Raw genomic sequence first — 144,179 nt, forward strand, 5'->3', positions numbered from 1 at the left:
GACAAGTTCTCAAACTTGTTCCCAATATGTTTTGCAGTATTTCAATAATGTTCTGCAAACCTTAAAGAAAATTATAGTCCAACAGCATCTAAGAGCCACATGTCAAACACTCTAGGAAATATTTTTAAATGGTGCCACGTTACTACGTATTTTGTTCCTTTGTCCATATGTAATATGCTCTATATTATGGATAGGACAACCCTCATGTTTCTGCCTTTTAAAGCACCGTCCTATCATGACTTTTCATTGTTATAAGGTTTTACAGTTTGTATATAGTGCTGGCATTTAGTCGTTACTCAATATGTTAGAAAATAAATACACTTCAAGATTTATAATGTACCTACACCACACTCAGTGACATAATCAGCAGATTCTGTAGCGTTAAAAAAGACCGGTATAATTTTCCAAAAGGAGAAGACACCAAACAATTATAGAATAACCACCTTTTGAAAAAGCTCAACTGAGCAAAACTCGTTAGAGGAGATTGCATGGCTGGCATTTTGCTTTTTAATTTTTTATTTAAGCATTATTTCAATTATTTTAAAGCTGTTATGGGCTAATAAACCTCCAGATGTTCTCCATATCAAGCTTGATTTCCTCCAGTGGCCTTTTATTGCCTGTGGGGATTATGCCATAGAAGCGCTATATCCTGAGCGCAGCTGACTCATGATCGTGTGAGTAAGGATCTTTGATCTTCCATTTATATTATCTGTTGATACATTTTAAACTATCAAAAAGTTTTGCTCATGTTGTTTGCATATGTAAGCATCATTTTCTACTGAGGATATACAACAGAAGGTTCATATTACATTGCAGTATTCCTAGATGAAGATTATACGGCTTTATACCATCTATGTAGAGCACTGAGCTGCTCTTTAATACATGAGTGCTACTTATTTTCATTTCTATTACTAAATTAATAATAAATATCCTTTACCATAGAGTTTTTGTAAATGTTTGTTTATTGTTTTGGCCTTTTGTTTTGCTATGGGGAAGATATCTAGAAGCAAGACAATATTGTATCCCCGATATGATATTGTGTGTTATTGTATTCTGTGATATCACATTCATTTTGCAATTTTTTTGTCTGCATATAAAGTGACTACAGCTCTCTTTGATTTGTTCCTCTATTCTCAATGACATATTATTGTAAGACCTGCTAATATTATTATTATTGAGCAACATACTGCCTTTTCATCTTTTTATATGCAGTATGAGTTCCCCAGCTCCTAATAAAAACATTGCTACAAAATTTGGCAATCTGGTAGATAATATGTGTGCTAGGTATTACAAACTTTGTTTCAGATGTCTCCATTAGTGATGTCCCGAACGGTTCGTGGCGAATAGTTCCTGGCGAACATCGCTTGTACGCGTTCGCCACGGATGGCGAACATATGCGCTGTTCGGTCCGCCCCCTATTTGTCATCATTGAGTAAACTTTGACCCTGTACCTCACAGTCAGCAGACACATTCCAGCCAATCAGCAGCAGACCCTCCCTCCCAGACCCTCCCACCTCCTGGACAGCATCCATTTTACATTCATTGTGAAGCTGCATTCTTAGTGAGAGTAGGGACAGTGTAGCTGCTGCTGATTTGATAGGGAAATTGATAGCTAGGTAGTATTCAGTGTCCACTACAGGCCTGAAGGACTCATCTGATCTCTGCTGTATGGACAGGTCCCCAAAAAGCCCTTTTTAGGGCTAGAACATCAGTCTGCTTTTTTTTTTCTTTTTTTCTGTGTAATGTAATTGCAGTTGCCTGCCTACCAGCCTGTGTGTCAGGCTCACAGCGTATACTGTGCCCATTTGCCCAGTGCGACCACTCATATCTGGTGTCACAATAGCTTGCATTTAAAAAAAACAAACTTTTTTGACTGTAATATAATAGCAGTCAGTTTCCTTCACTAGTGTGCGTTTCAGGGCCTGCCCAGTGCCACCACTCACTCACTGGTGTCACAATATCTTGCATTTAAAAAAACAACAAAACTTTTTTGACTGTAATATAATAGCAGTCAGTTTCCTTCACGCGTGTGCATTTCATGGCCTGCCAGGGCACAGTTTCACACTAGTGCAACTCATATCTGGTGTAACAGTAGTGTACATTTAAAAAAAAAAAATACAATTTTGACTGTAATAGATGGAATAGCAGTTAGTTGTCTGCAAGCGTGTGTGTCAGGCCTACAGCGTCTACTCTGCCAACTTCTGCCAGTGCACAGTGCCACTCATATCTGTTGTCACTGTAGCTTGCCCGCATAGTACCACTAATCGGAAAAATTGACAGGCAGAGGCAGGCCACCCCGCAGGGGCCGTCATGGTCGTGGTGCTGTGATTCCCTTTGGCCCTAGACTAATGCCCAGTGTTCAGAGGCCACGTACCTTGAACTGGAAAAGTTCTGAGGACATAGCTGACTGGCTAACACAGGACACCCAATCTTCTACAACTTCCGCTCGTAACCTTGACGCACCATCCTCCTCCAGCTTAGCTTCGGGCACCTCTCAAGTTACCACTCGCCTGCCTGCCACCACCACCAACACTAGCACCACAGCTGCTTCACTTGGTATGTCAGTGGAGTTATTTACACATCAGTTGGTAGAAATGAGTGATGCGCAAGCATTATTGACAGAGGATGTAGATAACAGGGATGTGTCTCAGTCAGGCAGCATTACACACATGGACGTACGGTGTGATGATGATGATGATGTTGTACCCGCTGCTGCTTCCTTTGCTGAGTTGTCAGATACAAGTGAAGCGGTTGATGATGACGATGCGTCCGTGGATGTCACGTGGGTGCCCGCTAGAAGAGAAGAAGAACAGGGGGAAAGTTCAGATGGGGAGACAGAGAGGAGGAGGAGGAGACGAGTTGGAAGCAGGGGGAGGTCGTCGCAAGGAGCTAGTGGCACAGTCAGACAGCATGCATCGGCACCCGGGGTCAGCCAGACAGCACGCCAATCAACGCATGCTGTTGCCACCACCAGAATGCCGTCATTGCAGAGCTCAGCAGTGTGGCATTTTTTTGTGTGTCTGCCTCTGACAAGAGCAATGTCACTTGCAACCTGTGCCAAAAGAAACTGAGTCGTGGGAAGTCCAACACCCACCTAGGTACAACTGCTTTGCAAAGGCACATGATCGCACATCACAAACGCCTATGGGATCAACACATGAGTACAAGCAGCACACAAACTCAAAGCCGCCATCCTCCTCCTGGTCCAGCATCTTCAGCCACGTCAACCACTGCTGTCCTCCTTGCCCCCTCTCAGCCATCCGCCACTCAGTCTCTCGCCTTGAGCAGTTCCCGCTCATCTGCCCACAGTCAGGTGTCTGTCAAGGACATGTTTGAGAGTAAGTAGCCAATGTCACAAAGTCACCCCCTTGCCCGGCGTCTGACAGCTGGCTTGTCCGAACTATTAGCCCGCCAGCTTTTACCATACAATCTGGTTGAGTCTGAGGCGTTCAAAAAATTTGTAGCTATTGGGACACCGCAGTGGAAGGTACCTGGCCGGAATTTCTTTTCACAAAAGGCAATCCCCAACTTGTACTCGATTGTGCAAAAGGAAGTCATGGCATGTCTGGCACACAGTGTTGCGGCAAGGGTCCATCTGACCACTGATACCTGGTCTGCAAAGCATGGTCAGGGCAGGTATATCACCTACACTGCGCATTGGGTAAAGCTGCTGACGGCTGCCAAGCATGGAATGCGTGGCTCTGCAGAGTAGTTGGTGTCACCGCCACGACTTGCAGACAGGCCTGCTGCCACCTCCTCTACTCCTCCTACTCCATCATCTTCCATAACCTCCTTGGCTGAGTCCTCTTCTGCTGCTGCGTCTTGCTCCACATCAACGGCATCCCCCCAGCTCCCCAGGTACTATTCCACATCCCGGATACAGCAGTGTCACGCCATCTTGGGGTTGAGTTGCCTGAAAGCAGAGTCACACCGGACCAGCACTCCTGTCCGCCCTGAACGCCCAGGTGGATCAGTGGCTGACTCCGCACCAACTGGAGATCGGCAAAGTGGTTTGTGACAACGGAAGAAATTTGTTGGCGGCATTGCATTTGGGCACATGTGTGTAATCTGATCATACAACGCTTTGTGCATAAGTACCCAGGCTTACAGGACGTTCTGAAGCAGGCCAGGAAGGTGTGTGGCCATTTCAGGCGTTCCTACATGGCCATGGCGTACTTTTCAGATATCCAGCGGCGAAAAAACATGCCAGTGAGATGCTTGATTTGCGACAGCCCGACACGTTGGAATTCAACACTCCTAATGTTCGACCACCTGCGCCAACAAGAAAAAGCCGTTAACGAGTATTTGTATGACCGGGGTGCTAGGACAGCCTCTGCAGAGCTGGGATTTTTTTTGCCACGTTACTGGATGCTCATGCGCAATGCCTGTAGGCTCATGCGTCCTTTTGAGGAGGTGACAAACCTAGTCAGTCGCACCGAAGGCACCATCAGCGACATCATACCATTTGTTTTCTTCCTGGAGCGTGCCCTGCGAAGAGTGCTGGATCAGGCCATAGATGAGCGTGAAGAGGAAGAGTTGTGGTCACCATCACCACCAGAAACAGCCTTATCAGCATCACTTGCTGGACCTGCGGCAACGCTGGAAGAGGATTGTGAGGAAGAGGAGTCAGAGGATGAATGTGGCTTTGAGCAGGAGGAGGAAGACCAACCACAACAGGCATCCCAGGGTGCTTGTTGTCACCTATCTGGTACCCGTGGTGTTGTACGTGGCTGGGGGGAAGAACATACCTTCAGTGAGATCACTGAGGACGAGGAACAGGACATGAGTAGCTCGGCATCCAACCTTGTGCAAATGGGGTCTTTCATGCTGTCCTGCCTGTTGAGGGACCCTCGTATAAAAAGGCTGAAGAAGAACGACCTGTACCGGGTGTCCACGCTACTAGACCCCCGGTATAAGCAGAAAGTGCCTGAAATGTTACCGAATTACGGCAAGTCGGAAAGGATGCAGCAGTTCCAAAATCAATTAAAAAGTATGCTTTACACAGCGTATAAGGGTGATGTCACAGCACAACGGGAATCTAACAGGGGAAGAGGTGAAAGTAATCCTCCTCCTCCCATGACCACGCCGGCAAGGACAGGATGCTTTACAGACGTGTTGTCGATGGAGGACATGCGGAGCTTTTTAAGTCCTACGCATCGCCACAGCCCTTCGGGGTCCACCCTCAGAGAACGACTCGACCGACAGGTAGCAGACTACCTCGCCTTAACTGCAGATATCGACACTCTGAGGAGCAATGAACCCTTTGACTACTGGGTGTGCAGGCTTGACCTGTGGCCTGATCTATCCCAATTTGCGATAGAACTTCTGGCCTGCCCCGCTTCAAGTGTCCTGTCAGAAAGGACCTTCAATGCAGCAGGAGGTATTGTCACTGAGAAGAGAAGTCGCCTAGGTCAAAAAAGTCTAGATTACCTCACCTTTATTAAGATGAATGAGGGATGGATCCCGAAGGGACTGACAGTGGGCGATACATTGGACTAAAAAAGGCCTGATGAGGGGGACGTAACAGGGTGTCGCGGCTGCCGGCCCGCCGCGTGATATTTAAATCCCTAGCTCACCCCAGTACCTTGCCCTGTCGTGGTTTCCTGTTCCTGGTTTCCTGAGAGTGCTTTATCATTGTGAATCTGATTTCCTGGTATCCTGATCTTGGCTTTTCCCTGGTTATTCTGAATTCTGTTTTCCCTGACTTGGCTTCTGTAAACGGTATTGTGTATTTTCTGGCTTCCTTGACCTCGGCTTTCCCTTTGACCATTCTCTGTCTCCAGCGTATTAGTCCGGCCATTCTAACGTCCGGTTTACGCTCTGTCCTTTTATTGCCTATGTATATGTTTACATAGTTTCTGCGTGCTGGACCATACTAGTAGTCGTGACATTGGGATTAAACTGATAAGAATAGTACTACTTAACACACCACTCCTATCTGGTGGCACATTAGATTGCACGCGCAGTGCCCCAAATTTGATGTAGGAGGACCGACCAAGCATCTTTTTCCATCTCCCGGTTCCTAAAATCGATGCCATATACACGTCCCCTGATAGGGGACGTAACAGGGATTAAACTGATAGGAATAGTACTACTTAACACACCACTCCTATCTGGTGGCACATTAGATTACACGCGCAGTGCCCCAAATTTGAAGTAGGAGGACCGACCAAGCATCTTTTTCCATCTCCCGGTTCCTAAAATCGATGCCATATACAAGTCCCCTGATAGGGGACGTAACAGGGATTAAACTGATAAGAATAGTACTACTTAACACACCAATCCTATCTGGTGGCCCATTAGATTGCACACGCAGTGCCCCAAATTTGAAGTAGGAGGACCGACCAAGCATCTTTTTCCATCTCCCGGTTCCTAAAATCGATGCCATATACACGTCCCCTGATAGGGGACGTAACAGGGATTAAACTGATAAGAATAGTACCACTTAACACACCACTCCTATCTGGTGACACATTAGATTGCACGCGCAGTGCCCCAAATTTGAAGTAGGAGGACCGACCAAGAATCTTTTTCCATCTCCCGGTTCCTAAAATCGATGCCATATACACGTCCCCTGATAGGGGACGTAACAGGGATTAAACTGATAGGAATAGTACTACTTAACACACCTTATAATAACGCAGAGAGAGGCAATGCAGAGAGAGGAGTCTGAAGAAGAGGAGTCAGAGGAGGAAGGTGGCTTTGAGGAGGTGGAAGACCAAACACAGCAGGCGTCCCAGGGGGCTTGTTGTCACCTTTCGAGGACCCTTGGTGTTGTACGTGGCTGGGTGGAGGAAGAGACCTTCAATGACATCAGTGAGGACAAGGAACTAGCTTGTTATCATGGCTAGCTTGATATCCAACCGTGTGCAAATGGGGAGTTTGCGGTTCTGCAAATGGACTGTTTGCGGTTGTTTGCGGTGCGTTAAACGGGGAGTTTGGTCTGTCACTGTGAAGCGGGCGTAACCCTTACACTACCTGATCGATACAACATCATACCTGATGTTTTAAAGCACGTTATTCCAAACAATTTAGGAATGTTAGGTGATTTATGCCCTTTATGAATTAAAACCAGACTCTGCATCAAGTATGTAATTTTCCATGGGAGTTTTGCCATGGATCCCCCTCCGGCATGCCACAGTCCAGGTGTTAGTCCCCTTGAAACAACTTTTCCATCACTATTGTGGCCAGAAAGAGTCCCTGTGGGTTTTAATATTCGCCTGCCCATTGAAGTCTATGGCGGTTCGCCTGTTCGCGAACATTTGCGGAAGTTCGCGTTCGCCGTTCGTGAACCGAAAATTTTATGTTCGCGACATCACTAGTCTCCATCAAAGTACTCAAGGTACAGAACATGATAGGGTCCTAATCAATCTTTTGGTCCTGTAATGTTTTGTAATAGTCTCATTTATTGTACATGTTCCCCCTGTATAACACTGTAAAGCTCTGCAGAAAAAGTTGGCGCTATATAAATGCCAATCATAATAATAATAAGAATAATAAAAATAATAAGGCATCTTTAAATTATGTTCCTAAGGAATAAACAAAATTCTAGACCATTGGTACATCTTGTGGACTAAGTTAAAACTACAGTGCTTCAGTGTAAAGTTCATTCGGTTGTATTTTACTGAAATCAAGTTAAGCCTGTAAGAATAATACCATTAAAGGAGCACTATAATGTTAGGAATACAAATCTGTATTCCTGACGCGATAGTGCCTATGTCTCTAGCTATACTCAAGCCTCCACCCCCATCCCCACACCACCACCACCTCCTCTAGTGCAAAAGGCACACGTTTTCACTAAAAATAGTTAAGAAAAAAAAGGTTTTTTTCTTACCTCGTAGAGGTCCATTATAGATATGATCCGCATGAGACACGAGCACCAAATGTGTATCCAATGCTTCTCATAGGAGCGTATTTAATTCAGTGCTTCCTATTAGGTGCAATGTCACGTAACAGAGTTTTACTCAGTTGTTGTAGTGGAAGCGCATCTAGTGGCTTTCTTGAAGACAGGCACAGGAGGCGTGTTTAACCCTTCGAGGTAAATATTGCAGTTTGTACAAAACGGCAATGTTTTACATTGCGGGGTTAAAACGACAGGGCTTCTGCTCCTACACCACTTCATTGAGATGTAGTGGCCGGGGTGACTTTAGAGGTCTTTTAAGAATAGTATTCGCATTTACCATAAATCTAAAAAATATATAATAATAAACTAATTATGGAAAAACAGCTCAAAAGAATGAAACTCTACCATGCCCTTTTGAGTGTGGTTCTGGTGCTTTGAGTAGCCAATTTAAGTCAGCTGAGTCTTACTGGTTTGGTGAGGGCTCACTACAGAAGCTCCACCGGATTTTCAGTAAATGCAGGAATTTCAACCATAGTATTTTTTTTTACCTGCGCTCTCTCCTTAATCCCTATGTATATTTAAACAAATGGAGGTCATTTAGTTACTCCAATGGCCATTGGAGGGAATGCCCGCCTGCCAACGTCAAGGCAGACCCCCCTAGACAGGTCCTACTCTGACCAATGAGTTTCCTATTAAGGGTTAATAATATATAGGGGTGTATATATAAAAAATACCCCTTTCTGTCTCATTAGAGATCTCTTTGCCAGAAGCTCAAGGAAGCAAAGAGAAGGGTCAGTGTAGGACCCAACTAGGGGGGTCTGCCTTGACGTTGGCAGGCGGCATTCCTTTCAATGGCCATTGGAGTAACTAAATTACCTCCATTCAGGGCCGGCGCGTCCATAAGGCGGCACAGGCGCACGGGCTCTGGGGGCGCAAAATTTCAGTGACCGGCAGGAGGGAAGCTCTCCCTCCTGCCAGCCACCATCTCGGCCCCCGGCGCGGCTGTGCTGTGCGGAGATCAGGCGCGGTGAGGGAGCTCTAATCTCACCGCTCTGCTCCCTCGCGCGCTGTCTGCTGATTACCGCGGGAGCCGAAATATGACGTCATATTCCGGCTCCCGCGGTATCAGCAGACAGCGTGCAAGGGAGCAGAGCGGTGAGATTAGAGCTCCCTCGCAGCGCCTGATCTCCGCACAGCACAGCCGCACGCCGCTCAGCAGGACCCCAGGGAAGGATGCATCATCCACACCAGCTCTCCAGGTAAGGAGGCTGGGTGGAAAATGTATATTTATTAAAATAATTAGTGAATGTATGTGATGTGTGTCTGTGAGTGTCTGTGTGTGTGTCTGTGATTGACAGTGTGTGTGTATGTGAATGTCTGTGAGTGTCTGTGTGTGTGTCTGTGAGTGTCTGTGTGTGTGTCTGAGTGACAGTGTGTGTGTCTGTGAGTGTCTGTGTGTGTGTCTGTGAGTGACAGTGTGTGTGTCTGTGAGTGTCTGTGTGTGTGTCTGTGAGTGACAGTGTGTGTGTCTGTGAGTGTCTGTGTGTGTGTCTGTGAGTGACAGTGTGTGTGTATGTGAGTGACAGTGTGTGTGTATGTGAGTGTCTGTGAGTGACAGTGTGTGTGTCTGTGAGTGACAGTGTGTGTGTCTGTGAGTGTCTGTGTCTGTGAGTGACAGTGTGTGTGTCTGTGAGTGTCTGTGTGTGTGTCTGTGAGTGACAGTGTGTATATGTGAGTGACAGTGTGTGTGTATGTGAGTGTCTGTGAGTGACAGTATGTGTGTCTGTGAGTGACAGTGTGTGTGTCTGTGAGTGACAGTGTGTGTGTCTGTGAGTGTATTTGTTTGTGTCTGTGAGTGTCTGTGTCTGTGAGTGACAGTGTGTGTGTCTGTGAGTGTATTTGTGTGTGTCTGTGAGTGTCTGTGTGTGTCTGTGAGTGTCTGTGAGTGACAGTGTGTGTGTCTGTGAGTGACAGTGTGTGTGTATGTGAGTGACAGTGTGTGTGTATGTGAGTGACAGTGTGTGTGTATGTGAGTGTCTGTGAGTGACAGTGTGTGTGTCTGTGAGTGACAGTGTGTGTGTCTGTGAGTGACAGTGTGTGTGTCTGTGAGTGTCTGTGTCTGTGAGTGACAGTGTGTGTGTCTGTGAGTGTCTGTGTGTGTGTCTGTGAGTGACAGCGTGTGTGTCTGTGAGTGACAGTGTGTATATGTGAGTGACAGTGTGTGTGTATGTGAGTGTCTGTGAGTGACAGTGTGTGTGTCTGTGAGTGACAGTGTGTGCGTCTGTGAGTGACAGCGTGTGCGTCTGTGAGTGACAGAGTGTGCGTCTGTGAGTGACAGCGTGCGTCTATGAGTGACAGCGTGTGTGAGTGAGTGCGTCTGTGTGTGTGCATGTGAGTTTAGGAGTGTGTCTGTCAGTGTATGATGAGTGTGTTTGTCAGTGTATGAGTGTGTGTCTGTCAAATCAGTGAGAGTATGTTTGTCATTGAGTATGTGTGTGACTATCCGTGTGTCTGTCAATGAGTGTCAATGAGTCTGTGTCTGTCAGTGACGTCTGTGTGTTTGTCATTGAGCGTGTGACTGTCAGTGTGTACAGAGTGTAGCGGAGCAGAGCGCAGTACAGGAGCTTCTGTTTCCTGTACCTGGCCAGACTGACAGGAGGTGCTCACAGAGAGAGCACTCCCTGTCAGTTCGGCCGGGTACAGAAAACTGAAGCTCCTTTAGGGGATCTGCTCCGCTAGGCAATGCAACAATAGAGGTAGAAGGCACACCAGGAAGGGGAGTGTAACCACTAACGGGGTGTGGGGTGCACCAAGGGACAGGGAGGGAATGGGAGAGAAACACCAAGAGACAGGGACAAGAGGGGGGAGGGGAGAAGAACACTAAGGGGCAGGGAAGGGACCACTATTGGTCGGGGAGGGGAGAGGGGCTGGTTAAGAGGCACATAGGTGAAGATGTTTTTTTTGGGGGGGCGGAAAAATGCATCTTCGCCTATGTACCTAAAAATCCAAGCACCGGCCCTGCCTCCATTTGTTTAAATATACATAGGGATTAAGGAGAGAGCGCAGGTAACTTTTTTCTTTTGGTTTTTACTATATGTATTGGAGCTGATGTGTACTGTGGTCGTTGCTGCCGCCCAGGAGTGATGGGAGTGAGCGCAGGACTTTTTATTTTTGTATTTGTATAGTAATTTTTTTTAATGTATTCTTCCTGCATATTTTTACTGTACTGTTTCTATAATGCAAAAATTGTGTGTATATATATATATATATATAATCAAACCAGGAATAATTGGGTTGCACTCACGGACTTGGATAAAAAGTTATAAATTTATTTCATAAATTGATGCAAAATCGACGTTTCGGTCCTCTCAGGGACCTTCCTCAGGATCAAATGACATACATACATACAACAAATATCGCCATTATATAGCCATAAAATTAATACTTAATTGACTTACCCCAGGTGCACAGAGTCCCACCGCGGCGTTCTCCATTCGTAATTGCGCATGCGCGAAATAGACGCGACCTTCCATAACCCGGAACTTCTACGTGATGACGTCACTAAACGTCGTTTCCCTGGTTACGCGGTATGCGTTGCCTAGGGAACTATTCTACACAGGAAAATCGCTTGTAGGTTTAACTCCGTGCACCTTGGGACCAGATCGAATAAACAGACAATTTAAATATTTGATAAAAGGACTGCATGTTCTGCTTTTAAAGGATACTACATTAGACTAACATTATACAGTATGCATTTTAATACAACTAATGAATTAACATTATGCAGTATGTATTTTAATACACCTAATGTCCTTCCTTGACTAAATTATAAAGAAAAAATATTACTTGTGATTCCTCCATACTAATGTATAATATACACATGGATAGTGCTTTAATTCGTATGCACGCAAAAAAGCATACTTAACTGACAGCTATAAAAAATAATAATTAAAAAATAATATAAACAATTAATAACTAATAATACTAAGCAATAAGTGTGTAACCCATCTACAAATATATTCGAAAAATATTCCTATATAGTGATGGATTGTGTTGTGACTTGTAATAAATAATATACAATATATAGGAATCCCTGTATTAATCAGGGATTACGTGCAAGTTTTTATAAAAGCTAACTCTCATTAACTTTGTGTGTTGAGTGCCAGTGTTGGAAGAACCATGTAAATGTTATTAAGTGTTCCTTGTATGGTAGCAGTGCGTACAGTTATATGACCGTCTCGCTGAATATACTGTGTAGAGTATTTTCTTCATTTACGTTAATAGTACATTTATTGACAATTTATTAATTGTAACTATAATGTATCTATCTGAATTACTATGACACATTGTATAATCTTAATTGATCTTTCTATGGATATTGTGTCTACATCTAAATTTCACTTTTTTGTAGTACCTACTTATCCAATTCAATAAAAAAAATGTGCCATTGATATTCCTTATCACAGTTATCTACAAGCCTACAACGGTTCATTTTTAAAATCAAAAAAACACAAGCAAAAATGGAGCTTATTAGAGAAACGAATGATACGAGATCATTTCGTTGAGTCCTTTTGGAGCAACTGTGTCGAGTAAATATATCCAATACGTCTCTCTGTTGAGAAGCATCTTGCCTCTGTTTCCCCCACGTCTTGGTTCTGGTATATGATCTATCGCCGTAAATTTAAGAGATGCTAAAGGATGTTGATTCTGCAAAAAATGTTTTGCGACCGGTTTGTCGCTGGTGCCGTCCCTATACGCTGTACGGATATTCGATCTATGGCCGCGTATACGTTCACACAGTAGAGTCTGTGTTTTACCTATATAGGACAAACCACATGGACAGGTTAATTTGTATATAACAAACGAAGTTTTGCAGGTAATAGTATGATTTATCTGGAACTTCTTACTGGTATGGGGGTGGTTGAATGTGCGGGACGGGACCATGTGGCTACAGGTCACACATCCCAAGCATCTGACACTTCCTCGATGCTGTATCTTCCCCTGCCGTACATAACTTTGTATAGGATCAGTTTTAACCAATAAATCACGCAAATTTTTATTTCGTTTGTAACAAATTAAAGGTTTCTGTTGAAAGGTTGATGGTAATGTGGAGTCGCAGGCCATCATATTCCAGTTATCTCGGATAATATTTGATAATTGAACTGAAGAATCATCAGGGACGGACTGACAGCCTTCTGGGCCCTCGGGCAAAATTAGATCCTGGACTCTTCAAAAACCATATTAAGTATTAAAGGGACACTATAGTCACCAGAGCAACTACAGATTAATGTAGTTCTTCTGATGCCCATAGCTAGTTCCTGCATGCTTTTTAACGTAAACACTGTTTTTTAGAAAAGGAGGAACACCTTTAGTGGAACTCATTCAGACAGCCGCTAGAGTTGCTTGATAAGTCAGTGCTGCTGATGTTTAGTATCTCCACACTCTGCATGGAGACATCATAAGGATTGATTCATTGCATCTCAATGCAGAGGTGATAATTGGTGTAGTGTGGCATTTTGCTGCGCATATTTTTCTATGAAAAAGAATTTGTGTAGTGCCAGAGAGTATAAAATGCAGACGTCCATGTAGCGTAAATGGGTAAATGCATTGTTCCATGAGTGAGTAGAGCAGATGTTTGTAAAAGCAGGAGTGTATTTGTATGGAATGTTGATGTGTGAATGTAAGGGTGTATTTATGTTGAATGTGAATACAGGGGTGTAATTTGTGGAGGACTTGTGTGTTGGTGTATGAATGCCAGTGTGTATTAGTATGATAGTATGAAATGTCTGTGTAAGAATGTAAAGATAGATTTGTATGGACTGTTTGTGCGTGAATGCAGTATGTTTGCACAGTATATACGTGAATGCTGGAGTGTATTTTTATGTTTGAGTGAATGCAGAGTTAAAGCATGTGAATGAGGGGTGTATGTAACATTTGTGTAAGAGTGCATGTGTATGTGTGAATGAGAGGTGTATTTGAACCTGCGTCAGTGTATGTGTGAATAAGAGGTGTATTTGAACCTGCGTCAGTGTATGTGTGAATGAGAGGTGTATTTGAACCTGCGTCAGTGTATTTGTGAATGAGAGGTGTATTTGAACCTGCGTCAGTGTATGTGTGAATGAGAGGTGTATTTGAACCTGCGTCAGTGTATTTGTGAATGAGAGGTGTATTTGAACCTGCGTCAGTGTATGTGTAAATGAGAGGTGTATTTGAAACCTGCGTCAGAGTGTGTGAATGAGAGGTGTATTTGAAACCTGTTTCAGTGTGTGTGAATGAGAGGTGTATTTGAAACCTGTGTCAGTGTGTGTGAATGAGAGGTGTATTTGAAACCTGTGTCAGTGTGTGTGAATTAGAGGTGTATTTGAAACCTGTGTCAGTGTGTGTGAATTAGAGGTGTATTTTAAAACTGTGCCAGTGTGTGTGAATGAGAAATGTATTTGAAACCTGTGTCAGTGTGTGTGAATGAGAAATGTATTTGAAACCTGTGTCAGTGTGTGGGAAAGAGAAATTTATTTTAAACCTGTGTCAGTGTGTGTGAATGAGAGGTGTATTTTAAACCCATGTCAGTGTGTGTGAACAAGAGGTGTATTTTAAACCTGTGTCAGTGTGTGTGAATGAGAGGTGTATTTTAAGCCTGTGTCAGTGTGTGTGAAAGAGAAATGTATTTGAAACCTGTGTCAGTGTGTGTGAATGAGAAATGTATTTGAAACCTGTGTCAGTGTGTGTGAATGAGAAATGTATTTTAAACCTGTGTCAGTGTGTGTGAATGAGAAATGTATTTTAAACCTGTGTCAGTGTGTGTGAATGAGAAATGTATTTGAAACCTGTGTCAGTGTGTGTGTGAATGAGATCTGTATTTAAAACACCCTGTGTCCTCTGCCTTATCTAAGCCCTTCATCCCACCTATTCCTCTCCCCTAGCCTGCTTACCTGCACCAGTTTGATGGGTTTTTTTCTTTCCCCCAGCTTTCTCAAGCAGCACCTGGGGGCTGGGAGAGATCTGCTGGGCCAGGCTCCAGTCCTCACTATCCTTCCATGCTGTGAGAGCTCCGTGTGAGTCACTTCCTGCCCCCTCCCATCCTCACACGGAGCACTCTGTACTGATCGCAGGCATAGAGATGAGACCTGGCAGTGAAAGCAGGTATGCTGCCAGGTCTCACAATTAACGGGGGATTTATTTGCAAGGAGGTTTGTTGCAGGGGCCCTCCTAAGTCCTCATGGGCCCCTGCAACCTTCCTTTTGACTATGGAGATCTCTGATCTCCACTTCAGAATCTTGTGTGCAGCCGGGCCCCTGACTCACTCGGGCCCTCGGTCCATGACCGATCTGCCCGAGTGGTCAGTCCGCCCCTGAGAATCATTATATGGTGTTGGGCAAATTAGACGATTCTGTGTCCTCACAGAGGTTTGTGGGATAAATTCTCTCGCTTGTTTCAATGCTGTTTCCAATTGTGTGTGGTTATAACCTCGATTAAGAAACTTTGTTTTCATCTGTGTTAGTTGTTTTTTTCCCTAATTCGAGCATTAGAGTTGTTGTCCCACTACACCAGTCATATACACTATCCCTAAAATGCACAAGGATCCAACACACCCCCCGGGACGGCCAATCGTTTCAGCGGTTGGGGGTGTGTTGGAGCCTATTGCCAAATGGTTGGATGCACTGTTTAAACAACCCGTACTGGAATTGGACACGTGTATTAAGGATACCCCTTCACTAATTAAGGTATTGTCAACTATACAACTTAATGACAAAGGAATTGTCCTTATAACTATGGACGTCAAAAGCCTATACACGGTCATTCCTCATATACAAGGTATTGATGCTATGAGACAAGTTTTGACACAATCAGAGGCGTACAGCGGTCCACCTATTGAATACACATTACAATTATTGGAACTAGCTCTATCTAACAATTACTTCAGATTCGAAGAAGACTGGTTTATGCAAAGGGCCGGTACATCAATGGGTGCGGCCATGGCCCCAGCTTATGCAAACAGTTACATGTATATATATGAAACTACTAACATCTTACCAGTATATGGAGATAAAATACTTCGATTTTTCAGATTTATCGACGACTTGCTTGTATTATGGACCGGGACAATACAGGAAGCCCAACAGATGGTAGATGATTTGAATAAAATCGACAGTCCAATCCGATTCACATCAGAAATAAGTAAAGATAGAGTACACTTTCTGGATTTACTCATCTGGGTAGAGGAGAATAATTTACAGTATTCACTATATACCAAACCCACCGACCGCAATACTATCCTTCATGCTCAAAGTGCACATCCGGAACGTCTCAAAGCTTCATTACCTAAAGCACAGTTCCTCAGAACCATAAGGAACAACTCTAATGCTCGAATTAGGGAAGAACAACTAACACAGATGAAAACAAAGTTTCTTAATCGAGGTTATAACCACACACAATTGGAAACAGCATTGAAACAAGCGAGAGAATTTATCCCACAAACCTCTGTGAGGACACAGAATCGTCTAATTTGCCCAACCACATATAATGATTCTTCAGTTCAATTATCAAATATTATCCGAGATAACTGGAATATGATGGCCTGCGACTCCACATTACCATCAACCTTTCAACAGAAACCTTTAATTTGTTACAAACGAAATAAAAATTTGCGTGATTTATTGGTTAAAACTGATCCTATACAAAGTTATGTACGGCAGGGGAAGATACAGCATCGAGGAAGTGTCAGATGCTTGGGATGTGTGACCTGTAGCCACATGGTCCCGTCCCGCACATTCAACCACCCCCATACCAGTAAGAAGTTCCAGATAAATCATACTATTACCTGCAAAACTTCGTTTGTTATATACAAATTAACCTGTCCATGTGGTTTGTCCTATATAGGTAAAACACAGACTCTACTGTGTGAACGTATACGCGGCCATAGATCGAATATCCGTACAGCGTATAGGGACGGCACCAGCGACAAACCGGTTGCAAAACATTTTTTGCAGAATCAACATCCTTTAGCATCTCTTAAATTTACGGCGATAGATCATATACCAGAACCAAGACGTGGGGGAAACAGAGGCAAGATGCTTCTCAACAGAGAGACGTATTGGATATATTTACTCGACACAGTTGCTCCAAAAGGACTCAACGAAATGATCTCGTATCATTCGTTTCTCTAATAAGCTCCATTTTTGCTTGTGTTTTTTTGATTTTAAAAATTAACCGTTGTAGGCTTGTAGATAACTGTGATAAGGAATATCAATGGCACATTTTTTTTATTGAATTGGATAAGTAGGTACTACAAAAAAGTGAAATTTAGATGTAGACACAATATCCATAGAAAGATCAATTAAGATTATACAATGTGTCATAGTAATTCAGATATATACATTATAGTTACAATTAATAAATTGTCAATAAATGTACTATTAACGTAAATGAAGAAAATACTCTACACAGTATATTCAGCGAGACGGTCATATAACTGTACGCACTGCTACCATACAAGGAACACTTAATAACATTTACATGGTTCTTCCAACACTGGCACTCAACACACAAAGTTAATGAGAGTTAGCTTTTATAAAAACTTGCACGTAATCCCTGATTAATACAGGGATTCCTATATATTGTATATTATTTATTACAAGTCACAACACAATCCATCACTATATAGGAATATTTTTCGAATATATTTGTAGATGGGTTACACACTTATTGCTTAGTATTATTAGTTATTAATTGTTTATATTATTTTTTAATTATTATTTTTTATAGCTGTCAGTTAAGTATGCTTTTTTGCGTGCATACGAATTAAAGCACTATCCATGTGTATATTATACATTAGTATGGAGGAATCACAAGTAATATTTTTTCTTTATAATTTAGTCAAGGAAGGACATTAGGTGTATTAAAATACATACTGCATAATGTTAATTCATTAGTTGTATTAAAATGCATACTGTATAATGTTAGTCTAATGTAGTATCCTTTAAAAGCAGAACATGCAGTCCTTTTATCAAATATTTAAATTGTCTGTTTATTCGATCTGGTCCCAAGGTGCACGGAGTTAAACCTACAAGCGATTTTCCTGTGTAGAATAGTTCCCTAGGCAACGCATACCGCGTAACCAGGGAAACGACGTTTAGTGACGTCATCACGTAGAAGTTCCGGGTTATGGAAGGTCGCGTCTATTTCGCGCATGCGCAATTACGAATGGAGAACGCCGCGGTGGGACTCTGTGCACCTGGGGTAAGTCAATTATTAAGTATTAATTCTATGGCTATATAATGGCGATATTTGTTGTATGTATGTATGTCATTTGATCCTGAGGAAGGTCCCTGAGAGGACCGAAACGTCGATTTTGCATCAATTTATGAAATAAATTTATAACTTTTTATCCAAGTCCGTGAGTGCAACCCAATTATTCCTGGTTTGATTCTATCTACAACCCCATGGGAAGTGGCACCCGGCAAGTAACATTTATACTATTTATCTTTTGAGCAAGAGTGCATGGACTATTCCATTTTTTGTATATATATATATATATATATATATATATATATATAAATTGGCCGACTGTAATTTGTCGTGTTGCATCACTCCTGTCGATCACACAACACAAAGCAATGCTATGAAAATCTTTAGCTGTCTAATGAAAAATACTCAGAGCACACGCTACTGACAGCAGTCATATGCTGCCCTCTAGAGTATATCAGGAACACAACAGGTGCTAAAGCAGAAAACAATTACACTGTGAAAACAAATGTCCTGTTGGGTCCAAAAAAACAGCTGCATAACGCTTTGTCAATTGTAACATAATTACAACAGATGCCAAATGTGTATTCAAGTCAGTGTTTATTATTTAAATCTCACTACAATAATGCTTCCTATAGTCCCAGCAGTAAGGGAAGCCTGTTACATAGAAAGTAATGGAAGCGTCAGTGAATGTGATTGCTAGTCATATCAGGGATTTTCAGTCAATATACATCTGCTGCACACAGCTTTACTAAATTTAGACATTTTAACAAGAAACATTTTATTTATTTTTTTATTTATTTTTCACAGTGAATGGATTTATGGTGTAACTGTAAACTACTTTGTGATATCACGTTTCTACATGACTCAGGTCATTAAATTTTATTAAACCGGACGCTCTGATGGACAGACGGGTTCTTGCCCATCTAGCAATCAATAGGTTAACATATTCCCATTAACGAAGCATGAAGAACATCACGCATAATGTGAATTTGTAGCCAAGAAATTTCACATCATAGGAGAATTTTATGCCATAGAATAAAAAGGTGAAAAACATTGGATATTTGTGTTCACCTTCTCTTTTTATTCTTCGTGTGATACTTTGTTTGTTTTTGTTTTTTTTATGTATGTATGGTAACAATGATTATCACGATCTAGTTCTGACACAGCAGAGCACATTGCTTCTATGGGTAATCCTCTCCCTTTGCTGACTGACAGGTGGAAAGAGATGTTTTTTTTTAACAATGATTGACAGGTAGAAAGCCTGGAGGCTCAGCGGATAGTTATACATTTTATTTTATTTTTCAGACATCACAAACACCCACTTGTTAACTATAGGGGGTTAAATAAACACAATACAAATCCTGGAAGTGACCGATGCTATTTATGAAGTATTTACCGTATTTATTTACATTTTCTTTAAATAAATTGGAATGCTAAAAGCAAATCTTTCAATGTATTGGACAATGTGCATATTTGTTGATGTACATCCTGTATGCAAACAGTATACAATAACTGGTTGTTGGTATTAGTGCAGGCGATATGAGCAGTGTTGATTGTCCTGGTTATTTGGAGGTCTTATTGATTTTTGTTATATGTAATGAATGCACTACCGTACATAGCATACACGAGGACTGCTGTGTCAGTGTGATGCCGTGTATTTCATTATTTTTTTATAAATACATTTGTATTTTTTCATATCAACCTTTTCTTTGTGGACTATCTGGGATTATCCATGTGTGAGGACCATTGTGTCAATATTGTGACGCACTTTCCCAGAGCGCCAGTCTTTAAAAGACTTCCCAATGAGATGTAATACAGATTATGGAGAAATATGTAATTGGACAGCCATGCACACACATGCAGCTGGTCCACAAAGTTTTTCAACAAGACGCTTCTGGTTTATCATCTGTGGCAGGGGATGGGGGGCTTGCAGTAGCTGCAGAAACTAGATCTCAGCTCCCGCAAGCTAACATTTCATATTTCCCCTGAAGAAAACATGCAACAAAAAAAAAAAACATGTTTTCTTTTAGATTGTCAAAAGAAAAACAAAACTATCCCTTCCATTAGAGTAGGGATAGGCAACCTTCGGCTCTCCAGATGTTGTGGACTACATTCCCCATAATGCTCTTACACACATAATGCTGGCAAAGCATCATGGGAGGTGTAGTCCAAAACATCTGGAGAGCCAAAGGTTCCCCCCCCCCCGCATTAGAGTGTTCTTTTAATATATATATATATTTATTTTTAATGGTTATAACATAACAAACATGTATTCCTGTCCCTATAGAGTTAAATCTTACTTGTATTCCAGTCTGCTGTTGTTGACTCTGCCCCTGATCTGCACGCTTGGCTGACATCATCAGAAGTGATTCTCTCAGCCAATCACAATGCTTTACCATAGGATTGGCAGAGACTGTAAAGGAGGCAGATCAGAGATGGAGACACTGGATGACAGTAACACTGTGCAGCACTGCCCCAGGAAGAACCTCTAGTAGCCATCTGAGGAGTGGAGGTATCCCTAGACTTTAATGTAAATACTGTATTTTCTCTGAAAACACAGTGTTTACTGCAAAAAGCATGAAGGGAATGGTTCTACTTCCCAGAACAAATACATTAAGCTGTAGTTGTTCTGGTAACTATAGTGTCCATTTAACAAAACAGTTTTCGATGGTGTGATGTCTAGAGAATTAACAGTTTCCTTTAATTGTAGATGTATCCTTCTACCACAATCCTCCTGGTTGAGTTCCCACAACACAACACAAAGACAAAAAAATAAAATCACAAAACATTGTTATGGTACAATCTTTATTGCATTAATTGTGCATTCAGAATAAAAAGTAAAGAGAAAATGCTACATTTTGGCATTTTCTGGCAACAATAAAGATAATATATCCTCATTACATTACTAGCAAAATGAGGCAGTAGTTCATTGCTTTGTTGTAAAATGAATTTATAAAAAAGAATTTACAAAAGAAAGGCCAAATATTAATTGAAACCACAAATACACAGCATACAAATGTTTGCCTATGATTAAAAATAGCTTACGCATGAAGATGCACAACTATATGTCACATAGTATATAATGCTTGTTAGTTAATAAGAAGGTTCCATCAACTTGGGAGAATTCAATGGAATTCAGAAAATGTTAACTCTGTCCACTTTGCATCAATCAGATCACAAATGTGTTCATATCGCTTAGATTCCCAATACAGAAAGAATCAATTAAACCAATGTCTTTTTTCCTTCTAAGTCCTACATTAAGAGCCATAGTTTACATGTCCATCATATAATAATTCATCCTGCCGTCATTAGGCAGCCATATACTCATATAGCTCCCGTTTCCTACTGCACTGAGAATCTTCAAAGCCGTGTTCTCCCTAGAAGCCAATTATCAAACAATCTAACTGAGCTGAATTTCCTCTTGTTATATATATAAAAAAATATATATGAATATTTCAGTTGGATGGCCATTCCTTTGTATTATTTTTTTTTTTTTTTTTTTTACAGGAAACGGAACTAACAAGACATTTTTTAAGCATGCCATTAAAAATACACATGTAGACTGTTGTATTGATAATTATTTGAGGCTACTGATTATCATCGTGGAACAGATATATCCATGTTCGTCTGTTTGACGGGAGGCCTAAAATAAAGGGGCAGGTAAGTGTTAAAAATTTAATTTGATGGACTTTAATCTATTTTTAACTTTATCTACGATGTTATATTCTTGATCTTCACATTTGACACAGGATGCTTCAAGCATGGAATGACAGCTATTATTTTCTGCTCTTTTTGCTATCAAATAAAATGGGACAAGACACAGGGCAACTGGGTATCATGCACATTGCAGTTTGTTAATTGAGCTGTAGCTCAAATGAAAAGATGAAAGGATAAATAAAGAGCATTATACCTATTAAGAGGTATGGAGGGTTTAAAGCCATGTCTGGCTCCATTAAAAATCAATTTGAGGAAATGATTCAGTCTGTAAAGATGGAACTACAACAACTTGAAGGAATGTTTTACCTGCTGCCAGTTGGATTCTTTCATATCATCCATAATGTACAATGGGTACCAAAATAAATTACTTTTTTTTCCACAATGTGATCAGTAGTGTAATTAATTGATACATAGGATTCCATTGAAGAAGTCCAGGGTGGTTGGATACCTCCTAAGGTTCATATTCATAAAATGTGAACAGGTTAGTATTATTAAAAAAGAAGATAAACTTTATGATTAATGAACTCACACCAAAAAATACATAAGTATTGTGTACCTATATCCCTGAAACATAAGAATTAGCCATCATGCAGTCCTTGAGTGCAGGGGAGAGATTATACAATAATCGTTTCACTCAGAGACGTAATGCTATGGCTGGTCAATTATAAACATAATACATACTAATACAAATTAAAACATATGAATCCTTTATAAGACTTAACTTTAGCCTAGCTTGAATTGTGCCCAAAGAAATAAAATGGTTGTCAATATTGTCCTGCAACTGCAGTATTTCATAAAAACATTTGATTAAGAAAAAAATAAAATAACAATTAAATCTTCTGACATATGCATTTGTGGTTATCACACCACAACGTAAAATAAACGATTAAGAGGTACATTTAAAAAATACAATTGCATATTAGTGGATACTTAGCAAGCACCTATCTTAAAGAATCTAGAGTTGAGAACTACGAAAAGTTAGTAATTTTTACTATTCAATGTAAAATCAGTTACGCACCCTGAAATAATTCGGAAATGAGGTAGTGAACTTTATCATAAGATACTGTTTTTTCAAAGCAGGCCTATGTTTCATTATGAACTAAGCATGGGTGAATTGGTTGGTGGTTTTGTTTCTTATTTATGCCAAAGTATTCAACGAAAAACAAAACAAAATGGGTCTATGTATTGTGGCCAGGTTTGTTCTGCAAAGAACCTTCTCTGGGACCCACCTTGTTAACAAACAAACGGTAATAGACATGGACTAACCAAAAAGAATGGTAAAATATTGATATGATATTTAAATCATTTAGAAACAGCAGATTCCAAAAAAGTTCTAAAAGAGTGATGGCAAACCTATAGTATGGATGCTTCCACTGGTACCTGAGAGACCTTTGAAGTGGTCCTCTAGGCCTACACCATAGAGATTAGAGTACAACTGTTGATAACATCACTGGATAATTTGAATATCAGTGCAAATCAAGCGCTCTAGATTTGGAGAAGCAGTGAAGCCCCCTTTGGAAGGGAGTTTATCAGGAAAGGAAAGAAGAGAACACAACAGGTCCATGCATGGTTACATTTTGCAGAAGAATTGGGTCTCTGGCTCAGAAATATTCTTCATTATTGTTCTATAAATAGGAAAGCAAGACAATAAAATACATGTTACTGACTTTCCTTAAAACAAATTCAACCTTGTTGGATGAGCCTTAAGGAGACACTATAGTCACTAGAAAAACTACAGCTTAATGTAGTTGTTCTGGTGTCTGCAGCCTGTCCCTGCAGGATTTTTAATGTAAGAAAAGGCAGTGTTCACATTGGTGCCTAGTAACACCTCTAATGTCCACTAGAGGTGCTTCCTGGGTAAGTGCTGACCTTCACCATGAAGATGCTGAAAGTTCCTCATAGAGATCCTTAAATGCAATGCATCACTATGAGGGGGTGCTGATAAGTGCAGTGCAGCGTTTTGCCACGCATGCGCAAAAGCCTCACAATTCTTTCTTATAGGAAAGCATTGGCTGAGATCGATGAATTTAATTATCTCAGCTGAGGAGACAGAGCAAGGAGGGGCCATCTGCGGCGAGACCTGCACAGCGGCGGAAATACGGTCCGTTTAACACCATTTTAACAGGGTCTTTAAAACTATAGTGTCAGGAATACACATTTCTATTTCTGACACTATATTGTTCTTTTAAATTACACTGTGAATAATCAATAACTTCAGGAGTAAAACGAGAAGAAATTATGCTGATAAAATGCAGTACAGCCTTTATGATATGGATAGTAGGATTTAATGTGAAGGTGCAGAATATTGACAGTTATACACGGGGGTCCTATAGTAGATCGGACCAAGACTGCACCGAAAGTCAACAAAGTCCTTGACGCTTCCGTCATCCTAAGAGAAGTATCCATGCCGTACTCTCTCTCTCTGACTACAAAGGAAAATATTTATATATTTGCTCTTTTGCAATTAGCAACTGTTCCATTTTCACACCAATCATAATGAAACTGCACTAAGTGTCCAGATTTCACATCTACCCGAAAATGAAAGCCAGTAACGTGTCACCTCTTGCAGAGAAAGTCAAACTGTCAAATAGACGTACGTAGAGTAGAGACAAAGACTCTCTCTTTATATATTTGTGTTTTATTTGGCGTGGGCCTTGCACTCTTGGAAAAAACCTGAAGGACTAAAGAAGGTACTTTATTGATACATGTTTTCTGTGCTCAATACATAACAATAGCCTCACTAAATAAAATGCAGAGGAATGTCCAGTTTTGGACTCAAACCTTGGGGGGGGGGGGAGAGAGAGAGAGAGAGAGAGAGAGAGAGAGAGACAGAGAGACAGAGAGTGATCTCCTTAAAGCTGTCATTTTAATGACTGTGAAAATAAACCTTTGCCAACACAAGCCTTATATTGTCGCAGAATTCCATACACTTTTGAAGGTCACAGTTTCTATCAAGTCTCCCTTGGTTGGCAGCTGGAAATCCTCTGTTTTGGTTTTTCCTCCTTGTTTAAAATAACCCAAAAAGATGAGCCACCACTTCTGCGGTCCAGCTTCTACCTTTAAGGGGAAGACTGAGCAGCTGATTTATTGCACTACTGTTTAAACAGTAAATATGAAGTTTTATCGATGAAGATTAGGGTCGTATTCAGGAATGAGGTAGAAGTTTTATATTTTCATTCATTTTTATAGGATTGTATCTTATGCTTAAAAGTTTTATTATTTATTTATTTAAGCCATAATGGTTGTTTTAGGAATTCACTTTCATTGTTCTGTTTCCCGAAAACATGTGGATCACAAGATCACTTAGGTATTTGATTAAGGCTACGGTTTGCAGCAACTAAATTACTAGCAAATGTATAGATTGTGAAAATCTTGAGGGTTGCTTCATTACTCCATAATGGTAAATAAGATTGCTATAGGTTAAGGTGTCCTACCTCCAAATGACAAATGCAGAACTCTACAATGCTTTTTAGAGATTGATTAGAAGAAGGTTATAAATAATAAATATATTCATTTTGAACCCCCCGGTGCTTTTTTTTTCTTTGTGTATATTCATGGCCCCCATTTGAAAAGAAAAAGAAAGTAATAAAAACACCACCATACAAGTCTCCTCCTAGCTGCTGCGCCTCCTCTGAGATCATATTTGGTTATCTCTGACCAAGCCAACCCTTCTCACTGAAATGCGTTTGTAAACTATGTTGCAGGCACTGCAAGTGCGGCATTCTGTCAATCTGTTGTTTCATGGAGAAGCACTACATCCAGTGCTTCAATATGAGAAGCATTTGGCGTGCTTGGCCTCATTATGACGTGCATGATCATGCCGAACGTGAAGTCCATTATTGAGGAAGCTTCTCTACGGCTGTATATCTGACAACCCACAGAACAAAGATATAGAATTAAATACAATCATAAAGTTGAACTAAATTTTCAGAGTTGGGGAATGTATAGAGATTGTTGTATATACACATGTTCTACAACAACATCGACTTTAGCATCAACGTTATTCTGCTCCTCATTAAAGAAAGTAAATTTTAATTATAGTAAAAAAAAAAAAAAAATGTTTAAATGCTCGGTTATCCCCTTTTGGGAGCTTCCATGGTTCATTTCGAGAGCCACTCATTGCTTCACACAGTGACTGACACATGGTTTTATAGATTGACCCTAACTAGGATATATATAGCATGTAAACATTATCAACCCTTGTAGTCGCAATGAGAAAATGTCATTGATCTAATCAACATTGAGACACTACTGATTGCAAAGCAGCATGTGTCTGATGTCAATTGTATCCAATCTGGCTAGTACTCAATTCAAACTTTTGCTTCTATAAAAAAAAAACAAAAAAAAAAAATACATTTATATTTAATTATTATAGGACAAAAACAGTTTTTTCGATCTCCATTGTCTAGAAATTATTAATACAAGAATAACTCTAGTTGAGTTAGTTTGTCATGCACATCTTTCACCCAGGGACAAGCACAAACAAAAAAACGTAATACTTCAGGGCTGGAATAAGGTGAATTTGCTATCCCAAAGCTGTTCTGAAGTATGTTTTTTGTATGTTTTTTTTTTTTGTTGGTATTTTTTATTTGTTTTTCTAACAAAATTTACTGACTTCTAACTGTCAAAGATAAACATATTTTTGGGGAAAGATGTCACTGCAACCACACAAATAAATACAGTGCCATTTCTAGGAAACAGAACAGTTTACATTTTGCAATCCTAATGCCTTAGTAACTGAATCTATTTTATGTCTGGAATCAGGAAAGGGTACTGACAGCGCATGCTGGGTGTGCGTCGAAGGCTTCAATATCTTTTTTTTTTTTTTTTATCTAAAGTTATAACTGGGAATAGCAACTTTATACTTTGATTTACTCAAAGTTGCAAACACACACTAATTAAAATAATATTTAAAAAAATAAAAACAGATTACAGGATACAATTTTCCTCATTTATTGCCTGACTATAATCTATATTATATATATATATATATATATGTATATATATATATATATGTATATATATATATATATATATATATATATATATATACACACACACCTATATCAATATTATAGATTAGAGGGTTTTTTATCATGCAATAAATATCAGCTGTTGCAAGCAAAAAGAGCATGCGAAGGTAAGTGGTTAAACACAAATCTCAGATATTTTTTAATGCTATTAGTCACAGTTTCTGCATATAGGTAGCATAATATTATAATATCTAGCTATATATTTAATAACTACGGTGATTAACTGTAACTTTGCAATGTACCCAAGGGGGATGTATCCGTTTGAGGATTAAAACAGAGATGAAACTAATATATTTATATTGTATTCTACTCATCTGTACGCCCATTTAACCCCTTAAGGACACATGACATGTGTGACATGTCATAATTCCCTTTTATTCTAGTAGTTTGGTCCTTAAGGGGTTAAAGAGTTCTCAAAAAAGGTTGACGGAGCACCAAGGCAAAAGTACTTTTCGAACAATTACAGTGCCCACAGTTAGGCATTGCTGGCCAACACAGCCGCACAGATACTAAAAAGAGCCAGAATAAATTACGTTCATTGGGTTTGAATGACAGTCCAGGCCAGTGCTGGTCACGAGTGGGCAATAGATCTGAAGGGATCCTACCAAAGCAATACATTAACAAGAATAAGCCTATAGTGTTGGAATGCAGTGAGTGGCACCATGCAAAAGCCACATTTGTAGTTATTCAAAGAGCTGAATTGAGGTTAGACATATCTCACTGAGAGAGAAGAGATAAGACTGAGAAACGTTAAGATTATGTACATAGGTTTCACAATTGAAGGATACACGCCTATTCAGATTTTACAGTGTTAGACTATGGATGGGACACACAATCAATATTCAATATTAAACTGGTCTCACAAGAATAATCTACATGCAGAAGGAGTAGAGTGGTACAAACTTCGCATAACACTTTATAGAAGTTCTGTACTGCGCATCTGGTGGCTGTGAGATAATAAGGATTAAGAACTCACCCTGAAAGCAGAGCGCTGTAATCTGGATGACAACTAAGTCTTTACAAACCTTTTAACCTGTTCTTGTAATTTTTATTGTGTTTATACACTTTGTACCAACTATAATTCATGCAATTCTGTACCATATAGTGACAAAGGGAAACGATGTATAAAATGTCCCTATCAGTCTTGTTTCTGCATTTGAATTTTATACATACAAGAAGCAAAGCTTTTTAGCCTCCCATAAGATTTGTCTTGTCGAGTGTACGTAGTTCTACAATAGCATAAAAAGATTGGAAAAAAACGGCAAAATAAAACTTTGTGATAAAGGTTTTTTTTGTTTGTTTGTTTTTCCTTTAAAAATAAAATTTTGTGGGAATCTCAATTTGTGTGTGTGTGTTTTAAAACATATTGGTGAAGCTTGATCGGCAACTACAAAATCAAAATGGGTGCAGGCAGCTATGATAAATACTCTAGTGTCATTAAAACCTTTATACATCTCACCCATTAATTAAAGGGACACTTCAGAGCCCTGAAGCACTTTTGTTTGCTGAAGTGCTATATATGTGTGAAGAGTCTGTTTTTTTTTTTTTTCATTTGATAAAAAGCTCACATTTCAACTGACACATATATAAATTAACCTTGTTACACCACCCTCCAGCTGTCGTTTAGAAAGATGGTTCTGTAACTTCCTGGTTGATTACAAGGGAAGGCTTACAAATGATACAGACATGATAGCTGCAGCTTTTGCAAGCTGTTTTTATTTATACCCCCCATGAAAAAAAATGCATAATTAAATGTATGTTTTCATTGGGGATATCTACTAAACAGTGATTTTGTGTTTAGTTTTTTTTTTTTTATTTGGACAGTGGAGTGTACCTTTAAGTACCTCTGCCTTGGCTGCTTTATAATAGTCTAATCATGCTTTGTTCTAGAAAAAACAGAGGATTGTTGATTGTAATGAGATATCAAACTAGATCAAGGCTTGCATCCTGTGCAGAGTTTTGTATGAACCACAATATCGAGTCCAGTTAAAAGGAGTGCTTTCTACAAGGGCCTTAACACAACATCATTTACTGACATTATTTTTGCATAAGGGGAAACAATGCATTATTTATAGCATGCTTGTAAATTTTGTTGTACCTTACAATCAGATAAGAGGAAAAATCAATGTCCACTTAAGTTCCAGAATACTTGCAGATGGTCCGTGCTATTTTGAATAAATGTTATATTTTGAAAAGAAATGGTTTCGATTTTTTTTTTTACTTTTCCTTTACTTGATGTTCAGGTTTTTCTAAGAAAACATTTTAAGTATCTCCTGTATGTAGAAAAAAGGTAGAAAACGAAAGTATTGCTTGTGTTTGGACAATATGGTGGTCGCTACCTTCCATGGTAACATAGTTATTGTAACTCATCAGTAGTGCACTTGTCAGTCATTTGTTGACAAAAATCAATTATCCCGCTTTGACAGCTGCTTTTCACTAACAAAGCGGTTTCAGAGGTTAAGCTTTGTACTGGACCCATGTTTTGCAATATCTTTCTCTCCACGATGTCTTCTGAGCGGCCGACCGGTCCTTGACTAGGTAAGCCTTTGCCAAATTCCGTGCAGGTTTGCAACACAGATTCGCACTGCAGAAGCATTTTGTCTTTTTCCGGCATTAGGAAGGTAAGTGGGCATTCTGAGCTGGAATACTTTGCCAGGATTTGTATTTGGTCACGACTCAGGGCAGCCTCCAGACAAACTTGCTGGCAGAGTCCAGACAGGTTTTGCTTGGTCTCTCCTAGTGTAGACAATATTTGGTCTCTCTCTTTCAGTAAGTGTTCCTTTTCATTTTGCTAGAAAGAAACAAACGGCAGCAATGAAAGAAAATAAAATATAAAACGCAAAACAAACATACGATTAGCAAACGATCCAGTTCATCAAGTCTGATTTGGCTAATTGCTTGCTGATTTGTTTTCATAGAACTTACATCTGTAATCCTTTAATTGTCTGGATTGTGGGTATCCTCAACCTCCTGGTAATAAGTAAAGCAACAGATCTGCTACATTTTATTTGGGTATTCTTTTTTTTTTAAATGTATTTATTTTTACAACACTTATTTAAAACAGTATTTTGTTATTTTTTTTTATTTCAAAGTTAAACATGTAGCAAAGTAAGGAAACAATTCTCTCAGTTCTGAATTGTTTGAAATGGAATTCTGAAAAATGTAGGTTAAAATGGGCAGTCTTGAAAAGTGTAGCATATCCAGTCTGTGACTCTAACTGGACATTTTTCCCAGATCAGCTAATTTAGCATTAAATGTCCGATTTTAACTCACTACAATTCAGAGCTGACCCTTGGTCGGAAACACCGACCCGACTGAAGATCACACTGTTTTTGTCTGATGAAACTGACTAATTCCATCACAATATTAAAGTGCTGCTTGGCAAAGTAGTATTACTGTTCAGGTAATGCGGTTTATCCACACTTCCTTAGTGTGATGTACACACTATATACCTTCCTCCTCTCCAACTTTATTTTCCAATAATACATTCTGGCTACTGTACTGGCCAGTTCGCTGCTCACGGTACACTGCTTGTTTAATCTCAGTCCTCATCTTCGATACACTTACCCATTGTACATTTTATTCCTGGTATCAATCATTTATCATCCAAGGATAGTGTCGTAATTACTCATCTGTCCCCCTATTTCCACTTCCACAGAATATACCACAATACATGGACCTTGTTCCCCTTCACTTCTATACTGCACTCCTGATGGACTTCGTCTGTTTTCTGGCATGTATGAAATAGATTTCATTCCTTGTAATCCCAAACAGTTAATGTTATCCTATTATCGACCCTCAGTTTGCAACTTAGATGCAATGTCTACTTTCATTTTCTTTTTTTTTTTCCTGGAAAACAATTACCAACCTTTTTCTCCACCTGCTGTTTTGATTTCCAAGAAAAGCCCATCACCTATCAAATTCTTCACAGCAAAAGTCTTTATTAACTGCCTTATCCTTACCAAGCTGGACCAGTGCAACTGCTTCCTCAGTACTCAGATATTTTAATTCAGAATATTTTTTCCACAAGAAAAAAAGTGTTGCTGTCCATACCATCCTCAACATACTGGTCTGGCTCATGTAACCCTGTAGAAAGCCAACAGCGCTCTGGTCTACCAGCACTACTTTCAAATACCTTATTCTTTACATCCTTATGTAACCATGCACCTCCATACCACCAGATCTTCTATTATACTCTTCACACAATTGCCTCTACAGACCTTACCCAAATCCAGTTTCCTATTGCCAGCTCCATTTAAGGTCTCTTAAAACCTTACAACCAAAACAATGTATATCATAAATTATATTCCGCCTTGTGACTTGATTTTAGGCAAGTTTCTGAAATCCCTCAAAGTATCTAATCGTCTTCTTGAGCACTCCTTGTTTCAACCAAGTAAACTCTGTCCAACTCATCATCTAGCCTCATTACTTCGTCCCTTCCATTTCCTCCTCCACATCATTACACCCATTGCCCTGACATCTACTTGTCTGTCTTTACACTGCCGAAACATATAATCAAGTCTGAATCCAACTCATGCAAATGTTGAATGTCAGCAATGAGTACTGCAGATTATGTAATCTGTAAAATACAAGCACTGCTAAAGGTGCTACATAATAAACGTAAAAGGAAGAGTAAATACATCTACGGGTTAATGAATACATAGATCTACATCTGTGTCATTACTAGGGAGAAACAAGGCAAGCTACTAACATACCAGATAACTTTGACAAAATCGGCCAGTCAATGTTTAAACCCAAGATAACAGTCTGCAGTGACTTTGCATGACTCACTGTATTTACTACCAAGTACTTGCTTGATTCCGGGAGCAGTTCAGCAAGTGCATAATGCTGATGGGGTTTATGGCAGCACCATAATAATTTTTTTTAATTTCTTATTTACTTATACAGACATATTTTATCAAACAATTGAAACGCAACCTCCCCATTTCTGAAGTCATCAGTTCTCAAAGGATGATTGGAACATTACCTAGTGTCCATCATACTAATCTGATGCCATTTTTTATTTACGTTGTAGCTCTGAGCTCTGCTGGTTGGAACTTTCTGAGTAAAGAATTGCAGCAGAATTCAGGTCTGTGTTTATTCAATATGAAACAAAACTGTAAACACAATGCCTTCTGGTGTGAATGGAATTCCTAAACGGTCTTTACCAACTGAGTCACAGAGGCAAGAGACGCTTTGCCAGAAACTATAGCACTGAAATAGTTACATGTCGGTGTGTGAATAATGCTGATCATGGGAGCACAATCTTAAAAAGTACCAAACATATTGCAGTATAAAATGTCAAATAACTAAATGTCACAGCTAAAATGTTAAAGCAAACACATTTTTTTGTATATATATATTACTCATAAATGTTAATATCCAATCAATCAATGTGCTACACCCACTAGCAAATATTAACCCCTTCATTACCGAGCACTTTTTGAATAAAAAAAAAAAAAAGTATTACTACTTGACTATTTCAGCCGGGAAACGTTGGTGCTGATTTATAAAAGTGGTGATTTCACTAGAAATCATAACTTTTATTAAGCAATAGAGTGGAGTTATGCTCTTAACCCTTAAAGCACTTCAGTTCCAAGTGTGGAGTGTTCCTTTAACCCCTTCATTACCAAGCACTTTCTGATTAAAAAAAAAACATGTCATCATAACATATATTGAAGCAAGGGATGCCTAGCTAGCATACAAACAAAATCATAACACAGAAATTTTGTGCATAGATTGCTTTGCAGACAAACGTAAAAAATAAAATGATGTCAATTTACACAATTGTTATTTTTTTTTACATATTCGTTTGCCCATTATAAAAACTTTTGGGACACAAGATTTATACAGTATACAGTGTCCTTTATCTAGCACTATTTCACACAGACTGGAATGCAAGTATAAAAGCAAAAATGGTCAAGCAACATGCAATAACTCGTGAGGCATTACTAGCAATACAACGTTCTGAAAATAGCAACAGAATGCAAAAAGAATGTCTGCATTTGAGGATATTGCCTATATAAAGTATAAAGACCTGGTCCCTGCAGTCTGACAAATATGAGCATTGCCATTAGTGAGAAACAGCTCTGATTATCTTTGTCACTAAGGAAGCACTAGTGTGTCAGTTAGACAGCCACTATAGCCACTAGGGATAGACCGATATTTATTTTTTAGAGCCGATACCGATAATCTGTGAACTTTCAGGCCGATAGACGATAACTTACCGATATTCTGTACATTTACCATTTTGAAAAACGAAACTATTTCTAAAGGTAAATGCACAAAATATACAAGCCATGTGTAGTGGATGCAGTGTGTTTAGACAGGGGAGCTGTGTGTGTTTGTGTAGTGTGTGTGTAGTGGATGCAGTGTGTATTTGTGTAGCATGTGTATAATGAATGCAGAGTGTGTGTGTGTGTGTTTGTGTAGTGTGTGTATAGTGAATGCAGCGTGTGTGTGTATAGTGAATGCAGTGTGTGTGTATAGCGAATGCAGTGTGTGTGTATAGTGAATGCAATGTGTGTAAAGTGAATGCAGTGTGTGGGTAGTGTGGGTAAAGTGAATGCAGTGTGTTTGTTTATGTATAGTGAATGCAGTGTGTTTGTGTAGTGTGTGTGTATATAATGAATGCAGAGTGTGTGTGTTTGTGTAGTGTACACACACACACTCTGCATCCATTATATACACACAGTGCAGTGTGTGTATATAATGAATGCAGAGTGAGTGTGTGTGTGTGTGTGTGTGTGTGTGTGTGTGTGTGTAATGAATGCAGTGTGTTTGTGTAGTGGGTGTATAGTGAATGCAGTGTGTTTGTGTAGTGTGTGTAAATAATGAATGCAGAGTGTGTTTGTGTAGTGTGTGTGTGTATAATACAGAGTGTGTGTGTGTGTGTTTTTCTGTAGGTGTGTAATTTGTGTAAAATGGGGGAGGAGGGGAGGCATTTTTTATTTAAAAAAAATTTTATTTATTTTTTATTAGATTTAAAAAAAAAAAATATATATATATATATATATTGTCCCCCTTCCCTGCTTGTTACCTGGCCAGGGAGAGGGGATATAGCATTCCCTGGTGGTCCAGTGGCATGGACTGTGCAGAGGGGGCCCAGCAAGTTCTTACTTACCTTATCAGCAGCTCTTCTTAGCTCCCCTGTTTAACTCTCGCAGCCTGTCGGCCACGGGACTCGCACAATTTACACAGGGGAGCTGAAGGGAGCTGCTGAGAAGGTAAGTAAGAGCTTGCTGCGGGCCCTCCAGGACTGACGGGCTTGTAATGGGTTCGGCAGTCCTGGAATGTATTATCGGCAATATCGGTATCTCTATAGGCCGATACCGATGTTGCCGAAAATACAGAATATCGGCCGATAATATCAGCCCGAACGATAATCGGTCGATCCCTAATAGTCACATCTTTGTAAAGAATTTCAATAACTGGAAGTCTTCACATTCGACACTGCTGAACACTACAGATGCCTCTCATAGAGAAACATTGGATTCTGTTCTTCACTGTGAGAAACATCTAACAGGCGGAACTCTGCAACGGCCAAACTGGCATGGCCGAACACTGCAAATCTTTCACAGAGAGAAGATTGCACTGGCATGAGATCAATGATTGCGATGATAGCAGGCAGAGCAGCTGCAGCAGTGAGATCGGGATGGTTCTGGATTAAAGGTGGTATTAACTTCCACAAGCTAAACATGCTTTAAACAGCTTAAAGTTTAGCAGTATCTTACAGAAACTGTATAAATATTAACAAGGATCTTTTTCTTTGCCGATTCACACTCATTAAAACTGGCTATATCAAAGAAAGTGCAATGGATACAAATGTTTGGTGGAGAATTTAGGAGATGTAACCACTCAGCAGCCATGTTTGGACAAAAAGTGGTGATACCTATTCAATAACCTACAACTTGTAAAGCTATTGAAATTGCAAATATTATTTTACATGCAAAACTATTCCAAAATAGATAACCGAGCACTACTGAAAATACAAATTACTGCTCATACCGTGGGTAACTAGCAACTGCAACAACTACACACATCCCACACAAAAAAAAAAAACTCATTATTTGCTTTCAAAAGTAATTACCATATATACTCGAGTATAAGTCTAGTTTTTCCGCACATTTTTTGTGCTGAAAAACCCCCACTCGACTTATACTTGAGTCAATGTCTGTATTATGGCAACTTACATTGCCATAATACAGACCAGGACCACCGGGCTCATTACAAGCCCGGCGGTCCTGTTGGGGGCTGGCAGGAAGCGTTTACTTACCTTTCTTGCAGCTCCCTTCTCCTGCGTTCTGGTCAGCTCCCTTGTAAATCTCGCAAGAGCCGCGGCGTCAGAGTGTTGCCACGGGTTACCGTGGCAACGCGGCACGCAGACCGCGAGACTTACAGGGGAGCTGACCAGAACGCAGGAGAAGGGAACTGACAGGAGCTGCAGGAAAGATAAGTAAACGCTTCCTGCCAGCCCCCCTCCTGCACAGTACACACCACTGGACAACCAGGGACAAAAAAAAAATGTGAATAATAAAAAAAAAAAAATGTAATACAAAATATTACAATTAAAAATAATTATAATATTAAAATAAAAAATTAGAATATTTAAATAAAAAAAATAAAAATAATAAAAATGCCCTCCCCACACACTCTGCATTATATACACACACACACTCATACAAACACACACTCTGCATTCACACAAACACACAGAGTATTTATATAATGCAGAGTGTGTGTGTGTTTGTGTGAGTGTGTGTGTGTATATAATGCAGAGTGTGTGTGTATATAATTATAAAAATCACAGAATTTCATAGCCCCAAGTTTTACCCTCGACTTATCCACGAGGCATAGTATATTTCACAATTGTTGGTCACAAAACTGCACTCGACTTATACATGAGATCGACTTATACACGAGTATATACGGTATGTCTAAACAAGGGTGTAAAATTCCATTAATTAAGAGCAGCAAAGCACTAAAGCTTCTCCTGTGACCGCAGGCTAGAACAACAAATTTAAAAATCTCTTTTAATCCCACGAGGGAAAAAGTTACCAGACAAACAACCAGGATTTTAAAGGGTCTTATTATTAATCTGCGTTTGTTTAAAAAATCTAGATTGCTTTTGACATATCAAAAATTAAAGCAAAACTACAGTTGTGTCTTTTGATAATAGCTCAAATGTAACCCTTTCAGTTCACCTAGCACTGCTGCCTTGTGCTTATAAAAAGGTTAATGCTCTCCATTCATCGTCTTAAGCTAAGAAGGTGATATACACAAGAACAAGAGATGTAGACAAAACAGAAATCGAGCTATGGAATTGCACACATAGTGAAAACACAGCATACCAGCTTTCTAATCTCGGTTTCCAGATTTTGAATGCAGTCCAGTTTTCTTTTGCGACAGCGCTGAGCGGCAATCCTGTTTTTACTGCGCCGACGAATGTCGTGAATGCAGTCTAGCTGTTCTGGCGTGAGGTTATGCGTTTTCACCAGCGATTGGAAGTCGTAACGGGAAAGTGAAATGATCTTTTTCGAGTTCACTGGCAGTTTCTGAAACACAAAACGGCATTTAAAAAAAAAACATTGAGAATGGACTGATATAAAATAAAAAAAAATATTCTACATTAAAGAGTTACTCCAAACACCACGACTACTTCAATGATTTAAACTGGTCATGGTGCCCTGATTCTGTATGTGCCACGTTTGCACATACAGCGTTTAACCCCTCTGCTGTCAGAAGTGTAATTTCTCCTCCAGTCTACGTCATCGGGGCATCATTACCCGGCTCGGAACAAAAGTTTTAGTTTGAAGTAACCATTTAAGGTAAAAGTCAAAACATACTAGTGGTCAGATGGCCCCAAAATGTTATAGTTTCACATATAAAATATGTTAAATTAAGCCATATATTCCCTAGTATGATAAAGTTTTGAAAAAGTAATATTTTTCTCTTTTTAATGTTAACTGTTGAAAGGGTGAGGTCTCCCCCAGATACTTAGCAAACTATGCAAATTACCTATCCATCCTTCTGCTGTCTTTCAGTGTACACATGCATGGTCTATACCTGTGGTTCATATTCCTATAATTACTTGTATTCGATTTGATATAGTGCATTTGCATGGACTTAAAGCCTGCCATGAAGCAGTCAGTGCATACGTGCTGCATATGTAAACAAGGGAACACTGCAACGGTTTAGTAATACAGCAATTTGCAAAATGAACTGCAAAGTCACTGTGAAAGTGAACTTTGCCTATACATAAATATAAAAACCTTACGTGAGATTAAGGTAACACAATAAGGACAAAAAGTGCCACACAAGGAAAGGTGTACTTAAAGGAAAACTGTAGTCTCGTAAAGTCCCTTGTGGTTACATAATTTGCGTTCGGGACCAGTATTTGTTACATACCCATATGGCAGTGGTTTTAAATCATGTGGATATTAACTCTTCTTTGAGGTAGGTGTACATGTAGTGCATACACCTATCAGATAAAATAATCAGATTTGGAACTCGTATCACCCGACCACTGGACGGTACACACAGTCAGCAAACTCACACATTACACACACAAACAGCCAGCACAAAACAAAACATATTACACAAAGACAGCATGTACATACACATACCAATTACAGCCAGTGCTCACACACATGTATACTACACACAGTCAGCGCGCACACGCACACACAGCCAGCACATATATCACACTATGGAGGATGAAAAGAGACTATGGGGTTGAGGGCAAGACATTATGCCCAGGAATCTGGGTTCCAGTGAACCCAATCTTTCTAACTGAAATTAATTTATGGGTCTGGCTACTCCTTTAGTCCCTTGGGCAAGTAGATTTAATTTTTTTTTTTAATTTTTACACTCCTGAGTTTAAATTACATGATGACTTTATGTTTGCAACCTCCACCAGCAAGCATAGCTGCTACACCCCCAAATAGCATATTAGGTATCTGACCATTCCTAATGTGTACATGTGTGCAACAGAAGTATAACTTTTGAGATGCTACCATATCACTTGAAAGAATGAAATCTCTATTGCCATGCCACCAGTGCAGCGGAAAATCCCAAGGTAGTTAAGCACATGTTTTGGACACAATTTCATGCTCTCTAAAATTACATCAAGACATGCTGGTCACGAGATGTGCAATTCTTATTACTACTGTCAAAACTATTCTTATCTTTGAAACGGAATGACAACAGTTATGTTGTTTTTCTGAAAACAAAAAGTTTCATAACCTATTCTTGTGTCAAACATTGACATGTAGCAGCAACTTTTCTGACAAGACCACATCCAGCGGGATTTTGCATTATTATTTTTATTATTATCATCGCGATTATTAGTAATAATTTCTTAGCATTCCAATAAGGAATCTTGTCTATTCTAAAAAAAAAAAAATGCACGTCTTTATTTCCTAAATACCTGCATACCGTGATTATCAGAGACTCTGCTAAACATTCTTTGCAGTATATATGAGCATGTGCTTCAAAACACAAGGGGTGAAAGATCTGTGTATAGGAAATCAACACGACTATATTTGCCTTCTACCTGTCCCTCGCTACCATATTGTTTACCTAACTGGAGGTAGCGTAAAAAAGCTACTTTTTTTTGTCTAAAAGGCAGCCCATCCCTGTCCTATATGATCCCTCTCTGCAAACGTTACTAGCACTGACAGAAATGCTGAAACATAACATCATATTCTCAAATCTTTCAAGTTAACAAAATGTGGTGGAGAGAGAGCAGGTATGACAAATCTTTGTCTTGATGGGTGCTGTTCTTTGGAAGAATCAGAGGGTTTGCCAAATTAAATCTCATCAGCTCTGTTACAAACCTCCGTGTAGATGAGATTTGTTTTGATCGTTACAATGAGATGACTTGAATACATTCCAGGTAATTTAAGCAGGAACGTTTGTTTATAAAGGGGAGACAAAAGAACCCAGCTGAAATAAGTACAGAAAAGTCAAAAGTCAAACCTTAGTCAGCTTTGTAACACTAGGGTAGCCAGATAATGTGGACTGTACGTCTTGTTTTTTACAAGAAAATCTGAAATTACTATATTTACCTCACATTCCAGTTCTTTGGCAGAGATTGATCCAACACTATCTTCCTCACTGTCGGTTTCTGAGTCTCCATCCAGACTAATAGCACATTCATATGGGCACTGTCCTTGCTGCTTGCTTTGGATGCATTCTTCACTGCTTAAATCTGTCATGTTGGTACCTTCGTCATTGGAGAAGGTACTGATGAATGGGCAGGTTACAGAGTTGAGTGTTGTAAAAGTTCTTTCCTGGCTTTCAGTGATGGACATTCCTATCCATGGACATTCAGGCCTTTTTTCCACGTTGGATTCGCTAGTTGTTTCTTTGGTAGGCATTGTCGTCATCTCTGGTTGACTGGCCAATTCATTTCCATATAGGTCAGGCCAAAAGCCTTTTGCAAGATGTTCTGCAACTTCTCTCTCCACATTACTACGTTCTGTGGTGACAATCCGCTCTTCATTGACACACAAGTCCGATGCAGGTATCACCTTTGGGCATGAGTATTCAACAACACGATTGTCATCTTGTTCTTGGTTTGTCTTCTCTGGTAGAAGTTCTGCATTTGAGTTGTTAGGCATATCAACATAGTTAACATTTCTGTATGGTGGATATGCACATGGAAAAGGCACAGAATTAAAATTACGAGGTTCCGAAGTAAAACAAGGTGGAAAAACTAATTTGGCACATGTTTTCTCTTCTACACATGTAAGATTGTGGTAAGTTAAATTAGAATCATGTGTATTTACCTCGATCCTTTCCATTTCTGAAGGCTGAGTTTGAGATATACTGATTAACTGATCATCTGAATTTTCCTGAGATTTCAGCAAAGTAATGTTCTCAGATGACTCAGTGGACCTCACAGACATGGGGCTTTGAGCTTCTAGATTGCTGGAACATGTGCTTACAGATCTAATCCGACCAATTTTACAAGCTTTCTGAAACTTCCTGTATTTTGGGCAGAGAGAGGAGAATCCTGGGGAATTTTCCTTCTCAAAGCATAAAGTTTCACATGGCCTTTTAGGACTTTGTGGAGCTGCAGATAGATTTTCAATCTCAGTAGCACATTTGCGATTTGCAGGAAATTCCTCTCTCCAAAGTTCTTCTACTTCATTAATTTGTAGACGAGCCCCATCGTCTTGCTGACGCTGAAGGCTTGCTTTAGGACAAAAAGACTTACAACATTTTTTTCTTGGGAAATCTTGAGGCTCTACTTGAGGCTTGTTGTCCAAATATTTTAATTTGAGAAATTGGAAACAAGTTTCTTCAATGTCATGGATCTCCAATATCTTTGCACATGTTCTGATGTCTGATAAATTGTCTTTGTTGACAAGAAGTCTAGAAGTGTACGCAAATTGAAGAAGAGGGCCAAAGCCTTTCACCGTTACCTATTTAAAGAAGAAAAAGAAAATGGTCAGTTAGTATTAAATACATTTTATAGACTAGACAAGATATTTTCCTATGACACAATTCAATTGTTTCTAAAGCCATAGTCAAATAAGCCTAACTTTGTTGAATATAATATTTTTTATTAACGACCAGATGCAGGACAATATAGCTAGACGCTTATATTTTACAGAAGAAATATTGCCATAAAATGTGTATGTATTCTCTTAGCTATGTAAATTAATACATATGGTGAGGGAGGAAGCTGCAAGTGTGGTCAACGTGCTCAAAACGGTCAACTTTTTTCTGTATTTTGATAGGTTTATTGGCAGGATATGAAATGTTACTTTACAATCAATAAGTCAATTCATTGTTTTGTGATAGCGGTTAGTAAGTTATTTTTAACAGAACATTCTAAGCACCATAACTACTACAGCCTTCTCTAATTGTTATGGTACCAGTAGTGCCAAAACGTCATCCCACAGTAAGTAGAGACTGCACAGCAACATCACAAATTTCTATACAGGTCTAAAAAAAAAAAACAAAAAAAAAAAAACACAAGAATTGTGAAATGTGTATCCGCTGTACCCATTTATTAGATTAAATGCAGAGTCTTATGCTGAGTCTCTTAAAATGAAATAATCTAAAAGATCAAGGGACCACAATTACCTACAATAAGTACACCACTAACGAAAACATTTTATTTTTTGTTTATTGCCGAGGTTATGGACCAAAAAACGTCCCCTGTCCTGTGACTGTGTCCCCGAACACAATGGCCGAGGTGGCTTGCAAAATTGGTTGCCGCTATCAGACTGCCCCCTTTTAAGTTAAAGTTGCACATGTGGTGAGTGCACAACAAAGTGATGACTTAGATGTACGTTACGTACTGTCCAACTGATAAAACTGTGAATGTGGCTGTTAACAGACCGCTGCAGAATAAGTTCAATTTAATTAGTAATAAAGGAAGCACTGTGCCACAGTTTGCTAGCAATTTGCACAATGCATGATTTTTTTATATATTTTTGCATCACTTTCAAGTAAGAGTGACTCCACAGAAACTATAGAACCCAAAATTACTTCAAACATAAACAGACAGACGAGGCATGTCCAGAAGAGAATAGTGGCAGAGTAATGATGGCATGTAAGATCACTGAAGGTAGGCTATGCACGTTCCAGATTAAAACATTATGAACTGACAATCAGTCTTACCTCTTCAGGCAAGGTGATGATGAAGTCACCATTGCACGGCTGCACAACGTGTGACAGAAAATAATCACTGCAAGCAGCAAGAACGGCCCGGTGAGCTTGAAACCTCTGATCTTCCACTACAATGGTCACATCACATAGAAGGCCCTGTTCTCTTTGGGTGTTCAGACGAAGCAGAAGATTTTTACAGTGCACAGCAGACTCGTAAGCAAAAGGTGCGTCTTTTTTCTCACTATAAGACATCCTGGATTGTGATTTCAGAAAGCATGCTTCCATTTACCTCCGCAACTGGAAGGAAAAAAACAAAACAAAACAAAAAAACCAGAAAATAAATATATTTAGACTAGTAGCAGGTAGACAGCCAAATATGGGTAAGGTACAGCTGGAGGGAGCCAAGACACTTTCCATGGGAAAAACTAGAGGCTCTCAATTAAAAGTGTGGTTACTATTAATGGTTAACAGGTTACTAACTGGCTTACTAATGAGTAAATAGACTATAACATAAAGCAATTAAACGTTTAGTAACAATAAACTCTCCATAACATGCCCTTTATGAACACCTAACCATCTACACTAACACACCTTTTTTCTGCTTCAGAATAGAAGGACGTTTATTTTCTATACTATTATTTGGATAATTCCAGCTCCATTTATTTTACAATTTAGCCTCCCTCCCCAATTTCATTTTCTTGTGAATTAGCCACTAGAGAAATCTAATGCTAAGGAAAAAAAAAAGTGGCTTATATTTCAGTTAGTAGCCCAGTGTCTTACTGTAACACAATAGCTGCAAAATTCTCATGTGGGTTAGTTGACAAAATAAAGAGGAACAAGAGTAATAGGAAAAAAGAGTCATGTCTCATGCAATAGGCTAGCAATAGATACGAATGTGAGACACCTGGGCATAGGATAGACCAGTGTTCTGCAACCTTTTAACACCCATGGCCCGGCGAAAATAGGAGACATATTTCGCGGACCGGCATCAGCCAGGAAAAAAAACAATGGTATGTGTGAGGGATGCAATGTGTGTGAGGGGTGCTTTGTGTGAGTGAGGGGTGTAGTTTTTGTGTGTGAGGGGGTGCAGGGTATGTGTGAGGGGTGCAGTGTGTGTCTGTTTGTGTGAGGGGGTGCACAGTATGTGTGACAGGGTACAGGTTATGTGTGAAGGGGTGCAGGTTATGTGTGAGGGAGTGCGGGGTATGTGTGTGAGAGGTACTGTGTGTGTGAGGGGGTGCAGGGTATGTGTGTGAGGGGTGCTGTGTGTGAGGGCTGAAGGGTATGTGTGTAGTGTGTGTGAGGGTGATCAGGGGGGGAATTTATATTATTTACTCAAAAAGGGAGGGAAGCTTTATGCCCCCCCCCTTCTGACCTCTGGCCTGGAAGGAGGGGGCATATCACTGCAATCCCTGGTGGTCCAATAGTGTCGCGTGCACTTCAGCCTGCAGATCCCGCGAGCACAATGCTATGTTGGAGCGTTGCCATGGTAACGCGCGGCAATGATCCGACCTGCCTGTTCGCAGGAGGATCACAGACTCCCGTGTCCCCCTCCTGCCCTGCAGTCTCCCAGGTCCTACCTCCTTCTCTCTCCCTTAACAAACTGTCAGGGCACCGTTGAGGGAGATCTTCGACTCCCCACCGGCCAGAGAAAGGCAGACAGCATGGCCAGCTCACCCCGGGTGAAAGCATGCTGAAAGCTTTCGCGGACTGGCAATAATTTCTTGCGGACCGGCGCCAGTCTGCGGACCACCGGTTGAAGACCACTGAGATAGACTTTTCAAATACAAACCATCTAAAAGGTGCACAGGCAAACTTGTCCTGGTAGGACCAACCTCCTAACTGGTTGAACTGATAATCTGTGGCAAATATCACACTGCAATATAGGACACTCACCCAACACTTTTGCTTTTTCAGTTTGTTGTACGCTTTTATCCCAGTGGATATCCCAAAGCAGAAGGACAAACACAAGTAAACTGTCTTGTGTTAATCAATGGCATGTAAAAAGCAGGCCTCTAGAGTGAGTACACAAAACCAGCATTTCCGACTTCACAATTCATGGAACCTCCAACTCGGACTCCACAGCACTGTAATTGTATATGATATAATATGGGTTGGAGTCGGAGGTACCATAAATTAAATAGTCAAAGGTTTTGTGTACCGACTCTACAGCCCTGCCAAGAACGTTAGCTAAAATAACTGCCTGCTCTATCATTATGGTCCTATAGGGCAGGTTTAAAAAAGTCTTATGATTAAATGTATTTGTACATACAAGCACAAAAAGCTTTACCGTTTATATTATTATTAAAATGAAAAATTCTTAAACAATTAGCGCAGATTTTAGTAGTTCGTTTATTGCCACCTGCAGAATCAGGCTCTGCTCCTTTAGCATTTTGTGCTGGAATCAGCAGGTGAGTCAGCAACATGACATTTGCAGTATGGGAATGGTAACACTTGCAAATCAATATATAAAACTGTCAGAGACAAAATTCCAAAGAAGAGTCTGGGTGTGAAATGTTTAATGACTTTGTAATAAATGCGGTGTTGTGTTCATGTTATCAAGATGGTCTTACATACCCAGGGAAAGAAAATGAACTCAGTTACTATACTTAGTTACTTGACAAATGAGTAAACCCAGGGTCTCTCTTTTACATCCTGTGGGGTACACCAAGAACCATTTTTTTTTCACAAATCCCATTTTTTTTTAAAGCATTAAAAGAACCATTTAAGCACCATGACTACTTCAGCTCGTTGTAATGGTACAACGGATCTTTAGCTGCTGCTTCGGGGTAATGAGAAAGTGAATTGCTGCACTCTTTGTTCCACCTTGTGCAGCATTGTTAGGCTGCAGGCCTTGGTTTTGTGTTGAGATAACAAAGTCAATGTTAGAATTTGGCCAGTTCTCAGGAAGTTCTGTAGGAGCTCGTATAATCAACAGTATATCAAGATGCTGCACATACAAAGATTAACCCCTTATGCCAGGGGTATAAATCCCAGCCCAGAACAAAGCTCTGTGCTCGGTAATTCGGAACAAAATTGACACCTGAGGCCAGCACACACAGAAAGCTGCCGTCACACACCAAATGGTGGCATGCATCCCCTCTGTGCTGCCCCTATCCTACCCTGAGTCTGTCCAAAGTGACGTCAGCCAAGTGAGCTCCTTCGGTAAGGCTTCCTAGAAATCTTCTGGCTTTGAGTTCTTAAAGATTTGCATTCGTAAACCTTCCTTTATCAGTATATTTTCATTATATTGACAGAAGTAGAAATAAGACTACAATACTTCTATAACACATTCAATTCATTCCACCAATCTAGAAAACCGAAACAACATTCACATGAATGCCAGGACGCAAGGTTTTCCAACAGAACTTTGCTCAGAGCGTAACACTCCCTTTGCCAGCATGTTCACTTCCCAGACTGCATCCTGCTTTCCCAGGTAAATACACACCTGGCCATCCAACTGATCTAAAAGAAAATGTGATTCATCAGACCAGGCAACCCTCTTCCATTACTCCTTGGCTTACATTTATCGTAGCATTTTCTTTTTCTTTGTCTGTTGCGTTAAGGTTTAAATTTTTTTGTTGTTTTTAATATTTTTTTAAGAATACTATAGTGTTCGAAATACAAACCTGTATTCCTAAACTATAGAGCCCCTATATGTAGCTCTACACAGGCCCCCGACTCCCGTTGGGAATATAAATAAATCTAAGTTTTACCTACCTTTTTCCAGCGCAAAAACTCCCTCTGAGCTGCTTAACTCTCCACCTCACACCATCAAATCCAATACTCATAGATGAGCGTTGGGGACCTGACATGCATGCACAGCAATTGCCGCTCATGCATCCAAGCTTCCCCATAGGTAACCATTGTGTTGAAGAATGAGGTGACTTTAGCCAGTTTGATGAAGTGGTCTGGGTAACTTTAGTGTACCTTTCGCAGAGGGATTAATAGCGAGAGGACTAAGAAGGTACATTAACAACATTAAACTAGAGATTCAGCAAAAACAATGAAGAAACTGATCACCAAAGAAACACAAAACAAGACCTGTCTCTGCATAAAATGGTTTGGAAATGTGAAGATCATCAGTCTTGCCTTGCGCCCCCTCTCCACCACCCTCTCTCTCTTTCCCATTCCTGCTACCAGCTATCACGGTCCTTTTGCACTTTTCTACTCCACTCTTCTACATTCAAGCTGCTTTGCTCTCTCCTGCACACATATGCAACTACTGGTTCTTTGGAGGTACCGCTTTTGGAGACCTGTAATTTCAGTTGTTAGTTCCACTCATGGTGTATAACCAGCTAGTTTTTCATTGCTTCCTGGGGGGACAGAGTATCATGTCCCATTTTACACCATGCACTTCTACAAACGTTCTTGATCTTGGACTTTATAACATACACTGGGGGTTGTGCGAGGGGGGAGCGGTACCATTTAGCTTTATAACCCCCACTGTTAGTAATCTGCATTATGTCCCCATTGGAACAGACTACTTCCAAATATCTCCTAGAAGGTATTTTGTTTCCACCTTTTCAGCTGCCATTGTGCTGGCAAAATGTTTATGTGCCGAAAACTCTTGATAGAAAGACTCTAGAATACCAGTGCTGGCGATTACGACTAACCCTACCTGGTCCCTTCTTATTCTACAAGTACAAATGTATGTTCTCTGTCTATTATTGATGGGACATATACAAGCAAGATGGCTATACAAGGGCAGATATGCTTTCGGAAGGCACTGAGGACACATCCTCTCATCTATATTTAAATATTTTTCTTCTCTTTTCACACAATACAAGGTGACTCATTTGGCCCTGTTAATATGGATCTAGTCAAGTTAGTTTCGATTGGTTTAACAAATACACTTGGGCCTTACCAACAGGGATGAGTCAATGTCTATTGAACTTACTCTACTGTACGCATAGTGTTTCTCGGATCCGCACACATGTACGTGCCACATCACTGGTTCATGGGGCATTAACGAGTATTGTACATGTATAATCCCCCACGTCCTCCCTTTTGTTATATATTTTTATTTTCATATGTCTGTATCGGAATCTCTTTTTCCCATCTTCTATGGCTGTTTCTTTACAAATTAAAAACCAAATAAAGATTGTCAAAAAAACAAAAAACAAAATAAAGGACAACACAAGTCAAATTTAATGACTTCCATCAAATATAGGAGAGTTCAAGAGAGTTTTAATTTTTTTTCTTTATAAACTTAATCGTATTAGAATGAAAGAGTATGTGTTAACAGCCATATTGTGCAACTATTCTTACTTTATGCAGATGAATCATAGTCTGGAGAGTGGAAACAGATTTTACAGCACACTTCTTTTTATTCAGCAAGTCCTCTGAAATATAGTACACAAACATCTGTGGCACCATTGTTCCTCATCGCTGTTGTAAGGTAACAGCTGGGTAAAAAAAAAGCAGTGAGGGCTATATAAGGCAAGGAATGACCACGTTTCCTAGAAATAGGTATACGTGTATACCAACCATAGGTAAATAACTAAGAGATTACCCAAGTTAATTATCAGCTCACTATAATGCACGTTTGTGCATAAACAAGTGAAATTGTAGATGGGATGGGTAATGGGGCTGAATAAGTACAAAATACTTTGCCCAAGATAAGGAACACCACTACTGAAATCACTATATTATGATGTAGTAAATTTAGTGCTAATTGATATATTGATTAGAGGTTGGGTGTAATAAATAGTGAAGAATGAGAAATGTTGGGGTGATTTTAAAGTCTAGATTGCCTTTTAAGGTCTCAAATGTAACAGTTGCACTTGAAATATTTGTCTTGGCATTTTTCCCCTCTTACTGATGTACTTCCTGGTTCACTTACAAGACACTATAGGCAACCAGACCACTCCAGCTCATTGAAGTGGTCTGGGTGCAACTTCCCAGTCCCCTTAAGTCCTGCAATGTAAATCATTGTATCTCCAGAGAATCTGCAGTAATTACATTGCAGGACTAAGACTGCCTCTAGTGGCGGTCTATCATACAGTCACTAAAATAACTTCCTGCTTGCTAGGCGATTTTTAGTCGCCTAACTGAAGCTGGATGTCCTCCCGCTGTGCAGGAGGTCATCCTGCGTCAGTTAAATCCACATAGGAGAGCATTGCAGCAATGCTTTCATATGGGGAGGTCCTAATGCGCCTGTAGTGCTCGGCGCGCATGCGCATTGGATGACTTCAAAGGAGGCAAAGCGATGACCCCGCACCAAGAGTACAGAAAGGGTTTATTAACCCTTTCTGAGCTTGGGGGACACGAGGGAGGGTGGGGACCAAAAGAAACTATAGTGTAACGAAAAAGTTTGTGATTTTCCCAGTTAAACTATTTTGAGATAAAAGTTTCAATTCCCTCTTCTAACTCTTAAAAGTTCCTGTTTTAATGAATAACACCCACTTTTTTTTTTTTTTTACCAAACTAATCAGGGAATAAAAGTTATAAAAGGTTATAACAATTTTCACACTGCAAGCTGAATGACTGCAACCTTCAATATTTGCAGTAAGTTCTTGCTAGAAGGTCGTCCAAAAAAAAAAAAACATTCGCCCCGCTGCTAAGGTATTCAAGGACCATTACACTGTAACATGTATACATACATTTTTAGCAATTTAATAGATACACCCCAAAACATGCATGTATCTGAAAAATTAGCTTGCAGCAGCTGTTGCTGAGCCTAGGCAGGGACCTGTGTGTGTAGCTGTGGAAGGCTCCCCGTTTATGATTGTTACATTGATACAGAGACATCAGTAAAATAGGCTTCCGGTAACTGAGGTATATCAGTACACCATATTTTTTTCTCCATGCACCAGTAAGCTACTTGGTTCATTTGAGGCTGAGGTACACTAATTACTGTGTTTGAGACAGTGACCTAAACCAGACTAGCTATTATTATATATCATATATATATCCTAACCCTTTATATTTCTGTTTAGCCAGTAATACCAAAGGATGATGATCAGCTATGGGCTGCGTTCACAAACCACACCAGCTATTGACTTGTTAAAGTGATCTTTGCCAATATAGGTGCTTCCAGGTATTCCTAAGTAAGGATTAAAAAGGTAGCTTACTTACCTTTTCTCCATCACCACGCTGGTACAGCCATAGGTGGTCCAGCCGCCATGGCTGAGAAAATCAATCTTAAGGACCTCAGCCAATCCAATGCTTTCCCATTAGAAAGCATTGGGAGGTTATTGCACATGCGCAGCACCAATCAGTATCTTCTCATAGAAATGTGTTGTATTAATGCATTGCTGTGGGGAGCGTTCAGTGTCTGTATGCAGAGCAGGGAGACGGTAAACACAAGTGCTGTACACAAAGCAGCACTGAAATAGGAAGCAGCTCTAGTGGCCGTCTGAGTAATTGCACGTAGAGGTGTTACTAGGCAGCAATGTAAACACCGCCTATTGTATGAAAAGGCAGCGTTAACAGTGCTAGGACTGCATGGGCAGACTATAGACACCAGAACATCAACATTAAGCTATAGTGGTTCTGGCGACAATAATGTCCCTTTAACATTACAAGGATTATCTGCTCTGTGGTGCAATTAGATACAACACACTAATTACACTCCTAGCCTAGAGTACCGTAGGAGGAGGATCCATAATCTTTATGCACAGTGGTTTGGTTTATGATTGAATTTATTATCCCTGATTACAGTTCCAGAAAGAATAAATAGATATTTAGCCCAATCTCCTCTTGTCCTAAATCAGCATATACCAGGTAATTATTGCTATCTTTAGTCATAGTACTTTCCAACAACCATTTTGTTAGCCCCCCCTGCTTGTACATGGGTTCGTTCACAGCTGTTTTTTTGTTTTTTTACTTCATAATAACAATGTTACTAACGGCACAGAGATAATAACACAGAGTTTCACTGTATAAATATACCGTATATACTAGAGTATAAGCCGACCCGAATATAAGCCGAGGCCCCTAATTTTACCCCAAAAAACTGGGAAAACTTATTGACTCGAGTATAAGACTAGGGTGGGAAATGCAGCAGCTACTGGTAAATTTCTAAATAAAATTAGATCCTAAAAAAATTATATTAATTGTATATTTATTTACAGTGTGTGTATATAATGAATGCAGTGTGTGTGTGTGAATGCAGTGTGTGTATATGAGTGCAGTGTGTGTGTATATGAGTGCAGTGTGTGTGTATGAGTGCAGTGTGTGTGTATATGAGTGCAGTGTGTGTGTATATGAGTGCAGTGTGTGTGTATATGAGTACAGTGTGTGTATGAGTGCAGTGTGTGTGTATGAGTGCAGTGTGTGTGTATATGAGTGCAGTGTGTGTGTATATGAGTGCAGTGTGTGTGTATATGAGTGCAGTGTGTGTGTATATGAGTGCAGTGTGTGTGTATATGAGTACAGTGTGTGTATGAATGCAGTGTGTGTGTATGAGTGCAGTGTGTGTATGAATGCAGTGTGTGTATGAATGCAGTGTGTGTGTGTGTGTGTATGAATGCAGTGTGTGTGTGTGTGTATGAGTGCAGTGTGTGTATATGAATGCAGTGTGTGTGTATGAGTGATGTGTGTGTGTTGCAGAGCATTGGTGGGGGTTGGGCAATTTTATTATAATTTTTTTAAAATAATTTTAATACTTTTTTATTATTATTTTTTATTTTATTTAATTATTATTTTTTTATTATTATTATTTATTATATTTTAATATTATATAATTTTTTTCGTCCCCCCTCCCTGCTTGATACATGGCAGGGAGAGGGGCTCTCACTCCCTGGTGGTCCAGTGGATGGGCACTGTGTAGGAGGGGGCTGGCAAGGCGCTCTTCCTTACCTCTCCTGCAGCTCCTGTCAGCTCCCTTCTCCTCCGCGCCGGTCCGTTCAGCTCACACAGTAAGTCTCGCGAGAGCCGCACTATGACCCCGCGGCTCTCACGAGACTTACACTGGGAGCTGACAGAGGTGCTGAACGGACCGGCGCGGAGGAGGAGGGAGCTGACAGGAGCTGCAGGAGAGGTAAGTAAGAGCTCTGCAGTCCCCACAGCCCCCTGTCTGTATTATGGCAATGTAAATTGCCATAATACAGACAATTGACTCAAGTATAAGCCGAGTTGGGGTTTTTCAGCACAAAAAATGTGCTGAAAAACTCGGCTTATACTCGAGTATATACGGTATACAGCGGTGGCTAAAACAAGGCAGGATACTAGGCCACTTACTTCATCTCTTCCCTGTTTTAGGGGATCCAGTTTGCAATCACTTTGTATGACTGTGGAGCAACCAATAAATAATACATTTCTTAAGATAATTTTCTCATTTTGAGGTTGCCCTTTTTTTTCTATGTTTGCTGTAGTCTGGGTTACATTTATACTTCTATTTATAGTAATGTTTTTGGTGGTTTTTTTTTTTTGTGTTTTCGACCTCCCACGTAGAGGTTTCTTTATTTCACTCGGATAATTGGAGGTCACCATTTTGATTTCTGGGAATTGTTATTCAGCTATTAGTTTTCTATGGTAAAATGCTCATAATTGAACTACAATTCCCACAATTCCTTGATGTGCCCATACAGATCTTGTGCGCACTGATTTATAGGATAATGAAGAGGTGATTTATGAGATAAAAATGGACCAGCTCCAGCCTTGCGTGTCCTTTCAGTGAACACGCCACACATACTCGCTTAAGTATTTTATGTGCAAGTAGTGTGCCTTCTTTTTTTAATGTTATAAAAGAGTACATTTCAATAGAAATCTGCACTTTTATAATTGAACCCTGCTTGATTTCCATGGCTATCAGGCAACCAGTAGGTGTTGTTTCTTTCTGCTAATTTAGTTTAGTGTAGCTAAATTTAAGAGGTAGGTGCTTGCCGATACTGCATGCCTTTGAATATTTCTCAATTCTTTGGTTGGACATCGGTAACCAAGTGCAGTTGGAAGCAAAGCCTGTTAATGAGAAGCCTCTGACTAAAAAAAAAAAAAAAATACATAAATTTACATATTAAACTGTATTTTTTAATGGAGCGCTCCAGTAAATGAATTATAGTCCTAATTCCTATCCTCTGCACATGTGAAGGAGAAATGCTATACTAAAGTGATATCCACCCCCTTGTGACATCACAGATTCAATCAATAAATCCAGTCAGACAGGATATAGCTTACCTGTCGTATAGACAAACAATGTGAGTGTGCATGCTTTCACTTTAACTCCCTTTGCTGGGCTTGCCAGCTGGAACATGCTGGCTTTAGGCATGTTAGATAGTCGTGGGTGTAGACATTATGTAAAAAAGCAGAGCCAAAGTCTGTATCATGGCTAACCCTGGCTCTCCAGCTGCACAGGGCTTTGGCCTACAAATCCTGGAATCAAAAAGCTACATAAAACCACAATTCTGAATGTATCCTTTATTGGAACAAATCTGGGTTTACTTTTGAAAGGTAGTAAAATAAATAAATAAAATAGGAGCAGAAAGCTGATGTCGAAGTAAAAATTGGCTTTTTTTTTATTTATTTATTTTATTTCTTAGTCCATCTGGTCTTCCAGCTGTTTGGAGTGGGAGTACTATATATATGATATAAACCTCTGTCCTTTGGAGTTCTATGGAAAATGTAGTTGACCAGGCACAAATACTTTAATAATTCATTAAAAGGTATGATTTAAAATTAGTAAGTGTCATGGAGTAACACTTCCGGGTTCGGCACTCAGCGGTGAGGAGCCGGACCCCGCCCCCCTCTGACAGAGCTCTGACGGTATTTAGGGAGACTGGGCCAGAGGGAGGGTGCTTGGTGATTGATTGTGTGAGCTGGCTCCGCGAGACCGCGGGCTCCACAGGCTCAGCTACTGGGAGCTATTTCCACCGGACTTGCCTCTCCACAAGCTCAGACAAGCCGTTCCAGCCTTTGAGCAAATGCAAGGATTGCTGCATGCCATAAAGGATTACTGGAGAACGGATACTTTGCTACTTTACAAGTGGACCATATCTCTGAACTATTGGAGGACTACCCATATTAACCTTAAGTATATCTTTCAGCTATTTGTCTGCTATACCATTTATTAATGAACTAATGCTTGCTTACTCAAACCTGCAGTGCTACAAGTTACTAATCTCATGAAGGACAACTCCCACCATGCTTATTCACTATGAACTGTTCTTGCTTTGCAAATATTCTTAGCTACTTGATTATTGTTCCTATTGAAGATTATTCTCATGAACTTAAAGAATGTTACTTAATGGATCTCTGAAGAAATACTTAATAATGAACTTTGTGTTGTTGATTACTTGCACTTCTTCTTATTGGATTATTGCCTAAATGCAATTCATTTAAGTTTAACACTTATTAAAACTTCGGTTGAATCAAGTTACCAGAGATTCTCTTTTCTTAAAGCTACAGTATTGATACTTAAGGATTCTCCATTTCTTCACTATTGTAATTAGGGAGTTTACAAGCTGCAGTTGAGTTCCAATCCAAATCACCCCTAGTAGCGTAACAGTAAGCTGCTTCTATTAGTGTTAAAGTTATTTTATCATGAATAAACGTATTCCTTTTTCTAATCAAATATTTATTAAAGAGAATCTGTAGTTAAAATCTGTAGTTAAAAAGTAAAAGTGGTCCCATGTACATTGAATACATCGTATATCACAAGGATACATGTAAAATATAGAGATTTACTTACCTTACCTCCGTTCCAGCGCCGATTCATGGGCATTACTCTTTGTGCAACACCCACCTCCAATTCCCACTCCGCATTCCCAAGCAGGGCAAACAACTTCAGTGATGTTGGCACACTGGCTTTATTGCCAGTGTGACAGCATCGGAACAGAGTGAGGTCACTCTTTTCCTTAGACTCCCTAGCCGGCACTAGAAGCACTGCAATTGCTATGCTTGGGAGACGAGAGAGACATCCTATGAGAGGTATTTTCTGCTCTCTCTTATCAGCCAATGCCTCTGGCTGATAAGACATTGCCTAGACATTGACTGGCAGCTGGGAAAAAATACACTTTTTTAAAATAGGTTTTTCTCCCAATCTATACATTTGCTAGCAAAACTATACACAATGTATAGATAAAATGTTATGCTTTTTCTAAAGAGCATACATTGCCATTGCAGGTATCCTTTAAATTTGAACCTAAATGTTTAGGGCAGGGTTTTTGGGGCTTTTAGGACAGCAGTTTTATCTAAACTTATCTAAAGTTTAAAAAAATAATGTAATAATATAAAACAGCCCAAGAGTTAGTGCCTGGTTGTTATTATTACTTCAAAAATGTCAACAAATTCTGCAACAGTAATATTGTATTTAAATGAATACTACAACCACCATAACCATTCCACTACAGACAGAAATGAGAATCCAAAGCTCGGTTAGCTCTCCTGGGCGAGACCAACTCACTGGCTGAGGGTGTAAAAGATTACTCACAGCCAATGAGCTGAGCCCTGCACTGCAAAGCTTAGCTCAGTGAGGAGGTAGAAATATGTCAAACCATTAGAAAATAGTTCTATAAGTGTTCCCTTAAAACTAATTTAGACAAAAAGGATAAAAAACAAAACAAACAAAAATGCATGTAGTTGCAGAGTAAAACTGCATGCCTCCACCGGTTTCAGTGTGAAACGTGAAAGCTGCCTGGATTATTCACCGCTGCCTGCACTGTAACTTCTTTATATACACTGCTCAAAAAAAATAAAGGGAACACAAAAATAACCCATCCTAGATCTGAATTAATTACACATTCTTCTGAAATACTTTGTTCTTTACATAGTTGAATGTGCTGACAACAAAATCACACAAAAATAAAAAAAAAGGAAATCAAATTTTTCAACCCATTTCAACACACTACATGCTGATACAACTTTGATGTAATGTCCTTAAAACAAGTCAAAATGTGTGTGTGTGGCCTCCACGTGCCTGTATGACCTCCCTACAACGCCTGTGCATGCTCCTGATGAGGTGGCGGATGGTCTCCTGAGGGATCTCTTCCCAGACCTGGACTAAAGCATCTGCCAACTACTGGACAGTCTGTGGTGCAACGTGACGTTGGTGGATGGAGCGAGACGTGATCTCCCAGATTTGCTCAATTGGATTCAGGTCTGGGGAACGGGCGGGCCAGTCCATAGCATCAATGCCTTTGTCTTGCAGGAACCGCTGACACACTCCAGCCACATGAGGTCTAGCATTGTCTTGCATTAGGAGGAACCCAAGGCCAACCGCACCAGCAATTGGTCTCACAAGGGGTCTGAGGATCTCATCTCGGTACCTAATGGCAGTCAGGCTACCTCTGGCGAGCACATGGAGGGCTGGGCGGCCCCCCAAACAAATGCCACACCATTACTGACCCACTGCCAAACCGGTCATGCTGGAAGATGTTGCAGGCAGCAGAACGTTCTCCATGGCGTCTCCAGACTCTGTCACCTCTGCTCAGTGTGAACCTGCTTTCATCTGTAAAGAGCACAGGGCGCCAGTGGCGAATTTGCCAATCTTGGTGTTCTCTGGCAAATGGCAAACGTCCTGCACAGTGTTGGGTTGTAAGCACAACCGCCATCTGTGGACGTCGGGCCCTCATGCCACCCCCATTGAGTCTGTTTCTGACCGTTTGAGCAGACACATGCACATTTGTGGCCTGCTGGAGGTAATGTTGCAGGGCTTTGGCAGTGCTCCTCCTGTTCCTCCTTGCACAAAGGCGGAGGTAGCGGTCCTGCTGCTGGGTTGTTGCTCTCCTACAGCCTCCTCCACGTCTCCTGATGTAGCGCCTCCATGCTCTGGACACTACGCTGACAGACACAGCAAACCTTCTTGCCACAGCTCGCATTGCTGTGCCATCCTGGATGAGCTGTACTACCTGAGCCACTTGTGTGGGTTGTAGACTCCGTCTCATGCTACCACTAGAGTGAAAGCACCGCCAGCATTCAAAAGTGACCAAACATCAGCCAGGAAGCATAGGAACTGAGAAGTGGTCTGTGGTCACCACCTGCAGAACCACTCCTGTATTGGGGGTTCTTGCTAATTGCCTATAATTTCCACCTGTTGTCTATCCCATTTGCACAACAGCATGTGAAATTGATTGTCACTCATTGTTGCTTCCTAAGTGGACAGTTTGTTTTCACAGAAGTATGATTGACTTGGAGTTACATTGTGTTGTTTAAGTGTTCCCTTTATTTTTTGAGCAGTGTATAACATCTACATAAAGGACTGTATCCATGCCCCCTGTAAAATTGGGATATTTAAAGAAAGCTTTCCTACTGCAGTAGCAGAGTACAAACATCACTACCCAACTGCCTCGTCGCAAACTGCCCTTGCCGATTATCTGATTGTTGTTCTGATGCGGTGAGTGTAAAATAAAATCAATGCAATAAAAACACAGAATATGAGAACTCTGAGAATGACCAAAAGCTTAGAGAAACCCAGTAGCTTCACCTTCAGTTAGTCCCAAGCTCAGGTCTCATAAAATCTTTTGTGCCATCAGAAAGAGAACCAATACCATTTGCATATTCGACTGATCCCATCCATAAGGGCAATCCAGATCCGAAATGCTGGCAAGTTCTTTCTGCAAGAGAGATGCAGCCTCTCTAGGCACAGTGAGCATGAAGTTCACGCCTGGATTACCCTTTAGCAGTGTAATGTTTTACATTAGTTCAGAGAACCTAATTCTAGCTTCTATCAAAGAGGCACACTATAGTTCTTGCAAGAGAACTTCTCAAATTCTTGCAAGAGAACAATAGTTATGTAAAAACTAGCCATGGGTGAAGGTGATGTATTTTTTTTTTTTTCAATTTTTTATTTATTTTGTATGCCAGGCTGCGGTCACCATGCCCAAGCTCATTCACGCCCATTCACCTGCACTATGGAAGGAATGTCCGTATAAACATAAGCTTACGCGGCACTTTACAAGCAGATGCAAAGTGTGCATGAGCAAGCCAGCTGCATTATCACAGAACACGAATGTTACATTCCTCACAACAATAAACTCTTTATCCGAGCTAACTGGGGTAAAGGATTGAAAAACTGTCAGAAAAGATACAGTTCCTATTTAAAATGAATAGCACAATTTATTTTGACAGTCAACGGCTTAATTACACAGTAAGTATAGAGAAACATATTTCTTATGCTCACAGCACTCCTAACTCTGTGTGCATGTACAAAGCAGCATGCTCCATAGTACAATCTATATCAATAAAGTTTTACAAGCATAGCAAAACATGGGGAACGTGACTAACATATCACACAATTAACAAAAGTAGTAAAAAAAAGAAAAAAGTTATATTTTTATCAGATCTACTACTGCAAAAGGCAAATTCACAACTGCTTAATTTCAGAGCAATATTAACCCCTTAAGGTCCTTAGGCCATGTCATGCTTTCTTAGATATAGTGGGCATTACATGCCTAAGGACAGCTTGGAACGTCCTACAGTCTCTCTTGTGGCCTGCGGTGGAAGGGCCCAAAGGGGCTATAGAGACTTCTACAGAGTTGCCCTAGTAGCCACCATGTGTTTCTTAATACTGCCAGTGTAATCAAAAGCCACTGACAGAGTGTGTTCCTCCCCTGATGCTGAGATCTGACAGTGTACAGTACTGCTACACACTGAACAGGCTCCAGGGTCTCCCTGTAATTGCCCCATCCATAAGTTCTGAAAATACTTCTTCTTAGATGTAGATATATTTATAAAATGGAAAATAAATAAATAAAATGTTAACAAAACAAAACAAAAAAAAACCTGAGGGTGGTCAAAAGTAGTAAACAAATATATATGTCCCAAATCCATATTCCTCCCCTCCCCATAGAAAAAGAATTATAAACATAGGCACAGGAGGTATACAGACTTATTTTGATATATTTTACTTCAGCTGAACCAGCTGCAAAAAATATAGTTTTATGAAAAATGTAACTTAAGGTAATCTTTATTGTGTGTGCAACAGACACCCTACCTGTCATGATAGATAGATAGATAGATAGATAGATAGATAGATAGATAGATAGATAGATAGATAGATAGATAGATAGATAGATGCATGTGTGAACTACCAATCCACCAGAGGAAAATTACAGTTTAACAAGCAGGTATCAACATTCTACGTTTAGATTTTGTTAGTAAATTAGACATTTGGCTTAGTTCTTAAGGGATTCAAATAAATCATATAAAACAATTAGTAGAATAATATTACATGAATCACATCAGCATATCAGCAGATACATTTCTCTGTCAGTAAAACCTACTGAATGAGTTTACTTTCTATGTATTGATTGTGATCTACCAATAAAAAGAGCTGAAATCATTCACACACACACACACACACACACACAGCTCTCACAGCAACATAAAAAACAATGTAAAGAAAACTCCTTGAAAACAGCTGGCAGATTTCTGTTTGCAATGGGGCTGTATAGACAGGTTACATGTCACAGCACAAGGTCTGTGTGTGCCTTAAATTACCTAAAAGGGATGTACTCATCACAGAGTACTAATTAATTCCAAAAAAAGCTCACTTACTATAGGAGAGAAGGAAAACACATTTCAGGATCTGCCTCTCCAAGTCAAAGTCCCTTCTCCTTCCTTGTGTACCAGCAGCTTCCTGGACTGCCTGGGACTCCTGCCTGCTGACCTCACACACTGAGATCATCAGCTATGGAGCGCCACCAGGGACAAACTTCCTCAGCCTCTTCTCAGTGTAACATAGAACTGCTACAGTAACTGTGTCAGAGAATGCAGTGCTTATTTACCTGTGTACACAACCTGCAGTGTTTTTTTTTGGGGGGGGGGGGGGGGGCAGTTATTCAGTACCATGGGAACTGTCAGGAATTTAAAGTGAATTTCAAGTTTTAGGCTAAAAAGACAAAATATAATTGTGGGAAAAAATTGTTCTACTATGGCTATTTTATTTAATGTATTTATTTATTTACGTATTTAATAGTCATGTATATAGAGTTCTTCATTAGGAGGCCTCATGATTTTAGCGGGACAGTCCCTATTTTTAGGAACCTATCCCACCATCTTTCTTCCCTGGTGTTTAGCGTTTGGGAATACAAGGGAACTGTCACCGGTGCATCATTAGATACAGCTACGCTACACGCAGGGCACTAGAACCCTGCAGAGAGTGTTGAAACAATGCCTGCTGCATGTTCTGCCCTTGGGTGGTTAAAAGGCAGCGTGAGAGAGTATTTCTCTAGATCAGACATTTTGGGCTCAGTTTTTCCAACTATAAAACTATAAATTTAGATTATCTAAAGTGTTTTAGCATGAATGTTGCAATTCCATTATGTATTCTCCACAAATCATTGTTTGGTGAATATACCACAATATTAGTATTTTGACAGGTGGGTACGTCTTCGTTGGCTGACACCAGTGACACGATTTGCATCACTGGCTTGTCAACTTTTACCCCACTCACTGGCATCCCGATTCACAGGAAACCGATGTGGGGGGTTAAAGTTCGCAAACACCAAATTTCATACGATTAAACCGAAAATAGAATAAGCAGACTTCAGGCATATCTGCCTACGGTCCCCAATTTGGCGGAACGGTGATTTGGGAGACCTGAGTTATTTACTAAATATATGAAGAAAAAATATATATATATATCTCCTAGTGCACTCCTCCTCTTAAAATATTTTCTTACTTCGAAAAATCCTAATGTAGCTTTAAAAGATTAGGAGTTGTTTCAGCCGAACACGGAGTCCTTCATTTAAAGGATCACTATAGGATCAGGAACACAAAAATTGTGGTGGAATCTCGGTAAAAATAAATTTAGTAGGCCGAGATTACCACGTGGCATGTGTACGTGCATATGCTGACGTATCGATCAGTTGGTTGCACGAGGCAAGATACGATCAGTAGTGTACGGAGCATGTGCGAGAATACAGGATGTAGTATTCCCCTCCTCCATTGGGCTGGACAAACCATGCGGTCAAGCAGGAAGTTAATTCTTATTTGTATTGATTGGTCAAGAGAATGTGCGGGTGGAGCTTAATATGGGAGGAGTTATGTGCCTATATAAGGAGCCTGCACTATTGTCCGGGGCTCAGAACTTGCTGTATTTTGGTGACATTAGTCCCTCTGAGTCCCGATCGGTGATCCAATAAAGAATCTCTTCCTTCCTGAAGAAACCTGTGTCCATCTCTCTGTGCTTTGCTTCCGTCAGTTTCTCCGGTATCATTTGGTGCATTGGCCGGGAAGCTCATCGTTCAACGGTAGCTGAGAGGCAGAGGCGTGAGACGGTCTATCTTTGCCCACGTTCTCTACGGCTGCACCCCTGAACTTCTGCGTGGACCTCCCTTCGTCTTGGCGCCACTGGTCTGTTGTCCAGGAGATCATCGGCCTCTACGTAAGAAGTGCTGGGGTGTCCCCGTCGATGAGTGTGAACTCAGGTTCAGGAACGAGGAGGTAAGACAACTGCTGTTTTAGACGGCAGACCCACTAGGGGTATACCGATTGTGCGGTAGGCCCATAAGGGGTTTGAATTGTGTATGGAATCTGCCCCGTCTGTCGGAGGGAAGGAGCGAAGGCGCACCGCTCAATCGAACGCTCTTTAGTAAGACCATTTGATTTGGTTAGTCAGGCGGGGTTCTGGTGTAAATAGCCCTAGCCGGACACCGGTGTCTTGTCTAGACTAGCGTTCTAGGGTGTATATTTTGTTCGCTAGGTCGGAGGGACCGGGAGACTAAGCGGCGTCTGTGTAAATTCGGTTCGCTAGCTCTCAACCTATCTTGGCTAAGTGGGAAGGCGTGTAAATTTGGAACCCACTAGATTTTTGATAGTAATCGACTAAGAGGCGTCTGTGTAAATTCGGTCCTCTAGCTCGCTATATGTGGTGCTTGGGCAGTGTGGCTAACCAAAACGGATGTAGATAGTTTTAGGTAGTCCATTCAAGGTACTGGCCAATAGTTTAGTTGGGAATTGTAAATGTGTTAAAGATTGTTAGTAAAGTGTATATCTTGTTAGATAGCGCGAGCTCAGCCGTCTAGCGAGAGTGTTAATAGTGTGTTGCTGTATCATAGTGCACGGTACCATAACCCTGTATATTTACTGACACTGTATATAAGTACTAATCACTGTCGTCCATTGCATGTTTAACACCATAACCACTAATAATTGTATTGTGACCTTAAATTGTGCTTTGACCTATGCTAACCGTACTGTAACCGCTATTTGTAAAAGACGATGTTACTGGGGTGTGTTATAGACGGGTAATTCATGTATAGAGAATTATAGCGTGGGTGACTGTATAGTTTCGCCAAAGGGCATAATATTGATTATCTAGTGACTGGTGTAACAGCTGTGTGTGTGTACGGGAATTCCCTGAGTGTTTATTGTGTTATTGTGTACGTTTCACTTGGTAACCGTACCACGTGTGCTGTTGCCAGAGGAAACGGGTGTGACTGTTGAATAGTACGCGTGCATAGTATTTGTTGTCAACGCCGTTCCATTGACAAGTATGGGCGCGTCGGAGTCAACGATTCCGGATCCCTTAGGTTGTATGGTAAAGAATTTTAAAAAGGGATTCAAAACATGTGATTTTGGGGTTAAAATGTCTCCTGTACGTTTGGTCACTTTGTGCACTAGGGAGTGGCCTACTTTGGTTGCGGCATGGCCGCCACGTGGTAGTTTGGATCCAACCCTGATACCGCGTGTACACGTGGCTGTGTCGGGTAGGCCTGAACTTTACGGACAGTTTCCATATATTGATTGTTGGAGATAGGCCGTAAACGACTCGCCAAAATGGGTTCAGATATGCCACGAGGAGCAATGTCGCCTCATGGTGGCCAGGACTTGTTTGTCCACTAGGACTGTGGTTAGGCCCATTTTGGACACGCCCCCTGAGTCCGAGATCCCTTTGCCGCCCCCTTACTTCCCTTTAAGAGGAAATGACGCGAATGCAGGAAGTTCTATACCCCTCCCCTCATTACCCTCATCCACTTCCGCTTCCTCCTCCAGTACAGAATCCACCCCCCCTCGTATTAAGCCTCCCCTTCCGGAACCAGAACCAACCCCCGTTAGATCTAAATATCCTGATTTGGCGCCACTTCAAACTTCCGGTCAAGCTTCTTCTAGCTCGGCTGGGAGTATTCTATTTACTAACTTTTCCCAAAATCAAGCTCCCACATCCTCATGCCCTATTTCTCCCCGACTGGAACCCATAACTGACGCCCCTCCACGTAGCCCCATACTAACCCGACAACTGACCGGTACCCAACAATTAAAACATTATCAGATGTCTCTTCGTCTGAATCCCGGGTCAGCTTATATCGATGCCGCAGGTCAAATGGCACATGCTGACCCAGTCTTCGTATATGTCCCGTTCACGACTACCGATCTCTTGAATTGGAAGACCCACAATTCCTCGTACACTGAGAAACCACAAGCTATGACCGATCTGTTCACCTCGATAGTTCAGACACATAACCCGACATGGGCTGATTGCCAGCAGTTATTAATGACTTTGTTTAATAATGAGGAAAGGACAAGGATTAATCAAGCGGCCATTAAAGCGCTAGAGGATAGAGCCCGTGCTTTGAATCAAGCCAATCCAGCAGCATGGGCCGCAACATATTACCCTAATACCGATCCCGACTGGAATGTAAATGGCGCAGATATGGTTCAACTCAGAGCCTATAGAGACGCTATAATTGCTGGCATGAAAGCCGGAGGGAAGAAAGCTATTAACATGTCGAAGACAGTTGAGGTGATTCAGAAAAGTGATGAAGCGCCCAGTGTCTTTTATGACCGATTATTGGAGGCATACCGCTTGTATACCCCCTTTAATCCGGAAGACGCAGATAATTCCCGAATGGTAAACTCCGCCTTTGTCAGCCAAGCTTACGGAGATATTAAGCGCAAGCTACAGAAGTTAGAAGGGTTTGCAGGAATGTCTATCACCCAACTAATGGAGGTAGCAAATAAAGTATACATGTATGGTGAAACAGAGACAAAGAAAGTGGAAGAGCGCAAGATGCGTAGAAAGGCAGATATGCTAGCGGTAGCGATCGCAGGCGTAGATAGACTGGGCCTAGATAGAGACTCGATAGTAAGTGGAATGAGGAACCTCTGAGTAGAAATCAGTGCGCATATTGTAGGGAAGAAGGGCATTGGAGAAATGAGTGTCCGCGAAGAGAACAGTATGAGAGAGAGAGACCTAGGACAGGTTATGGAAACTTTAGAGGCAGAGCGAGAGGTAGAGGAGGCCCCGGAGGGAGCAATGGTAATAGAGGGAGTAATGGGAACAGAGGAAGTGTAAGGGAAGATAGGTACTATCCAGCAGCGCAAAGGTCCCGCGATAGAGAAGGTAGGGACTTTGTAGGATTGGCTGACACGGTCATGGAGGACTATTGATACCGACCGGGCTCCATCCCCCTTGGTCGAGCGGAGCCTATGGTCGATGTATCAATAGGGGGAAAAAGGAGTGCGTTCATGATCGACACTGGTGCTGAACATTCGGTGGTGACTGACCTAGTTGCTCCTCCATCTGGAAGAACTATTACTGTAATTGGAGCAACTGGAAGAAGTGCTGCAAAACCGGTTCTTAAAAGTCGACTCTGTACATTGGGAGGCCACGTAGTAAAACATCAATTCCTTTATATGCCTGAATGTCCAGTCCAATTGCTGGGACGTGATATGCTATCTAAGTTACAAGCGCAGATTACGTTACTACCAAATGGAACAACATCCTTAAAGTTTAATGGACCTTCAGGTATTATGACATTATCCATACCAAAGGAAGAAGAGTGGCGACTTTATACAGCGTTGACTAGCCAAAACCCTAGGAGTGATGAGTCCTTATTCAACATACCAGGAGTTTGGGCAGAGAACAACCCACCAGGACTGGCCCGCAATATTCCACCTATTAAAATCGAACTAAAACTTGGGGTTTATCCAGTGAGCCTAAGACAATATCACATCCCGCAGAAGGCTAAGAAGAACATCCAATCTTATCTGGATAAGTTCATACGGTATGGTATCCTAAAATTCTGTACTTCCCCCTGGAACACCCCATTGCTGCCTGTTCAAAAGCCCGGTACAGATGAGTATCGACCTGTGCAGGACTTGAGAGCAGTCAATGATGCGGTTGTTAGTATACATCCAGTTGTGCCCAATCCATATAACCTGCTTGCTTTAATTCCGGGCGGGGCTACCTATTTTACAGTCTTAGACCTCAAAGATGCCTTCTTTTGCCTCCGAATTGCTGCAGAAAGTCAATGTATCTTCGCTTTCCAATGGGAAAACGCTGTAACAGGCTCAAAATGCCAAATGACCTGGACAAGACTGCCCCAAGGGTTTAAAAATTCACCTACCCTATTTGGTTCAGCTCTAAGTCAAGATTTATTGGATTTCGAGTCCATCCCAGGAGAGTGTGTATTGTTACAATATGTAGATGACTTGTTGATAGCAGCAGTTACAAAGGAAATATGTCAGCAAGCAACGCACGATCTACTACACATTCTCTGGAAGGCAGGATACAAGGTGTCTAGAAAGAAGGCTCAGTTGTGTTTGCCAACTGTCAAATATCTGGGATTCCATATCTCTGAAGGTCAAAGAATTATGGGGCCAGAGAGAAAAGAAGCTGTGTGCCAAATACCGATACCCAAGAATAGAAGACAAGTGCGAGAATTCTTGGGGGCAGCAGGCTTCTGTAGGATATGTATTCCCATCTACGCGATACTGGCAAAACCTCTGTATGCAGCTATCAAAGGTACAGAGCACGACCCCTTCTTATGGACTCAAGAACAGCAAACGGCATCGAAGATGTGAAGAAGGCTTTGATGAGTGCCCCAGCATTAGGTCTACCTGATCACACACGACCATTCTACCTGTATGTACACGAACAAAGAAGAATGGCTGTGGGAGTATTGACACAGTACTTGGGATCATGGCAAAGACCTGTTGCCTACATGTCTAAGCAACTGGATGCAGTGGCCAGCGGACTTCCACCTTGTCTAAGAGCCGTAGCTGCAGCCGCCCTGCTAGTAGCTGAAGCCGATAAACTCACTCTGGGTCAAGAACTTTATGTACGAGTCCCACATGCAGTACAGACATTGTTGGATTACAAAGGAAATCATTGGTTTAGTAACAGCCGTATGACCAAGTATCAAGCAATGTTGTGTGAAAACCCAAGAGTGCATTTAGAGACTGTAAACACCTTAAATCCAGCTACCCTTTTGCCACAACCTACTGAAAGTCAACATGATTGTTTGGAAGTAATGGATGAAGTATTTTCAAGTACACCCGATCTTCGTGATTTTCCCATCCAGAACCCCGATGTTCAATATTACACCGACGGCAGTAGTTATGTGAAAGAAGGGATCCGCTATGCAGGATATGCAGTAACAACGATAGACAAGGTGATAGAAGCTCGGCCACTGGCAAAAGGAACATCAGCACAAAAGGCAGAATTGATAGCACTGACACGAGCGTTACAATTGGCTGAAGGTTTAAGAGTGAACATCTACACGGACTCCAAGTATGCGTTTTTAACCACTCATGCCCACGGAGCTTTGTATAAAGAAAGAGGACTATTGAATTCAGAAGGCAAAGAAATCAAGTATGCAGCTGAAATCCTACAACTATTGGAAGCAGTGTGGGAGCCGAGAGAAGTCGGTATTATACATTGTCGAGCGCATCTGAGAGGAGATGGTGATGTAACCAAAGGAAATCGGATGGCAGACAGTACAGCTAAGCGTGCCGCTGAATCGGGAAGACAGTGTGTGGGGCATATAGCTGCTCTTATACCAACTCCACTGTCTCAATGGACTCCAGTTTATACAGCTCAAGAAGAGGAGTGGTTAAAGACTGAACCTGGAAAGTATTTGGAGAACAAATGGTATCAGTTAGAAGATGGAAGAATAGTCATTCCAGCATCACTAGCGGTAGAAATTGTCCAAAACTATCACAACGGGACACATTCTGGGAGAGACAGCACAGAAGAATCTCTCAGAAAACATTTCTACATACCAAGATTGTCCAACTTGACTCAGGCCATTGTACGAAGATGTGTAACATGTGCTAAAAATAATGCAAGGCAAGGACCAGTAAAGCCACCAGGAGTCCAGTTTATGGGGGGACTCCCCATGTCCGATTTACAAATTGACTATACAGTGATGCCTAAATCGGGTGGACATCGCTACCTGCTGGTGGTTGTGTGTACCTATTCAGGCTGGGTAGAAGCATGTCCTACTCGTACGGAAAAAGCAGGAGAAGTTGTGAGATTCCTGTTACGAGAAATAATACCCCGATATGGACTACCTTGCTCTATAGGATCGGACAATGGTCCAGCTTTTGTTCATCAGTGCCTACAACAACTGACTCATATGCTTGGTATAAAGTGGAGGCTTCATACGGCATATAGACCCCAGAGTTCTGGTAAGGTAGAGAGAATGAATAGAACTATTAAGAATCAGTTGGCTAAAATGTGTCTGGAAACCCAACTTAAGTGGAACGTTCTCTTGCCCATAGCTCTATTGCGAATCCGCAGTACACCTACCAGAAGGATGGGCCTCTCTCCTTTTGAAATCATGTATGGGCGACCACCTCCCGTACTTGGTAACTTAAGGGGGGATTTGAGTCAGTTTGGAGAAGGAATTACCCGGCAGCAGGTTGTAGAGTTGGGTAAGACTATGGAGGAGGTACAGAAATGGGTACAAGATAGATTACCTGTGAATATTTATCCCCCAGTTCATAGTTACCACCCAGGAGACCAAGTGTGGATTAAAGAGTGGAATAATGTACCGTTAGGGCCCAAGTGGAGAGGTCCTTATGTTGTTCTTTTGTCTACCCCTACAGCGATAAAAGTAGCCGAAGTGACTCCGTGGATACATCACTCCAGGGTTAAACCAGCAGCAGTCGATTCTTGGCAAGTTACAGCAGATCCATAGAATCACTGCAAGATCCGGTTAAAGCGCACGACTCAGTCGGAGTGACGAGGAACTTTGTGGATTACAAAATGTTATTGTTTCAGAGATTTGGTAAGTGAGTGAGAAGCCCATAATAAAGCCTGTCCGCTCACCGACGTATAGTATATAAGCCAGGAAAAGTCTCGAAGGGACCCCTGTGAAGACGAGCAGAACTCCATTCCCTGCAGCCCTTACATCCTGGAAGCTGAGGTGCCTTCGCACGGACGAAGACTGAGGATGACGACAAAATATGTGTTCTTAATAATGTTTTTATATGTGTATTTTTATATTCAGGAAGGTAGAGGTACCGACACTCCTAGCTGTGAGGTATGCATTAAGACTACAAGAACAGGTAACCATATTTCCCAAACCCTAATTTGGCATTCACAATACGAGTGTAAAGGAGATGTATCAAGATGTAGATACCTAAATATAGAATATAGTGTGTGCCATTTAGGAGTAGGAGAACCTAAGTGCTTCAGTCCAGAGTATCAACCTCGTACAATTTGGTTGACTCTCAGGAATGGAGATCCTCAGGGGACCCTAATTAATAAGACGGTATTAGAATCCGTACATTCTTCGGGTGTTCTGCTATTTGATGCGTGTAAGGCGATATCAAGTGGTAGAAAACCGTGGAATGTATGTGGGGATCTTAGATGAGGAGAGGACGTATGGGTCTAACGATAAATATATTTGTCCCAGTAGTAAAAATAAATATGTGAGTCCTAGATGCCCAAATAGAGATTATAACTTTTGCCCATATTGGTCTTGTGTGGGGTGGGCAACTTGGGGACAGACAGTAGACAAGGACATGATTGTGACTAAGTTGCCTACCAGCCCATATTGTAAGTCTATGGAATGCAATCCAGTCCATATACTTATAAATAACCCTGACAAGTTCTTAGATAAATATGGTAATTTATTTGGGTTTCAAATATATGGGACGGGTTTAGATCCTGGGACAGTATTGTTTATAGGGATAGAGACTGATACGGTATCCTCCCAGACTCATCAAGTATACCATTCCTTTTATGAAGAGATGAGCATAGATGATAAGATCCCCCATAATGCTAAAAACCTGTTTATTGATTTAGCCGAGAGTATTGCCGGTAGTCTTAATGTTACCAACTGCTATGTGTGTGGAGGTACTAACATGGGAGACCAATGGCCTTGGGAAGCAAAGGAGGTAATGTCCGGTTCTGAGGCAGTTGACCAATTAATATCTACACAAGCCGATTATCATATGAGTGTTAGAGGTAAATCTGAGTGGAGATTAAAGACCTCCATCATAGGTTATGTTTGCATAGCAAGGAAAGGAATGATGTATAATACTTCTGTAGGAAAATTAACTTGTCTAGGGCAAAAAGCTTATGATGATGATACAAAGAATACAACTTGGTGGTCGGCTTCAAATGTCTCAGAACCATCTAACCCGTTTGCTAGATACGCCAATTTAAAGGATGTGTGGTTTGACCTATCCATCACATCTACCTGGAGAGCCCCAGCAAATTTGTACTGGATCTGTGGTAAGAAAGCCTATTCGGAGTTGCCACAGGACTGGGAAGGGGCATGTGTGTTGGGTATGCTCAAACCATCCTTCTTCTTGTTACCTATTGAAACAGGTGAGACTTTAGGTGTTAAAGTGTATGATGTGAATCATAGGAAGAAAAGGGGACCCATAGAGATAGGCGCCTGGGAAGATAATGAATGGCCTCCCCAGCGTATTATAGATTACTATGGGCCAGCCACGTGGGCAGAAGATGGTACCTTTGGTTATAGAACCCCTATTTATATGCTCAACCGTATTATAAGATTACAGGCGGTGGTTGAGATCATTACTAACGAGACATCACAAGCGCTCAATCTTCTAGCGAAGCATAATACCAGGATGAGGACAGCAGTATACCAAAATAGATTAGCCTTGGATTACCTTTTGGCAGTAGAGGGAGGTGTATGTGGGAAGTTTAACCTGAGCAATTGCTGTCTTCAAATAGATGACGAAGGGCAAGCAATAGCTGAGCTCACTAGCCATATGGTTAAACTAGCGCATGTGCCTACTCAGGTATGGAAAGGGTATAATCCAAGCAGTTGGTTTGGTAGCTGGTATGAGTGGTTTGGAGGGCTTAAGGCAGTGGTAGGTGGAGTCCTACTGATTTTAATGTTGTGTCTACTCCTGCCGTGTCTTATACCCTTAGTAGTTAGGTCTGTGCAAAGCCTGATAGAAAATATAGCAGAGAGGAAGGCTGCTGCACAGATAATGGCAATTTATAAATATAAGGCTCTAGATCAGGGAGAACCAATGCAGGAAGATGAGTGTTGAAGATTCACATCATAGATAAGTCTGGTCTGGTTCAAGGTAACTTGCGGTGTATGCAAACCAAGGTTAAGTGATGCCTCAAGTAATTGTGAAATATCAAGAGGCATCAAAGGGGGGAATGTGGTGGAATCTCGGTAAAAATAAATTTAGTAGGCCGAGATTACCACGTGGCATGTGTACGTGCATATGCTGACGTATCGATCAGTTGGTTGCACGAGGCAAGATACGATCAGTAGTGTACGGAGCATGTGCAAGAATACAGGATGTAGTATTCCCCTCCTCCATTGTGCTGGACAAGCCATGCGGTCAAGCAGGAAGTTAATTCTTATTTGTATTGATTGGTCAAGAGAATGTGCGGGTGGAGCTTAATATGGGAGGAGTTATGTGCCTATATAAGGAGCCTGCACTATTGTCCGGGGCTCAGAACTTGCTGTATTTTGGTGACATTAGTCCCTCTGAGTGCCGATCGGTGATCCAATAAAGAATCTCTTCCTTCCTGAAGAAACCTGTGTCCATCTCTCTGTGCTTTGCTTCCGTCAGTTTCTCCGGTATCAAAATGTATTCCTGACCCTATAGTGTTAAAACCACCATCTAGCCCCCCTGGGCCCCTCATGCCTCCATAAATATAGCAACATCTTACTGTATTCAAACCAGAAGCTGTAGATCTGCATGCTGTTTGCCTTAAAAAAAAAAGCAGTCTGCTGACATCATCAGAAGTGGTAGCCTGATCCAATCACAATGCTTTCCCCATAGGATTGGCTGAGACTGACAAAGAGGCAGATCGGGGCAGAGCCAGCATGATTCAAACACAGCCCTGGCCAATCAGCATCTCCTCAAAGAGATGAATTGAATCAATGATTCTCTATGAGGAAAGTTCAGTGTCTGCATGCAGAGGGAGGAGATACTGAATGTTTGGATGCATTTAAGGCAGCCATGACCCAGGAAGGATCTATAACAGCCATCTGAGGAGTGGCCAGTGAAGTTATCACTAGGCTGTAATGTAAACACGGCATTTTCTCTGAAAAGACAGTGTTTACAGCAAAAAGCCTGAAGGTAATGATTCTACTCACCAGAACAAATTCAATAAGCTGTAGTTGTTCTGGTGACTATAGTGTGCCTTTAAGTTAGTGTTCTATTAAATTATATTGAAAGCATATGAGGATGGAGTCCTTTCTGTTTTGCAGGAGATAAAACGTATCTAAGCTCTGTTCAGCAAATAGTTTTCACATCCACAGCCAAGCTGCAGTTCTGTTAGCATGAGTGCACTTTTTTTATGAATCCCAAAAAATCTCTGCTGCAGTTTTGGCGCAAAAGTGCACCTCTTTCAAACACCCCTATGGGAGAAGGAATTGGGTAGCCATTTATCGATGTTGTTAATGGCACAATCGGCTGCTATAGACATGCAACATAAGAATGTTTTGAAAAATGTATCAATCTATGTTAATTTCACTGTATTATTTTGAACGGATATCCTCTGTATTTTCATTTCAGTGGTAAATTTATCATGAAGTGTCCTTTTAAATTCTTTGTCATGCATTCTTCGACTAAAAGCTGTGTTGACATGAAACTGTCAGCTGTGACTGCACAAACAGACCCACCAGTTATTTCAAATATCACGTAGAGCATGATGTACCCTATACAAAGATCACAATCGTCATACAAGAGTGTTTCGTTGTGGACGGGTGTGTTGCTGCAATTATTGGCTCAGCTATTTTGTATTGTTTCACCTGTACAAACATAAGAATTTCCTTAAAAACGTCACCATTAACACCAGGCAGGAATGTAGTTTGAGAACTCTGGCCCAACCTATATTTATTTTCCCTTTAACTGTCAATTAGTGATCGAAAATACTCCTATTATAGTTCCAGGGCAGTCTCCTCTCCAATGCTATTTATTGATTCCTTTACTGACATGCTTAGAATTAAAGTAAAACTCTAAGCACCAAAACAACTACAAGTTAAGTGGTTTTGGTGCAAAGGTTATGTTTCTTTTGTCTTGCAATGTAAAGGAAATTAAATTTTGTCTTAAAACGCACATATCTAGAGACACTAGTGGCTGTCACTCTCATTAAAATATTTATATTGCCTGGAGACCCCGTCCCTCCATTCACTGTTAAATCAGTTTTTAGCAGTTAAACACTAAATAAGGGTCCCTGGCAACTAACCGCATTTCCACCACTGGAGGTATGGCTAAGGCAGCTATTACACACAGGGCCGGCGCCACCGTTAGGCGAACTAGGCATTCTAGCAGCGCCCACTGGGATGTTTCCTGGTGGGTTGCCTGCCCCTGTCTGGGGCCGCAACGCTGGGCGAGTGTCTCTTGATCCTCAAGGCGCCCGAAGGTGGGGGCGCCGAGAGGAGCCCTGTCTCTGTCACAGGGGGCCCAGGAGGTGGCCATCTGGCCACCTCAGGGCACCCCGGAAGCTGTATTAGGTAAGGTAGAGCAGGCACCTGCTTAACTTGATAGCAGGTGCCTGCTCTGCCAAAAAATGACAGTGTCTGGAGGAGAGGGGGACGGAGAAGGCAGGCGGCGAGCATGCACCCTCTGTGATGCCGGGAGCCGGTATATGACATCATTATGGCCCGCTGGTGAGAGGAGTGAGGAGCTGCCCACACTGGATCCCAAGGAGGTGAGTATTTGACTGTCAGTGAGTGTGTGTGTGTCAGGGAGTGTCTGCCTGTGTGTGTGTGCTTGTCAGTGAGTGCGTATGTATGTCAGTGAGTGTCTGTGTGTGTGTGTATGTATGTCAGTGAGTATCTGTGTGTGTGTGTGTGTGTGTGTGTCTGCCAGTGAGTGTATGTCTGTCAGTGAGTGTGTGTATGTATGTCAGTGAGTGTGTGTGTGTGTTTGTCTGTCAATGAGTGAGTGTATGTATGTCAGTGAGTCTCTGTCTCTGTCACAGGGGGCCCAGGAGGTGGCCATCTGGCCACCTCAGGGCACCCCGGAAGCTGTATTAGGTAAGGTAGAGCAGGCACCTGCTTAACTTGATAGCAGGTGCCTGCTCTGCCAAAAAAATGCCAGTGTCTGGAGTCTGTCAGCGAGGGAGTGTATGTCTATCAGTAAGTGTCTGTGTGTGTGTCAGTGAGTGTGTGTCAATGAGTGAGTATGTATGTATGTCAGTGAGTGTGTGTGTGTGTGTCTGTTAGTGAGTGAGTGTATGTATGTCAGTGAGGGAGTGTATGTCTATCAGTGAGTGTATGTCTATCAGTGAGTGTATGTCTATCAGTGTGAGTGTGTCTGTGTGTCTGCCAGTGTGTGTCTGTCAGTGAGTGAGTGTCATGAGGGGGGAGGCAAAATGGATCTTTGCCTAAGGCGGCAGAAATCCTTGCACCAGCCCTGATTACACACTCCTGTCTAGCCATCCAAAAAACATTTTGATTTTTTGAAAGTGCATGCAAACACCTTTTAATGAATACATAATTTAATTCTACTCCAGTTAAACTATTAAAACTGAACTTTCAAGTTCAAGAGCATATTGAATGCTTAATAGACTATCCTTTTTTATCATATGGGTCGTCTGTGAGATTTTCTGCTTCATTCATGGTTTAAAACATTTTTTTAAAATAATCACTACTATAAATTCACTACTTTATGAAGTAGTAGTAAATTCATTATCTATGAATTGCAAGGAGTGTTGTGTGTGTGTGTGTGTGTGTATATATATATATATATATATATATATATATATATATATAGAAAGGTTGTCTCATGGTGAACTGGGGGTGATGTATTCCATCCGATTTAATTGTATCTTTGCATCTAAACACAGGTATAGTTGCAAACGTGACACTCTTATACACTTAGAGAATTACTGTGAGTTTTGTAGCAGTGTAAGGATGTGATTCACTTGTGCACACTGCTGTGAACCTGATATAATGGCATCTCTATTCCCAAATTAATTCTGTTGAAATCTGGTTTGAAAAATTACTGAGCAAGAGGTTTCCAACGAAAAAAAACAATTCATCGAGGCACAAACACGGGAATGCTGATTCACTCCTGAGTGCTGACTGAGAATGAATCAGCATTTCCTAATTCTTACAAAACGAACGAACTAAAGAATTGTGCAAACGTAAGGATTTCAACATAGTATCTAACAACCAGAAAACATGAGAGAGAGAGAGAGAGAGAGAGAGAGAGGGAGAGTTTCTATACTTCCATGGTGTGCTATCAGTAGTATTCTCCTTATTGATGTTTGTTCAATGTATATTTCAATGCATAGATAAACATTCTATGTCTAGGTTACAGACAAAACACACACACACACACACATCCACCAAACATGTATGAACACCTTGACACACAGATACACGCACTGGTACATACACACACTGGCGCATACACACACACGTGCTCAGAAACACACTTACACACAGATACACACACTAGCACATACATACAGATACACACACTGTCATACAGACACACACTGGCACATATACACAAACACACACTGGCACACACACAAACTCTCAGATACACACTGACACTCAGATACACACTGACACACACACTGGTACATACACAGACCCACACACTGACATACATACACACACACACAGACACACACAATCTGATACACATAAACACATACATGTCATACTTTATGTATTTGCAGTCATCCTGTTGTTAGATTTCCTTTTGTGTCCAGGAGGGTTGTTTGCTTGGAGTGCTGGCTGATGCTGATGGGAGTGAGCATGTAGCTCACTCCAGCCTCTCCTCTGCCTACATGCTGCTTGTACCACCGCATGTAGAATATATCCATGGCAACAGCGTAAATCTCAGCAAAAGCCTTCCAATCAATTGGCGTTTCTGAGTGCATTATTTAAAGTTTATTTATATTATCACCACCACTGAGTGTTTTTTTTTTTCCACTTCTAAGAGATGTTAGTCTGTTACTGTTTTGTATAAATTGTAAGTTATGGTGATTATGGGGAAGAGAATTAAACATTCTTAAAAGGACACTCTAAGTACAATAACTACGACACAGCACTGTAGTGGTTATGGTGTCAGGAATCCCCTGGTGCAGCCGCACGGAAAACTGTCAAACCATTTAAAACTTTCATTTATTTTTTTTGTCTTTTGGTCTAGAGTTTCAATTAGACTTGAAGATGTGTTTTGGACCAAACGGCAATTTTGGCCGAACTCCTGATCATTTGTGTTCAACTTAATGTCTACATCAGGAAAAAAAGTGAAACTTTTATCTCACCCAGCAATGCTGAGGTAGTGACTGAAGATTTGTCACCTCGTTTATTCTACCATTCGTCACCGCATTGTTATTTTTTTACGATAACAATGTTACCATTTTTAACTGTACCACTGTAATATGCTGCACATGCAGTTTTTTCTAATAAATATTTTTTGCGTATATTCAGATACTGGGACATTTGAAGGATGTCAGACGGTTATAATAAGTGATATACATTTCAGAATAAATGCACTTTTTTTTTTAGATTGGTGTCAAAAATATGTAAACTAGACCTATGGACTGCAGGACCGTGCGTAGCCGGCTTAGTAACAGCTTGGCAAGGTGAGCCGTAGTGCCAGGGGCGGACTGAGAACCCTCAGGGCCCCCGGGCAAAATAAATCAAGGGCCCCCTTACAGGCCCCACCCATACTCCGCAGCAAGCGCCACCCATGTCCCGCCTCCATGCACCGCCTCCAGCCACACCCTACACAATCTTTAGACACAAGGAACAAAAGTGCAATAATCCCTTCAAGGCCCCAGTAGAGACTACAATTGAGGGCTAATGGGCCATGGAGGGGGGTCTTTCTAGCAGAGGCTATCTCAGTGTCCTTTAGAGAGTGTGTTAGAAAGAATCCCCTCCAGGCCCTATTAGAGACTACAATGGAGTCTAACAGGCTTGGAAGGGGGTCTTTCTAACAGAGGCCATCTCAGTGTCCTTGCTGGAAACAGTCGCCTCCAGGCCCCAGTAGAGACTACAATTGAGGGCTAATGGGCCATGGAGGGGGGGAGCATTCTAGCAGAGGCTATCTCAGTGTCCTTTAGAGAGTGTGTTAGAAAGAATTTCCTCCAGGTCCCATTAGAGACTACAATGGAGTCTAATGGGGCCTGGAGGGGGGTCTCTCCAACACTCTGGTTCCTATTCACAATATAGCAACACAACATAGCTGATACCTAGGCCAAGTTGGCTCCTCTTACCTTAATTACTGTTGCTGGCTGGCAGTCTGTGGGCTTGCTGGAAGGCTGTGGGCTTACTGGCTGCGGCTGACAGGCTGTGGGCTTGCTGGCTGCGGCTGGCAGGCTGTGGGCTTGCTGGCAGGCTGTGGGCTTGCTGGCAGGCTGTGGGCTTGCTGGCTACTGCCGGCAGGCTGTGGGCTTGCTGGCTGCGGCTGGCAGGCTGTGGGCTTGCTGGAAGGCTTTGGGCTTACTGGCTGTGGCTGGCAGGCTGTGGGCTTGCTGGCAGGCTGTGGGCTTGCTGGCTGCGGCTGGCAGGCTGTGGGCTTGCTGGCTGCGGCTGGCAGGCTGTGGGCTTGCTGGCTGCGGCTGGCAGGCTGTGGGCTTGCTGGCTGCGGCTGGCAGGCTGTGGCTTGCTGACTGTGGCTTGCTGGCTGGCAGGCTGTGGCTTGCTGGCTGCGGTTGGCAGGCTGTGGGTTTGCTGGCTTTAAGCCTAACTGGTGGCCTGTAGGCTGGCTGGCTGTCTACTGGCCAGCCTGTGGGCTGGCTGGCCTGTGGGTTGGCTGGCTTGCTGGCTACTGGGGCACTCGTAGATTATTTAAAGAAATAATCCATGCACAATAACCACTACTACTCTGTGTAGTCGTTATGGTGCCAGGAGGGCCGGGCCCCCCTCCCAGAGTAAGTAGTCAAACCGTTTAAGAACAGTTTGACAACTTACCTGGGGTCTGCTGGGATATGAGGCTGTAGTAGGGTATAGGAGCAGTGGTGCAATGTGTAAGGGGTGCAGTGTGTGTGAAAGGTTCAGTGTGTGTGAGGGGGTGTAGTGTGTGAATGTGTAGGGTGTGTGGGGCAATGTGTGTACGAGGGGGCTGTGTATGTGTGTGGCAATGTTAGTATGGGGGCTGTGTGTGTATGGGTGGGCAGTGTATGTGTGTGTGTGTGTGAGGCAATGTGTGTAAATGTGTATGGTGTGTGTGGGGGCAGTGTGTGTGTATGGGGGGCAGTGTGTGAATGTGTATGGTGTGTGGGGGCAGTGTGTTTATGGGGCTAAAGTTCACTCTCACCACTGCGACCACCAGGAATACCTGGTGGTCACAGTGTTGAGAGTGAACTCTAGCCCGTAGCTCCAGGGCTAGAGTTTACTCTTGCAAGAGCCGTAACGTTGCCGTGGTAACCGCGGCAACGATCTGTGCTCGCGCAAGAAGGACCCAGAGGAGCTGCAGGCTGAGCTCCCGGGTCCTCTCTTCCTCCCTCCCCTGCCGGCTGCCCGCACGGTGCCTGCGGACAGGGGAGGGGGCAATTGCCCTCCTCTTACTCCCCCCTCCCCCTCTTCTTACCCCCCCTCCCCCTCTTCTTACCCCCTTCTTACTCCCACTCTCTTCTTACCCCCCTTCTTACTCTCCCCCTCTTCTTACTCCCCCCTCCCACTCTCCTTACTCCCCCTTCTTACTCTCCCCATCTTCTTACTCCCCCCCTCCCCCTCTTCTTACTCCCACCTCTTCTTACTCCTCCCTCTTCTTACTCCCCCCTCTTCTTACCCCCTCCCCCCTCTTCTTACCTGCCCCCTCTTCTTACTCCCCCTTCCTCTTTTTACTCCCCCCTCCCCTCTTCTTACCCCCTTTACTCCCCCCTCTTCTTACTCTCCCCTCTTCTTACCCCCTCCCCCCTCTTCTTACTCCCCCCTTCCTCTTTTACTCCCCCCTCCCCCTCTTCTTACCCCCTTCTTACTCCCCCCTCCCTTCTTACCCCCTCTCTCTCTTCTTACCCCCCTCCCTCTTCTTACCCCCCCTCCCTCTCTCTTCTTACCCCCCCTCCCTCTTCTTACCCCCTCCCTCTCTCTTCTTACCCCCCCTCCCTCTTCTTACCCCCCCTCCCTCTTCTTACCCCCCTCCCTCTCTCTTCTTACCCCCCTCCCTCTCTCTCCTTACCCCCCTCCCTCTCTCTTTTTACCCCCCTACTCCCCTCTCTCTTTTTACCCCCCTCCCTCTCTCTTTTAACCCCCCTCTCTCTTTTAACCCCCCTCTCTCTTTTAACCTCCCCTCTCTCTTTTAACCTCCCCTCCCTCTCTCTTTTAACAACCCCCCTCTCTCTTTTTTTTTTTTAAATTCTTTATTTTATTTGTGCATAATATAACAGTAAGCGGGCAGAGCCACGACAGCTTCTGCAAGCGTTTTCATAGCATTACACGGTGTGGCAGGTTAAACAGCACATTTTTTTTAAAACATGAAAATAACATGAAACTTACAGATTAGGAAAGCATTTCCAGAGACAGGGCATTGCTGTATGTAATCAGGTCTGCACTTTTTAAACATTCATGCTTACTACACTATCTCTATTAACAGATTAATACAGTTAGATTATACCGTGGTATTCATGCTAGGTCTACTTGGTTACTCACATGTAAGCTACAGCAGTACAATAGGTAAGGCAGTTGAGAACACATTAAACGCTTCCAGATTAGCAAGAACAGGCTAATATCAATAATTATAGAAGTTGCTATTTGCCTTTGAGCTGTTTAAACTAAGATTGGGACCCCCCCTGTGATCCCCTGTGCAAGTCTGCTTGGCAACATAAGCTAAGGATGAAAAATTAAGTCATCTGATTAAGTGGTTGCGGGAGTTCATGTAAGGCATGTTGAGAGCGGGTGACAGTGCACACCTTGCCTGGCATGAGGTTTCAATCACTGTAGTGTCAGCCAATGCCCTGTCTGGGCTGGATGCCTTTTCGCAGCCGGTGCCTTCTCTTGCGCAGAATTGTGGAGATGGGAGCCAGGAGGGTCTGTAGAGTGTGGTGGAAGTGCGAGGATGGCAAGGCCCTCCCCTGGACCCAAGCTCTGTGTGGGGTCTGCATCCTGGTGCCACAGACTCGGGTGCTCGTGGAGGCCGAGTTTTTCCCTGCATGGGCGCCTCGAAAAGCCCCGGTGTTTCGTTGCAGCCTGCGGCGGTTGGGCCTTGGGCGTTGTGGGCGATGCGGCAGAGGTAACCTCCTTTTGACCCTCGGCCCGGGTGGGCAGTCATTGCTCATTGCTGGGGCAGAAGGGTGCGTAGTGCCCGGGGTAGGCCCGCTCCCTCTCCGCTTCCCCTGTGATGTACCTCCGGGTATCAAGAAGGGTCCTGCGAGGATTCGTTCCCATTTGTCCCAGAATTGCTGGAATATCAGGTCCAGGCTTGTGGGCTGCGGTCGTGTGTGTGCAGGTCTCGTGGGATGCATTGCGTCCGCCATTTTGCTAGGCCTGCAGCCTCCGGAGCCCAGGTCTGGATGGGTAGCTGCAGTTTGTGTGGTCAAGTGTGTTGGGTAGGCGGGGACCGGGATAACCCCCACCGGTCCACAGGGGGGGGAACGGGGGTTCCAACTCAGCCGTGCTGCACGTGTAGGCGATGGGAGAGCGGCCGTCTCCCCCACTGCCGCCATGTTTGTAGGCCGTGACATTAAGGGGGTTGGGATCGGTGCCAGAATCCACTTGTGTGGTGTCTTCTCGCAGGTCTCGGTGTCCCCTGTCGTTTAGTTGCCACAGTGAGTCAGGTCACAGCCTCCGCTTGTCAGGAATCGGCTTTAGGTAAGGTTAGTTGCGAGAGCAGCAGCGACATGCGTCTGCTCCTCTTAGCGGTTCGGCCCCGCCCCCCCCCTCTCTCTTTTAACCCCCCCTCCCTCCCTCTTTTAACCCCCCCTCCCTCCCTCTTTTAACCCCCCTCCCTCTTTTAACCCCCCCTCCCTCTTTTAACCCCCCCTCCCTCTTTTAAACCCCCCTCCCTCTCTCTTTTAACCCATCTCTTTTAACAACCCCCCCCTCTCTCTTTTAACCCCCCTCCCTTTTAACCCCCCCTCCCTCTCTCTTTTAATCCCCCCTCTCTCTTTTACCCCCCCTCCTCCCTCTCTCTTTTAACTCCCCCCCTCCCCTCCCTCCCTCTCTCTTTTTACCCCCTCCCCGTAGCGTGGCCGAGCTGCTCTGCGTCCGCGGTGCCGGCCGGAGTGATAGGAAGGTGCACACACACTGAGTGTGCACCTTCCTGTCAGTCCGGCCGGGTACAAGAAACAGAAACTCCTGTTCCTATCACTCCGGCCGGCACCGCGGACGCAGAGCAGCTCGGCCACGCTACGGGGAGGGGAGGTGAGAAGCTGCAGCCGCCTGAGCGGCTAAGGCGGCTGCAGCATTTAAAGGGGCGGCCGGGCCCCCTGATGGCGGGCCCCCCTCCCGGCCGGGCCCTCGGACCATGTCCGAAGTGCCCGACCGGTCAGTCCGCCCCTGCGTAGTGCCCTCTCTTCAAACTTTCTCCAAAAACAAGCACAGATCTCCTCATATGCCATAAGATAAGCCTCTTCCTGTCTCTATTGCATCTCCACTGCCGGTGGCTGTAAGTGATGCATAAATAGCTGCCATCGTGGGTGACTCAGATTGTTACCGATCTGCAGCCAGTTGCATGCCCAGAGTAGTAGGAGCAGTAGATCACTGTGCTGGTGGGGACTGAGATATCTCCCACTGGTACAAAGATCTAATCGATCTGCCGGAGAGTGGCGAATCGGCCGCATCCCCCACCTTGGATTAATGTGCTGGCCTCAGTCGCAAAGTCTGTGGGAGACCCGTAGCAATCGCATAAACTGATGTCCAAAGCAAGTAATAAGTGTCCCAAGGACAATGAAGATTAGAAGACGTTGGTAGATAGGAATTTGGGTATATTTTTAGCATAATCCAAAGATTTCATTGAGGAGCTTAGTCGGCAGTCATGACCTACACCCAACATACAGTTGTTTTTATTATTTTCAGTGAATGATTTTTCACCAATATTCATCAATATTTATTGTACATATAGTTATTCATATTTTTGGTCATAGAATTTGGTTGTCAAACTTTTCTATGTATGTTACAAAAGTTTTCTTTACCCTCTCTTTCTCCATTCATTGCCCCTTCTAGCAACAAATACCTTCACCTATCTGTGCCTTATGTTCATTCTTGTCCAGAGGCTTGCATTCACCTATCCAGACACCAGAAAAAAATTTAGAAACGTGATTTCCACTAAGCATTACTCACTATAGTACTTTATAGAATGTCTATCAAGCTGCTTGAGATCTCACTTCATGCGTTGGAGCTTGATAAATGCCGTAATAATTAAATACATAATATAAATATAAATTTCTTTTTTTTACTGCACATGTTTTTTATCCATTTTTTGTTTACTTCTACTCACAATGTGCCTACCAGTGTACTGCAAAATATAAACATAATATGTGTGTTATGTATTTTTTTGTTTTGTATTACACTGATGGGCCCACTTTAGCTCCATTTTGGTTTCACCTAATAGTTTTTCCTAATTAATGAGGTCCTTCCTGGGAGACTCTTGGCACTTGGGTCGAACTAATCTTGAAAGGGTGTCTTTGAGAGAGCTACTAGTCTGGTTAAGATCAAGGGCAGCCCAAAACTGGAACACTCGGTTTAAACAAGCTAGCAGTTAAGGACAGTCAGGCCCCAGGATTATGTGGGCCTTTGTTAACCCTTGTAATCGGGAATGACACTGAAGATGGATCTTATCATTGTCCCAGCACCTGCTAACTCCAGCAAGTTCCCTGAACTATCGTAATGTAACGAAAATATACCCTAACACACAGGATTCAACTCAACAGAAGACAACACAGAGGGTAGATACGTCTACCGGACTCGATGTATATGAGAGGAGTACAGAGTCAGGAGCGATCCGAGGTCAAGGGCACAAAGAGACAGCGTAAACTAAGACTACCGGGGTCTGGTACTACCGTGTACTGGGGTCTGGTACACAGTAAACAGCAAGCCGGCAAACAGAACAGATAAGGATAAAGCGATAACGTAGTCAGAAACAAAGCCAAGGTCAAGTACGAAGGAACACAACTGAGCACAACAAGCGCTAAAGGGAACTGAAACAGAAACCACGATAGGGCAAGGAACTAAGGGAAAAAGGTGAGTATATATGTCTAAACATCTATTTTGATTGGCCCCTGTCACATCCACGCCCCCAAAAGGTAAATGTATGGGGAGTGTGGCATGACAGGGACCAATGGGAGGCCTTTGCCAATTTAGGCTCCCACTGTCCCTTTAAGAGCGCACCCGAGACCCGCGGCGCGCTCTTAGAGTCAAGCGGGACACGTGACCGCTTCTCGTGGTCACTGCCCGCCTTCCTGTTGCAGCCGTCGGATGAGCCGCACGCGGCTCGTGCAGCAGCAGGACTGCGCGCGGCTTGAACAGAGGACCCCGGCCGGCCCCTGGAAAGAGTAAATACCGCTACAACATCAAAAATGCCCCTACATTTCAGAATTTGTTGCAATAAGTGGAGGAGATACACCAGATGAAAGAGCGAACTGCTGCTTTGTGGGGTAGAAAGTTAAAATACCCAGAAATATGGAGATGCTAGTTGTTTTATCTCAGTGCTGCCAGAGACCATCCCAGCTGACTGATGGGCCCAGTGAATCTAGCTTAGTATATGTATTATTTGCCCTATACCATTCACTGAAATTGTTTTATTTTGCCATACTCTTTTCTCACTTTTTTCTTCTCAATTTCTACTGCTCTCTTCTTCCTTTCATTTCAGCCGCTTTTTCATTTTGAAGTTTGTTAGAGTCCGGTACTTGTAGACCTGCGTTAACAAGGTATATTTGCATTTGAAATCTGACAAAAGCCTATATTTCTTAGTTGTTGTTAAAGGGATTCTATAGGGCCAGCAAAACAAATCTGTTTTCCAGGCACTATAGAATCCTCAAGTGCCCCCATCCCTGGCGTTCCCCCTTCTGGGGGGCTGGAGGGGTTTAAACCCCTTCAGTCACTCACCTGAATCCAGCATTGATATCGCTCAGTGCTGGGTTAGGCTCCACCCACCCTCTTCCCTCGACAGCCAGCGGTGGAGATCTAATGTGCATGCGCGGCAATGGCCACGCTCGCATTAGGATTTCCCCATAGGAAAGCATTATTCAATGCTTGCCTATGGGGAAAATTAATCTGACGCTGGAAGTAGCGTGAGGTCGGCCAGCGTCGGATAACGGACCAAAGGAGTTAACCCTGCAAGGTAATTATTGCAGTTTCTCAGAAACTGCAATAATTACCTTTGCCGGATTATGGGATATGGAACATTGCACCCAGACCACTTCAATGAGCTGAAATGGACTGGATGCCTACGGTGTCCCTTTAAGTGGAAACTTTTTGCACGTTTGTATGCATTGTGAATCTTTGCGGTCTGTTACCATGTAAATTGTTGTGGTTTTTTTCTACTAGTTTGTCATCTGTTTAATAGAAACATAGAAACATAGAAACATAGAATGTGACGGCAGATAAGAACTTTCGGCCCATCTAGTCTGCCCAGTTTTCTAAATACTTTCATTAGTCCCTGGCCTTATCTTATAGTTAGGATAGCCTTATGCCTATCCCACGCATGCTTAAACTCCTTTACTGTGTTAACCTCTACCACTTCAGCTGGAAGGCTATTCCATGCATCCACTACCCTCTCAGTAAAGTAATACTTCCTGATATTATTTTTAAACCTTTGTCCCTCTAATTTAAGACTATGTCCTCTTGTTGTGGTAGTTTTTCTTCTTTTAAATATAGTCTCCTCCTTTACTGTGTTGATTCCCTTTATGTATTTAAATGTTTCTATCATATCCCCCCTGTCTCGTCTTTCCTCCAAGCTATACATGTTAAGATCCTTTAACCTTTCCTGGTAAGTTTTATCCTGCAATCCATGAACCAGTTTAGTAGCCCTTCTTTGAACTCTCTCTAAGGTATCAATATCCTTCTGAAGATAGGGTCTCCAGTACTGTGTACAGTACTCCAAGTGAGGTCTCACCAGTGTTCTGTACAATGGCATGAGCACTTCCCTCTTTCTACTGCTAATACCTCTCCCTATACAACCAAGCATTCTGCTAGCATTTCCTGCTGCTCTATTACATTGTCTGCCTACCTTTAAGTCATCAGAAATAATCACCCCTAAATCCCTTTCCTCAGATGTTGAGGTTAGGACTCTATCAAATATTTTGTACTCTACCCTTGGGTTTTTACGTCCAAGATGCATTATCTTGCACTTATCCACATTAAATGTCAGTTGCCACAACTCTGACCATTTTTCTAGTTTACCTAAATCATTTTCCATTTGGCTTATCCCTCCTGGAACATCAACCCTGTTACATATCTTAGTATCATCTGCAAAAAGACACACCTTACCATCAAGACCTTCTGCAATATCACTAATAAAAATATTAAAGAGAATGGGTCCAAGTACAGATCCCTGAGGTACCCCACTGGTGACAAGCCCAAGCTTCGAATATACTCCATTGACTACAACCCTCTGTTGCCTGTCACTCAGCCACTGCCTTACCCATTCAACAATATTCGAATCCAAACTCAAAGATTGTAGTTTATTGATAAGCCTTCTATGTGCAACAGTGTCAAAAGCCTTACTGAAATCTAGGTAAGCAATGTCTACTGCACCACCCTGATCTATAATTTTAGTTACCCAATCAAAAAAATCAATAAGATTAGTTTGGCATGATCTCCCTGAAGTAAACCCATGTTGTCTCTGGTCTTGAAATCCATGTGTTTTTAGATGTTCAACAATCCTATCCTTTAACATGGTTTCCATCACTTTCCCCACTACTGAAGTAAGGCTTACTGGCCTATAGTTGCCCGACTCCTCCCTATTACCTTTCTTGTGAATGGGCACAACATTCGCTAACTTCCAATCTTCTGGGACTACTCCTGTTATCAATGATTGGTTAAATAAATCTGTTAATGGTTTTGCTAGTACACCACTAAGCTCTTTTAATAGCTTTGGGTGTATTCCATCAGGTCCCATTGACTTATTTGTCTTTACTTTTGACAGTTGAAATAGAACCTCTTCCTCTGTAAACTCACGTGTAATAAATGACTAATTTATCCTTTTTCTTAACTGAGGTCCCTTTCCTTCATTTTCATCTGTAAATACCGAACAAAAATATTCATTGAGGCAGTCAGCTAGACCTTTATCCTCATCTACATACCTTCCTTCTTTTGTTTTTAATCTAACTAATCCTTGTTTTACTTTTCTTTTCTCATTTATGTATCTAAAAAAAGTTTTGTCCCCCTTTTTTACTGACTGTGCTATTTTCTCTTCTGTGTGGGATTTGGAAGCTCTTATAACTTGCTTAGCCTCTTTCTGCCTAATCTTATAGGTCATTCTGTCTTCCTCATTCTGGGTTTTTTTAAAATTACTAAATGCTAACTTTTTGTTTTTTACTATTTTGGCCACATCTGCGGAGTACCACAGTGGTTTCTTGAATTTTTTGCTTTTACTGACAAGCCTAATGCAATTTTCTGTTGCCTTCAGTAGTGCAACTTTTAAATAATCCCATTTCTTTTGGACTCCATATAAATTGCTCCAGTCTGATAATGACTCCTTTACACATATTCTAATTTTAGAAAAGTCTGTTTTTCTAAAGTCTAAAACTTTTGTTTTTGTGTGGTGTGACTCAGTCACTGTTCTTATATTAAACCACACTGACTGATGATCACTGGATCCTAAACTTTCACCTACAGTAATATCTGATACCAAATCTCCATTTGTTAACACTAAATCTAGTATGGCCTCTTTACGAGTTGGCTCCTCAACGACTTGTTTTAGAGACAATCCCAGTAGGGAGTTTAGAATATGTGTGCTCCTGGCACAAGTAGCTATTTTTGTTTTCCAATGCTCTCTAATGTCTATTGACTTGACTCTTAAGCATCTGACAAAATTCGAAAATAAATATTGTCCAAAAAAAAAAAGATGGATCTTATGTCCTGAGGAAAGAGGAAGGCAGATCGTTCTTTAGTACTGGCTATCTCTGCTCTCAGGGCCTGAATACTAATAAATACACCCTTAATACAAGATTAGACATTTAATGACCTATGTATGTTAAGTAAACATGGTTCTTGAGTCAGCACAGATAACCTTCTCCTAACTCTTTATACATCTTCTCGACACCTCATATATTGTGTCCTATAACACCTTGAGCTAGCCCTAACCACTGTGTAGAATGTATAGTGTATATAAGGCAAGTCTCAAACATTTTTTAAATGTAACCATCACTTTAACTGGGCAGCGACAATATGCACAGAGCTCAAAGAGTGGAAAGTGTTTTAAAACCATGTGATTCAGCTAAGAGGTATGTATGGTCTGTGTAAATACAGCCTTAGGCTGGGAATTTCCCTGTCGATGGAAGATAAACATTTTGTTTGTAATATCTAGTGTTACAGGTAATGTTATTTTGAAAATAAACAGTGAGTTAAACGTGTCTTTCATACCCTCCTTATTAAAGGAACAGTTTAGGCATAATAAAAACTTAATTGAACTTAAGTTGTCATGGTGCCAGGTAGTCCCTGGCGCTGGCTCACCTTAAGGGAACCATTCTTGAACAGTTTTTAACCCCAAAGTTTGTGTTCCAGCCCAGAATCTCCCTGCCTCTCTGCCCTTCCGTTCTTTAAATATCTTGAAACCTGATGGCGCTGGGCGGCGGCGCTGCTGATTACGTAAGAGTGGTGCCCATTCATAACACTTGCCTGAAAAACGCACCTTACACAAATTTCAGTTGTTAATCTAATTTGCCCACAATCCATCAGTCAAAAGTGCTTTACGCACCTTTAGCCTAATGCTCTTCTCATGAGGTTTGGTGCACACATCAGGAAACAAATGGATGAGGCATACCGACATGTACGCAAGCAAAACAATTCAAGCCAGGATCACAGAAGGGCTAATCACAAACATCACAGACGGAGGAGAACAAAATGGCGGAGCAGAGGCGGCTCTATAATTAGTCAACCGCCTAAGGCTTCACTCCTGCGCATGTACCTCCTAGAGCCTTGTTCTACCTGTGAACACATCGACCAGGACTTCTTATTCGAGTTTTGCCTAAGGCCATGCAAACTCTAGAGTCTCCTCTGTGGCTGAACCAGATACTGAGATCTGACACAAGGAAGAAAAGGTAAATGAAAAAATATATATAAAAAAAAAAAATGCAAGGGTTAGGAGGGGAGTGTATGTAAACCCCTTCCCCTTTAAATTTGGTTTCCCCCACCTTCCCTTCTTTTACCCCATATTATAATGGTTATATTTTTTTTTCAAAATTGTTTAAAATATGTTTTAAAAGACTTGCTAAAATATTTTTTTTTAAGTGGAGGAGTGTATTCATTAACATTTAAAGGTATACAGAAGGACATAGCAAAAGGGACTAAAAGTCTTTAACCCCTTAAGGACCAAACTTCTGGAATAAAAGGGAATCATGACATGTCACACATGTCATGTGTCCTTAAGGGGTTAAAGGTACACTGTGGGAATCCAGACCACCCTCTGGGTGCAATGTCCCATCTGAGAAACTGCAATAATTACTTCTGAGGGTTAACTCCTCCTCTAGTGGCTGCCTATGAGCCCCTAGAGCAGGGGTTCTCAACCCAGTCCTCAGGACCCCCTACCAGTCCAGGATTTGGGGATTACCTGGGTGTGTCTAAGGTGTTTAGAAAAAGGGAAAAAAAACACCTTAGACTCTATCTGACGCTGGACGTCCTCACCCTCTGCATGAGGACCTCCAGCATCTGATTTTTGTGGAGGAGGAAACGTGGAGGATTGTATTCATTAAAGGACCACTATAGGCACCCAGACCATTTCAGCTCAATGAAGTGGTCTGGGTGCCAGGTCCCTCTAGTTTTAACTCTGCAGCTGAAAACATAGCAGTTTCAGAGAAACTGCTATGTTTCACTGAGGGTTAATCCAGCTTCCAGTGGCTGTCTCACTGACAGCAGCTAGAGGCGCATCCGCGATTCTCACTGTGAAAATCACAGTGAGAAGACGCTGGACGCCCATAGAAAAGCATTGAGTAATGCTTTCCTATAGGCTGTCTGAATGTGCGTGCGGCTCTTGCCGCGCATGCGCATTCGGATCTGACGTCGGCAAGGGGTGGAGAGTTCCCCAGCACAGAGGGAGCCCGGCGCTGGAGAAAGGTAAGTGGAAATACAAACACACACGCACTGATACAAAAAGGACACAGATACACACACACACACACACAAAGATACAAACATACTGACACACATACATACTAACAGACACACAGACACATACTAACATACATACAGACACACACGCATAAGGACATACATACACATACATACACATACATACACACAGACATACTGACATACATACACATATATACACACAGGCAGACATACTAACATATATACACAGACATACATACATACTTACATACTCACATACATACATACATACATACTTACATACTCACATACATACATACATACATACATACTGACATACATACACACACAGCTCATTTTTCAGCCACCCTCCTGTTTCTTACCTTTTCATTGCAGGAGGGTGGCTGGGGCTGATGGGAGTGCTCTCCATTCTGCCTTCCTCCCGCGCCATGTGAGCAGGGAGGAAGTGACCAGCCATCACTTCCTCCCAGCAGTACTTGCGGCCGCAATTTTTTTTTTTAAATGGCCCGGTCACGCTATTACACGGCCGCAGCGGTGGCCTGGCCCCTGAAGATTAGGGCCCATCAAGTGGCCCTAAATGTTTGGGCCACCCGCTGGGCCCTATCATTGTGCGGGCCCCCGGTGCAGCTGCACCGGTGGCAGTTCTGCCACTTCATGTGGGGGCCGGGCCCCCCAGGGCTCCGGGCCCGTGACAACCGTCATGGTTGTCACCCCCTGATGGTGGCCCTGCCTAGAGTGTTAGTAAGGTAAAAGTGTTTCATTTAAGTGTCACATGACTTCTATTATAGAAGTTAAATATTCATTCTTCATCATCAGTGGAAAAATATTTATTAGCAGATGCTTTCATGACATGCTTCTCTCTATTAGTCATTTGGCATTAATGTACACAAAGTAATACAGATTGTTGATTAAGAGTTGTAGTTATGCACTAAACTAGTGATCAGAGAGTAATCACAAGGGAAGTGCAAATTTAATTCAGGATAGTACAGAAATAAAATTGCAATTCATCTAATTCTCACACTTACCACTCTAATAAATACACTTTAACTAATGGATATCACATTATAACTAATGGGATCACACACAACCTTATTTGAAAGGAAACTATAGGATGGAACATGGAATGGAACATATCAGCTATGAAGAAAGGTTAACAAATTTCAACCTATTTAGTTTAGAAAAACGTTGCCTGAGAGGGGATATGATAACATTATACAAATATATTCGGGGCCAATACAAACCATTGTGTGGAAATCTATTCACAAACCGGACTTTACAAAGGACATGAGGTCATGCGTTTAGACTGGAAGAAAGAAGATTTCGTCTAAGGCAAAGGAAAGTTTTTTTTTACTGTAAGAACAATAAGGATGTGGAATTATCTGCCTGAAGAAGTGGTTTTATCAGTGTCCATACAGATGTTCAAACAGCTACTAGATGCATACTTGCAAAAACAGAATATTCAAGGATATAATCTTTCAATGTAGGGTAATAACTGCTTGATCCAACGATAAATCTGACTGCCATTCGGAGGTCAAGAAGGAAATTTTTTCCTAGCTTGTTGCAAAATTGTGCTTCAAACTGGGTTTTTTTGCCTTCTTTTGGATCAACAGCAAAAAAAAAATGTGAGGAAGGCTGAACTTGATGGACACGTCTCTTTTCAGCTATGTAACTATGTAACTATGTCACCAGAACCACCACTGCATAATTTAGTGGTTATGGTGTCAATAGCATGTCCCTGCAGACTGAGAAATGAAAATGCTGCCTTTTCAGAGAAAGGGCAGTGTTTACATGGCGGCCTAGTAACACCTCTAGGTGCAGTCACTCAAACAGCCACTAGAGGTGCTTTCTATGTTAGTGCTGCTCTGCATGGAGACTGAATGCTTCCCATAGAGATGCACTGATTTAATGCATCTCTATGGGGAGATGCTGATTAGTGCAGTGCTGTGTTTTGCAGCACATGCGCAAAACAAGCACTTTTGTTCCTCTCTTCCCCAATAATAGGATGCCTTTCAAATTAATTTTGAAATAACTCTGTTAACATCTAGACAATACTAACAGGGCTATTCTTTACAGTGAGGATTGTCAGGAATTCAAAGTAAATTTCCAATCTAAGTCCATAGCTAATTGGAAAAATTATTGAAATTCTCCATCTGAGATAAAAGTAAAATAAATTCCTGTAACCATTTAACATCTAGGGAAAACTAACAGCGTGAGTCACTAACGTGATAATTGAAAGTGAATTTCAAAATTTAGGACAAAGCAGCTGTAGTGTAAGAATAGCTGAATTAGAGAATTCTTAAATGCTGGTTATTTTGGCCTTAAATGGGAAATTCACTTAGAATTCTCAGTTTAGTAGATAGCCCTGTTAATTGAATTTCCAATTTAAGGTCAAAATAGCTGAATTAGAAAAATTCTTCAAGTCCGCTTCCAGTTCAGGTATTGGGGTCTAAAAAGTTTAATTCCCAACAATTTTCCCTTTAATTAATACTCATGTAAGATAACAATTTCCACAGGATAAAACATGCAAAATGTATAATGCTGAAATCAATCATGGATAATCAACCGCAGACCAAAAAGCTGCCAAAAGTCTTGTTTTTGCTTTTTTTGTTTAGTCTACTACATATACAAAGTTAGTGGCTTCAAAATAAGCCATTCACACAATAATGAAACCACTTGTATACTCATCTGTTTATTGAGACAAGTTAATTTGTACTCCCGCAGGGAGTCCTAGTTTACATATTCACTGGACAATGCGTATCTTAGCTATATAAACTGGATAATGTAATCACACATACAACCATCTCCACATGCGCATATATAAACTGCACAATGTACCTGCATATAAAACCAACTTCATTTGTACATAGACATAGTTAATCACTAAAGTGAGATTTGGCGGAGATTCAAACTTATATTTAGAGTGAATTGCAGATGTAATGCCAAAGTAGCCAAACCGTAAGCATAGCTTAATTTTTCTAGTTTGTATGTGTGTGTGTGTATGTTTGTCTGTAAGTGTCTGCGTTAGTTTGGCGCTGTGTATTGGTATGGTATCTGTGTGGTGACTGTCTGGAAATGTGTATCTGTTTACGAAATGCACATTAGTGTGAAAAAATATGCACATTAGAATGAAAAAATATGTGGGTACAGTATATATCATGCTATGGCTATCAGGAGTCCTTAGTGTGGTAGGTTATAACCTAATTTGACATATTTTGTTAAATAATCAAATGTGTATTTGGACCGTAGTCACGTCTTACTTTCCAAATATTAATTTTCTAATTTGGACAATATTAATACCTTTTGGGGGTGTGGGGTACTAAACCCTGGACCCAGACTTTTATATATTCAATCTTAATTATCATGATGTTACTCAGATGGATTTCCAGAAACTGAGCCCAGATAACAGACCCCATGGGTCAAGAGGGGGGAAAAATAAGCTTCTCTTAAAAGTTCTAGCATGGAGCCCCTTGCATTACATTTTGTTATACCGTACATACATTTCCAAATGGTAGTTCTAACAAATAGTTTTATCTCATTTTGAACCCAATGTTTGGTAACATCTTGTCATTCCTGGTGGTGGATGTATCAAGGTGAACCCATAGCAAGATGCTGGTTATCTTTGTTTTATATTAATAATGAGTATGGTATGTATATTTGATAAAAACTTTCTAAGTCTGAAAAATGATGTCATAGCTTAGTGAATATCCCCTTCATCTATACTGTCATATTTATTAAATACAAATGAATACATTTCCTGTAAAATATATTTTTCACTCAGTATTATCAACATTTTATGAAATCATCAAAACAATTTCCCGTACAAGGTAGTAAGTTCAACACCAGCCTCCTTACCTTACAAAATCTTGTCTCCTTTAGACTGACACAATATTTCCCCTTCAATATAACTGTACGTATATCCGTAACGTCTTTCCTAGAACTGCCTTTTCAATTTTTATCATTCTTTTCGTGCCAAACAGAAAAAAACTAAACAAAATGTAAAGCACAGATAAGTGACAAGGAAAAGAGCCACATTAACTGTTTTAATCTCACTCAACACAGCAGCAACCAAGTCAGCTGATAGCAGACCCACCTCTTACAGGATGTCTCATAATTTGGAATAAATCCAAAAGTTTTTTTTTTTTCCCCAACAACATTCTAAAGCCTAACAGCAAATTTTTGCACATACAAGATGTAAAAATGTATAAAGGTGTCTGCTTAAAGCGTAACTGACACTTCTTGGACTGAGGAGATCCACAGAGCTAATGGAGAGGGCAGGCACACTCTACTTGAGGACACCTGCCACCCCCCAAATACATCTTTATTTCTTAGATCAGAACACCTAGCAGTGCAAGCGCGCATGCCAATGCAGGCACACAATCAGGTACACGCTTGACGCTTTGCGTGTCGACGCTCTGACCCTCCTCCATCCCACGACGAGCGGAGTTTAATGTGCATGCACGGCAAATGGTGCACGTGCATTAGACCTCCCAATAGGAAAGCAGTGAATCAATGCTTTCCTGTGGGGAAAAAATCTGACTCTGGAGGTCTTCATGCAGAGCGTGAGGACGTCCAGCATCAGATAACGGACCAAAGGTCTGTTTCAGTTGCGGAAGACCTTTAGCCATCTGTTTTACATTGCAGCACTGAGTGCAAAATGGACAGTGCACACAAACCACTTTATTTAGCTAAAGTGGTCTGGGTGCCTACAGTGTCCCTTTAACAATGAATTATATTTTTTTTTGCCCATTTAGGCAGTGCACCTTTTAGGCAGTGGAGTGCACCCCCTGCCTTTATTCTGCACGAGCTGGGGCCCCAACACATGACAGCAGGCACCTGGTCGCAGGGGTCGCAGGGCTGCGACCCCTGCGACCGTGGTATTACGCCAGTGCCTACACACTTGCAGATGCAGGACCACTACAGACACCCAGATCACATCAGCTCAATGAAGTGGCCTGGGTGCCAGGTCCCTCTAGTTTTAACCCTGCAGCTGAAAACATAGCAGTTTCAGAGGGTTAATCCAGCCTCTAGTGGTTGTCTCACTGACAGCCGCTAGAGGCACTTCCGCAATTCTCACTGTGAAAATCACAGTGAGAAGATGCTGGACGTCCATAGGAAAGCATTGAGTAATGCTTTCCTATGGGAGGTTTGAATGCATGCGCGGCTCTTGCTGCGCATGCGCATTCGGAGCTGAGAGGCGGAACGGGGCGGAGGGATCCCCAGCGCCAAGGGAGTCCGGCGCTGGAGAAAGGTAAGTGCTGAAGGGGTTTTAAACACATTCTCACAAACAGACGCATACACACTAGCTAAGAGACACACTCAGCGACATACATACATACATACTCACTGACAGACAGACACACATACACACTCACTGACAAACACACACTCACTAACAGACATCAAACAGACTCACTAACAGCCACACACAAACACACTCAGTAACAGACACACACAGTAACACACTCACTGACACTCACTAGCAGACACACACACTAACACACACACACACACACACACTCTAACACTAACACATATACACAAACACTTGTTTTTTTTATTTTATTTAATCCCCCAGCCTCCTTACCTTTGGGAGAGCTGAGGGGATTCCCTGGGGTGGTGCTGCTAGACGGCCGGTCACTGGGCGGGCTGGCTGGCTGAGCGCTCTCTGCCCAGCTCACTCGCGCACCGCACTGATGCTGGAGCTGGAATATGACGTCATATTCCGGCTCCGGCACCAGTACGCGGCGCGCGAGGGAGCTGGGCAGAGAGCGCTCAGGGGAGAGTTTTCCCTTGTGTGTGCGCGCGCGCCTGGTGACACCAGGGCCAGCCTCTGGGGGCCCTGAGGTGGTCAGCTCCTGGGTCCCCCAGAAGAAGAGGCTGGCCACACTGGCGTACATCCCGGGCCCGGTCGCAGCCGCGAACCCTGCGACCCTGGTATGTACGCCACTGTTTACAGTCAGGGCTGGACTGGGAAAAAAAATTTGGCCTGGGCATTTTCTAATCAGAAAGGCCCACTTGTAGGGGGTGGTGCCAGAAAGGGGGCATGTTGGTAATCACCAATGACCAACCCATCCCCCCGAATTGAGCATGTAAGTTCAATGTTCTTCCATGGCAGCCCATGCACAGAGCTTGGCTACAGAGATCTTGCATGGGGAAAAGGCCCTCTGTACTGCACAGTGTTGTGTTTGCTTGTAACTTGTCTCTGGTGTTTCCATAAGTGGGATACCAGAGGACAAAAATGCCAGGAGAGAGTAGTGCATGTGTTTGGTGGCTAATTATGGTATTGTGTAAGGCAGTGTTTCCCAACCCAGTCCTCAAGACACACCTACCAGTCCAGGATTTAAGGATTACCCAGTTTTGTCTAAGGTGTTTTTAGAAAAAAAAAGAAAAAACACCTTAGACAAAACTGGGTAATCCTTAAATCCTGGACTGGTAGGTGTGCCTTGAGGACTGGGTTGGGAAACACTGGTGTAAGGGATGTTGTGTGTGTCTAGGTGGTGCAGTGTGTGTCTGTAAGGGATCGAATGTGTGCATAAAGGATCCATAGTGTGTATATGGGATGTACTGTGTGTGTCAGGGATGTTGTATGTCAATTTAGAAACCAAAATCAGGGTGCTCACTTAACAGTCCTATTACCCGAAGAACCATGAAGCAAAATCCATTCAATACAGAATGAGGAGCACAACCAATAAGAACAAATCAACGTTATTATATAAATCACATTTCTCCGTTTGGTATCCATGAGAAACATCAAAAACAATAATTATAATCCAAAGATAATTATCCGTACATCACAGAAAAAAAATGAACATAAATAACTTGTATCAATGCAAGGAAACAAAACAGAAAACACTGGTAAGATAGATGTTATCAAGTCAAGTCTATTAAAAAAGACATGCTCCCTTGATAAAGGCTATTCCGCCGAAACATTGGGGCCATTGCTTTGGTTATTCCCCTTCTCTCACTACTTGGGATTTTGCTATTTTGTAGTATGTATTTTGTAGTTGTTTTGATATCTCATGTTTTATTAGACATTGCTTCATAACATCTATATTACCAATGTTTTCTGTCATATATATAATAAAGTTGACTTGTTCGTACTAGTTGCGCTCCTCATTCTGTATTGAAGGGATGTTCTATGTGTCAGCAATGTTGTGTTTGTGTGTCAGGGATGTACTATGTCTGTCAGGGAGGTTGTATGTGTCAGCAGGACCGGACAGGGACAGAAATTTGGCCCAGGCATTTTAAGGCAGAGAAGCCCAATAGGAAGGGGCATGTAGTGTCATAATTGGCACGCACTCACCCCAAAGTGGGCATGTCAGGTCGCTGTACAGGGGGAGTTAGGGGCTGTACATGGGTTTAAAAGGCTGTACATGTGGGGTATAGGGCTATACAAGTGGGGCATGGAGCTGTACAGATGGGGTATGGGATCTACAGGGTGGGTGTCAGGGTACCTGAAGCCTCTACCTCTGAGAGAGGTAGAGACTTAGAAGTTTATCCGTCCGGACGGCATGTCTCCTCGGCCCCTCGCGGTTCACTCGGTCTTGCTAACGCCGGCCGCGAGGGAGTCACTTCCTTTTATAGCAGGAGGACCGGAGATCGACGTCATGACGCCAACCCGGAACATCCTGTCACTCAAATCTCGGGAGACGAATCAGGACTCACCGGAGGCGTGTCTTCTCTCCCTAACCAGGATACTTAACAGTGGCTCTCTCATTTACTCATTGCCCTGTCGTGGTTCTAGTCTGCCTAGTCACACAGTGCTTTGTTATTCTCTTGCCTTTTGGTTCTGACCCGGCTTTGGTATTTACTCTCCTGTCTTTCTGTTATCCTCGACCTCGGCTTGTCTCTGACCATTCTATCGTAGTTTTACGTTAAGTCCGGCCATTCTAAGGACCGGTATACGTATCTGCTACTCTTTGTACTCTGCGTGTTGGATCCCTGACCCGATCCTGACATTACGACAGGGCCATGGATCCTGCAGGTACAAATTGTCAGCTTGGTTCTCCTGATCCTAGGTTTGACGCCATGGATCATAGGATGGATCAGATGGCTCTAGCACTACAGGCGCTGCTATCACGTCCTATTAATCCACCTGAGGAGATGCGTAATACGTCTGCTTCTTCTGTGGGTTCAGGGCTAGAGGTAGCTACTGTAGGTGCTTCTTCCCGAGTTACCCCACCTGTACGTTATGCTGGTTCTCCTGAGAGGTGTCGTGGGTTTTTGAACCAGATCAGTATCCATTTCGAGCTACAGCCCCGTTCCTACCCTACGGATAGGGCAAAAGTGGGATTTATTATTACCTTACTCATTGAGAAAGCTCTGAGATGGGCTAATCCGTTGTGGGAGAATGATAATCCATTAGTCTATAACTATAATGCCTTTGTAGCTGCTTTTAAAAGAACTTTTGATCCCCCTGGCAGGAGGGTCAATGCAGCCAGATTACTGTTGCGCCTTAGACAAGACAACCAAACACTTGTGGATTACGCACTAGAGTTCAGGTCTTTGGCGGCAGAGGTAAAATGGAATGAACAGGCCTATATAGACGTATTTTTAAATGGATTATCCGATGTAATACTTGATGAGGTAGCGACAAGAGAGCTTCCCGAGAACCTGGAAGACTTAATTTCCTTTATCTCTCGTATTGACGAACGTCTAAGGGAGAGGCAGAATACTCGAGATAGAACCGGTAAATCTTCCTTTAGACTAGCACCATCATTTCAAATTTCTGAAACCAAAACTCCACAGGTTTCAGAACCTATGCAGTTAGGCCTTACTCGTCTGTCAGAGGAGGAGAAACAGTACAGGAGAAGGGAGGGACTGTGTATGTATTGTGGAGCCAGAGGTCATGTACGTTTGAGCTGTCCCAGTCGTCCGGGAAACGCTCGCACCTAAGTTTCTCTAGAGGACAGACCTTGGGTGTTTCGATTTTGTCCTCTACTCATAACTACAAAGAACATAGACTCCTATTACCGGTCTCTTTAACTTGGGAAAAGGGAACTTTAGAGACTATGGCATTGATAGACTCCGGCGCTGCTGAGAGTTTTATCAACCAAAAGTTTCTCACCAAACACACTATCCCATCCCAGTTAAGTAAGACACCCTTGGCTGTTGAGGCCATTGATGGTAGACCTTTAGTTGAGCCTGTGATTTTCCGGGAGACCACACCTCTTAACTTAACTACTGGTATTCTACACAAGGAGGAAATATCCCTACTACTCATTTCATCTCCTTCTGTTCCCATAGTCCTGGGATACTCCTGGCTTAAGAGACATAACCCTGTTATAGATTGGCGATCAGGGGAAATAGTTTCGTGGGGTCAGGATTGTCAAGAGAATTGTTTAAAGAAAGTGTCACCTCTTTGTAGTGTCAACGCACTTAATAACGCTACCGACTCTACCAAAGTACAGATACCGTCCTTGTATCAGGATTTAAAGGCAGTATTTGACAAATACCTTACCACCACATAGGCCTTTTGATTGCAAAATTAATTTACTTTCTGGTACTATGCCCCCCAGGGGCCATGTATACCCTTTGTCTACGAATGAAAACTTAGTTCTAGAGGAGTATATTCATGAAAACCTAGACAAGGGGTTCATTAGAAGATCCTCCTCTCCTGCTGGGGCTGGATTTTTTTTTGTTAAAAAGAAGGATGGTTCTTTAAGACCCTGCATTGACTACCGAGGTCTTAACAAGATAACCATTAGAAATGTATATCCGATTCCCTTGATCACCGAGCTTTTTGATCGATTAAAAAGTTCTAAGATTTTCACTAAGTTAGACCTTAGAGGTGCTTATAATTTGGTGAGAATTCACGACGGAGACGAGTGGAAAACTGCATTCAATACTCGATATGGGCACTATGAGTATACTGTAATGCCTTTTGGTCTTTGCAATGCCCCGGCGGTATTTCAGGACCTTATTAATGAGGTTCGTAGGGAGTTTCAAGATGACTGTGTGATTGTATACCTTGATGATATACTTATACATTCCAGGGATATTGAAACTCACCACAGACAAGTCAGAAGGGTTTTACACAAACTTCTTCAGCATGGCTTATACTGCAAATTAGAAAAATGCAGTTTTGACCAATCCCAAACTACCTTTCTTGGTTATGTGATTTCTGGGGAGGGGTTTGAAATGGATCCGGAGAAGCTCCAATCCATATTAGATTGGCCTTTACCTAAGGGTCTCAAGGCTATCCAGAGATTTATTGGTTTCTCCAATTACTACAGACGTTTCATTAAGGGATACTCCTCTATCATTGCTCCCATCACCAATATGACCAAACAAGGGGCTGATACTAAGAATTGGTCTACTGAAGCACTTCTGGCTTTTAAGACACTCAAGGAGCTGTTTGCTTCCGCACCAATTTTAGTTCACTGTCACGACTAGTAATGTGGTCCAGCACGCAGAAACTATGTAAACATATACATAAGTAAGAAAAGGAAAATAATAGGATAGAGCGTAAACCGGACCTTAGAATGGCCGGACTAATACGCTAGAGACAGAGAATGGTCAAAGGGAAAGCCGAGGTCAAGGAAGCCAGAAAATACTCAATACCGATAAAACAAGCCAAGTCAGGGAAACCAGAGATCAGAATAACCAGGGAAACGCCAAGGATCAGGATACCAGGAAATCAGAAACACAGAATCAGCACTTTCAGGAAGCCAGGAAACTGAAACCACGACATGGCAAAGTAATGGGGAAAGCTAGGGGTTTAAATACCCCTCTCTAGGCTATGATTGGTCAGAGGACGACCTCTGACCCCAAAACGTGCGTGTGCGTTGACGTCGTGACGTCACGCACACGTTGGTATAATTCTCGGGGGCGGGGCTAGCAATAGACGCGACCACGCGGTCGGCGCCATCTTGGATCTGGGCGCGATGCCCGGAAGAACTACGTGCGCGGTTCCCGGCTCGCCGACGAGCAGGTAAGCTCGTGTAGTCGGAGCGGTCGTGCCGGTCGGGCACGACCGTGAGGCTCGGCGGGCCGGTGACCGCAACAGTACCCCCCACTCGAAGACCGCGCACCGGGCGGGAAGGACCCGGCTTAAGAGGAAAGCGGTTGTGAAATGACCGGATAAGACGGGGCGCATGGACCCGGTCAGCAGGAACCCAACAACGTTCCTCGGGACCATAACCCTTCCAGTCAACGAGATAGGACAAGACACCTCTGGATAATTTGGAGTCCATGATAGAATGGACTTCGTATTCTTCTTGATCACCCACTACCAAGGGCGGAGGAGGAGTGGATACCCTGGTGTAGCGATTGCAAGTAAGGGGCTTGAGCAGAGACACATGGAAAGTATTCGCTATTCTCATATGAGCCGGTAGTGCCAAAGAATAGGTCACTGGATTAATACGTTGGGTAACTCGAAAGGGACCAATGTACCGAGGGGCCAGGGCCGCCATCAGGGGGTGACAACCGTGACGGTTGTCACGGGCCCGGCGGTCCTGGGGGGCCCGGACTGCTTTGGCAGTCCAGGGCCCCACAATTACTTTCTGCACATATATATAGCGATCATCGCTATATATATGTGCAGCCGCGGGCCCCCCCGGCTCCCTGTATTTGCAGAGAGGGCCCAGCGGACTGCAGGAACACTTTCCAGCATTTCCCTGTCTCTAACTCCCGCGAGACGTGCGGCCGTTAGAGCGTTGCCATGGCAACGCTCCGCACGGCGCGCACACCACATCTCGCGGGAGTGAGAGCAGGAAATGCTGGAAAGTGTTCCTGCAGTCCGCTGGGCCCCCTCTGCAAGTATAGGGAGCCGGGGGGCCCTACAATGGCACCGGACCACCAGGGATCAAAGGATCTTCCCCCCTCCCTGAACCAGGTAAGAAACAGGGAGGGGGGAATAACAAAAATAAATTTACATTACTAGTACTACATTTACATGCATACACTACTAAACACATACACACACTGCATTCATTACACTCACACACTGCATTCACTGCATTCATTACACTCACACACACTGCATCCACTGCACTAACACACACACTGCATCCACTGCACTAACACACACACTGCATCCACTGCACTGACACACACTGCATTCACTACACTGACACACACACTGCATTCACTACACTGACACACACTGCACTAACACACACACACTGCATCCACTGCACTAACACACACTCTGCATTCACTACACTGACACACTGCACTAACACACACACACTACATTAATTGCACTGACACACACACTGCATTCACTACACTGACACACTGCACTAACGCACACACTGCATCCACTGCACTAACACACACACTGCATTCACTACACTGACACACACTGCACTAACGCACACACTGCATCCGCTGCACTAACACACACACTGCATTCACTACACTGACACACACTGCACTAACACACACTGCATTCACTACACTGACACACTCTGCATTCACTACACTGACACACACTGCACTAACACACACACACTGCATCCACTGCACTAACATACACACTGCATTCACTACACTGACACACACTCTGCATTCACTACACTGACACACACACTGCATTCACTGCACTAACACTCACTGCACTAACACACACTGCATTCACTGCACTAACACACACTGCATTCACTGCACTAACACACGCTGCATTCACTGCACTAACACATGCTGCATTCACTGCACTAACACACACTGCATTCATTACACTGCACTAACACACACTGCATTCATTGCACTAACAAACACACTGCATTCATTGCACTAACACACACACACTGCATTCTCTACACTGACACACACACTGCATTCACTGCACTAACACACACTCTTCATCCACTACACTAACACACATACTGCATTCATTGGGGGGGGGCAGGCCGGGGGGGCCCCAGACCTTGTGCTTTGTCAGGGGCCCCAAAATTTCTGGTGGCGGCCCTGCGAGGGGCAAATTTCATGGATGGGACCTTAAGCTTGATATGTCTTGTGGAGAGCCACACCCTGTCACCTGGAAGATAGACAGGATTAGCGCCCCGTTTCTTGTCAGCTTGGACCTTTGCTCGGAATGAGGCTTTTTGCAGAGCTGAATGGACGGAATCCCAGGTATCATGAATCGATTCTAAACGGGTGTTCAAAGCGGGGATATCTGTGTCTGAGAATGCAGAAGGTAAAACAGTGGGGTGATAACCCTGATTAACAAAGAATGGACTGTGATTAGAAGATTCATGAGTGGCATTGTTTCTGGCGAACTCAGCCATGGGTAAGAGCTCATACCAGTTAGATTGATTGGCATTTATAAAGCAACGTAAATAAGCTTCTAAAGACTGATTCGCCCTCTCTGCTGCTCCATGATATGCTGATGAAAAGGAGAGTTCGATGCCCAATTGTTTGCAAAAGGAACGCCAAAACCTAGAAACAAACTGGGTACCTCTGTCAGATACTATGTTTTTGGGTACACCGTGCAACCGAAAGATCTCTCTCAAGAATATTTGAACTAGATCTTGGGCAGATGGTAATTTTTTAAGTGGGATGAAATGTGCCATCTTCGTGAATCTATCAATAACCATAAGAACTGTATTAAACCCGTTAGAACTGGGTAGATCCACAATGAAATCCATGGCCAAGTGGGTCCATGGAGCACTAGGTATGGGCAGTGGTTGTAACAGTCCAGGAGGTGACCTAGGAGGAACTTTAGAAACGGCACATATTTGACATGCCCCAACATAATCTTTGATATCGTTTCTAAGAGCAGGCCACCAAAATCTCCTGGAGACGGCTGAGAGAGTTTTATGGACTCCAGGATGGCCCGCTGTGAGGTTGTCATGGAACAAATCTAGTACCTTCTTTCGAAACTGAGGTGACACATACAGTTTGTCCGGAGGTTTTCCCACAGGTGCCTGAGTTTGATCTGCTATTATGGCACAGAAGAGTGGAGAAGACACTTCGGAAACAGTAGTGGCAATGAGGCATTCAGGAGGTACAATAGGATATATCACCTGTTCTGGTACTTCATCTGTCTCAAACTGCCGAGAAAGTGCATCTGCCTTGGTGTTTTTAGTACCAGGCCTGTACGTAATTACGAAATTGAATCGGGAGAGGAACAATGACCACCTAGCCTGACGAGAGGACAGTCTCTTAGCGTCCCCAATATAAGCCAAATTCTTATGATCAGTAAAGATCAAAAGTGGCTCTTTGGAACCTTCCAAGAGATGCCTCCATTCCTTAAGGGCAAGTACAATGGCCAAAAGTTCCCTATTCCCTATGTCGTAATTCCTCTCTGCAGGTGTGAGTTTGCGAGAGTAAAATCCACAGGGATGTAAAGGCGTATCAGGACTTTCTCTTTGAGACAGTATGGCTCCAACTCCTGTCTCTGATGCATCCACCTCGAGGATAAATGGTTTGGATGGATCAGGATGGGTCAGGACAGGTGCTGAGGAAAATAAAAATTTTAATTGTTCAAATGCCTCTCTTGCTTCTTTGGGCCAAGATATACAATTTGCTCCTTTTTTTGTTAAATTGGTTATAGGGGAAATCACGGAGGAAAATCCCCTTATGAATTTGCGGTAGTAATTTGCAAAACCTATAAAGCGTTGAGTAGCTTTAAGGCCCTTGGGTAATGGCCACTGTAAGACTGCCTCCAGTTTGCGAGGATCCATCTGGAAACCAGACGGAGATATAACGTATCCAAGGAATTGTATCTCCGTTTGGTCAAACTGGCATTTTTCCAGTTTACAGTAAAGGCCGTTTTGTAACAGGGTTTTCAGTACAATTCTCACATGATCGTGATGTGTCCCTAGATCTGGGGAATAGATGAGAATGTCGTCTAAATACACTAGAACGAACATGTGAAGGTACTCTCTTAGGACATCGTTAATAAAATCCTGGAATACCGCTGGAGCGTTACATAATCCAAACGGCATAACCAGGTATTCGTAATGTCCCATTCTGGTGTTAAATGCGGTCTTCCATTCGTGACCGTCCTTAATTCTGACTAGATTGTATGCACTTCGGAGATCGAGCTTGGTAAAGACTCGAGCTCCCTTCAATCTGTCAAATAGCTCTGATATAAGGGGAATAGGGTAGGCGTTTTTAATGGTAATCCTATTCAAACCCCTATAATCAATACAAGGGCGTAGGTCTCCTTCTTTTTTAGAGACAAAGAAGAATCCAGCCCCGGCTGGTGAGGAGGACCTACGGATATGACCCTTTCTGAGAGCATCCTTAATATATTCTTCCAAACAAAGATTTTCCTGGGGGGACAAGGCATAGATTCCTCCCTTGGGAGGCATAGTCCCTGGTAATAAGTTTATAGTACAGTCATAAGGTCTATGAGGAGGTAACCCTTCTGACTGGACCTTGTTAAATACCTCTTTCAAATCCATATACTGCTGTGGAATTTGTGTGGTCAAGGGAGGTGTAACAGGAACATTGATGGTGCAAATAGGTTGTGGGATTTGCTTAAAGCAAACACCTTTGCATCTCTCACCCCAACTCACAATCTCTCCTTCAATCCAATCCAAACGTGGATTGTGTTTCAGGAGCCAAGGAAAACCGAGTATTATCGGCACTGTAGGTGAAGATATAATTTGAAAGGTCATTTCTTCAGAATGGAGAATACCCACTGAAATAGTGATTGGTAGAGTTTCGTGTGTGATGAAAGGCTGGGTAAGAGGCCTTCCATCAATGGCCTCGACTGCTATAGGTTTCTCTTTATGTCTTAAGGGCATGAGATGTTTTGCAGAGAATTCTTTGTCTAGGAAATTCTCCGCTGCCCCAGAGTCAATCATAGCCTCACACTGAACCGTAGTGTTCTTGAAAGATAAGGTTACTTTGACAAGGAAACGGTTCTTAGTCAATTTAGGGGACATATACATCACACCTAAGGTCGGTCCCCGTACTTGCCTTAGGTGTGCAAGTTTTCCGGCCGAACCGGGCATGACGATCTTAGATGTCCCTTTTTGCCACAATACATACATAACCCCTCGTTACGTCTGTGTTGTCTCTCTGCCTCAGTGAGTTTTGCGCTACCCAATTGCATGGGTTCAGGTTCCGGAAGAGGAGTTTGGCTACTCACCACTGGGTTAGAGAAACGAGGGGCTATGGACAAATTAGAACGTCTGTTACGTTGTTTGTTTTTCTCTCTCTCTCTGAGCCGGTTATCAATGTCTATCATGTATGCAATAAACTCGTTAAGATTAACCGGAAGGTCTCTAGCTGCAGTCTCATCTTGTATACTCTCAGCTAGACCCTCAGAGAAAGCAGCCACCAGACCACTATTGGTCCAATCAACCTCAGATGCTAATGTCCTGAACTCTATTGCATAATCGGCTACAGAACGAGTGCCTTGCTTGATTCTCATAAGGGCTTTGGCAGCGTTCTTCTCCCTGCCTTTAGGTTCAAACGTAGCCTTAAAGGCCGTAAGAAAAGTATTGTAATCACGGGCTACTGCGTCACCACTTTCCCATAAGGGGTTAGCCCAGGTTAAGGCCTTTCCTGTTAATTGGTTCATCAGATAGCCAATTTTCGATCTATCTGTTGGGAATGAACCTGGGGAGGCCTCAAAGTGGTATTCAATTTGGTTTAAAAAACCTCTAAATTCCTTGGAATCACCTCCATAGCGAGGGGGCGGTGACAAGGTTATGGACGGTGGTTTATGTGGTACGGGAACCACTACAGGTGGCGGAACCACAGGTGGTACCGGAGGAACCTCTAAATAGGCAGTCCTCTGGAGCAAGGTCTGAAATGCCTGGGCAAATTGGTCTAACCTGTGGTCCATATCCTCCACCCTACTCTCACATGTGATCATATGCTTGCATAGTTCTGCAGGATCCATGGCCATGTCGTAATGTCACGACTAGTAATGTGGTCCAGCACGCAGAAACTATGTAAACATATACATAAGTAAGAAAAGGAAAATAATAGGATAGAGCGTAAACCGGACCTTAGAATGGCCGGACTAATACGCTAGAGACAGAGAATGGTCAAAGGGAAAGCCGAGGTCAAGGAAGCCAGAAAATACTCAATACCGATAAAACAAGCCAAGTCAGGGAAACCAGAGATCAGAATAACCAGGGAAACGCCAAGGATCAGGATACCAGGAAATCAGAAACACAGAATCAGCACTTTCAGGAAGCCAGGAAACTGAAACCACGACATGGCAAAGTAATGGGGAAAGCTAGGGGTTTAAATACCCCTCTCTAGGCTATGATTGGTCAGAGGACGACCTCTGACCCCAAAACGTGCGTGTGCGTTGACGTCGTGACGTCACGCACACGTTGGTATAATTCTCGGGGGCGGGGCTAGCAATAGACGCGACCACGCGGTCGGCGCCATCTTGGATCTGGGCGCGATGCCCGGAAGAACTACGTGCGCGGTTCCCGGCTCGCCGACGAGCAGGTAAGCTCGTGTAGTCGGAGCGGTCGTGCCGGTCGGGCACGACCGTGATGCTCGGCGGGCCGGTGACCGCAACATTCACCCTGATACTACACTACCTTTCCTACTCGAAGTTGACGCTTCTGAGACAGGTATAGGTGCTGTTCTGTCCCAAAGATTGGGTGTAGATAAACCATTACATCCTTGTGGATTATTTTCCAAAAAATTGTCAGGTACTGAAAGCAGATATGACATTGGTGACAGGGAACTACTAGCGGTCATAATGGCCTTAAAGGAGTGGAGACATTTATTGGAGGGTACTTTGCATCCTGTTACTATTTTGACAGATCATAAAAACTTATCCTATATTGGAGAGGCTAAACGACTATCATCTAGACAGGCTCGTTGGTCCATATTCCTCACTCACTTCAACTACGTACTCACATATAGGCCAGGTTCTAAGAATTCTAAAGCCGATGCCTTGTCTCGCCAATATGAACCTGCTGCCGTATCTGAGCCGGTTTTGTCCTCTATAGTACCCTAGTGTAACATTATCGCTAACACTACTCTCAAAATCCATTCTCCGCTACTTGATCAGATAAGGAGCTTGCAGCATCTGGCACCTAGACTGACTCCGGCTTCCAGACATTTCGTTCCTCCTGAACTCCAATTGGAGCTCTTACAGTGTCTTCACGAGAGTAAGGTGGCTGGTCATCTGGGTGTTCGCAAGACGTATTCTTTGATCTCCAAGGATTTCTGGTGGCCTTCGTTACGGAAGGATATTAAGGATTTTATCGGAGTTTGTGAGGTCTGTACTAAAACTAAACTACCGCATTCGCTTCCTTGTGGCCTTCTACAACCTCTGGAAATTCCTGACAAACCTTGGTCCTGTGTGGCAATGGACTTTATTGTGGATTTGCCTGTTTCTAAAAGGCACACTGTTATCCTCACCGTAGTCGATAGGTTTACCAAGATGGCACATTTCGTACCTTTGCCTAAACTCCCGACTTCTCCTGAATTGGCGGAGATCTTTGCTAAAGAGATTTTTCGCTTGCATGGGATTCCTTCGGAGATCACTTCTAATAGAGGCTCCCAATTTGTTTCCCGTTTTTGGAGATCGTTCTGTTCTCAATTAGGCATCAAATTGAATTTTTCGTCCGCCTATCATCCTCAGTCTAACGGAGCTGCCGAACGAACCAACCAGAAGATTGAGCAATACTTACGTTGTTTTGTTTCCGAACACCAGGACGATTGGGTCGGTTTGATTCCTTGGGCGGAGTTTGCGCACAACAATCTCGTTTGTGACTCTACGCATTCAAGCCCCTTCTTCATGAACTATGGCTTTCATCCATCTATTCTTCCCTCAGTTTCTCCTTCCCAAGGAGTGCCGTCGGTTGATGTCCATGTGGCCAATTTGAGGAAGTTGTGGGATCAGACTCGACAGATTCTTCTACACAATTCTATGCTGGTTAAGAAACATGCTGACAAACGTAGAAGGGCGGCTCCGAATTTTGTTCCAGGCGATAGAGTTTGGTTGAGTACTAGGAATATTCGCCTTAAAGTTCCTTCCATGAAATTCGCTCCTCGTTATATTGGTCCCTACAGGATCTTGACTCGAATTAACCCAGTGGCGTATCGTCTAGCTCTCCCAGCTACTTTACGCATCCCGAACTCCTTTCACGTGTCATTGCTGAAACCTCTAATCTGTAACAGATTCTCCTCCACAATCGCCCCTCCACGCCCTGTTCAGGTGGAGGGTCAGGAGGAGTATGAGGTTAACTCCATTATTGATTCTCGTGTCTCCCGGGGGAGAGTACAATATTTGGTTGACTGGAAGGGTTATGGTCCTGAGGAGAGGAGTTGGGTACCACAAGAGGATGTTCATGCTCCTCGCCTTCGCAGGGCATTTCACTCCCGCTTTCCATCTCGCCCCGTCTCCTTCCGCCCGGTGGGCGTATCTGAGAGGGGGGGTACTGTCAGGGTACCTGAAGCCTCTACCTCTGAGAGAGGTAGAGACTTAGAAGTTTATCCGTCCGGACGGCATGTCTCCTCGGCCCCTCGCGGTTCACTCGGTCTTGCTAACGCCGGCCGCGAGGGAGTCACTTCCTTTTATAGCAGGAGGACCGGAGATCGACGTCATGACGCCAACCCGGAACATCCTGTCACTCAAATCTCGGGAGACGAATCAGGACTCACCGGAGGCGTGTCTTCTCTCCCTAACCAGGATACTTAACAGTGGCTCTCTCATTTACTCATTGCCCTGTCGTGGTTCTAGTCTGCCTAGTCACACAGTGCTTTGTTATTCTCTTGCCTTTTGGTTCTGACCCGGCTTTGGTATTTACTCTCCTGTCTTTCTGTTATCCTTGACCTGGCTTGTCTCTCGCTTACCTGTCTTCTCGTTCCCTCGACCTCGGCTTGTCTCTGACCATTCTATCGTAGTTTTACGTTAAGTCCGGCCATTCTAAGGACCGGTATACGTATCTGCTACTCTTTGTACTCTGCGTGTTGGATCCCTGACCCGATCCTGACAGTGGGTAAGGAGATGTAGGGGGTTAGGGATTGTACAGGGTGGATATTGGACCATGGACCAGCAGGGGAGATCCATCACGGTTCACTGAGCATTCCGGGCCTGGTTACTTAAAGGCTGAAAGGGACACTATAGGCATCCAGACCACTTCAACTTATTGAAGTGGTCTGGGTGGAGTGTCCTTCTTGCCCTTAGTCCTACTATGTAAAACATTGCAGTTTTAGAGAAACTGCAATTTTTAAGTTGCAGCAATAAGACAGCCTCTACTGGCGCTTTCAAGATCTTACCGGACTTTAGGTCTCCTAACTGACGCTGGACATTTTCATGATCTGCATGAGGACATCCAGCATCTGTTAAGTCTCTATAGTAAAACATTAAAACAGTGCTTTCCTATGGGATGGGCCTAATGCACTGGCAGTGACATTGTTAACCACCAGTCCATTAAAATGCCACAAGGCTGTGAGCAAAACATGGATTGTACAATGCTCTATGATACAATGACATAAAAAGTGTAAAACTGTCACTGTTAATCCAGAATAAGGCAAACGCATACCCACTCTCCTTAAAATATTTTTACTTCTTTTAACTATATAGATAAACAAAAAGAAAAGTCTGACTGGTCACTGACATGGAGTGAACATAAAACAAATCCATTAGGCTTGCCGATAAAAATGGTGATTCTTTACTCCAACGTGCACAGACCATGCAGAGTAACCCTGGACATCTTATCTGTAACACGTTGCGTCCTTTAGTCAGGAAGTAATCACAGACATACTAATTAGATAGGCAACATGAAAGGAACATTTCCAGGCCCATAACAGATTTACATAATATGCTTATCAACGGGTGCCCAATGATTGTCCAAGGGCATTGGTTGAGGACATGGGTGGTGCACAGAGGGGACCGATGTGTGCGGACATTGGACGACTGTCGCCACAATGCTGTGTGTGCTACTTACAGATGTCCAATATGTACAGAACTAACATTAGGCAAACTGGAATTCTTGTGTTGGCTGCCTAATGATACTGTCGGAGATAGCATAGAAAAGAAACGAGAATTTCAGTCATCTCCGGTAAACATATAGTATTTTTTATATGTATATGTAATTTTATTTTTGGGTCAGGCTGATGGGGAAGCTCAAACAGACTACTTCATAGTAAGTAGGATGTTGAAATCACCACTTCCTTCTTCTTGCGTGAATCAGAAGTAAATTTAAAGGACTGTAAGAATAACAAAATAATCGTGAGTACATGCTGTCGGAGCATGACAAACTTATTTGTTACTGCTTTTTATCTATGCACTTAAAAAATAAAGAATAAGAAAAAAAAATAACAAAATAACACTTTTTACATAACATTTTGTCTGTGCATTGTGCTAGCCAAATACACCTAAACTGTACAGTAAAAGTAACACGACTATAGTGTTAGTAGTACGCACCTGTATTATATAGTGCCCTATGTTCAGGTTTGTTTCAGCCCCTCCCCCCACATTTACCATAAAAAGCGTTTAAAAAGTGTGGGGGGGCAGGGGGGAAATGGAAGTCTTTAACTTGAGAAGGACAGCAAGTAAACCGATCAGTATTCTCATTACTGGCAGGCCCCATTTGAACATCACTCAGCTGTGAGTTGTTTACTTGCACAGAGTTGTTTACTTGTTATCCTTCTCAGGTTACAACCTGGCTTTTAATATAGTGTAGCCCTCTAATTTCTTATTTTATATATGCAAATTTATAATAAAGTTTAGCCTTTTACAAAAACGTATCCTGTACCTGGGTATAGATTATTTTAGCCCATGAAGGTGGCACCCAATGCTATATATCGAGTTCATTTACAGCTCTGTGAGTGGTTTATTTTGTGTCCACCAGATATTTTTCTCTTTCGTAGATAGGAGGAGTATATTCCAGTTTCCTAAATTTTTGCAAGGAGAGTTTACACCTTTTTTGTGGGTGGTTTTACTCACTTATTTGCCCACACTGTGTGCTTTTTTTTTTTTTTTTTTTTTGTTAAATCCAAAAGATCTACCTGCTCTGGCTTAGTTGAGTTATTATCAAAAACAAAATCAGAAAATTGCAATTTATAAAATAAAAGTTGTGTACTGTTCTCAGGTATCCGTAAAACAGACATAGAAGACAGTATATTCTCTATCCCAAATTTTCACATGTAATAGTGAAATAACTAAATAAATAATAAAATATCCTTTGGGGGGTCAATAAGACCACATATTACTATAAGGTAAGTTCTTCACAAACCTTTAAAACTAGCGACTGGGCAGTCACCTAGCCACCCTCTATTAAGAATTCCCAGATTTAACTATTAACATGATGTAAAGTCATGATTTTATTAATGATACAGAGTTGAGTATTATGCTTTCTCTTTCTTTTAATTTCCCTCCGCAGCGAAGAGAGATGTATACAAAAGAAAAAAAGAATAAACATAACATTGCATAGTAACAGTGCAACCAATCAGCACCCGGCATGTAGTATATTAGGTGTTGTACTCCTCAACTCTTCCTCTTTCTGTAGCGAAGACCAGCAGAACCACAAAACGAAGAACAGAACCGAACAGAAAACCGGATAGTAGACGTACGTCCTTCTTCTGTGGGATAACGGAAACTCTAACCACATCCCCAGACTTCATGACATGCGCATTGTCGTCTCTTTGGCCTATTCCAGTTATAACTAATTAACCTCCAATAAACACAGACACAAGGATTATTTGGCAAAAATATTCCACGGCTTTATTAAATTATAAATATATATAAGATACGATATAAAATTATAGAGGTCATTGTCACCAACATTTTAAAAGACATCCCCCCAATTAACATAACTAAATACCCAGACAATGACCTCAAAACATATTTACATAATACAACCATATAACAGTGTAACATGTCATAAATAACATAAACATTAACACAGCCACCCAGGGCAACCATTTCCAATTGTAGGGGCATACCAAGACACCCCTACCCCATTATCGTAGCCACCAAGGGCATCCCTTTCCACTGTAGGGGCATACCAAGACACCCCTACACCATTAACATAGCCACCAAGGGCATCCCTTCCCACTGTAGGGGCATACCAAGACACCCCTACACCATTATCCCAGCCACCAAGGGCATCCATTTCCAGTGTAGGGGCATACCGAGACACCCCTACACCCCCAGGTTCGTAGCTACCGCCGAGCTCGAACCTACCACCAAATCTAAAGGTAAGTATTCCTCCTATTCAACTTACCAAAAACCGACCTACCCCCAATTAAACTAAACCATCCCCCGCCACAGCACAGAGCTTGACCCCTCAAGCCTCCTGCGCGCCCCCACCCCGAATAAACAAAGCCTGCCTCAAACCATCCTGAAAGCCCAAATTAAGAAAATCCAAACCCACCTCAGACAAATGAACCCCATCCCGTCTGAAGTATCCCGGCAACATATCCTCCAGCTCCCTGTGCCTCACTACTACCCCCCCAGATCTCTTGATAAAAATTGCCAGCAACTTATTGAACTTCCGTCTGTATCTTGCCATAGCTGCGAAATCCCTCGCATGGCGCCAATGGAAACGCGGTACCGTTTCCGACCAAACAATAACCACCCCGGGGAGCAGAGACCTCAACTTATCCACGTCCCTTTTAATCGTCCGAACTAATTCCCTCTGCGGAACCAACCCAAAATCATTCCCCCCCGTGTGGAACAATATGAACTCGGGGACTTCCCCTTGCCCTATCCTCCTGAACAAATCCAAACACGTGTCTCTCCAACCATAACCACGAAAACCAAACCACAACACACGTAATACATTCAACGGAAAGCCGAGCTGCGTGCCTTGTCTCCGAACTGCAGCCCTCCGTTCAGCCCAGTAGACATATGAGTGGCCCACTATCCATGCGACTCCACCTGAAATGAAAAGAAATAACTTATAACCACGGCCAACTTGAGTCGTACCGCCAAAACATCAACTTGATTCAAAATAACAGGTCAGGTCGTACATATGAACGGAACCTACGCGATTCCCATCTCCCAATTTTCTTAACCAACTCGTCCCCCAAGCCTAATCTCGCCGCCTCCGTGGCAGCCCCGATCCTGAACGAGTGGGTGCCAAATTGCGAGGGATCCATGCCCAAGCGCTCCAAACCCAACTTAAAAACCCTGGTGAATTGGAATCTCGACAACGCCGAGCCGTCAGCATGGCGAAAAAATGAACCCCGCCCCTCTGGGCGGACTTCCACATATCGCTGAGCACAGCCCACCGGGCAAGCCTCCACCTGAGGTATAGCAGACAGCGTAATCGTCCGACCCCTCCCAAAGACATCAGTCTTCGAGCGCCGTAGCCGAATAGCTACTTCTGCTACCCTCAAGTCCACGTCCTCGAACTGAAGACCCCCTTGCCTAAGCTTACTCTCACTTACAATCTCGCTCACCCGAAATGCCCCAAAAAAGGCCCATACAAAAGCCGCCTTAAATAGCAAGACCTCAAACAGCGAGAAACACAAACTTGGCAAGACCCCCAGAAGCTGCAGAAGCACAGAGAAAGACACCGGCCTCCTACTGTCAGGGACAGACTTCCCCTTGCGATAGCCCTTAACCGCCTGCCGCACAATAAACGACTTTGTCAAATCCTCCCACCCATGGAGCTTGAAGAGGAACGCCAGTGCCGCCAAGTTCCGGCCAACCACTGCCGGGGAAGCACCCCCTGCGAACAGCCGGCAGAGCAGCCATAAGAGAGTCTCGAGACGTACCTTTGCCGATACCATGTCCCCTGTACAGCCTACTGCTTCGTCCCACCTCTCCCACACTTTACTATATGCTGACCACATGCCCGGAGCCAACGAATCTCTGATCAGTCGTCCAAGCAAGATGTCCCGAGCCGCCACATCGGATCCGGACATGGCAGACCCTACCTTTGCGCGTTCTGAGCCTCCGCCCGAAATTTTTCCCACTGAAAGCGAGAAAGAGCATCAGCAATCACGTTTAAGAAACCTGGGACATGACGTGCACGAAAAACAATGTTCAACTGCATACAGTACAAAACAAACCGACGAAGCAAGCGGACCACTGGGACCGATGACGCTGACAGATTGTTCACTGCCTCCACAACAGCCATGTTGTCCGTAAAGAAAACCACTCTCCTATTGCGCAAAACCTGGCCCCACAAGGAGAGTGCCACCACCAATGGGAACAGCTCGAGAAAAGCCAAGTTCCGAATCAGCGGGCTGCCTGCCCACCTTTCGGCCATCTTTCCGCACACCACTGACCCGCGAAGTAGGCCCCGAAACCTACACTCCCAGATGCATCGGTAAAGAATTCCAACTCGGGTGACTCAATACACTTTTCCCTGAAAAAGACCTTCCCATTAAAACCCTTCAGGAAGGTTTCCCATACACCCAAGTCCTCCTTGATCGGAGCCGTGATTCTAATAAAATGATGAGGGGACTGCACTCCCGCCGTGGCTTTGGCTAGGAACCGGTTAAATACCCTCCCCACCGGAATAATGCGACAAGTGAAATTCAACCGTCCCAACAACGATTGTATAGCCCGCAGTGTCGCCTTCCTTGCCCCCCGCAACTCTGAAATAGCGTCACGCAAGGACTCCAACTTATCCGCTGGTAACCTACATTCCCCGGCGACCGTGTCAATTTCAAGACCTAGGAAACTAAGGCAAGTAACCGGCCCCACGGTCTTGTCGCGAGCCAAAGGTATCCCAAAAACCTGGCAAACCCATTCAAGACACCGCAACCTGAAACGGCAAGCGTCAGAGCCGGCCGGCCCAACACACAAGAAGTCATCCAAATAATGGACCACCAACTTGGTGCCCGCCTCCTTTCTCACTACCCATTCCACGAACGTACTAAATTTCTCAAAGTACGCACATGAAATGGAGCATCCCATGGGTAAACACAGATCCACAAAATAGCTACCATCAATAAAACAACCCAGTAAGTGGTGACACATTGGGTGAATGGGCAAAAGGCGGAAAGCCGCTTCTATGTCCGCCTTAGCCAACAATGCTCCGCGTCCCGCCTCCTTTACCAGCTCGACCGCCTGGTCGAATGATGCGTAGGAAACAGAACAGAGAGCCCCGTCAATGTCATCATTGACCGATGACCCTTTCGGGAATGACAAATAGTGGATGAGGCGAAATTTTCCCGCCTCCTTCTTTGGCACTAAGCCCAGAGGGGAAACCCTGAGATCGGGCAGCGGAGGCGCTTTATACGGTCCCGCCATCCGGCCCAGGCGAACCTCATGAAGCAATTTCTCACACACTACATCATGATGTTCGCCAACGGAGCGCAGATTACGGAAACGCGGCGCCACAACCCGCTCCCGAAAGGGAATGATAAAACCCTTCGTAAATCCCTCAAACAACAAACAGGCATCCTCTCGTTTACCGTAGCTGTTTAGCCACGGGAGCATCGCGTCTACCTTCACCGGTGACCGACCCAGCGGCAGCGGATGGTGCTGGAGCACCTCCGGCCGAGCTAGTTGCTGTGGACTTACCCCGCTTGAAACACCGGTTGTAACCGTGCCCCCCTCCGCATCCGGAGCATTCATGCTTGAAGCGGCATGAGGCACCCCACTTACATTGGCCCTCATTATAGAGCCAGCAAAAACCCTTCCTTTGCGCAGCCGACGCGGTGGAAGAGGCACCGACGCCAGCCCCCCCCTGAAAGGGAGCCGCCTTCTGGGACATCATCAGCTTCATCCATAACGGTAGGTCCATCTGATCCCACCTCATCCCTGGATTAGCTGATAGCCTCTGGCGAAACTGCTCGTCGTACCGCCACCAGGCTAGCCCCCCATAAGTGCGGTAAGACTCCCACACCCCATCTAAGTAACAAAACAGTTGTGAACATTTTTCAGGGGCCTTTTCCCCCAGCACACTCGCCAGTATGCAAAATGCCCGCAACCAATTCCCGAAAGTTTTCGGGATTTTCCTATGCCTACGCCGCTTTTCCTCCTCCTCTTTCTTAGCGTCCTTCTTGTCCTCCTCCTTCAAATCAAGATACTCATCTAAAGGGAGAAGGGAGAAGATCTCCACAAATTCACCCTTCCACAACCTTTCCTTAACTTCCATCTTAAGGTGACACCCTAGCGGACCCGCAAACGACACGTGTACATTCTGCCGTGCTGCATCCGGAATATCCCCCACTAGCGTGTCCCTCTCCGCAGCCACTTCAGTGGCTACTGACCCCGCTGACGCTGCTGTCAACTCACCTGCCCCGCTCCCCGCCCGCTCGGAGACCGGAATCACCCCCGACCCCAAACCCGACGAACCTGGCAACCAAGCCCTACTAAAAGAGGCCCCTTTATCCAGCCCCGAACTCCAAGATGTAAGGAACGATTTCAAACCCTCTAATAAATCTCCAGAGTGTGGTGTACTGTGCAACTCACCGACCAAACCCCGTGGTGTTGCTAATCCTGGGGCTGCATCCCGAACTCCGCCATGCGATGGGCCTGGCGATGCTGCTGCGAATTCTCAGCTGTCCCTAGGCCTCCTGCGGCCCGCTGACCCGACATCCAACGACCTGTGGGTGAAAGAAGCACAACTGGGGAGGCCGTCGTCAGAACACAAATCCTCCCTAACCTCAACCCTTGTGCCTCTATGCGTACTGCTACTCCTGGCCTGTCGGCCCTTTCTGCCACACCTGTCCCCGGACGGACTTCTGTCCCGCCTGTCAGGAGAGCCCCCGCTCGCTGACCTGGATGCACTCCCCTGCGAGACTGGACCCCGAACGGGTGAGCCGCGGTAACGCCCCACCGACTCCCCGCTGCTGCTGCGCTGTCTGCTCCGCCGGTTACTCCTGGAGCGATGACTAGACCCCCTGACACCCCCCCTGTCACTGCGCCAACTAACGGGACTGTCCGACCTATCCGGAGCGCGGCCATCCCTGCCCGCCCGCTGATCTGTCGGCCTACAGCGCCCCATCTCTGTGCCAGTTCTGGAGGGGGCCATGCCACTGCCTGCTGTGACCCCGCCACCCGTCACCAGCGCCCTATGAGCAGTCCTATCACCTGTCACCTGCGGCCGCTGCGCCGATGGAAGGGGTGCTTGCGGCCTAGCCCTCGCTTGCTGCAACCCGCTGCGTGCTCTGGGTGCCCCCTTACCTGCCCTGGAATGGGTGGCAGGCGCTGACTGTCCCCTGCTGTCCAAGCCCTTACTGGCTGCCCCATCATCTGCGGAACCTGAACGGGTTAAGAGGGCCTCACTTGACAACCCCTGCTTTTTACCCCTTTTTGTCCTAACTGACCCAGGGGGCGACTCACCGCGATTACTCTGTCCTGCGGGCTGCTCCCTGCTCCCAACGGGGCCCGCTGCTGGTAGCGAGCCCGCTGCCTCTGCGTTCCTCGGCGCCATCTTGTCCTGACCGCACACCTCAGATGCTGCGTGCCGACCTTGGTGCGTGGTCGCCCCCGGGCCGTTACCTCCGCGGATCCTAGCCCGGCCGCCACTCCTCCTGTTGCCGGTCCCTGCCCCGCCGGCTGACGGGCTGCGACTCCTAACCGCGCCAGCACCGGCATCAGGGCTCAAACGTTGTGGAGGCCTGGTCCGGCGCGAAGTCCTCCGCGCCGGCGCCGCCGACGGACCCGCCATGCTCAGTGCTGCCCCCAGCTGCTGCTCCATCCAAGCTGTGCCATGCTGCCGGATTGCCGCCTTCACGCCCTCGAGGATCGCTGCCATATCACTCCATCTGAATCCATCTGAAAAACAAAGAAGAAGAAATCCCAACCAGAAGCCAGCAACAGCTAACAACAGGTAAAGATTTCAAATTAAAATGGAACCCAATTTTAAAATGGCGAATATTTATATGACTAAGCCACTCCCCTTTTACCAATTGACAAGTCAAGTAACACTCCTCCATAGGCCTGCCTCCTAGCTCTGTCAAGGCCCATTCCACCTAGCTTTACTTATTCCATGGGCTTCATAATGTTGAAGGAAGCATTCAAGCTAAAAAATAATAGAAAGTTGGTAATATCAAAAGTCTGTGATTCGACTTCTGCGAATGTGTGCAACAGTCAGGAAATCATGAAAATATTTTCAAAATCAACAAGCCATCACCTACCTGTGACTTCATGAATCAGAAATCCTATGTGTACTTACCATAAAAGACCGCAAAATGCCTGTCATTAGAAAGAAAATCCCAAAGTCCCAACCCAAATGGAAGGGTGGGAATAATACTCGCCACCGTGTCATGAATAAAATTATGACTTTACGTCATGTAATAGTAAAATCTGTGAATTTTATTAAAGACACGGAGGCTCCTATTATGCTATTTTAAAGCTGCGCCACAACTTACTCCGAGAAATGTTGTATAGGTCTAAAGTGGAAATTACGGAAAGTGGATTCTGTAGAGCAATCCTTAGCCCTCAGTATGTCTTCCAGTCTGCAACCAATTGTTGAAGCTTTCAAAGCCATCGCACCTCTGACTGAATGAGAAGAGAAAATTGTGGTATCGATTCCAGCCAAAGTGAAGACCCTGGCGTGCCATCCAGTGCTCTGATGTCAGATACACGTTTGCAGGATAGCAAACAAAACTGCATTAGTAATTTGGCCGATAGCTATTTAAGTGGTTCACGTCCCAAAATGAACCATACTATTTGGAGGGCGTGAGAAATTAATACCTTTTGAGTAGGCGACAAACATTTATTTTTTTCAATTGGGACACCATCTAAACCTTTATGCCCTGCAGAGATTGCTGATCTGTATAAGTTGACGGTAGGAAAGGCCTTGCCTGATTCGAAAAGGTGTGTAAGGAAATTCAACACCATCTTCAAAGGAGCTGTGATATAGGATCTAACGGCCGTTCCAAGCACCAATCGGACCACGTTTTCCATGCTGTGTGATAGGAACATTTGCCAGGAGTTGGACAGTTGTGTGCGAAATGTCTTTGATTGCCCAGGGTCCCCGGAAATGAGCCATGCCAGTAGACATAGAAAGCCCTGGTCTATGAGTCCATGACTCTCTCCGTCCGGATTGGTCAGGAGGAAAGGTCTGTCTGGTAGTAATCGTGGGTAGTCTATCGCCATCTCCATGAAATGTGGGAACCAAGGTTGCGACCTCCAGAATGGAGTTATCAGAACTATAGTGCCTTTGCAACGCCGTAGGTATGCCAGGGTCCAAGCAATTAATGGGGGAAGGCATATGACCGGCTCCTGGACCAATCTTGAAGGAACGCATCCGTTGCCACAGCTTCCGGATCTGGCCTCCAACTGAAGAACTGAGGCAGTTGGGTATTCAGTTGGGATTTCGAAGAGATCCACGTGTAGGGCCCCCCAGAGATTGGCAATTTCTTTGAATATAGATGGTTAAAGTTACCAATTTCCCATGTCCCTCAGATAATTCCAGTCCGCCGTGTAATTCTCCAGACCCGGAATGTGTTCTGCAGTCACGGATATATTGTGTCGCAGACAATAATGCCAGAAGTCTCGACCCTTTACTGCTAAGATCCATAATTTGGTTCCACCCAGGTGATTAATGTAGCGGACGGAGGAAACATTGTCTATTTTTAAAAGAATCGAACAAGAAATGTTCTTGGGAGAGAGACTGTGAATGGCAAATGAAGCTGCCAACACATCCAGGCAATTGATATGTAGAAATAATTTGTCTGTAGACCATCTGCCTCCGGTGGATATGGGTCCTCAACGTGTGCCCCAATCATGTAAGCTGGCGTCCAATTCTATTATGAGATTCGGAGTTGACCCGAAGATTGCCAGTCAGTTCTGATGACTCCCACTAGTTGCCGGAAGGAGATGTTCGGACAATTCATCACCCGTCCTATTTTTTTCTTGATATTTGATATTGTTTCTGTCGTTAGACATAGAATCTGTTGGACAGAATGGACTCAAAATCCCAGAAATTCCATGTGTTGGGATGGTTGAAGAACTGATTTTCCCAGTTCCTAGAAAACCTAGGTTCTGAAGGAGGTGGCTAGTCCATGTTAAGTGGAATTTCAGTTGCTCCTGCATTTGTGAAAGCAGAAGAATGTCGTTTAGGTGAATGATACTCTGTGTACCCATAGAAATGTCACCACTGGTTTCAGAACCTTTGTGAAGCACCAGGGAGCTGAAGACAGGACAAATGGGAGGCATGTAAACCGCCATTTCCTCTTTTCCCATCGGAATTATAGCAGGTTTCTGTGGTCCTCGACAACAGGGATTGTCAGATATGCATCCTGTAGGTCTAATTTAACCATCCAGTCCGCAGGTAGCAATAGGTCTCTGAGGCAGTGAATACCCTCCATTTTGAAATATTGGACGAAAGCATTCGGTGGTTGGAGATTTATGACCAGTTGGGCACTCCCGCCCATTTTTGAGACTAGAAAGAGATAGCTCACAAAACTCTTTCAAGGGACTTCTTCTATAGCGTTTTTTGACCTCGATTCCATGATCTCTTTTTAGAGATTAGGTTGTGATGTTCGGTGGACATCGCTAGAACCCGAGGTGAGGTTTCCTGCACGGGCAAAACGGTTAGTTCTAAATGATACCCCTGGATTGTATGTAAGACCCATGCGTCGGACGTAATCATAGTCCAGGCTTGGTAAAACAGAGCCAATCTTCCCCCCCACATTTAAATAGGAAAAATGGGGATAAAAAGTACTCACTATAAGGACGTTTTCCTGGGGTCGTTCCACGACCGCCGCGGGAATTCCAAGGTCGTCCTCTAGTTGGGAAGAAGGGGGTATAAGTGTGTTCCTGCACTGGTCTGTGTGGGGTGAAGGAGCCTCTGCCCAGTCTGGTAGAGCCCAGGAAGTTGCGGCAGGATAGACGGCTCCTACCTTTACCAGTCCTACCAAAAACATTTTGGTGAAACACTCTCTTGATGGAAGTCTGCACTTTGTCAAGCGCTGTGAATGTCCTCTTCACATTTGATCCAAGGTCCTTGACAAAGGACTAGCCAAATAGCAGACCTTTAGCGGCCACTAATGGCTCATTGGTAGTCATACTAGCCAATTTTGGTTTGATCTTTTGTAAAATGGCTTTCCTGCGCTCTGTGGACATGGCTGAATTGGCGTTGCCGACCATGCACACCAGGCGTTGCAGCCATCCAAAATCCACCTCAAAATCCAATTGGGTTTGCCTGACTGTGCTGCTTCCTCGTATAGCTAGGTAATCGGGCCTAGGGTGTCCAAGAATTTGTCTTGACAGTTTTGTAGTGAAAAGTCAAGGCACTTCTTCGGCTTCCAGCTGGTTTACCCCAAAATTGGACTACCTTAGGGGTTTTTGTTACTATGTCTCGTATAATAGGTTGGGGGCATTCAGCCCTCAGTTTATTATGACCTTCCTGGGAGAGGGGTTTACAAACTCTTAGCGCCAGGTATTGTGCAATATGCTCCGGTGGTACCCATGCTGCAGAGCGTGGGTGGTGTAGGTCATTCTGGTCGAATAAAGGGGTTGCCTTAGTGTCCCGTGTTCACCTGACCCTGCCAAGTCTGATAGCGCAGTTGTCTGAGCTGTTTTGGATGTTGCGGAGGCAAATTGCTTCCCTGCTAGGTCCTCGCCATCAGACATCTCATCTTCATAAGGATCTGAGTATGGCTCGTCTGATCCCTCCTCCTCACTTTTGTCCAGATCAAACATTATATCCTGGGCTCTCGCCCTTTTCCAGTTTCTGTCCGCTTTTGCCCGGCCAGTGGCTCTGTTGCGCGGTTCTTGTGTGCCATGTTGGACAGCCTGTGGCGTGTCAGTCAAGCCAGGGGCCTCCTGGGTGTGTGGAGAAATTATAGTGTGCATGCGCTTGCTCAGGGATTTACGGATCGGCAAGGCTACACTAGAAATGGCAGAAGTCTGCATAGGGGCTAGAGCAGCAGGGTGTGCCTGCATTAGTGCCTGTGTGATGGAGTGGGTAAGAGTGGAGAACATGAACCCCATGGCCGATGTTAAGGCCTTGTTAATGGAGTTAGTCATTGTCACGTCCAAGAGGCTTTGGAATTATTCTGAAGCCATTAAGTTGGCATCATCTCTGGGGAAAAAGTTGGATAATGTAAGTAAGGATTGCTTAATACAGCCACACTAACCTAAGGAGCTAGCAGGAGAAAAGCTTACTGCATACAGATACAAAAACATAACAATACCAGGTACAGGGAGTGTGCCAGAGGAAATAGGAGCCGTGTTCTATCAACTAACCAGACCTGCACTGAGATTCCCGCTCTTTGGGGGTAAAACATGGAAGCCGTCACTAGAAGCGACAACAGAAACCAAGAAAATGGCCGCCCCAAGTGCACTGGCTGCTGAAACGGCACCTTCTGTGCGCAAAAAAAAACGCAAATCGCGCCCAGACTCAGCACGGGCATTGAGAGGGAACGGCTGTAGTAGGGGGACCTATGTTACCAACCCTTGGCCAGGCAAATAATTGCCGATAGCGAGGCAGGGAAAGGGTCCCGGAGGGAAGGATGGGGGTCAGGCCACCCCAGACATGTATTAAGGGTAAAATATACAGCACACTCACTAGACAGTAAAGCAATCACATAGAATAAGCAACTAAGGCAACATAATATGATTGTGTTCAATAAACGTACAATAATGCAGTGTAGAAACAAGAAATGTACTTAGCTGGTCTGAGGGAGCAGCGAAGAAAGAGGAAGAGTTGAGGAGTGCAGAACCTGATATATTACATGCCGGGTGCTAATTGGTTGCACTGTTACTATGCAATGTTATGTTTATTCTTTTTCTCTTTTGTATACATCTATCTTTGCTACTGAGGGGAAATTAAAAGAAAGAGAAAGCTTAATAGGAGCCTTCGTGTCTTTAATAAAATTAAGAATCTACCTCCTTTACCGTAATCTTTATGCACATGCTTAGTGTCATTTAAGAAGGAATTTATGGAATTTTGAGTTGCCATTCAGGCAGTAGAGTCAGCTACCCATGAGTGGAGACATACTATTGGTCTATTCAGGGGCCATCATTGGCTGATAGCACAAGAGTTTGGGGTAGTATTTGAAGCCAGAGGCGTAGCGTAGGGGGTGCAGGGGGGGCCGGCCGCACCGGGCGCAACATCTGGGGGGGCGTGCTCGCACTTGCAGCTCTCTGCCCCTGCCTGGCTCACTCACTCTCTCTGCAGTGCTGGCTGTGCGAATCTGATCTGAGCCGCCGGGTCGCCGCCCACTGTGGAGGGGGGGGTGCCAGGCATGCGGTGCGTGCGAAGAGAGAGCGAGGGACTATCTGGGGAGGGACAGTGCAGCGGCCGCCCAGCTGAGCGCGGGAGAGAACCACACCAGACCAGCCCAGGCAGCAGCAAGAAGAAGCTGGCAGCGGCGGCAGGTGACACAGGCCAGAGAGGAGAGAGGGAGCCAGTGGTGACAGACGCTGCAGGAGGAAAACCCAGGAGGACCTGGAGGAGAAAACCTAGCCTGCTGACTGCTGTGATCGGGTCCGGGACAGCCGGTGAAAAAAAAGGTAGGAGTCAGGACTGACTGGAGTAGTACTGGGCTCAGTGGGCTGGCTTTGTAGTGCTAGCCAGTGGCGTACATACCAGGGTCGCAGGGGTCGCGGCTGCGACCGGGCCCGGCCCACCAGGGGGCCCGGCCGCCCCTGCGACCCGGTTTGTACCCACAGGGCCAGCCTCTTCTGCTGGGGGGCCCAGGAGCCGGCCACCTCCGGGCCCCCCGAGGCTGGCCCTGCTGTCACCCGGCTGGCGGGCGCGCGAGGGAGCACTGTCCCCTAGGTGCTCCCTCTTCAGCTCCCTCGCGCACCGCACTGAAACCGGAGCCGGAAGATGACGTCATCTTCCGGCTCCGGTATCAGTACGCGGCGCGCGAGGGAGCTGAAGAGGGAGCACCCAGGGGACAGTGCTCCCTCGCGCGCCCGCCAGCCGGGTAACAGCAGGACCAGCAACACCACTGGACCCCAGGGAATCCCCCCAGCTCTCACACAGGTAAGGAGGCTGGGGGGATTAAATTTAAAAAAAAAACAGAAAAAACGTGTGTGTGTGTTTAGTGAGTGTGTGTGAGTGTGTGTTAGTGAGTGTGTTAGTGAGTGTGTTAGTGTTAGTGAGTGTGTGTGTGTTAGTGTTAGTGAGTGTGTTAGTGAGAGTGGTAGTGAGTGAGTGTGTTAGTGAGAGTGTTAGTGAGAGTGTTAGTGAGTGTGTTAGTAGAGTGGTAGTGAGTGAGTGTGTTAGTGAGAGTGTTAGTGAGTGTGTTAATGTGAGTGTGTTAGTGTTAGTGAGTGTGTTAGTGTTATTGAGTGTGTTAGTGTTAGTGAGTGTGTTAGTGTTAGTGAGAGTGTGAGTGAGTGTGTTAATGTGAGTGTGTTAGTGTTAGTGAGTGTGTTAGTGAGTGTGTTAGTGTTAGTGAGTGTGTTAGTGAGTGTGTTAATGTGAGTGTGTTAGTGAGTGTGTGAGTGTTAGTGAGTGTTAGTGAGTGAGTGAGTGAGTGAGTGTGTGTGTTAGTGGGTGTGTTAATGTGAGTGTGTTAGTGTTAGTGAGTGTGTTAGTGTTAGTGAGTGTGTTAGTGTTAGTTTGTGTTAGTGTGTGTGTGTGTTAGTGAGAGAGTGTGTTAGTGTGAGTGTGTTAGTGTGAGTGTGTTAGTGTGAGTGTGTTAGTGTTAGTGTTAGTGTGAGTGTGTTAGTGTTAGTGTTAGTGTGAGTGTGTTAGTGTGAGTGTGTTAGTGAGTGATTGTGTTAGTGAGTGTGTTAGTGAGTGTGTTAGTGTGTGTTAGTGTTAGTTTGTGTGTGTGTTAGTGAGTGAGTGTGAGTGAGTGTGAGTGAGTGAGTGTGTGTTAGTGAGTGTGTGTTAGTGAGTGTGTGTTAGTGAGTGTGTTAGTGAGTGTGTTAGTGTGAGTGATTGTGTTAGTGAGTGTGTTAGTTTTAGAGTGTGTTAGTGTTAGTGTGTGTGTCTGTTACTGAGTATGTTTGTGTGCGTCTGTCACTGAGTGTGTGTCTGTCAGTAAATGTGTGCGTCTGTTCATGAGAGTGTGTGTGTGTGTGTCTAAAGCACTTACCTTTCTCCAGCGCCGGGCTCCCTTGGCGCTGGGGATCTCTCCGTCCCGATCCGCCTCTCAGCTCCGAATGCACATGCGTGGCAAGAGCCACGCACGCATTCAAACCGCCCATATAGGAAAGCATTACTCAATGCTTTCCTATGGACGTTCAGCGTCTTCTCACTGTGATTTTCACAGTGAGAATCGCAGAAAATCCTCTAGTGGCTGTCAATGAGACAGCCACTAGAGATGGATTAACCCTCAGTGAAACATAGCAGTTTCTCTGAAACTGCTATGTTTTCAGCTGCAGGGTTAAAACTAGAGAGACCTGGCACCCAGACCACTTCATTGAGCTGATTTGATCTGGGTGTCTGTAGTGGTCCTTTAAGTGTATGTGTTTATGCATGCACTGGCGTACATACCGCGGTCGCACTGGTCGCAGCCCTGTGACCAGGTGCCCGCCCGCCATGTGTTGCGGCCCCAGCCCGCGCAGAGTAAGCGCGGGGGGGGGGGCCCACAGATCACCGAGGCCCCATGGGTTGTGTGTACGCCACTGGTGCTAGCAGAGCATCGCCCAAACTGAAGTTTCTTTGGGATGTTCCCGGTCTGCAGGTCAAGACTGGCATGTTGAGCTGACCAGATGGATTGAAGTTTGGTTGGTTCAACAGTGACGAGACAGATTTCGATCCATATGTAGCTGCTCCAGCTCAACATAAGTTGATGTAAGCCAATGGGTCTAGGCCTAGCAACCTTTAATTTATTTTTATTTTTTTGCTGAAAGAGTAAGGCAATAGGCATGAAGGTGAATAAACATTATGTTAAGAGTAAAGAAATGGTTATACAATGAAGGGGTCCTAAAAGTGCAGCAAGGCAAGAAAGTGATTTTCTTTTTTTTCTTTTTTTTTTATTTTAGCAGAATGCTACACCTATATCATGCCATACAAAAAGAATCTGGTGCACAAGGCAGGAAAAGGAGAAAGATAGAGACAAAGCAACAAGCTTAGTTAGCTGGAAGCCTTCACCGGTTTTTGGTGAGTACTGCTGAAATTACAGCAGGACCATCAGCAGCACCACAGGAGACTCATAAACCTGATCCTGTGTCGGTAGACATTCCTGTTCCTACATTAGAAGCAGAGACAGTTTCATCTAAGGATGTTTATACTCAGCCAAATCTGCCAGAAAATATTGACCAAAAAGTTTATACTGATATTGGCTATTGGCCTGAAACCATGGATGAAACCTTGAAAACTGAACTTGTCAGGCGAGGAACAGAGGAACTGCAGAATAAGGATGCATGGTTTCAAAGAGACATTAATGGCAGGTCATTTTCCAAGGATTGGTTCTACATACATTTGGACAATGGTGAGACTATGTTAAGGATATGGTTGGTGTTTTCTACTGTAAACAATGCTGAATATTGCTTTCCTTGCATGCTTTTTCAGAAGGCTAAAGGGAAAAGTTCATTTGGAAAGTCAAGTGGATTTAATGCATGGAGAAAGTTAAGCCCTAGATTACTAGAGTATGAGCGCAGTTTATATCACTTGAGTGCATTTACAATATGGAAAGAATTAGAAATGCAGCTGCATAAACAGGAGACTATTGATGCTGCTGCCCAGCTTGCACAACAGAGGTCATTTGAAAAATGGAGGGCAATCTTAGTCAGAATACTTGATTGTATTCTGTATTTAGCCAGGCAAACCTTACCCTTACGTGGTCACTCTGAAGATTTAAATACAGATGGTAACTGTGGAAATTTCTTAGAAACTTTCAAGTTACTCGCCAAATATGACCCAGTTGCCAAACAACATCTTCACAGAGTACAACGCACAGATGGTTACATTGTGTCCTATCTCTCTCCACAGAGCCAGAATGAGTTTATTAGCCTGCTCGGCGATCACATGCGAACAGTCATGTGCTTGGGGGGTAAGGGTTTCTTTAATTAATCTAGTGGAAGAGACTCGAGTGCTAAAATCCACGGGTTAGGGGGCGCAAATTACTTGCCTTGCCCCGGGTGCTGACAACCCACGCTACGCCACTGTTTGAAGCTAGGGAGAATTGGCAGAATATTGGTTGCCGTCAGATTTGATAATATACAAGGACCCATTATTCAATCAGAAGAAAATTTTGATTTTATGTGCAAAAAATTGGAAAAATGACTAATTAAGGAGACTAAAACTAAATAGGACATCTTCTTCACCTTAGAACGTTATTTGGAGCAAAAAATTAGCCCAAGAGGTTTACGCTTTTTTAAAACTCCAACGTTCAATAGGGAAGATGAGGAATTTATGGAGATTTGGAACTCCTCGGCTAGGATGATATCCATTATTATACAACAGAAAAAACGCAATTTAATGCAGTTGGATATCCAGATTAACAACATTAAAGAACAACTCAAACCGGTAGTTAATTGCACAGAAATTGACAATGCACTAAAAATGGTTAAAAATAATGTAGAAAAAGTGGAGGAGAATACATTAGTAATAAAAAAGAGGAAGTTCCAAAGGGACCAGAACGATTACGCTCTTGACCAAGTTAGGTCTTTTTCTTGGAAAAATCACTCTCACTATCAGGACCATCCTTATCGTAATAAATCTAATCATTCCACTAAAGCCCTAGATCGTAAGTTTCCAGGTGCTTCTAAAGTTAGAACACAGAATGATACATCACCTACCCCTAGAAAACTCAGAAAGCCCATTCATTTTCCCCACCAACACCAAAATAAGAGGTCACCAGCTCCTGCCCCTTCGCCAGGATGGCAAAGGAGCAAAAGTAGAAATGGTTCTAGGACTAATTTTGCCCAACCACCACCACATTTTTTACAGACAAATAGTTACAGAATTTTGTCAGAAGATTCTACAGGAGACAAACCCCAAGAGAACCACTCATCTTTCCCTCGTCCACTATTCCTTTTTTGGGGTCACACCCTCTTCAAAGAACCGAACGTCTAAGGAGAAAGAAAAACTGGGTTCGAGAAGAAGGGGAATTAGAGGTGGAAGACCCATCAAAGGAAAGGAAGAGAGGAAAGACTAACACTTGTGGTGTGGTTAATCTATCAAATAAAGCTCTCACTAAAGATCAATTGGGAGTGTTAAGTAAGGGATTCAAATTTGCCCCTACATGTTTTAATGATGCTTTTAATTCATTTATAGATTTACAAAAATGTAATCGTAAGCTGTGTTTAAAAAAGTTTTTTTCAAAACACCCCCACAATTTAAAAGAAAACCTTAATATGGATGATAACATGGTGCATACGAAGTTAAAAAAACAAGTCTAATTTTTTTCCCAAATACCACTCTAGTGGTGCAATGCAAGTTTTTGAAAGATTGGTTATGGAAGATTCCCAAGAATAAAAAATATAAGAATACTCTTAAACCAGCAGAAAGAAAAGCCCTCACAGAACTAAGCAGAGACAAGCAGATTATTATAAAACCCGCTGATAAAGGGGGGGCATAGTGATCCAAAACAGGGAAGACTACGTAGAGGAGATAAAGAGACAGTTGGGGGACTCTAATACCTATTTAAAACTGTCCGGTAACCCTACAGAGTACATTAAGAACAAATACTTTGAATTGATTGAGAAAGGGAGGGCACTTAAGATTTTAGATAAGGACGAATACGATTACCTAAATGTGAAAGTTCCAAAAATCCCTGTGTTTTATACCCTCCCCAAAATCCACAAGAACAATAAGAATCCCCCAGGCAGACTGATAGTCGCCGGAGTGAACTCCCTACTGAGTCGGTTGTCTGAGTATATAGACAGATTGTTGCAACCAGTAGTTACTTCTCAACCCACTTACCTCAAGGATTCTTCCCATCTTATTAGAGAATTACAACATATGATATGGGAGGAAGCAGGGGCGGGCTGGGCCGGGGGGCAGGGAGGCAATTGCCCCCCAGGCCGCCCTAAATCCCATTTGCCGGCCCTTTAAATGCTGCAGCCGCCTGAGCGCTCTGTAAAGAGCCTCAGGCGGCTGCAGGGCAGATTCTCCCCTCCCCTCCCCTGTAGCGTGGCCGAGCTGCTCTCCGGTCCGCGGTGCCCGGCCGGAGTGATGGGAAGGTGCACGCTTAGAGTGCACTTCCTTTCAGTCCGGCCGGTTACAGGAAACAGAAACTCCTGTTCGGCGCGGAGTTTCTGTTTCCTGTAACCGGCCGGACTGACAGGAAGTGCACACTGAGCGTGCACCTTCCCATCACTCCGGCCGGGCACCGGACCGGAGAGGAGCTCGGCCACGCTACATGGGAGGGGGTAAGAAGAAGGGAGGGGAGGGGGTAAGAAGAAGGGAGGGGGAGGGGTAAGAAGAAGGGTGGGGAGTAAGAAGAGGGGGGGGAGTAAGAAGAGGGGAGGGGGGAGTGTAAGAAGAGGGGAGGGGGGAGAGTAAGAAGAGGGGAGAGGGGGAGGGTAAGTAGAGGGGAGGGGGGAAGAGTAAGTAGAGGGGAGGGGGGAGAGTAAGAAGAGGGGAGGGGGGAGAGTAAGAAGAGGGGAGGGGGAGAGTAAGAAGAGGGGAGGGGGAGAGTAAGAAGAGGGGAGGGGGGGAGTAAGAAGAGGGGAGGGGGGGAGTTAGAGGAGGGGAGGGGGGGAGAGTAAGAAGAGGGGGGGAGTAAGAGGAGAGAGGGGAGTAAGAAGAGGGGGAGAGTAAGAGGAGGGGGGAGTAGAGTAAGAAGAGGGGAGCGGGAGTAAGAAGAGGGGAGGGGGGAGTAAGAAGAGGGGTGGGTAAGAAGAGGGGAGGGGGGAGTAAGAAGAGGGGTGGAGTAAGAAGAGGGGAGGGGGGAGTAAGGGGAGGGGCGGAGTAAGAGGAGGGGGGAGTAAGAAGAGGGGAGGGGGGAGTGTAAGAAGGAGGGGAGAAAAGAAAAAGAGGGGGGAAGAAGAGGGGGGGAAGAAGAGGGGGAGGGAAGTAAGAAGAGGGGGAAGGGGAGTAAGAAGGAGGGGAGATAAGAAAAAGAGGGGGGTAAGAAAAAGAGGGGGTAAGAAGAAGAGGGGGGAGTAAGAAAAAGAGGGGGGAGTAAGAAGAAGAGTGGAGAGTAAGACGAAGAAGGGGTAAGACGAAGAAGGGGTAAGAAGAAGAAGGGGGGAGTAAGAAGAAGGAGGGGAGATAAGAAAAATAGGGAGGTAAGAAGAAGAAGGGGGGAGTAAGAAAAAGAGTGGGGAGTAAAAAGAAGAATGGGGAGGAAGAAGAAGAAGGGGGAGTAAGAAGAAGAGGGGGGAGTAAGAAGAAGAGGGGGGAGTAAGAAGGAGAAGGGGGTAAGAAGAATAAGGGGGTAAGAAGAAGAAGGGGGTAAGAAGGAGAATGGGGCAAGAAGAAGAAGGGGTTAAGAAGAAGAAGTGGGGGTAAGAAGAAGAAGGGGGAGTAATAAGAAGGGGGTAAGAAGAACAAGGGGGGAAGTAAGAAGAACACAGGGAGGAGGGGGGGTAAGAAGAACACGGGGGGGGGGGAGAACACACAGAGGGAGGAGTGAGAAGAACACAGGGAGGGTGGAGGGGGGGGGGTGAGAAGAGCACAGGGAGGAAGGGTGAGTGTGAGAAGAGACCACTAGGGGAGGGTGGGAGAGAGGAGAGACCACTAAGGGGCAGGGGAGAGCTCTAAGGGACAGAAGGGACAGCTCTATAGGACATGGGGGCAAGACAGGGAGCTCTTTCACACTACGCACGTGCGTGCACACACACACACACACACACAATGCATCCCTATACATACACAGAAACACACAATGCATCCCTATACATACACAGAACCACAACATGCTTCCCTTACACACAGAGAAACACACAATGCATCCATTACACACACACACAATGCAAACCTTACACACAAAGACAATGCATCATTTGCACACATACACAGAAACATACAATGCAAACCCTTACACACACATGCAAACACACACACTGTTTTTCTTACATACACACAGAAACACAATGCATCTCTTACACTCAATGCACACACATACAGACACAGGGCCGCCATCAGGGGGTGACAACCATGACGGTTGTCACGGGCCCGGCGGCCCTGGGGGGCCCGGACTGCTCTGGCAGTCCTGGGCCCCACTTTCCCTCCCTGCACACATAGATAGCGAATATCGCTATCTATGTGTGCAGCCGCGGGCCCCCGGCTCCCTGTTACCGCAGTGGGGGCCCAGGCAGCACACTGCTTCTTCTCTCTTGTAATAACTCTCACGAGACCCGGTTGCCATGGCAACGCTCCGCGGGTCTCGCGAGAGTTATTGGAACAGAGGAGAGAAGAGAGGCTGTATGCTGCCTGGGCCCCCTCTGTGGTAAAGGGGCCCTCACCGGACCACCAGGGATCATGGAATCTCCCCCCTCCCTGGGCAAGGTAAGCAGGGAGGGGGGAGAAACCATTTAATAAAAAAAAAAAAAAAAAATTATGTAAAAAAAAATTCCCCCTTCCTCTGAGTCCCACCGTGGCCCATGCACTTAGGGCCACCCGGAGGGCTTGTATCAGCAGGGGCCCGGTCGGGCGCTCTTTCCCCCCACGACCGGGCCCCTTGCTTTCCGGCAGCCGGCTGGGAGGGAGTGAGGATGGGGGATCCTCACTCCCATCATCCTCAGGCACCACACTGGACCCCAGGGAATCCACCCTCCAGCAAAAGGTAGGAAACTGGAGGGTGGGTTTAAAAATGTACATTTTACATGTGTGTCAGTATGTCTGTGTGTCAGTATGTCTGTTTGTCTGTGTGTCAATATATCTGTCTGTGTGTCTGTATATGTCTGTTTGTCTGTGTGTCAGTATGTCTGTTTGTCTGTGTGTCTGTGTGTCAATATATCTGTGTGTGTCAGTAGGTCTATCTGTGTGTCAAAATATTTGTGTGTGTCAGTATGTCTATGTGTGTGTCAGTATGTCTGTCAGTGCATGCATGTGTCAGTCTCTGTATGTGTCTGTGTGTGTCAGTATATGTGCCTGGATGTGTGTCAGTATTTCTCAGTGTATATGGGTGTCAGTGTGTCTGTCAGTGTGTGTGTGTGTGTGTGTGTGTCAGTATCTCGGTCAGTGTATGTGCCTGTGTGTGGGTGTCAGTATTTCTGTCAGTGTATGTGTGTCAGTATGTTGATCAGTGTGTGTGTCAGTATGTCTGTATATGAGCCTGTGTGTGTCTGTCAGTACGTCTACCAGTGTATGTGTCTGTGTGTGTCAATATATATGTACCTGTGTGTCAGTATGTCTGTCACACTAACACACACACACTGCATACACTAACACACACACACTGCATACACTAATACAATACACACACTGCATTCACTAATACAACATGCACTCTGCATACACTACACACTAACACACTCACTGCATCCACTATACTGACACACACTCTGCATTCACTACACTAAAACACACTCTGCATCCGCTACACATTAACACACACTCTGCATCCGCTACACATTAACACACACTCTGCATCCGCTACACATTAACACACACTCTGCATTCACTACAAATTTACACACACTACATTCATTACACTGACACACTCTGCATTCACTACACCCTAACACACACTCTGCATTTATTACACCCTAACACACACTCTGCATTTATTACACACTAACACACACTCTGCATTTATTACACACTAACACACACTCTGCATTTATTACACACTAACACACACTCTGCATTCACTAAACTATGCACACACTCTGGATTCACTATACTGACACACACTCTGCATTCACTACACTAACATACACTCTGCATTAACTGTACACACAGCATCCACTACACAAACATCCTGTATTCACAGTACACACACTACATCCACCATAAATTGAAACACTCTGCATTCACTATACACAGACACTGCGTCTAATACACACACTACATCCACCATAAATTGAAACACTCTGCATTCACTATACACAGACACTGCCTCTAATACACACACTACATCCACTAAACACATTTCATATAGTACATACAAACACTACATCCACTACACAAACACACACTACATCCACTACTCAAACACACTCTATGTTCACTATACACACTGCATCCGCTACACAAACACACACTCTGCATTCACTGCACAAACAGTATCTAATACACACAAACACTACATCCATTACACACATTCTAATTTACTTCCACCATACACACCACATTCAGTCCTGCATCATTGTCAACGGACTAGGTAGGGCGTGGGCGGGCCCGGGAGGGAGGGGGGGGGGGGGGGCCAGACCTTGTGCTTTGTCAGGGGCCCCAAAATTTCTGATGGCAGCCCTGTACAGACACACACCTTGCATCCCTTATGCATACAAACACAGATTCACACAATGCATCCCTTACACACAACCAGAAACACATAATACATCCCTTATACACAAATACACACTGCTTCCACTACACACAAACACACTGCATCACCTGCACAAACTGGTATCCCTATTCACTACATACCATAAGCACACATATTAGATCCTCTACAATAACACATAACACATCCCCTACACACTTCACTCCCTGTGAGCGAATTAATGGATGGGTGGAACATATAAGTGGACCTATGAGTGGGCCTTATGGGCATACTCACCGTCAGGCCCTGGGGCCGAGACCTTGAGCTGTGTAAGAGGCCCCCAAAAAATGGAGCTGCTTCCAATTCTCCCAGAACATTGAATTTTGTGACCACAGTTGCAAACAGCCTCCAGAGATCCTGTTCTACACCAGACCAGTGGAGCCAAACTGCAGCCCATCATCATCCTCATCTAATTGTAAGTAGGTAATCTAGTATATTATTAGTGACACTAATCTATAATTTACCTCACATTAAAGGGACACTATAGCTTAATGAAGTGGTTCTGGTGTCTATAGCTGGTCCCTGCAGGCTTTTTAATGTAAACACACACTGTGTGCAGCACTGGCGTTAGTTCATATGGCAGATCATATGGGTGGGGCATTGTGATGTCACATGGGGGGGCGGCAAATTTATATTTTGTGTAGGGCGGCAAAAATCCTTGCACCGGCTCTGATCCTGGGCAGGTGCACCAGTCTACTCCTGCCCAGACCCGTCTTGACTGCAGTGCAAGTGCCCTCTGCCCCTAATTTACAGTGGCTCACACTCACAACAAGCAGTGCCTGGAGCCCTTTGCAGAGACGGAAACAAAGAGGTTCTGCGGCAGCTGGCCGTCCTGCAAGCATTACATTAAACAGCTGTTCCCCATGCAGCCACAGGTGGCGTTGTGCTGGGAGACTGTGATTACTCTTCACTTCCTCCCAGCCTACAGAGCAGCGCATGGGGGAGAGAGAGGAGGAGGCATGATTTAATCTTGAATAAATCCTCTAAGCAAACCTTTATAAATTTGGGGGGATCAGCTCTGTTTCCACAGTTTATTGGTGTTTACTCTGATGTCTGTATTAATATTGAGGGATGGCTAAGTAGTAACGTCAGTGTGTGTCAGCAGGGCCAGCCGTTGGGGTGGGCAAGCTGTGCGGTCACGCAGGATGCCATGACAACATAGGCACCCGGCGGCCAACACAGCTCACAAGTTGGGTACACCAGCATATTTAATGTAAACGATTCGCTGGTGGTCCACTGGTGCGCACCAGCAGTAGGTGCAGTCAGATCATATCCTCTCCCTCGTGGTTCCGGCGCTCAGTTAGTGAGTCAGAGCACAGGCTCAGAGATTCTCAGCCTGTGCTCTGACAACATTGAAAGTCAGAGCCGTGAAGGAGCGGGTATGGCAAAGAGCTACTGATTAGCATAACATCAATATCCGTTATAAAACCAGGAAAAGGTGGGCATGGATGGTGAACTGATTTGGTGGCGCAATGGGCCACTTGACTGGTTTTGCCCCCCAGGCCTAAGGCTGCCAGCCCTCCCCTGGGAGGAAGGTTACATATTGGTAACCTGTGACGTAAATAGTTTGTACACTATTATCCAGCACGACTTGGGGTGTGAATCTGTAAAACATTTTTTACAGGCAGTTTGGTCCCTGAGATTCAAAGAGATTTTATTTTAGAAGGCATTCAACTTATTATACAGAATATTTTTTTGGGGTTTGAGGGCTGATACTTTTTACAATTGATTAGGACTTCGATGGGGACCAAGTTCGCACGAGTTACGCTAATCTATTCATGTCCTTCTGGGAGGAATATTTTCTCTTAGGGGATGTATCTTGGAGTGCGAACTTGGTCCCTAACTAGTCACCCTAACTAGTGAACATAGCACTACCCACGTTAATTTTTTAGACTTAGTTACTTATATAGAGGATTTCTGCATCAAAACTAAAACTTTTTTTAAACCGGTTGATGTCAACAGTTATATTGACACAGCCAGTTGTCACTATGCACCTTGGATTAATAATATGCCAAAAGGGCAGTATATAAGAATGTTGAGAAATTGCACTGAGCCCCATCAGTTTGACACTCAAGCGAATATATTAACTTCATTTTTTAAAGAAAAGCGTTACGATCCCACAGTTCTAAAAAAACAGGTTCATCAAGTAAAAAACATGGAGAGAACTGAAGTGCTTAAGTACAAACCAAAAAGAGATGCATCAATAAGGGAAAACGAATGTGTACCTTTGATTTTAGATTATAACGTTAATTCTAAACAGATTAAACATATAATTAACAAACACTGGCATGTCCTTAGAACCGATGAGGATCTAAAAGATATTATAAGTGATAGGCCGAATATTATTTTCAAAGGTGCTAAAAATATTAAAGATTGTTTAGTTATAAGTTTTATAAATTGTAAACAAAGAGGAAAAAAATGCTTTTAACCAAAAACCAGGTTTTTATCCTTGTAAAATGTGTTTACCGTGCAAAAATACTCTTTTTAAAAAATACACAGACTATGTTCAAGTCCAAAGTCACGGGAAGTTGTTTTAAGATACGTGATATCGTTTCATGCCATTCTACTAATGTGCCCCTGTGGGCTCCAATATGTGGGTATGACTACCAGAAGTTTAAAAACCTGCATTATGGAGCACATGGAGAACATACGGAGGGGATACACCAAACATAGTGTATCAGCTAATTTCCTTGAAAAACACAATGGTGACACTTCCCTTTTAAGTTTTATGGTGATTGTGAAAAAGTGGATTAACTGGAGAGGAGAGGAAAATGTCCGAGAACTCAAATTAGAGGGCAAATGGATTTTTACTTTGGATACCATGTGCCCCAAAGGTCTTAATATAATCTTTGAATTAGTACATTTTTTATGATTATACCATTTTTATATTTAAATATTAGATATTATTAAAAAAATATTAGATATTATTAAAAAAAATTATATTATACTGGGCATATCTCTCCCCCCAAGACATTCATTATGCTTCATTTTATATGTTTTATTTTTCATGCAAATTATTTTCTATATTAACATACACCCTATTTTTATTAGCTATTAATTCACAGTTTATTCACTGTTTTATACTTGGTCTCCTTTTTTAACTTTAATTTTATCTGCACATATGGGCAAGTGCCCACTATTAGTATGGACTTTACTGAGACTATTTCCACCATGCCTGTGTATGGAACGCATGGTGGAATGCAATACTATCATGTGACCACGTCAAACCGGAATTCATGTGGTTTTGCCGAACCGGAAGTGATGCAATCGTCAATATCCCTGAACCACAGCCGGAACAGCTTGAACATATCAAGAGGGGTATTCAAAGATTTTCCAGTGATACAGCACTGAGGAAGGCCCTATCTAGGGCTGAAACGCGTTTCCCTACCACTGGACTTTTATTGGGACTTTCCTATTGGCGGTATTTTATGTTTACATGCATTTGTATTTTCACCGCTTTAAATTTTTGGCCATATTTTGCGGTGCGATACTGTGCAATACTATACTCTAATACCTGCCTTACCTTTGTCCCTTAATATATATATTTTCTATATATTTTTAATTATACTATTTAATAAATTTGTATCTATATATCCTAACATTGTGGACACTGAGTTCTTCATAGAAGCATATCGAGAGCCTGGACAGGCACCCAAGGGCGATGTACATAGAGCCTATGTGGCTCCATCTTTGTGAGTTTATTCCACATATATTTTAAACTATTTATACTTTATTTTATGGAAAGCACTATGTATATCTAATTTGTTTTTCAGATGAAACTACAGTATTTATACTTGTAATAGGTGGTATATTTATACATTGCACCTTTTTCAGTGTGTGTGAATCTATTCATACTTTCTTACTTTGTCTTTAGGTGTTAAGGGATTAAACTTTTTTTTCACACCCACGCTAATTGTTATATTTATATTGGAAGCGCCTACACAACCTTTTGAATATATTTTTGATATCTGGAGTATTTGCTACCACATGCCTTGAGAGCGTAGTGTATTTGTTTCAAGTTTTTAAATCAATTGTCAATCTCCATGATTTTTTATCATCTTTTAGTATTGGCCACAGAGAATTATTACATGGGCTATTTGCTTTCCTTTGTTTCAAGTCACATATGACATTTGCAATGGACTCAATTGATTCTGGAGGAAATTGATATTGTCTTTGGGCTAAAGCATCAGGTGTCATTAAATCTTTAAATCTCCCACAATCATTTTTAGTTTGTGCCCATAAAGCTGGAAAATGGTGTACAATCTCTTTGCATCTGGCTAATGCATCTTAGTAGGTAATGATTCAATTTCCAAAAGAGACGCGTTGACCTGATACAAATATATCACCATATTCTCTGGGATCTAACAACAAAGGTTTTGTGACTTTAGCATTTTTCTAGATGGTCTTATGTATATGTTTAAAAAAAATGTGTTTTAACCATTACTGAGTGTACTTTGAGAGACATATGACAACATACAAATGTCCATCTTTTACCTCCTTATTTAAAAATGTCTTCTGCTGACAGGCAGGTTTATTCACAAAAGTGTATGTATTTTTAATTACCTTCTATTCGGCCCCACACAACACCTACTCTAGGATAGATCTATATCTGGTAAATGAAAGATGCCTGACCCGCGTCCTGGGCCCAGAGATCGGGTCCATCACGTGGTCTGACCATGCAGACATGACCCTTACCGCGGGGAACCTCTGTGCGGCGTCCCCCTGGACCTGGAAACTTAATACTTCCCTACTGTGAGACCAAGAGCTAGTGGAGCAGATACGGGCAGACATACTAGAGTACTTTGACACCAACACCACCCCTGACTTAAAACGAGAGACGATCTGGGCATCACACAAGACAGTAATACGAGGCAATCTCATTAAACTAACGACTGTTAAAAAGAAGAAAAAATGTCAAAGACTGAACGAACTCTTGACTGACCTTAGACGGATGGAACACTAGCATCAGAGTAACCCAGACAGTGAGACCCTGCAACACTTGGAAGTAAAGCGGCATATTATACGCTCCCTGCTATTAGACGACACTGCCAAATCTATGACCTGGTCAAAACGTACTTCTTATGAAAAAGCCAATAAGATGGACACGCTCCTGGAAAGAGTCCTTAAGCCTAGGCAGAGACACTGACATATCACTTCCATACGACACCCGGACGGCTCTACCAAAACCATGCCCTCAGATGTTGCAGAAATATTTACCAAATTCTGCAAGTCACTCTATAATAAGTCCCCGAATACAGAGACACAAATAGCACATGGTATAGAAATGACGCATACATTCCTGACTAACTTGGGATTACCAAAACTATCTCAGGAAGCGATTAATACAATGGCAGCAGAGATCTTGCGGGAAGAGGTAGACCAAGCTATATCAGAGCTAAAAGGAAACAGGGCCCTCAGACCAGACGGCTTTGACGGGACTTATTACAAGACATTTAGGGAGGAACTCAAGCCCCACTTGACTGCACTATTTAACGGATTTAGAGAGGGAGGTATACCTAACCAAGATATGTCCCTAGCCACCATCGTCCTACTACCAAAACCTGACAAAGATCCTCTCTTCCCCGAAAGCTATAGACCCATATCCGTCACAAACCATGACATGAAAATCCTAGCAAAGATACAAGCAGACAGACTAAACCCGTACCTCGCAGAGCTAATAGACGCTGACCAAGTGGACTTTATACCTGGTAGGCAATTGTTGGAGAACACCCGCAGAAATATTGACCTAATTTGGAAGCAGGCAGCCACTAACACCCCAACGTTGCTTTTTTTAGTTGACGCAGAAAAAGCATTTGATAGAGTCCAATGGCCCTATTTATTTACACTCCTATATCATATAGGCTTTCCCGAACAATCCTTAACCCTAATAAAGGCCATGTACACCAATGTCCGAGCGCAGGTAAAAATTTCAGGAGCTCCGCTCCGGCCATTCCAACTTAACAATGGGACTCCAGCCATTGTTCGCACTTTCCCTTGAACCCCTGCTCCAGGCACTGAGGAAACACCCAGATGTAAAGGGCGTCATGTCGGAGGGAATACCTAGTATCGGCTTACATGGATGACGTGCTCTTGATGCTCACTGACCCCGCGAACTCGATGAGAGCCCTCCAATATCTCCTGTGGGAATATGGGAAGATCTCAGGATACAAAGCTAACATGGCAAAGTCAAGTGCCCTTCCGATACACGTACCAGAGGGAGATATAAACTCTTTACGAAACACACACCACATACGCATCGAACACCAGTCACTAAAATACCTAGGGATACAACTGACAGCAAATCCAGCACAGCTCTATAACCAAAATTATACACCAACGATAAAAAAACTAATCAGGGAATTAGAGACGTGGACAGATAGACCTATCTCTTGGATAGGACGAATCCATGCGGTAAAAATGAATATATTGCCCAGGATTCTATTCCTGTTTCAGACAATACCCATACACATCTCCAAGGCACAATTACAACCTCTGCAACAAGCAATAGGGGCCTTCATATGGCAGAACAAACGCCATAGGATCTCGAGACACATATTGTACAGACCAAAAACCAGGGGTGGACTAGGGTTGCCCAATCTATATTTCTACTATGCCGCAAGTCAACTGACACAGGTAGCAATGTGGTATTCTCCCCCGGGTGAAAGAAAGTGGGTTGATCTAGAATCCCTCATGGTGGGAGCGGATCTGCCACAATTCCTCATATGGGTACCTAAACCACATAGACCCATAGTCAGGGCTACGTGCCCGACTATACGCAACTCTATACAAATATGGGATTCCACGGCACAAAAGTATGGTTTAGCGTCTGCTCCATCCCCCCTTATGCCATATCTACGAAATAGAGAATTTATACCAGGAATGACAGCTAGGGATTTCCGGAACCTGGAGCGAGCAGGTCTACAACGCATTTGTCAGTTGTATTAGGGAACAGAGTCCCATTTGACACCCTAGGATAGAGGGGCCATCTTACACCCGGCGACTTCTTTCGGTACTTACAACTCAAGGAATATGAAAAATTACCGCACATACAAGTAGCCGCACGGAAAACAAAAACGTTCTTTGAAAACATATGTATGCAGGAAAACAGGCCCAAAGGTTTAATAACACTCCTATATGCCAATCTCTGCTCGGAAACCAGGGAATGGGGGAACCTCAATTACACGACCCAATGGGAGAGTGATCTTGGGGAGGAATTGGAAGGAAAAGAATGGCAGTAAATATGGGAAGATAATAATACCTCTTCAGTCTGTGTTACCTTGCAGGAGCAATCAGTAAAAACAATGCTCCGATGGTATACCACCCCTCTCAAATTGTACCACATGAGGAAAACGCCTACCGATCTGTGCTGGAGGGGCTGAGGGATGAAAGGGACATATATACATATGTGGTGGGCGTGCCCTGTTATTAGCAGATTCTGGACACAAATTAGAGACATAATGACCCAGGTCTTCTCCAGGGCCCCGGACCCAGATCCATGGCTATACTTACTAAGCAGACCCATAGACGGGTGGACCAGAAGTGAGCAAAAACTTATATACAAAATCACACTAGCAGCAAGGAGAGCAGTGGGAGCAGATTGGTTCAAGCAGAGTGCTCCCTCTGTAACAGGGGTAATCAATAGAATTAAAGAAGTTCACTTAATGGACGACCTGACGGCCAGGGTGAGGGGTACCCAGAAGACCTTCCAAAGAATATGGGAACCATGGGAAAGCTGCCCCCTGGGAACATAGAAAGTGACAGAGCGTCCGCCTCCCCCCACCCCCTCTACCCCCACCCCCACAAAGTCTCGTCCCCTTTCTCTTCTTATGTTTCCTACTCATCCTCTTTCTGTATATCTCCATTCTCTCCCCATATCTCCTGGGGAATCCTGATAATATTTAATAACTAAAACCAAACCCAATAACCCTGTACAGTGGATAAATCGATACCACATCCAAAACCCCTGGACTCCATGTGTCTATGGGTCCATAGGGTTAGGGTCTAACAGGGATCTAGGCAACAAGCAGAGAACTTCGCCAGACTCAAGGACGGATGGGAGGCCGGCCAACTTTGGTGTCAAACAACACTAGGAAGTGGCAGGAGTAGGGGAATAAAAAGATTATTGAAAGCACCTAAAAATTGTCTGGAGCCAGAGGTGTGAGGTATACATACTGTTATAGTTTGGTTTTTCTCGTGTTACAAAAATACAAACTAACATTGACTAGAGATCGATGACCAGATAGCTAGACATAAGCATATACAACTCTGTGATATCATATGTATTCTATGTCATTCAACTGTAATGTCTAACGGCAACCAACAATTGTTTATATTCACATTGTATTCAACTATATGGTTAATTACTTTGAGCATGTCAGTTCAGTATGGCCGAAGAGTTATACACGAAAGTGAGAAATGTCAGGAATTCAATGTGAATTCAAAGTGAATTTCAAATTCAAAGTCAAATAACCAAACTACAAAAAATCTTCAAGTTATACTTCCAATTAGTTGGACCTAAATCTGAAATTCACATTGAATTCACTTTGAATTTCCAACCAATCTCAAGTTAGTGAATAAGCCTGTAAATTATTAGGTTGTTTTTTTCAATTCTTCCTTTTATTGAGTGGTTGAAACATCATACAGTACGAGGTACAGAAAAGTTGGGTCAGACAACATAATAGCGAGGTAAACATGGCTCATATACATGTGTGATTGGTTGTACTCTGATTTTGTTATCGGTGCATAATATGCTCTATGTCTCAATGGAGTTTATCTTGTCAGAGAGTTAAAAGTTTGGTCAGCAGAGAGCCTGTCTAACATTTCCATGCAAGGTTACCACTCATAGAAATCCTGCTGATATTATACCAGAGGTCAGCAGTCATGCTTAGATTGTTGCTATCTAACCGCCCAGCGTGGGGTCTGCGCAGCATGATATGAGGCAGGTAAGTCAGTGAATATGTGCCTCATGGGCACGGTGGATAATGGGGGGCAAGGTTTGGTGCCGCTGCTGTTCTTGTGTACCCCTAACCTATGTGGGCAGCAGGGGGGGGTTGCGGGGCGGAGAGGGGGTAGTGCTGCGAGGAAAGCAGGGGCATCTGATGGACATTTTGCTGTATACATCTTCCCTTCTTTGTCAAAGTACAGGATATGGACCAACGATATGCCACTCCAGCTTCTTGTAAGAAAGTAAGATGGTATGTTTCAAAGTCAATAGGGGCCTTGTCTTGGAAAGCTTTCATTAGCCTTTGCTTGTCCGTGAGGGTTTGACATTTGAGAATAATGTCCCTGGGCGAGCTTGTTGTGGCACGTGGGGGTCTGTTGACCTGGAATGCCCCATGCAGTTTAGCCTGTTTAGTGGGCAGGACTGTGGCTATCAGCTGCCTAAGGAAGTGCGGTAACTCCTCTGTGGATACTGCATTGGAGACTCCGCGGATTTTGATGTGTTTGCGCCTGCTCCTGTCATCCAGGGTGTCCACTCTGTGTGTCAGGAAGAAATGTAAGGTTTGCATTTGTTGCACAGTGTCCCCCAGGGCCGCCAGGCCTTGCTTGAGGTCAATCACATCGTCCTCAGTGGCTTGTACGTGGTCTGTGACAGCCTGGACCTCAATTTTTACCAGGGCAATGTCTGCGTCAAACAGCAGCCTGATTCTGTCAAAGAGGTCAGATATGTCCTGTTTAGTGGCAGGTGTCAGGGTGTGGGACTCACTTGTGGTGGCTGCTGCAACTTGTTACGTGTTGTCTCTCCCGCTCCCCTCTTCATTCTCAGAGGCCTCTCTGTTGCCTGAGTGAGCTGGGAGTGCTCTGCCGGTCTGGACCTCGAGCATTTGTGCCCCGATATCTCTAGCCTATTGTGGTGGCGCCGGGGTCAGTTTCTGCATCTTCCGACCCATGGCTGCAGTGTCTGGGTCCCTCCGATAGGGATACAGGTAGTCACACCAGTCAGCGAGTAGCTTGTCGTGTTGGTTGCGGCCCTCAGGATCCAGGCCTAAGTTTCTGCTGGGTTTTGCGGGATGGCGCAATGGGCAACCCGAATTGAAAGGGCATGAGCGGGTTCAATGGGAGTTCCCCCACCTGCGGCAAGCAATTTTGGTTTGTGGTCAGTCAGTATTTTCACAGTTTTTCTGTGTTTTAGGTGATTTGTGCACGGAGCTGTAGAAAATGGTGTCTGAGCTGTAGCTGTGCTAAGCCCCGCCCCCGTAAATGATTTAATATCAATTTAAAGGAAAATGCTATGACATTTTCTACAGTGCATCGCATAAAATAAAAAATTAACATAAGTTAGTGGTGATTTTCAGTAATTTATTTAATGATGTAATTGCCAGAGAAGTAACTGTAAAAAAAACAAAAAAAAAACTTTTTGCATTGAATTAAATTCTCTGTGAAGGCCAATTTCTTATTTTTGTGAAATTCTTCTCTCGAACTGGGGTTTTTTCCTGTGCTCATAAATTCCTTAAAGATGACCAGATTGGTGTTTTTATGGAGAAAGCTTGTGCAGCCTCCTCGTGTTTCTTGGTTTTCTTGAGTCTCATCACGTGACTGCTGTAAATGCAATCGATAGTTAGAATTCGTAACTTTTTTTTAGAGTTGTTTGTGTTTACGACTATAACAACACTGCATTGACACTTTGAAGTTTAATTTCTTAAAGGACCATTTCACACTAAACATTCTTACGAATTACGGTCTTTGCAAGCCCTTTTTTCCCTGAAAGAGACTTCCAGCCAATCAGAGGCTTCTCCTTGAGAAACCTCTAAATCTGTGAGCACAGGCTGGTCTCAGGTCAGTGAAGGAGCAGGATGAGCTGAAGACACTGGTTTGAGGTCTGAGTGGGAGAAGGCAGGCACGCTTAGTAGAGCCAGTCTGCAACTTAAATTAGCCCAATGGAGCTAACGGAAAAGAAGCAAATCTCCTCAGCTGTTTGATTGACAACCAGGGAGGCGTTTCAAACTAGACTCATAAAAGTGCTGATTTCTCAATGAAATCGCCATTTTTATAAACTGGATATTCCAGCTGAAGTGCTTTAGGTAGTTGTGTATTGGTCCTATAACAAAATATTGTGATATTTCATGCTGTTTTCTGTATATAAAGTGCCCTTTGGTTTACATCACTTATTTTATGCAAAGTCTGTTTAAAAACATATATTATGATAAAAGGAAAGGTAGTAATATCAGAGACAAATACAATTTCACAATCAGAGGCAGCAAAACTCAAGGAGGAGTCTGGAAATCCTCACATCTCTAACTTCTGAGACTGTTTAATGTCCATTATAGAGAGAGACATAATGAAAAACCCATGTAGACGGTGTTTACTTCAGTAACCACATATACATGTGTGACGAAACCAATCTCGCCACATTGTATTGGAGGAGCCTGGTTGTCCGCCTGCTGCCTTTGGATTATGGACCGGCAGCTAAAGGGTTAATTTTACTGTGCAGAATGATTTATTTCTCCCTTTCTGCACAGCAGTTCGGTAGATTTCATCTACCGAACAAACAGCCGTTCACCAACCTCCCCAGAGCCGTGGGAAGCCGGCCGGCGTTGTTAATTGGCCACCCAGAAGCTGGAGTGTGCTGCCAATTTACCTCCCTGAAGCTGTGGTTAATTGCCTGTTAACTGTGTGGCCGCTGTTACACTTAGCGGCCGCTAGGTGGCGCTGTTCTGGAGCTCCCCGGGCAGCCAGCACTTTTCTGCCCGGCTTTCATGCACCAAAATCGGACACTTTTCCGTGCAGGCACCGCTGAACCTCCAGCCCCTGGTTCTCATTCGTATGGATTTGGTGAAGGCAGGGAAATTCGGTAGTTTGTTTTATGTGAACTGTAGTAACCCAGATAGCCTGCCATGGAGCCTGTTCGTATAATTAAAGACTTTAGCTCCATGGCAATTAAAATGTATTTGTGTGATCTGGGTGCCATTCACCTAATAATGTGCACCCAGACCTGAGCTATCTGGGGATATGTTACATGTCTGTGTTTTATGTATAAAATGTGTCTGTATGTATTTTAAAGTGATAGTCTGTTTCTGTGTCACCATGTGCATAATGGAGTCTGGCCTTTGTCTTAGGAGATAATTGAATTACTTAATTAATTATCTCCAGGGCAGGGAGGAGGAAACCAAGATGCATGGTGGGAAAGTATTGTGGCTGTGTGTACGAAAGTGATACATGTCTGTCTGCTGTTTCAGTCTTCCATCTGGTCCCCTAGGGGAGTGTCCACCAGGTGGGAGACCTGCATAAATACAGGGGCAGGTAGCCCTCAATAAACAGACCACTGCTTGACCTTCAACACGGAGCCTTGTCTCGTTCTTGGGGGGATTCACTGTATGCTGATAGGGACTGACTGCCAGGAGTGTAAGCCGCTTGGGAGCTTTTCCTGTTCGTCTGCTAGCAGCAATTCGTGAGGTTCCAGTTCGGGAGTTTGGAGTGCTACCTTATTCCCTTGTATGCAGTTCGGGAGTTTGGTGCATTCACCTATATCCGAATTCGTGAGTTTTGGTGTTTTTACAGTAGCTGTGCCTTTTTGTGAAAAGGGGATTATCGCCTAAACGGATTTTTCCCCTTTTATGCTGAAACGGTCCGTAACAACATGTAAAGACGCACAGACTATTTCACTTGTGGAATAAACTCAAACTCTAAGTACAATTTCTCACCTGACGTCATACAAGAAACCCCAATTACTCCATGCCTTATGAAACCGATCGCAGAGCGGATCTTAACGTTCTGGCGTATAAAACGCTTTTTACATAATCTGAAGAGAAATGGAAGAATTATTAAACTCAATGTCTCAAAATTTGCAACATGATGTATTGACTAAATTCCAATTAATTGTAATACTTACCTCATGGTACTCACTAGAAGAAAGTTTTTTTGAAGCATCTGTTTTTAGATGTGCGATCTCTTATATAAGAATACATGTTAATATAAAATCATTGAATATCTTCCCTGTGCTGTCCATTAACAATCTTTCTGTTTTGTTAACCCCTTCAGGACCGGACTGTTTTTGCGATGTTTGTACGTTAACCCCTTCCCGCCGTTACGGCGTTCTATGCCATCCCTCATTTAGTGGGCTTTAAAGCCGTTGCGGCGGCATAGAACGCCGTAACAGCTTTGAGCCCTGGAGCGCACGGGTTACTTACCTTACCGGCGCTCCGCTTCGGGAGGACTGCCTCACAGCCCAGGCAGCCCCCCCACGGTAAATCATCCCCCCGGGGGCCATGTGATTGCTCTCAAAGAGCGACCACATGGCCCCCTATAGCTGGCTGTGGATCTGCCAGCAGGGGGGCTGTCCTACATTCTATATATATATCTATCTATATATAAAATGCAAATAACCGCAAATATATATATATATAAAGATAAATACATATAATTACA

At 43.4% G+C, this 144,179-nt stretch overlaps 1 protein-coding gene across 2 annotated transcripts; it reads right to left on the bottom strand.

The window, feature by feature from the left end:
* Nucleotides 1-29,046: 29,046 nt before the first annotated feature.
* Nucleotides 29,047-90,701, bottom strand: BACH1 (BTB domain and CNC homolog 1). Of its 2 annotated transcripts, none has more exons than XM_063442928.1 (5): nucleotides 90,576-90,701; nucleotides 41,476-41,760; nucleotides 38,907-40,268; nucleotides 36,189-36,392; nucleotides 29,047-29,629 (listed from the first exon to the last, which is right to left on the bottom strand). In XM_063442928.1, exons 2-5 carry the CDS (start codon nucleotides 41,746-41,748, stop codon nucleotides 29,195-29,197), a joined length of 2,274 nt encoding a protein of 757 aa, XP_063298998.1. In that variant the 5' UTR covers nucleotides 41,749-41,760; nucleotides 90,576-90,701; the 3' UTR covers nucleotides 29,047-29,194. The 2 variants fall into 2 exon arrangements, with proteins under 2 accessions (XP_063298998.1, XP_063298990.1); XM_063442920.1 differs by lacking the exon at nucleotides 90,576-90,701 and adding an exon at nucleotides 57,901-57,977.
* Nucleotides 90,702-144,179: the final 53,478 nt, after the last annotated feature.

Source organism: Pelobates fuscus, chromosome 1 (assembly GCF_036172605.1).
Source record: "Pelobates fuscus isolate aPelFus1 chromosome 1, aPelFus1.pri, whole genome shotgun sequence".
NCBI classification, from domain to species: Eukaryota; Metazoa; Chordata; class Amphibia; order Anura; family Pelobatidae; genus Pelobates; species Pelobates fuscus.

Bases quoted from the DNA above. Each gene is read 5' to 3' on its own strand.
- BACH1 (XM_063442928.1), bottom strand. From the start codon at position 41,748: ATGGAAGCATGCTTTCTGAAATCACAATCCAGGATGTCTTATAGTGAG. The intron at 40,269-41,475 runs GTAAGACTGATT...TTCTTTAAATAG, and splicing joins TCATCACCTTGCCTGAAGAG to GTAACGGTGAAAGGCTTTGG. The intron at 29,630-36,188 runs GTATGCTGTGTT...GTTTCTTTCTAG, and splicing joins AAACCGAGATTAGAAAGCTG to CAAAATGAAAAGGAACACTT.